Source organism: Thermobia domestica, chromosome 14 (assembly GCF_964235325.1).
Source record: "Thermobia domestica chromosome 14, izTheDome1.hap1.1, whole genome shotgun sequence".
In the NCBI taxonomy this organism is placed as follows: Eukaryota; Metazoa; Arthropoda; class Insecta; order Zygentoma; family Lepismatidae; genus Thermobia; species Thermobia domestica.
This window is the reverse complement of record NC_137467.1, coordinates 191,760,039-191,904,217: the sequence shown is the minus strand read 5'-3', so window position 1 is coordinate 191,904,217 and position 144,179 is coordinate 191,760,039. Positions and strand designations below refer to the sequence as shown.

Sequence of the window (144,179 nt, the reverse complement as noted above, 5' to 3'; positions counted from 1 at the left end):
AAATATTTTGTTTTAAACAAAACAACCCTGGAAGTTAGTAAATTTGGGACGAAGCCCAAACTAGCAAAAACTTGAACTAATTACATGAACCTTCGATTGTGCCACCTGCAAAGTCTATAAAAGAAGTGACAATTCACAGCAACTAGGTAACTAAGAAAATGTTAAGCTAAGTCAATTGAACTTAACGGCAATCTTCTGAACAAGGAATTTGCCAACTTGATCAGAAGTAGTGGCTTTTGGGGGGAGGATTCTCCTTTCTCCCTGCTGAGACAAGACTTAGCTTTTTTGGTCCTCCTGAATAAGTCATAGTCCCCCAAGAAAAACTTCCTGGGTACACCCCTGTATGATTATTTGATTATATTTGTCACTATTTTATTTCTCAGTTTCGTATCTATGCACTTTCGATCGTACGCAGTTTCGACCGTACGCAGTTTCGATCGTACGCAGTTTCGATCCTACGCAGTTTCGACGCTACGCAGTTTCGATCCTACGCAGTTTCGACGCTACGCAGTTTCGATCCTACGCAGTTTCGACGCTACGCAGTTTCGGTCGTATACAGTTTTGATCCTACTCCGATTTTTCCCTATATAACTTCAAAAAATACTATTACTTAATATTCTGTGATTATAAAATAATTGTTTTTTTATTGTTCGATCATAAGACCTTATCTGTTTTCGATCCTACGCCGGTTTTAGTTTCGATCGTACGCAGTTTCGATCGTACGCAGTTTCGGTCGTACGCAGTTTCGGTCGTACGCAGTTTCGATCGTACGCAGTTTCGATCGTACGCAGTTTCGATGCTACGCAGTTTCGATCCTACGCATGTAACCCTATATTATATTTGAATTTTATGTTATAAGTATATGGAAAATTATTATACTTATAACATAAAATTCAAATATAATATAATCATATTCTTCATGAAAGTTATATAAATTGAAAAGCAAAAAATATAGCATTTACGTCTTCTCGAACTCTAGTTATCGTTATACAAAGATGACAAGTATATTTGTCAGAAATGAATCTCCTATTTCAGTTCATTTCCTTTCGCTTTCCTGTTGTAGAGAACACAGCTTGCTGTTAAGTTGGGTTACATGCGTAGGATCGTCACTGCGTAGCATCGAAACTGCGTAGCGTCGAAACTGCGTACGATCGAAACTGCGTACGACCGAAACTGCGTACGATCGAAACTGCGTACGATCGAAACTAAAACCGGCGTAGGATCGAAAACAGATAAGGTCATATGATCGAACAATAAAAAAACAATTATTTTATAATCACAGAATATTAAGTAATAGTATTTTTTTGAAGTTATATAGGGAAAAACCGGAGTAGGATCAAAACTGTATACGACCGAAACTGCGTAGCGTCGAAACTGCGTAGGATCGAAACTGCGTAGCGTCGAAACTGCGTAGGATCGAAACTGCGTACGATCGAAACTGCGTACGGTCGAAACTGCGTAGCGTCGAAACTGCGTAGGATCGAAACTGCGTACGATCGAAACTGCGTACGGTCGAAACTGCGTACGGTCGAAACTGCGTACGATCGAAACTGCATAGAAACGAAACTGATAAATAAAATAGTGACAAATATAATTAAATAATCATACAGGGGTGTACCCAGGAAGTTTTTCTTGGGGGACTATGACTTATTCAGGAGGACCAAAAAAGCTAAGTCTTGTCTCAGCAGGGAGAAAGGAGAAGCCTCCCCCAAAAGCCACTACTTCTGATCAAGTTGGCAAATTCCTGGTTCAGAAGATTGCCGTTAAGTTCAATTGACTTAGCTTAACATTTTCTTAGTTACCTAGTTGCTGTGAATTGTCACTTCTTTTATAGACTTTGCAGATGGCACAATCGAAGGTTCATGTAATTAGTTCAAGTTTTTGCTAGTTTGGGCTTCGTCCCAAATTTACTAACTTCCAGGGTTGTTTTGTTTAAAACAAAATATTTAAAACAAATGATTAAAACTTTTTTTTAAAACAATTGATTTTGTTTAAAACAAATTTTGTTTATGTTTTAAACATTTTGTTTTAAACACGTGTATTTTGAAGACTTGTCTTAAACATATGTTTATTTGCATTTTATTTTATGTTCGTAAAAAAAAGAAATCTTCCAGAGCAAGAGAACTGTCCAAAAGTGCTCCCCAATCAGAAGACTATTTTCTTCCCATGTGAATGGTTTGATTTCTCGTGGCTACAGCAGGTCAATGTGGTGATCTACAATTTATTTTGTCTCTTTTCCCCGTTATTTTTAACGTATATTGTATTGTTTAAATGCTTCTCAGTTAACTTGTGAGAAAGTGTCGTAGTCGAAGGTTGGACTACTTATAGAACTGATATTAAAAAATAAATAAAATAATTATCACGGAAACAAACTGTTGTGTTGTATTCATTGCGACGTTGAGGTTCTGAAATTAAAATATCGCAAGCATTCGTTTGTACAGTACATGTTAGTTCTGTCTCCGTACAACATGGAATCGTTTAACATGGGTTGGTTATACGTGAAGAAAAGAAGGACATGATTTGGTACAAATTTATTAGAGTAACTCAAACTCAATCAGGTAAGTAAACGATCAAACGAGTTTGTTGCAAAACGTGTAAGAAAGAAATGGGTGGTTTAGTTCCAAGAACGAAAATCATTATGAAAAAGGCAATGCTTGGTAAAAATGGAAACCCAAACAAATGGTAAAAATGTTGATCCGAAAATTGCTTCTGATGAATCTAAAGTCAGTGGTGTGGCTGAGATGCAACTGGAAACTTCAGGTAACAATTAATTTTGTATCAACAATATCTTTGTCATTATATTATGAAAATTTTATTTCGTACCTCTTCCCCACCACAGTTCTAAATTTTCTTTGAAACTTTACAACTTGGCATAGCTTGTATGAAGAGACCAGGTGAGAAACGCAAGGTATGGCTGGCAGTCGATCGTGTAACTAACCAAGTGTGATACTTATTATAACATTAGTGCTGAACGTCAAGGTCTGGGACAATTTGATCTCAATTTATTTGTTTGTATGTATGTACCACGCTACAGGGTGCAATACAGTGAAACCTCCCTTAACGGACACCTCTATAATACGGACAGAGTTTTTTGTCCCGGCAAAATTATATGTTCTCTTACGGAACAAAACCCTCTCTTTAACGGACACTCTCAGATACGGACGCGGACAGTCCTTTTCCCCCCAAACGTTTCAATAACCCCTTCATAACGGACAGGAATTTTTCTCGATTCTGCGATATATTACAGGAGACAGAAAAGTCTTCTCCCCACAAGTGTATCTATCATGAGTCTAGACCTGGTGAACCATCAAACAGAACAGCTTCAAGCTGAACTTGAAATTCTTCTTTGTTTATGCCCGCAATAAACTGTTTTCTGATGGAAATCCTAGAAAAACTTCAATAAGTAATAACACTCGTGCAGGGTCAGTCGTAAGGCCAAGAATTCCATGCAAAAGATCTTCCCTTCCCTAACAAATTTAGTCCTTTTTCATCTGGGCCTTGCATCTTTCCCGACAATTTCTTAAATAACAAAATATTGTTTGTTTTACAATAATATTTTCAACGAGCAATGTTTCCTCTCTTACTTTTTTTTGGAAAAGCAACATTTTTCTTTTACGTATGATACTGGAACAAGTCTGGGTTTGGGGTTTTCCCGGCTTCCTTTTCACTTTTACCAAGAGGATATTCTTTGTGAATGGGACTAGGTCAATAAACATATGCACTTCAAATAACTTGCCTTTTCATCCATTCCGCGAAAGAACGAATATATTAACACATTCTCCAGTAATAATAATATTCAACAGAAATGAATTTCTCTCTCATCCCTCCCAGTAATTCAAATACGTACTAACTAGAGTATTTTCATATGGAATTTTCCGTATCTACGCTCATACATAATGCATTTTCCTATATATTACTGCATACAATTACCATTGTGAGAAATTAAATTTCTGTAACCTCTCTGTAACGGACACCTCTCAATAGCGGACAAAAATTCATGTCCCGTTGGTGTCCGTTATTCAGAGGTTTCACTGTATTCAGTCTTTTAACATTAATTTTTGAGGATAGAGACACGAGGCGTCGGAATTTGCTGTATAGATTTTGACTGCGCTCCCACGTAAAATTTCAAAATTAGTGGGTCAGATCCCACTTTAAACAAAAAGCCCTGTCTCATATAGCCTTGCTACTGATGCAAGTTGTAATCAATCAAACTAAACAAACTAATTTTATATGTTTCGAACAAACTTGGGTTGCAGGATAAATTTGGCTTCAACTCAACATTTAGAGCACAAGGGACCCAAGTTCATTTTCAGAAAGGTTCACTTTTGCTCAGCAAACGTAATATCTTCGTAGCATAGGGTATGAAATAAATGAAACAAAAACCACGGGAAAGCGTGTGGACTAGAGTTTCATAGGACAACCGCTAGACAAGGGCGTTGACGGAATGGGGAGGAGAGCTAATTTTCCCTTCCCCCTCCTTGCTCATACATTTAAGATATTAACATTATACTTGTATTGTGTATGTTGCAGCGTTGGAATGATTAACAAGTCAAGCTCCGAATGTCATAGTCAATGATGCATAATTACGTTACATAAATGCAGAATGTGTCCAAAAGAATACATTGACGTAAAATGTCATATTTTCATAACCACGAATCCGAGATGAAAGAAAGAAAAACTACCTGAAAAAAAGGAATCTAGAATTTTGTATGATTGCCGCTAGATAGGGGTGTTCGTTCAGAAGTCATCCGTCTTCTACCCTGAATTTCAGATTTTTGGGGCAGTAATGCAGATTTAGAAACATTTTGCTTAGCAAAGTCCAACATTTAAAAATTGAAGTCCTTGCACCGAATAAATACGGATTTTGATCATTGGCCGTAAGGAGCTATAGGCCTATATTGCTTTCTTGTATATTTTTTTTTTTTACCCAAGGATTTCAAAGGTGGCTCTACTTTCAAGTTTCGGGCCTGCTTAAAATTCAGGAAATTGGACCTAAGCAACTTCCCAGTTTTAATCATCTGTATGTTCTTCGTATTTATTCGGGGGAATTACCTCAGGCTTATTCTGTTGGACTTTGCTTATCAAAAGATTTCTAAAACTGTCTTACCGTCCCCAAAATCTGAAATGCAGGGTGCGGATGAGGGTGGTTGCCCTCCTGTTCCACTGACGCCCCTACTAGCGGTTGTCATATGAAACTATCCCACGCCTTTTCGCATGGTTTTAGTTACATTTGTTTTGGATTCTTGACTGCGAAGTATTATTTTTTGAAATAGAATTCATTTGCTGAGGAAAACTGAAGTTTATTGAAAATGGATTTGGATCTATTGTGCTCTGAACGCCCCAAATATTACCTTTCGTCAATAAATTTTTGACTCAAAAAACAACCAATTACATAGACTTGCAGAAAATATAAAGTTAGCACAATATGAAGTGTGCTTCAAACATTACTTTTCGAAAACGTAGCCCTATTATTATAAAATAATTTTATTAGCACCAGTGTTATGAAATAGTAATCAAATTTTGCAACAAAAATCTCACCCGCCTCCACGAAACGCTAGCTTAGCCCCTAAAGGCATAACTACACAACTTTTAGAAGCGGTAACTCGAAATGATTTTCTTTATGGTTAAAATAACCGCACAACAGCATTTCTGGTAAAATTCTAGCCTTCATGTAACATGACACCATTTGCATTTGAAATTTCGAATACTAAGCACAGATGTTCGCCATGATGCTTGATAGCACCATCTGATGTGTCAGACCACTTCCAAGTTTCATCATTCTTTCTCAACCCGTTCTCAACGCACAAGGATGGTGAGGACTTTTGTTTTGCCATGTATATTGATAGATTGTGTGAAACCTCTATAGTTGGTAAATTTTAAAATCTACCTTAAAAGCTTACTATATCCAAGAAAATACTTACTGTATGAGAGTCACTGGCAAGAGGGTGTAATAAAAGGGGTCGTTATATGAAATAAGTTGAGAATTACTAATCTATACGGAAATGTTCTGTACCCAACACTGTGTAGTCTTAAAGAGAATAAAATAAATGAAAAGATCGGTTGAAAGAGCAAAAAGTCTTAATAAATACGTGATTACACGATTTTGAAATATGTTTAAAATCATATTTTAAACTGTTCAAAATGCTTAAAACATGTACTTTTTCGTGTGTGTTAAAACATCTTTAAAACATTTTAAACACTTTTTTCATGTTTTAAACACGCGTTTTGTTCTTTTTTTAAAAAAACTGTATTTTTTCCAACCCTGCTAACTTTTGACCAAGTTGGAAAATTAGAATGCGTTGCTGCCAATATTTACTTAAAATACTTCCGTTTCTTTCAATTGACATTTGGATTAGCATTTTCTTACTTACCCAGTTGCTGTGATTTTCAATTTCTTTATGAACTTGGCAATTGGCAAAATTGAATGTTTATATAATCAGTTTAGTTTTAAGTAGGTGGGAATTTGTCGCCAGATACAAAATTTCTCATCCTACGGCCTCGCGCCTCATAAACCTACTAACATACCAAAATTCCTAGTTTTTATTTCGATTTCAATTACGGTACCTAAAATATGAGATTTTGTACATCCAAAAAGTCTATTTAAATTATACAGTTTTTTGTCTCTTTAAAGCTGCTAAAAATGGAAAAATATTCACTTTTGGAAATTTTCTATATAGTCCCAGGAGGCTAAAAACTTTGCCAAATTTAATCGTTGTAGTTCTACTGGAAGTGCCTATACTGTAAAAAATCGTTGTATTATTTCAACGACATGCCTATGTGTTAGCACGATTGTGTTAAAATATAATACAAACAAGTGGTTAGAACAACTCACTCTCCGTTTGGAGTTGTGTGTCAAATGCCGCTAGTTGAAATGACACACAGCCTGTGTGTTAAATTAACACAAGTGTAGAATCTTCGGTGTTGTTTTCTGCGTGATTGCCAAATATGTTGGGTATCTAATTATAAAGGCTTATGAACTGAAGCTACAGACAAACACAGTAAAAAGAAATACTTAAACAAATCCAAGTATACGCAAAATTTCAAAATACAAACCGCGCGATGTGTTTTCAATTGTTTTACAAAATGTTTCTGAAGAAACCATAACAGCACAAGATGTGCTAGGCATGTACCATTTTGGTGTTCTAAATTCATCTCCCACATTTGATGCATTTATTGCTTCTTTTTCAAAGCGGTTGTGTACTAGAAGCAACAAACGCATCAACTTTATTAGATGGCAACTGGCGCCGATCATTTGAAAGTGAATATGGAAGAACTATAAAATGAAGTAAATAGACAGTCGTCATTTTGTTATAAAATTAGGTCTACAAGGCGAGCAGATTTTATCCCGAACGGTTATCGTCGAATATACGCGGGTTAAAGGAGCACTCTGATTAGCCAAATTCAAAAGACCTTAAGAATTTATCCCTTTACAAGCGACGGTTTCTTCATCGCATCCGTGGCCAAGTCGGAAGAGCACGCGGCTAGTAATTGAAAGGTTGGTGGTTCCTGCCCCTCCGTTCTACAATTTTTCGGTGGCTTGATGAATTCAGAAGAGGCCGGACATAGCTTAAAGATGAAGAGAGAGCTGGACCTCCGGCAACAGCTGTGTCAGATGAAAACATTGCCGATGTGAAACAAATGATTCGAGAAAATCCTCGAACAACTTTCAAGGATATTGAATCTACAGTGAACGTTGGATCGCCAGCCAGAACAAAAATTCTTCATGATCATCTTCGGCTCAGGAAGGTTTCATCTCGTTGGGTGCCTCACACTTTGACTGAACAGCAGAAACGCATGCGTGTGGAATAGTGTGAAGAAATGCTTGCAAGATTTGATGGAGGCAATTCTGGACACGTCTCTGACATTGTTACTGGTGACGAGACTTGGATCTATCAATTTCACCCTGAAAGTAAACGCCAGTCTACAGTTTGGATATTTCCAGACGAAAATCCACCCACGAAAGTGAAGCGACCGCGACGTGGGGGAAGAAGATGGTCGCAACTTTCTTCTCCAAATCTGGCCATGTTGCAACTGTTCCACTTGAAGAACAAAGGACTGTTACTGTTCAGTGGCACACCACTGTTTGCCTAACAAAAGTGTCTAAGAACTTCCATCCAGAAACTTCCAGAAGCTTCGGGAACGGCGTCCAAGAACTGGATTGCGTGGGATCCTGCTTCATCATGACAACGCGTCTGCACACACGTCCAACATCACAATTCAGTTTTTAGAATCTACGGAGGTCAAACTTATGACTCATCCGCCGTATAGCTTTGACCTCGCCCCGTGTGGTTTTTTTATGTTCCCCAGGATCAAAGATCGCATGCGTGGGAAGAGATTTTGCAGCCCTGAAGAAGATGTAGTGGCTTACGAGAATGAACTTTCAAAACTTAAAGAAAAATACTGTCAACAGTGCTTCCAAGAGTGGTTTTCAAGGATGCAAAAATGTATACAGTGTAATGGTGAATACTTTAAGAAAATGTAAGTGTTAAATTGATTTTAAGTATGTAAGTTATTGCACATCTCAAAACTTTCGTAGTGACCCTCATATATTTTTTTCTTTGTTTGAAACGCTATACTGCGGAAAACGTCCCTATGGCAGATAAATAAAATGCAAAAGAAATATGTCTCTTTTTTTATGTCTGGCGGTAGCGTAACGACCCTAAACCTTGAAAAAAATATACGATTTTCGTAACTTTTCCAATACATGGAGAAAATTCAGATAACTTCTATAACAAGTTCCTATAGTCATATTTCAATAGAGAAAATTATAGAAAAGGTAAATAAATGTATAAGGAATACATTTTACAATTTATTAGCAGCGTATTACACTTATAAAAACACTTAAAAAAGACAAATTTCTATTGAAATAGACCTTTTTCCTGATTGTGTAATACTTAAGTTTGTAATGAAATACAGTCTTTTACTTTTCTTTAGTTTCTTTTGTTAGTTTGAAAAATGATTTGTTTGAAAACTTGGCATTAAATATCTTATAAAACCATTCTTGGAATTGAAACCGACAACTTTTTGTGACGCCTCAGTTACCAGCTACACGCATCGTTCTAATGCTTTGGTGTGACACGGGAATTTATCAAAGTTCCACTCAGCCTCTGTTTCACCTGATTGGACCTTAGACCAAATCTCGTGATCGGTAAATTTCCGCAGCAAAGGCTGAGGTGAAAGTGTAACAGTGTTCCAGTGAACCATTTCGGTGTAGTCTCTAGCTAGGAAATTGATCTTAGGTAGTTGGAAACTCCTTATTGACTTCCTCTTAGAAGTTAAGTTTCTAGCCTTTGTAATTCTTCTGAACCCTAAGTCTGTTATCCCTTACGTGATCCGGGGTTTTCGGGGTATTTTTCAGACTTTCAGTCAAGCAGCTACTGCATCGCGTCTACTTATCCTAGGATCATGGCTCATACCTAATTCTCTTCAGAATGAAGCTGGCTTTCAAATGGTATCACTTGCATGCCCATATAATTTACCAGAAGAGGGAAAATTGATGCGAAAGGGAAAATTTCGGAGGAAGAACTTTTTTAACACTTAGCCCCTCTCGAGCGGCCCTGTGTGAACGTAGAGATCTCAAAAAAATCTGATAAATAGTACTTGGTAGACTGAATGTGTGTGCCAAATTTCAAGTTTCTATCTTGAATACTAAGGGTGGGAGAAATTTTATCAAGAATCCCCACAATGCCCCAAATTACCGCAAAAGACCATGATCTCAGGTAAAAAACAGAGGCGGCATTTAGGGGGGGCAGGGAGGGGCATTTTCCCCCCCTGAGTTTGGGATGTATATAGATTTTATCTATAGAATAGTAGTAAATCAATGGAAAACGCGAAATTTTACTTATATCAAGGGGTCTTGCCCCCCCCAAGCAAAATCTGAAATGACGCTCCTGGTAAAAAAATTCCTGAGACATCCCTAATTACCCTAGGGTCATGTTTCGCCCATCATTCTCTTCAGAATAGAACTGCCTTTCAGACGGTATGACTCACATGCCTCCATCATGTATCTAAGGCGGGAAAATCCCGAAGAAAGGGATTTTTTGGTCTAATTATCCCTTTTTTCAACATTTAGCCCCTCTTAACCCCCCGTGTTTTAACGCAGAAATCTGAAAAAAATCTGGTAAATACTACTCGGTGGGCTGAATGTTTGTGAACAATTTCAATTTTCTACGTGTGCAAAAATAACCACGCCAAAAAAAAAAAAAAAAAAAAATACCGAAAATGTCCAATATTCCTTTATACAGAAGTATATTTTTACAAAAATTCCCTGAGACATCCCTAATTACCCTAGAGACATATTTCGCCCATCATTCTCTTAGAATAGAACTGCCTTTCAGACGGTATGAGGCACGTGTCTCCATCATGTATCTAAGGCGGGAAAATCCCGAAGAAAGGGATTTTCTGGTAAAAATATCTCTTTTTTAAACTCTTTGCCCCTCTCGATCCCCCCTGTTTTAACGCAGAAATTTGAAAAAATATCTGGTAAATACTACTCGGTAGACTGAATGTTTGTGCAAAATTTCAATCTTCTACGTGCAAAAATAAGCCCGCCAAAAAATAATGAACATAGGCTTAATAAGAGAAAATATATATTTTAAAATTATGACGTCATCTCCTCCTATGTCTGGACGCAGGAAGGTGTGAAACCATACGTAAGGTCTTCTACAATGCCCCAGGACTTGAAAAACAAAACAAAAATTGGCAACGTCTTGAGCGGTCATTCACCTACCTCCTACTCAATAAGAAAAAATGTGACAATAAGCCTATACCAGATTCAGTTGGTAAGTGCTACTCTGCAACAGGCTCGCAAACAGAGGGTAGTAAAGAGGGACTGGCCCCCCTAAATTTTTCATGTCCCCTCCAGACCTCAATACAAAATGCACAATTTAGATATTTGTAAGAGAATTTTTAATGACTTAGCCCCTCCTAACATATTCATGGAGCCCAAAGCTCTGTGGCTGGTCTCGAGCCTGCTCTGCAAGTGGTGTATCAACGGGCGGACGTTAGAAGGGTGTAGTCAAAACGTTTTTAGAAATGAAGAGATCGATCGAAGTAAGAATTATATATTTTTTAGACTGAGTCTAGTGTTATGCAGGAACGCATTTGGCGCTAGCTAAATTTTTGTAAAGTATATTTTTATTTACGTAAATTCATTGAGCGGAACAGGGCTCATAGCGAGTCACTTTTTTAAACTAAAATTTACTTTTTTCAAGTTCCTCACTAAAAGTTACTTTTTTTTTCAAATTTGTCACTAAAAGTTACTTTTTTTGAGAGGTAAAGTGACTTTTTCGTGTGATTTATGTTTCGCATTGGCAGTTTTCTAAGAAAAAAAAAATATAAAAACAAATGGAAAAAAGCAGAAACTTGTTACTCATTACTCTTCTGAAAGCTTCAGTACTTGCTGCCACATGTGAAATAGTCAGTTTTATTCTCACTTCAGCTTCTATTCTTTCTAAAGCACAGTGGACGGTTGGTAAATGCTTAAGCTCTCAAAGTGAGGTTGAGAGATCTTCTGTGTCTATTCTTCCTTCTATCATAATAATCTTTTAGTTTTCTCTCGTAATAGTTAATGCCCCATTCAACGTTGTGCGTGTGTGTTTGTGTGGTTCATCATGTTCGTCTTGTGCTATGCTTCTTGTATGTTCAAAATAAAAGGGTGTGTGCTTTCAGAATAGTGATATAACTTTTAAACAAACTCAAACAAGAAAACAGTATATTTTGTTACGCAACTATTGCAATACTACTACTAGTTTATTTTTTCACTATTCCATTTTCCGAACAATAACATTTACCGATGACCTGTTAGCCCCTCCACCACAGTCACCATGAAAACAAATTCAATCGGAATTTGGCCAGCTCGTTTGATCACGAATAATTATCGTTTGATCCCAACGTATACTGACGTATTACACATGATTTTGCTAGGAGCTTGTTAGCCATTGATAATCGACATGTACCATTCCATAGATATTTCAATCGTAAATAGGTAAGCAAAGTTTGGTTAGTTTCTGGTAGCAAGTATGGAAAATAAAGTTTACTGTTTATTTAAAATTGGTAGTCTCTAACAATGAAACTAACAATAATATGTGAAATCGATATGTACCATCCAGTAGATATTTTAAACGTAAATAGTTGCGCCAAGCGTTGTCAGTTTCTGGTATCAAAATGAAAAATGAAAATGAAATGAAATCTTTGAGTTTTAAATCCCACAGTTATGCCGGTTAGGCTAAAGGAGACGGTGATGATGAGTAATGAATGAAATGGTGGAATGAAGAAAGTGGGAGGAAACGGGAGAACCCCGAGAAAACCCACGCACACGGTGTTTCTCCACCACAAAGTTCACTTGGCGAGAGCTGGGATCGAACCCGAGACCCCAAGCACCAGAGGTGAACGCTCTACCACTGAGCCACCGCGGCCCCCTTTCTGGTATCAAGTATGGAAGATAAACTAGATTTTTTAATTAATAATGGTGGCCTCCAACAATGTTCCATTCTCTAGATATCTGAATCGTAAATATCTATTTCAAGTTTGGTCAGCTTCTGGTAAAAAGTATGGAAAATAAAGTGAATCGTTTATTTAACAATGGTAGTCTCCAACAACGAAACTAACAACAATATGTAAAATCGACATGAACCATAAGATAGATATTTCAATCTTACATCGGAATGCAAAGATTGGTCAGTTTCTGGTAGAAAGTATGACAGATAAAGTTGATTGTTTATTTAACAATGGTGGCCTCTAACAATGAAACAAACAACAATATGTGAAATCGACAAGTACCATTTCATAGATATCTCAATCGTAAACGAGTGTGCTAAGTTTGGTTAGTTTGCGGTAGAAAGTATGGCAGATAAAGTTGATTGTTTATTTAACAATGTAGAAATCCAACAATTGTTTATTTAACAATGGTGGATTTAAACGATGAAACTAACAATAATATGTGAAATCGACTGGTACCATTCCCTAGATATCTCTGTTGTAATCCGATGGGTGTGCCCAGTTTGGTCAGTTTGTGATGGAAAATAAGACAGATAAAGTTGATTGCTTATTTAACGATGGTAGGCTTCAACAATGAAACTAACAACAATATGTGAAATCAACATATACCATTCCCTAGATATTTCAATCTTAAATGGGTGTGCAAAGTTTGGTATGTTTGTGGTAGAAAGTATTTAAAATGAACTTAATTGTTTATTTGACAATGGAGAAATCCAACGATTCTTTATTTAACAATGGTGGTCTTCAATAATGAAACAAAAACAATCGACACGTATTATTCCATAGAGATTTCAATCTTAATTGGGTTTGCAAAGTTTGACCAGTTTCTGGTAAAACTTATGGATGATAAAGTTGATTGTTTATTTAAAATGGTTTCCTCGAACAATAAAACTAACAACATGTGAAATCGACACTTACCATTCCATAAATATCTTAATCGTAAATGAGTGTGCCAAGTTTGGTTAGTTTGTGGTAGAAAGTATGGCAAATAAAGTTGATTGTTTATTTAACAATGGAGAAATCCAACGATCGTTTATTTAACAATGATGGTCTTTAACAATGAAACTAACATTAATACGTGAAATCAACACGTAGCATTCCCTAGATATTTAAACCCTAAATGGTTGTGCAAAATTTGGTCAGTTTCTGGTATAACGTATGGTAGATAAAGTTGATTGTTTATATAACAATGGTGGCCTCTAACAACGAAACTAACAACAATATGTGAAATCGACAAGTACCATTTCATAGACATCTCTATCGTAAATGTGTGTGCCAAGTTTGGTCTGTTTGTGGTATAAAGTATGTAAGATAAAGTTGATTGTTTAACAATTTAGAAATCCAACGATCTTTATTTAACAATGTGGACTTCAACAAAGAAAGAACAACAATATGTGAAATCGACACGTACCGTTCCATAGTTATCTCGATCGTAAATGAGAGTGCCAAATTTGGTTAGTTTGTGGTAGAAAGTATTTGGGATAAAGTTGATTGTTTATTTGACAATGATGGCCTTTAACAATGAAACTAACAACAATATGTGAAATCGTGAGGTACCATTCCCTTGATATCTCAGTGGTAATCCGATGGGTGTGCCATGTTTGGTCAGTTTGTGGTAGAAAGTGTGGCAGACAAAGTTGATTTTGTAATCAAAAATGGTGGCCTTCAACAATGAAACTAACAACAATATGAGAAATCGACACATATCTTTCCCTACATATTTCAATCTTAAAAAAGTGTCTAAGGTTTGAGCAGTTTCTGGTAGAAAGTATGGCAGATAAAGTTGATTATTTAACAATGGTAGTCTCTAACAATGAAACTAACAACAATAAGCGAAATCGACACGTACCATTCCATAGATGTTACAATCGTAAATTAGTGTGCCAAGTTTGATTAGTTTGTGGTAGAAAGTATGGCAGATAAAGTTGATTGTTTATTTAACAATGGAGAAATCCAACGATTGTTTAACAATGGTGACCTCGAAGGATGAAACTAACAACAATATGTGAAATCGACTGGTACCATTCTCTAGATGCATCTGTGGTAATCCGATGAGTGTGCCAAATTTGGTCAGTTTTTGTTAGAAAGTGTGGCAGATAAAGTTGATTGCATATTTAAATATGGTGGCCTTCAACAATGAAACTAATAAAAATATGTGGAATCGACACGTACCATTCCCTAGATATTTCAAATTTAAATGGGTGTGCAAAATTTGGTCAGTTGCTGGTAGAAAGTATGACAGATAAAGTTGATTGTTTATTTAACAATTGTGGCCTCTAACAATGAAACTAACAACAATATGTGCAATTGGCACGTACCATTTCATAGATATCTAAATCGTAAATGAGTGTGCCAAGTTTGGTTAGTTTGTGGAAGAAAATATGGCAGATAAAGTTGATTGTTTATTTAATAATGAAGAAATCCATCGATTGTGTATTTAACAATGGTGGCCTTCAACAATGAAACTAACAACAATATGTGAAATCGACACGTAGGATTCCCTAGATGTTTCAACTTTAAATGGGTGTACAAAGTTTGGTCAGTTTCTGGTAGAACGAATTGCCGTTAAAGTTGACGGTTTATTTAACAATGGTGGCCTCTAACAAAGAAACTATCAACAATACGTGAAATCGACCTATACCATTCCATATATATCTTAATCGTAAATGAGTATGCAAATTTTGGTTAGTTTGTAGTAGAAAGTGTGGCAGAAAAACTTGATTGTTTATTTAACAGTGGTGGCCTTCAACAATGAAACTAACAACAATATGTGAAATCGACAAGTACTATTCCCTAGATATTTTAATCTTAAATACGTGTGCAAAGTTTGGTCAGTTTCTGGTAGAATGTATGGCAAATAAAGTTGATTGTTTATTTAACAATGGTGGCCTCTAAGAATGAAACTAACAATGGTGGCCTCTTACAATGAAACTAACAACTATAAGTGAAATCGACACGAATCGTTCCATAGATATGTCAATCGTAAATGAGTGTGGTTTCTGGTTTGATCGCTGGTCGCGCCAAGTGTAATTTGTGTTGGACAAACATGGTGTGTGTAAGGGCTTTCTTTGGGTTCTTTCGTTTCCTCCCACTTTCTTCGTTTCAGCATTGTATTTGTTTCTCATCATTGCCGTCTCCTTTAGCCTAGCCGGCATAGTCTAGTGGGACGTAATACTGAAAGATTTTGAATATTCTTTATCGTGATAAACGTAAACAGAAGACAATAGAATACAATAAAAATACAGTGAAAAGAAATATAAATGGACATTAATGCTGTGAATGCTCAAAATATTCTCACAACCTTCTATTTGCTGTATGGTTAACGTATGTGCCTTCAGGATAGGAGACCCGAGTTCGATTTCTGATGACAGCTCATGCAGTTCGGATTCCACTTTAAGCTGTAGGTTCATGTCTCATGTATCTTCGGTGCTGAACTGGATGCTAAACGTCAAATCAACCATGAAATGCCTTAACATTTGGTTAAAGTATTCTTCCATTAACTAACTAACTAACTGTATGGCCTATGGAACCCGGAGGTTTAATGCCGCGTTCACAAAAGCTCTCCACTGACTTCTATCCTTAGCTAACTGCATCCAGTTTCTGCTTTGTATTCCAATCTCTGCGAGATCCATCTTAATATTGTCTTCCCATCTGCGCCTAGGTCTTCTTAATGGTCGTTTTCCGATTGGTCTTCCAGTCAAGACTTTGAAAGCGTTTCTACTTTATTCCATTCTAGCTACATGACCCGCCCACCTAAGCCTCCTAGACTTGACGACCCTAACAATGTTGGGTAAACCGTATAAATTATGTAGTTCCTCGTTATGAAGTTTCCGCCATTCCCCATTCCCGTTCCTCTTGGGTCCGAATATTCGTCTCAGGATCTTGTTCGCAAATACTTTCAGTCTATGTTCTTCCCTCAGAGTAAGTGACCATGTTTCGCAACCGTAGAGAACAAGAGGCATGAGCATCGTTTTGTAAATTTTAAGCTTCAAATTCCTCGACAGAATTCGCGACAAAAGATTTTGAGCCGAATAATAACACGAATTCCCTGCTTTTAGTCGACATTTAATTTCTCCGTGAATATGATTTTCCTCTGTTAATATTGATCCTAGATATTTGAAACTATCCACTTTATCAAAAGTATTATTTAATATTTTAACGCATCCATAATTTGCTGTATAACGGTCCCGACGCACTTCCATGTATTTAGTTTTCTCTGCATTTACTTCTAAACTCATGTTCCTGCAAGCGTTTAATAAGATCTCTGCGTTTCTTTCTATAGTTCTCCTATCATCCACTATTAAATTTACATCATCAGTATATGTCATAACCTGGTGAATACCGTTCAATTGTAGGCCCTGGTTGCTATCTTTGATTTTCCTTATAGCGTATTCCAGAACGAAGTTAAGTAATAATGGCGACAACGCATCTCCTTGTTTCAGGTCATTTTCGACGTGAAAGCTCGTGAACAAAAATTTTCCTACGTGGATTTTACTTTGGGATTCATTTAAACATATCTTAATTAATCTAATTAGCTTTCTCGGTATTCCAAATTCTGTAAGGACGTTGTATAATGTTTATCTCCTAACCGAGTCGTACTTCTTTCTAAAATCAATAAATAGTTGATGTACCGGGGTATTGTATTCCCACTTTTTTTCGAGTATTTGGCGAATGGTAAATATTTGGTCGATAGTTGATCGATTTCGTCTAAATCCGCACTGATAATCTCCAATAATTTCATCTGCATTTGGGGTCAGTCTTGCTAATAGAATATTTGAAAGGATTTTATAGGATGTTGACACAAGAGAAATGCCTCGATAATTATTACAATCAGTTTTGTCGCCTTTCTTGTGAATTGGAACAATGATTGATTCTTTCCACTCTTGTGGCAATTCTTCCTTGTTCCATATAAGGAGAATAAGTTTATGTATCTTGTTCCACAATTTTTCGCCTCCAGCTAAAATTAACTCAGCCGGAATTTCATCTACACCCGGAGATTTGTGTTTCTTTAATTTCTTTATAGCGGTTTCTACTTCTATTCGGTTGGGTTCTGGAATATACGGTTCTGCGGTGTGTATCTCCTTTTCTCCACGCACACTAGTTTTTGGCTGCATGTTAAGCAAATCGTCAAAAAAATCTTTCCATCTATTTAAGATGCTATCTGTATCAGTGAGAACTGTACCGTCAGATTTCTTTAATATATAAGCACGAGGTTGATAGCCTTTCTTAAATTCGCTGATCCCCTTATAAATGTCCCGGATGTTTTTATTTTTACTATTATCTTCAAGTTCCTTAATTTTAGCTTTAAGAAAATCGCGTTTCTTTGTTCTAAAAGTTTTGGAAGTTTCCTGCCTGATATCTGCGAAATTTTGTGTAGTTATTTCATTCGGATTTTGTAGCCAGCGTAATTTTGCCTGTTTTCTCTTCTCTGCTAGATTAAGGCATTTCTGGTCGAACCATGGTTTGTTCCTACGTATTTCCGCGTGTCCCAAATTTTCTTTTGCTGAAATTTTAATGCTATCTCTAATTTCAATCCAAGTATCCTCAACACTAGTGCACCCCGAATCTTCTAAAGCGAGAATCTATTCGAAACTTCAATCTGGTATTTCTCTCTTACCTGGCTCTCTTCTAATTTCTTTAAATTGAATCTCTCCGTTTTTGAACAAGGAATATTACCTTTATTCAACGATAATCTCTCTCGTATTATCGCTGCTACCAGGTAGTGATCAGTGTCACAATCAGCCCCTCTAAACGACCGGACATCAATTATGCTAGATTGCCTTCTTCTATCTACTAAAACGTGGTCAATTTGATTATGTGTTTTTCCGTCTGGTGATGTCCAAGTGTATTTATGAATCGTGGGAATGTTGTACTCTTCACGATTAGGTTTTTGGATGTTGCAAAGTTCACGAGTCATTACTTTCCTTATGCAGACTTTCGTTCCCTATATTCGGTTTGAAAATATCCTCTCGTCCTACCTTCGCATTGAAATCCCCTAATAGAATTTTCATATGGTATCGCGGGAGTTGGTCAAATATCCGTTCCACTTCTTCGTAAAAACTGTCTTCTATATCGTCATTTTTTATCTTCAGTTGGGACATGTACATTTAAAACAATAATATCACACCACCGTCCCTTAAGAGTAATAAAAGAAAGTCTGTCAGTAACAAATTCAACCCGTTTAATTGCTAGTAATATGTGTTTGTGAACGAAAAACCCTGTTCCTAACTGGTGATTTTTATTTCCTTCCCCATAAAAGAACGTAAAATTTCCGGAATTCACAGATCCATTTCCTTCACACCTAACTTCCTGAACTCCTACTATGTCCATCCTGTATTTCTCTAACTGACTTGTTACGGATTTTAACGCGCCTGCCCTATAAAGGCTCCTAATATTCCATGTTCCAAATCTCATGTTCATTTTCTTTCGCTGAGGTCGTGCCAAGTTATCAGTCCTTGTCCAAGGCTTTTGTGAATATTTCTGAACAAGTGCTTTTTCTTTTTTTAAACAAGATGAGGTTGTTAGCCTTACCCAAACCCCCAAGCTGGAGGACCACTCCAGTCGGCTGTCCGCGATTGCTTATTCAGTATATTCGCAGCTAACCTCTATATCTAGAAGCCTTCTCCTCGATCCACAACCTGAGGACGCGCCATGCCGTGGTGACAGGAACTCACGTTACACGGAATATTCTTCCATTACTCGATAATAATAATAATAATAATACTAATAATAATAATAATAGAATTATTCGAATATTCATAATTATTCGGATAACTATTACAATAACAAATAAATGATTAAATAATGAACAAACTCTCTTATAGACAATAAAGGGATCACGCATAGAAATTTCAATATCATCCGATAGATGTCAACCGCTGGAAAATATTTGCTCAATCTAGCAGCGCGGTGGGTAACTTATAGCATTCTACAACTATACCCCTTTGTTTCTAAAATAGAGAAAGGGGTATGGGTAGCCAGCGTTATCCGTGAAGATGTCAACATAAACTGCATTAAAAATTATGAAAAACGGCTGGAAGCTTTCGAAATGTGGAAGTGAAGAAGATTGGAGGGAATTAGCTAGGTCGAGCGGTCGAGAAGTATGAATGGGTGTTAGAAATGGTGAGGAAAAAGAACAATTTTAAATATTATTAAAAAGAGGAAGAGAAACTGGTTGGGACATTGACTAAGAATGAACTGTATCACGAGGAATGTGCTAGAGGGTATAGTGACAGGTAAAAGAGGGAGGGGCGAAAAAGATTACAAGTAATGGACGATATCAAAACAGAAAAATCATATGTGAAGACGAAGAGGTTAGTGGAAAACCGTAGAGCGTGGAAGCTTCTCAGTTGCAACTAGTGACCTGCCAATAATGACAGAATACCTATGATGATGATGATGATGCAATAACTCGGTCCACAATCCCTCTAGCTCTCTACTGTAAAAGATAATTCAAAATTTTGCTTTCGTTCGAGAGTTGGCGCATGGAAGAACGGATACTACTCTTGAAGATGCTAAAAGACTGACTCCATTAACGAATTTTGCCGAGGAAATTGCTCTAGCTACAGAGAGTAGACAAAAAAATCTAAAAACACTTCATACAGGACATGTAAGTTGGCCTTGTATTGTACAACGTGTGTTGCGGTTGCCGATCGTTTTTTGTTTTCAATGTGTCATGTGGACCTTCCTCTTCCATCAGCAGTAACCAGTTCGCTTGTGAGCGTCGTGATGTGAAAGTGGTGCGGTAAAATGGGCGACCTTACAGACTTACAAAGAGGCATGGTCGTTGGTGCCCGTCTGGTTGGAGCTTCAGTTTCAACAGTGGCGAACATTGTGGGGGTATCGAAAGGCTGTGTCCAATGTCACGAAGGCATACACAATTCATGGGCAAACGACGTCTGCAAAGCACAACAGTGGTCGAGAGACAATCCTGTCAGATAGGGACCGGAGGATATGAAAACGGATTGTAGCAGCTAAAAAGAAGACCACTCCAATGAAAATTACGTCTGAACCCAATTCCGGCCTACAGAACCCGGTTTCATCGAAAACAGTGCGACGGGAGCTTCATAAAATGAAAATTCATGGCAGTATTGCTATCGCCAAACCCCTGGTCACAGCAGTAAATGCGAAGAGGCGTATCCAGTGCTGGAAGGACCACAAGTCGTGGACTCACGAGCAGTGGAAACACGTACTATGGTCCGATGAATCGACCTTCACCTTGTTCCCAACAACCGGTCGTGTTTACGTATGGAGAACACCGTCGTACGCCTATGATACAGACTGACTGCTCACAACTGCAAAGAATGGGGGTGTTTCTGTTACAGTATGGACAGTGATATCGTGATTTTCTGCAGGTCCCATCATAGCCCTGCATGGAATGATGAATGCTAAGGCGTATGAGGCCATTTTGGGGGACCAGGTTCTACCCATGGCCCAAATATTGTTCCCTGATTGTGATGGCATCTACCAACATGATTTGACACCCTGTTACGCAGCAAACACGGTAAAATCATGGTTTGAGGAGCATGATCAGGAGCTATTACACTTCCCCTGGGTCCCACAATCACCAGATCAGAACATCATTGAGCCATTGTGGTCTGAGTTAGAAAGGCGTGTTCGGTCTCATTACCCTCCACCAGCATCACTTAAGGAACTGGAGCATGTTTTGGAGGAACAAGAGTACAAAATTCCACACACCACGATTCAGGAGCTGTTTACTTTTGCAAACGTTTTAGATTTTTGTCCAACCCCTGTATGTATTGCAAAAATGAGAATTTAGAACATCGTTTTTGTCCTAGTTACCGTGTAAAGTAACGGATGGACATATGTACTAATATTACAATGTTGCTAAGTCCCGCTTACCTGAGTCTAATAATTTCAGACATTTAAATTTCCCAGATGTAAAACAATTGAACTCGACTGTATGCCCTCTGTCATCTTCAAAGTTATATAGACGCAGACTTACAAGGTACATTCGCCAAGTGTCCCCACGGGATTCGTGTAAAATCGACTCAAGTGCACATATTAAGTACCCCGGCCAGCATCTTAGATCCTCCATATTGGATTAAACTTTCGGTTTTTCAAATGGGAAAAGATGCAAGTGATACATCAAATTTATGTGCAATTTTCTCGAAAAATCACAGATGTAGTGAGTTTTACCGTATCTTGTACCATTTCCAAGGTATTGTATGTTAAATGTCAGGTACTAAATAAATTTGATTCAAATATAAAGTTGGGGTGTGTAACATGTGTCAGAGAAGCAATACTTAATCCATATTTGTTTTGGGTATGCTCACATTCATGTCTAGTTGCATCTAAAGAAACTAAAAGCCGTTTTCTGTTCCGGCGTTATAGTACTTTATGATTGAATTCCGGATATATGAGTGCTCATAAATATGCAAATTACTGATATGGGTCTCTGAAATTAGTACAATACACATTGGGCTGCGGAAAACTTTGCATTTGTTCAATTTTACACGAATTCCGAGGGGACACTTCACGAATGTACCTTGTTAGGGTACCCTAGGATCTGAAAGTATGAACCAAGCAGGAATAGAATTCTGATCTCACCAAAGCAAGAACACTTAACAATTCAACCATGATGAAATCTGTTGGATTGTTATGTCGTTCTACCTAAAACAAGAGAGAAAAGAAGATAATAGTTTAAAAAAATTCTGGAAAATACAGACATTGCATGTTGATGAATATTTTCTATGGTAATCAAGTACTTTTTACGCCAGCGTAATGGTGTCTTTGTAGCTAATATTTCGTGTTTATCAGAGTTGAAACCTAGTATAATGACCAAGTGTAGTTTGTTAGACACTGTCTTAATGAGCAAGAACACTTTTATCCCGCAATGATATTGAACTTTTTATGCCAGAATTAATATTTTTTAAAAATCTGAAAAACAATTTACCCCATAATTTCTTCGGCTAATGGTCTGTTAAAGCTTTGAAAACAAGTGATTTCGATGCGAAATCTTTGTCAGTGCATCTATTGTTATTTCTTACAAGTCTTATGAACGTACAGTAATTTTCATGTTGACTCGTAAGTATGTAATAGTCTTAGAGACAATTTATTGCTTTAAACACACCATATAGTCATTATCAACATAACTTTATATTAGCACTGGCAGTACACTTGGAGTAAATTAAGAAAGTTCATAGGGTATCTATCTATGTATCTATATCTAATACAATCTAATCTAATATAAATGAAATAAAGAATTTGTTTGTCTGTGTGCGTCCTGGGGACCAGATGAATGGACAGAGTTACCAAATTTTGGTCACGGGTACCTTTGTTCAGGTCTCAGACCAAGGCGAAGTGTTCTTTTTCAAAATTCGAACCAGGAGAGTTTCGAGGGGCGTTTAGCGGGACATGTAAAAGTAGTAGAAAATGACTGATATTAGTGTCAAATTCATAGTTTTCGCGTTCGCTGAGATCAATCGTGACACTTCCATTAGCGATGATTTTCAAATTCAGCTACCATTGTATGCGGGCCGAAGGTCATCTGCGGGGCTTACCGAGATATGTATAAATAATCGAAAATGACCGATGTTAATGTCAAATCCATAGCTTTTGCGGTAGCTGAGTTGAATGGTGATACTTCCACAGCCGCTGACTTCCAAATACAGCCCGTATCGACTGGGGGCCAGAAGCGATTTGTTTAAAGTTCGAACCAGGGGGTCTCAGGGGGGTGTTTACCGGGACATGTAAAAGCAGCAGAAAATGACCAACATTTGTGTAGAATCAATACTTAACGAGGTCGCTCAGATATATAGCGACACTTCCGATAGTGTCTACGTTCACATTCAGCCCGCATCGGCCAAAGGGAAAATTCTTTTGCTTAAAGGGGATATATCGTTTGTTCTTTGATTAATAGTTATTTTGTTAGGTTTTGTTTGATTTCATTCATATTATTTTGTTCTGCAACCGTATAATTTATCTGCACTTGCGAGCAGAAATTGACTTGGTCAAATGACCAGACTTTAGTTCTTTAGTTACGCCAGACATGATCACAAAATTATCTATGCATTAAACTAATTACGAAGATTGAATAACTTTGGGAGTTCAGCGTTGACCTCGTTAGTGATAACATCTCTTGGAGTGTTGTGGAGAAGAGAAAGTGATTAAAGTGAAAAGTGTTCATCTTACATTTAACATACGCATCCACATTTACTCACAAACACATATACTTTCATCCACAACTATTCTTTTCATCTATATTTAATTTATTTTCACTTTTTTCAACTTTTACACCCTGATCAACTGGGTAGCTGGCCCTCTTCGTCCTGCTGGACCTCCTCCCCAATTTTGACTTTGATACTTCCCTACTATGAGAATTTTAAACTTCTCTCGATTTTGGCGTACTACACACTTATTTCACGATTATACTGAATTTAATTTTTTAACTTATTTCAATTTTTATCAATATAAATCAGGCAATTCGACTCTCAAGTCGGCCAATAATTGCAAATGGCGGCGTCCGCCATTTGTAAATTTTCTTTTTTACAATTCTATATTAATAATTCATTTCTACACAAATAATTCACTATTTCTACATTTGTAGCACATAAAATCTTAGTTGTTGGTGCATCAAATAATTAAACACCATTAATGGTGATGAAGACAAAACAAGAATAACGTTGGATGCTAAGTTGTTGGACTGAGAAATTCATTGTTTTTCGTTCTGTGAGTTCGTATTTGCAAAATAAGCATAGACAAAACTGCAGAATGTTTTGGGAAGACGGAAAATTTTACAAGGTAAACTAGATTTTTTAAAATTTCATTCTAAATTTTGGTAAATATGTACATAAGTAAATTTGATGGTTTCGGATTTCAATTAATTGCCATTAAAGCAATCGAAAGTGTATTTTCACATTTTATTTTGATACCCATTGGTGAAAATGCTTCGAACCGAATATAGTAAACCTATGGATTGAATCTCACTATTTTGGAAGTGAAATACCGTCTGTTATTATATTAAAGATAGTTTCTTGGTTGAGTTCCGTTCATTTACATGTTTTCATGCCGACGTAGATTAATAAGGTTTTGGGATAATTTTGGAACTGGAGGGCCAAAATCAAGTAAAAAAAAAAACACCATGTTTACAGGAGAAATGAGCTGACGTACCGTAAGGGTAACTACTAAGTACTAACTTAACATAACCTAAACTAATCTAAAATAACCTAATCTAACTTAACCTAACCTAAACCAGGAAGAACACAGAAAATATAAAAAGAAAGTACAAATTTTAAGCAAGGAATTCCGGCCCCCGATTCCAAAAACATGCCAAGATTTCTTCTGATTGCAAGCATTCAAATACCTACAAGCAGACCAATTAATGAAGCAGCTAATTACTATTATTACTAATTAAGCTATGAAATAGATATACAATTAACTTATGTCCAGTAGATTTAATGATGTTCCACAAAATATGTAAGTAAAAGAAACATAGGATTGTAATGGAATAATCGTAGCACTGTATTTGTTAATAAATAAATATAATTGGAAGGTACTGATTCGATTGAGCTGAGTCATGACCTCGAGAAGTTACTGCAACCAGGTCAAACTCGAGGTCAAACGTTAACTACCTCTACAAATTATTAACTGAATTTAAACCACCCTACCTAACCTAACTTAATACTACTATTACTATTAGTGAAAACGATAATCTTTCAACAATTATTTCGAGTGTTGTTCTTAAACTTAATCTGGATGATTTGCACTTTAGTTTGCGATAATTGGCGTAGCATTTATAATTGTATATTGCGGCATACATGGAGTAGGACAATTAAATGTTGATTTTTGTTTCAGATGCCTCAACCACCAAAGAGAAAAATGTTCCGCAACAAAACGGGCACAAAATTGAACAAGTATGCGTAGAAGAAGGGCAGCAGACACACCTGAAGAACGCAAGACCAGGCGAGAAGCAGATAGGACAAGTATTCAAAGATCGAGAACAGCAAAGACACTTGATGAACGCGAGACCACACGAGAAGCAGATAGGATAGGTACGGAAAGATTGAGGGCAAGAGAGACAGCTCAAGAGCGTGAGGATAGGCTGGAAGTAAGTAGAACTGCTATGGCAACAAGAAGAGATTCTGAAAATGACACTAGCCGTCGAAGCAGATTGGAACTACAAAGGAATGCAGCACATATTTCCAGAACTGCGATTTGGAGAGAGAAAAAAAAATGCAGCTTCTTTTTTACAATCCATCATTAGACTATTCTTCTGATGCAGCATGTGTTGTTAGACATATGTCGATTTCTTGTCAATACTGTGGAGCTCTGAAGTGGAACACTGAAGCTCCTGGTATATGTTTTTCTAGTGGAAAGGTTCAGTTGCTAGCCTTAGCTGATCCTGCAGAGCCACTTCGTACGTTATTGGACGGGGATCCACAAGAAGCTAAATATTTTGGAAGATACATTCGGCGTTACAACTCATGCTTCTAGATGACGTCGTTCGGCACTACAAGAGAAATTAGAGAACCTGGATACATACCTACTTTCAGAATCAAGGGCAAGTGTACCAATTTATCGGCAGTTTTTTCCCTCTGAAGAATGAACAGCCGAAGTTTCTTCAGATATATTTCACTGGAAACGATACAGAACAGGCCGCAATGCGTTGCAAATATTTTCCGGGAGTAAATGAACAACTGATACTACATCTACAACAAATGTTGAATCAGAAAAACAATTATAGTCGGGAATTGAAGTCTACAATAGACAAAATGACACCTGAAGCAAAGATAGTCATCTATGCTGATAGAACTCCAGATGGTGAACAGTGGAAAATTTAATGCACCGAGTACATAAGAGGTTGCCGTTATCATGACCGGAGACAACTATATTCCAAGATATATCATAATCCATACAAAAAGCAGCCGAACTGAAAGAATAGTAGACACTCACAGACAATATGGCGCCTTTCAGCATCCTCTGATGTTTTCGCAAGGTGAAGACGGACATGATTTTGAATTGCGCCAGAATTAAAAGATAAGTGCAATGGATTTTTACGCGTATAGAATTATAGTACGCTCTTTAACTTTCAACATTATACTAACTTGCAAGCAGCTTTTTCATCAGTTCAGTGTCGATATGTATCTGAAGATTGAATCAGAACGACTACGATATATTCGACTCAACCAGAAGAAACTTAGAGTTCATGAGTATGTTCACCTGAAAGATGCTGTTATAAATGATGGAAAGTATGTGATGTTGGTCGACTTGGGGTTCATGGTCCTTGCGGAATCGTCAACCCCCGTTCTGCATGCATGAAAAATGGTAAGTGCAGCAAACGATATCCATGTTCATTTCTTATATACACATACAGTAGAGAGGACGGTTACCCGCTCTGTCGTCGAAGAAGTCCAGAAGATGGAGGATTTACAACAAATATAAACCTACGAGGTTCAGAAGTAATTATAGACAACAGATGGATTGTCCCCTACTGTCCGTTACTGCCAAGAAGATTGAATGCTCACATTAATGTAGAATACTGCAGCTCCATCAAGTCTATGAAGTATGTATGCAAGTATGTCAATAAAAGATGCGACATGGCTGTTTTTAACTTGACCAGCGCTGACGAGAAATGCTTCAATGAGGTTTATCAGTATGAAATGGAAAGAAGGGATGCGGCACAGGATCGACACGGCACAGGATCGACACGGCATACGACCGACAATTCAGCTCAGAAACCTGTTTCGGTCCTGTGCCGTGTCGATCCTGTGCCGTTTCGGTCCTATGCCGTGTCGATCCTATGCCGTTTCGGTCCTGTGCCGTTTTGCTCTCACGCCGCTGCTCTGAAATAATTTAACTTTTAATCATGTGCCTAAAAAAATAATATTTTTATTATCTGTTTAATCTTTGCTCTTACAAATTATAAACTCCTGTCGATTCTATGCCTGTGCAAGTTATATGCATAGAATACGTACGATCGAAACAGCATAGAGCCGACACGGCATAGGACCGAAACGGCACAGGATCGACACGGCATAGGACCGAAACGGCACAGGATCGACACGGCATAGGAACGAAACGGCACAGGATCGACACGGCGCAGGACCGAAACGGCATAGGACGCACGATCATCGCCACTGCGTAGGATCTATAAACCCAAAGATTTATTTCTCATAAAAGCAATCAGAGCCCTGTCAATTGATTTTAAAATATAAGAATTATAAGATATTTACTATATGAATATTAATAATTGTGAGTGACAAAAGAATGATAGTGCTAAATGAACAAAATATAATTTCTTGTGTGCTTGGTCAAAACCATTTCTATATGTATGGATATTATTATTATTATTATTATTATTATTATTATTATTATTATTATTATTATTATTATTATTATTATTATTATTATTATTATCATCATCATCATCATCATCATCATCATCATTATTATTATTATTATTATTATTATTATTATTATTATTATTACGTTTAACTCGTTTTGAAATCATGGCCTGATTACACTAGAAAGCGAAAGCCATGAGAAATGTAAGCTAAGTAGTAATATGGAATACTTTTAATGTTGCTCACTAGAGGAAACACTGCTCGCATGTCTTCTCGTCTCGATATCGAGACCACAAGAGATTTTTTAATAAGAAGCTCAGTTGGGAAGTAATAACTGAGCCGATGGCTCGAGCCGGCTCGCTTGGGGTGAACCATCGGCTCGAGCTGGCTTGGTTGGGATGAGCCATCTGCTCGGTTCGGCTCATCTGGGCCGAAGGATCTAGCTGACTCGGTTCGGTGAGCTGTTGGCTCGGCTCACTTCTCGGTTCGGGTCGATAGTGAGTGCGCTGTGAGCCGAGCTGCTCAAGTTGTTGACAATTCTAAACTCGGGGCGAACAGTTTTGAAGATATTTGGCCAGTGCCCTATAACTTTTAACAATGTTTAGCTTGAGCCCGAATACTCAACCTAAACCCTCAATCCAAATTCACAAGCTCGTGAACAATATCCTTGACTCCTAGAATTCACGACTACCGAGGTTAGCAATCAACTAGCTTTTTAGTATTCAAATACAGACCGCGTATCTTTCATGTTTAATCACAGTGTTGTTATAATTATAATTATAATAATTATTTATTATTAATAATAATAATAATAATAATAAAAGTTGTACTAGTAGTAGTACTAGTATCATTGATAACCTATATTGTCTATGCAAGATACTTGAAGAGAATACCGGTACTCGAAACTACACACCAGATTTGGCTCGACTCGACCCTAACGCTGGTACGAGGGCTAGTCAAGAAAGACTTGGACTGATTTTTTTTCTAGGCAATTTATTATTACTCAGCAACAGGCACATGAACCTTTTCAAAGTAGTCCCCGCCCATTTGAATGCACTTTTTCATTCGAGTCTTCCAGTCCTCAAACACGTGTCGCAGGCCATTCTTTGAGAGGTCCTTCAAAACCGCCTCCGATGCCTTCAGAACCTCGGAATTATCGGAGAAGCGGCGTCCACGCAGTCTGGATTTTAGGGCAGGGAATAAAAAAAAGTCGCACGGTGCGGTAGGCGTCTCCACCATCCTCAAACCTTTGCAACAGCTCCCTGCAAGTCTCCACTCGAACGGCCTTCTGCTCTGGTGTCAGGAGTCGCGGAATCCATCGCGCACACACTCGGCTCATGTGGAGGTGGTCATGCAAAATTTTGAAGGCACTGCCATGAGATATGCGTAGTGCGGCTGCCAGATCGTCGATACTGATGCGGCGATCTTCTCTAACAATGACTGCTGCCGTGTTAATGTTCACCTCAGTAACAGCTGACGCTGATACACCTGGTCCACCATCTTTCGTGATTGTCATTCGGCCCTCTTTAAACTCTTTGAACCACCAGAACACGGTACTTCGTGGCAGAGCGTCATCTTTGTAGGCTGCTCTCAACATTCCTAGAGTTTCTGTTGCACTTTTCCTCAGGCGATAGCAGAACCGTATAGCTGCAAATTGTTCATCTCGTAATGACTCCATTTCTTCTACAGGCGACTTCTAGAGGCGGCGCAGAACATCACCTGCAATAAAAAGTCGTGGTTACCAAACATGCAATGATTCCTTAACAACATTTTATATATGTGCACAGCAAGACCCACCCTACTTGTATGCCAAACTATGAAGCTCCAGCGTTAACAGAACTGCCGGGAAAAAAATCAGTCCAAGTCTTTCTTGACTTGCCCTCGTATAAAGGAGAAACCAAGCTCTCTTGAAGCAAAGGAAAAGAATTCTAGGTGTAAATAGAGAAACCGGGCTCTATGTCCCGCCTGCACACTTGATTATAAAGAATCCTTCACATGACCCAGGAATTCCAAATATTGTGTGAATACATATGGGGCAAAAGTAAGCTGCATTAAACGGTTTCCTCCTCGTAATATGTAATTCCGTGGAATATGGTACTTCTGTGCACAGAAGCAACAAAAGTGGACGAAACAAGGAATGTTGTACACGTTGCATAACGATACAAAGAAGTGCGCTGGAACAGCATACTTGATTTATCCGTTAGGTGAATCTTCTCCCAGGAATACTTTTGATGGCGTTTTCCCCTTCCTTCGGGTTGGCAAACCTAAATTTTTCCTTGAGCTATGAAAAACTTCATTGCTATTGTGAATATACCAAAATACTATCCTAGTGTAGACCACTTACATTTTGATTTTGTCATTGCTGGAGAAATTTTCTAAAAGGAAGCTCGTTGAAAGTACATTTTAAAAAAAGGATAGTCCTTTTTCGACATCCTAATGTACAGATGGTGATCAGAAAAATGGAAACACCTGTAGTTGGCAACACGTCAGATGTATGGGTTGGCAGTGGTGTCGTGCGCCCGCAGCGCCGGACCGCTGGTGGTGGTGTGTTATGTCGGTCTCCATACTACGTCAGGCGCAGTGGAACAGCAGTGTCCAGTGGCTGCAGTAGACGGAGGTACTGTAAAATGTGAGATCTCTCAGATTTTCAAAGAGGGCAAATTATTGGTGCTCGGTTATGTGGAGTGAGTATGACGGCAGTGGCTACTGTGTTAGGTGTGTCGCGTGGGACAGTGTCGAAGGTGATGACGGCCAACACAACACACGGGAAAACCACATCGGGTAGGGATGGTATCGAGACGAGACTTTGTGCAGTCTCGGTCTCGTCTCGGTAGATAAGTAGCGGTCTCGGTCTCGATCTCATCTCGAGTCAAAAATAGCCGTCTCGGTCTCGTCTCGGTCAGCAGATGCTTGTCTCGATTTCGTCTCGGGTCTCGTCTCGAAAGTGTCGAAATAAATAGTGTGAAATTAAAATTGTGAAAGTATTATTATCGTACAGTCTGTCGTTTTCGCTTCTTATTTTTTGCCTTCATTCTTGATTTAGAATTATGGTATGATGTACCTCTTCGTAGCTAATTTGCTATCGCTAATGCTTTCCATGCGTGTGTTCCAGGTTCAATCATCAGTGTGGGTATAATATACCTGGGATAAAACCCTAATAGTAACCCTTATTTCACTTTCAGTAATAGACTTTGTCTCATATAGCCTCAGTACTGCCTATACAATTAGAATCTATTAAATTAACTCCAGTACTATACAGTAGTTTATTTCCTTCCTTTGAAACAGAGTTGTTCAATACCTCCTAACGGATAACGCAACACATAGCAACACGAATGTATTTAATCGTACCGAAATTGAAATTTTACAATTTCTCAGTTACTATCCAATACATTCTGCTTTGTCATTTTAAAAACAGAATATAACGGTCATTATCTTAACATATAGAGTAAATTATTACTACAATATATTTTGTTTCAAATTGATCAAATGCTTTATTACCGTTTCACATCTCAGTGTTTAATTGACACTTTAAAACAGGCACTTCCTTAACCTTGTGGTGGAAGATACGACACTCATCTTTGCTGTCTGTGGTCTCTGGTTGGATCACCAAACAAGTTATATTCAAAGTCCGATGCTTCGTATAGTATGCGTCTCACTTTAAGTACATTCTGTTTCTTATACAAGTTCATAATGTCGTAATGTATTACACAAGCATATATTCAGTGTCGTAACATAGATTAAGCTTATTCCTGAGCTCTCAGCGCTGCATGTTATCTTTATTAGAGAAAACTAATCATGCGTTCATTACGCTGAAATTTTATATTGATTGAAAATTACTTGCGAAACATGGACACACATATTATATAAGTATACAGGTAATTCGAGCTATCTGTATCTATTTTCTCTGTCCCGGCAAAAGAAGTGATTCTTAACTTTCTAGTTTTCTTTTCTATTAATTTTCGTAGTTTTGCTGCAATATGAAGGATCAACAATATTTTTTTTTCGCTGTACGAATTTCGTTAAATTTTGGATCCGTTTTTACCCAACCTTACCTAGTAAAAGTTATATATATATATATATGAATTTTAAATTTTAGAGGTAGACTATGCTAAGTCACTTTTTGGTCGAAATTGAGTTAACTATACTTTTTTTTTTAAAATATACTATATTCTTTCCAGTGGTGTAATAATGTAAGCCTAAAAGCAACCTATTACTTTGTAACTGCTTAGTATAGTTTGAAAACAGTACTATAGGTCTTAATTAAGGAACCGGATTTTCGCTTCTCCTGTAAAATTGCGAAATTGTGACTTGGTTTAGTTTACCTCTGAGGTCCAGATATAATAAAGTCATAGCCATAATCATAATCAACCATTATCAATCCACTGCTGGATGAAGGTCTTTCCAAGTCTTCTCCACAACTATCTATCTTGACCAATTCTTTTTCAGGCCACTCCCCAGTTGTTCTTGATTTCGTCAAACCTTCTTGTATAAGGACGTTTCCTAGGCTGTTTCTATCTCGTGGTATCCTGTCTAGAATTGTTTTTGTCCATCGATCATAATTTCTTGCAATATGTCCAGCACATTTTCCAGCCCATGCTAAAAATAATTTTATTAGTACCAGTCATTAATTGCCAAATAATTCTTTCTATTTTATACATTTGGCCTACAAATAGTTCAAATCCGCTACTCTTGAAGCACAGAAACGCTAGTTTCTGATCTTTGTGTTGAATCTGACAACACTGACTCAATGATTTAAATCAACACAATATGAGGACCTCCATTTGGTCTAGTGGCTTGACTTTGTTTCGCGTGGTTCCGAATTCGATTTCCGGTGGGGGTACAGTTGAACGACCGAAGTGGTTCGGATTCCATTATAATCATTAGCTCCACGTCTGCTTTAGACGCTCTAGCATAATCGTGAGACGTTAAACTAAAACAAACCAAACTAAAAATCAACACAGAGTGTATTACTAACTGTAAGTCCTTAAATAATTTGCATATAGCTATATGGTATGGATCGAGTTTGAGGTGGTCGGTAGTCAAACAAAAAAACAAGTGAAATGTAAGTAGGGTGTAATTAGAACTTTTAATTAAGTATGGTTTTGTGTATATCAGGCCTAAGGCTAAGGGGAACAACTCTTGTTACTAAAAAGTTATCAGTTACATTTAATTTCAGTTACAATTTGCATTTACATGTATTGCTGGAACCAAAACTTTGACATTAACATTAACATTATAAAGACTGTGAAAAACATCGTCTTTTGAAAACATTCTTGTACCATATGACAAATTACGTGTAATTTAAAAATATTTTGCAGTTTAGCTACGTTATTTTCACTGTATTTAGAATAATATCTAGCATTTATTTAAGATGGCAACACTGCTTAAATAATGGAAGTGCGACTTGTAATTAAAACCACCAGAAACTATTGTTGTAATGTTATAGAAGCAAACTAAAGCACCAATCATTATAAAAATTTAACATAAATACGATATTTTAAGCAGTATAACAATCACTATCCAAGTGCTTGGTATCTCTGAAACGGTTTGAAATAACAATTGTTGTAAATGACATTATGATCACTTAAGTATTTTGGAAGAATCTACATGATGAGACGTGATATGTCAGCAAGTTTTCGAAGTAAAGTCTTCAGAAAAAGTTATTTTTTTCATTTCTTATAACTTTGTTCCTTCATTCATTCGAAATGCATTATGCCATGATCATAGTATTTGACGCTACGATACAAATAATGAGCATTGCACCATTCCATTTGAGTTATTAGTCATCTCCAAAATGTTGATGTTAGTGATACTGTATTGTCCTTTGTTACACGGAATAATGTATGTGGTATTGTGGTTTTATTTAATATCTAAATTAGAAATAGGTAATACTTTACATAATGCAATTTGAGAAAATAAAACTTCATTTTGCGTTAGCAACACTGCTTCTTTATCTAGTGATATTGTAGGGTATCTAGAAGAATTTTTCCTTCAATATTTCACACAACATGGTACAAAATTTCAGCATTTTGAATATATATATATATATATATATATATATATATATATATATATACGTGGATCCAAGGGGCTATATTCCCCCTTAACGCTCAGGTATACACTGAATAAAATGAGCTTCATTCCTGCTTTACACTGGATAAAAAGGCAAAGTATGGTCCCTCATCTCCCCTCCCGGCCCTCAAGCCCCTCCCTTTATCATATCCTAGATCTGCGCCTATATATATATATATATATATAGAGAGAGAGAGAGAGAGGAGATTATGTACAACAGCAGTGGATTTTGTTTCGGGAGAGGCTTGAGGATCGGGTATGAAACCTTTGTGTTGTACGTGTAATGTGAAAAAATGATCATAAATATATTTCGGGAGGGGCTTGAGCCCCATACCTACCCCCTAAATACGCCACTGTACATCAGTCAACCGTTCCCATATTAGCTCACACAGCAACGAAACAAATTTTGAGTAAAGGCAAAATAACTATCAATATTCGAGACGAGACCGAGACTTTCGAGACTGACCGAGGTCTCGTCTCGATTTATAGAGGTCTGTCTCGATCTTGGTCTCGTCTCGGTATGTAAAAGTCCGTCTCGGTCTCGGTCTCGTCTCGGTATATAAAAGTCCGTCTCGGTCTCGGTCTCGTCTCGGTATATAAAAGTCCGTCTCGGTCTCGGTCTCGTCTCGAATTATCGAGACGATACCGAGACTAGTCTCGGTACCATCCCTAACATCGGGGAAGCGGTACAGTGGGCGGAAGAAAATCATGAGTGACAGGTCACACCGGGTATTAAAGCGCATTGTCACGCAGAACCGTCGTGCCACTGCGGAGCAAGTGACGGAGGAACTCAATCAGCCTCTCCCCCACCCTGTTTCGACAATCACAGTCCGCCGCGAATTACATGACATGAACTTACGAGGTCGTGTTGCACGGGCCAAACCGCTCATCAGGGACCATAACGCTTTCGCACGCCGCAAATGGTGCCGCGACCATGCAACTTGGACCGTTGAGGACTGGAAACGTGTGATATGGTCGGATGAGTCATCCTTCACCCTATCCCCACCACGGGCCGTGTTTATGTGTGTAGAACGCCCAAAGAAGCTTATGATCTGCAGTGTCTCCGCCCAACTGTGAAACATGGCGGAGGCTCGGTGATGCTGTGGGCTGCCATATCATTGTTTTCATTGGGTCCTGTGGTCACACTTAGCGGACGAATCACTGCCAACAATTATGTCGCAATTTTAGGAGACCACTTGCATCCTATGGTCCGGATGTTGTTCCCGGACAATGACGCCATCTTCCAGGGTGATAATGCACCCATTCACTCAGCTGGCGTTGTTGCAGCGTGGTTTGAGGAACATCGGGATGAAGTTCAACACCTCCCCTGGCCCGCCCAATCCCCAGATCTCAACATAATTGAACATCTGTGGTCCGTCTTGGAAACACGACTCCAGCGATGATTTCCCCTCCATCCTCTCTCACAGAACTGACTGATGCCCTGCACGAGGAATGGTGTAAAATTCCACTTGCTACCATTCACGACCTCTATGCCTCCATCCCACGTCGCATCAAGGCTGTTCTGAAGGCGAAAGGTGGCCCGACACCATATTATTCTGGTAAGTTGCAATTTCGTTCAGGTGTTTCCATTTTTCTGATCACCATTTGTACTTTAGAGCTGTATGGAATACCTACACGGAGGAATACCTACGGAACTATCGTCCCTTGTGTGTCAATTGCGAGTGGCTTGCAGAAGGCTGTCTTGCAGTTTTATTGTGGAATGGCATCAATTAGCATGGCTGAGTTGTAATAAGCATCTACGCAACTTGTGAGTGATATACATAGTCAGATGCTCTACTGTTACACGTGTAATTGCTGTATAACAGAATGGAAAGTGTTGCGTTCAACGGTAGAGGGTTGTGTCCAGGTATTTAAGGTCGTGTAAAAGTGTAGACGTTGGTGTTTAAGTAAAATTGATTGTGTTAACCTGTACACGTCTGCGCAATGGAAATTTACCCTGTCCACGAGCTGGCAGATATGCAACTCATTTATGGAGTAGCAAGGGGCAATAGCCTAGAGGCGAGGCGTTTATATCGTGACCGTTGCGCTCAAAAGAGAGTAACTTTCCTTGTATTTTTCCACGCCTCCATATTCGACTTCGAGAGAGGGGTCCCTTCAGTTTCTCGTACGTGAAATCGGAGGAAATAGCCCCATATGGACAGCTGAACTTGAAGACAGCGTACGTCGGATGATCAGAGACCGTCTTGAAACTATCATGTGTATGGCGTAAAAATCCACATGCAACTCTAGTAAACGATCAGCAGCAGAAATTTGGTGTGGTATGGTGGATAATTTTGTGGTAGGATCTTATTTATTACCGGCCTGCCTGTGTGGGAGTACGTATCTTTTATTTTTACGTAATTTTCTCCCAAAATTGGTAGAACATGTGCCCTTGAACATAAGACAGCAGATGTGATTTCAGTATGACAGTGCACCTGCATATTTTGACAGGAATATGCAGACTTACCTAAATGAAACATTCCCAGATCGTTTGATTGGGAGAGAAAAACCCTGTTATGACAACCTCGTTCATCCTACTTCACGCCGCTTGATTTTTTTCTTACGTATGAAACGCCTTTTGTGTGCAACTCCGGCCACGACAGTCGAAGAACTTGTAGCTCGATTTAATATAGTTGCGGCAATCATCTACGAAATTTCAGATGTGCTTGACCACACGCGGAAAAATTTGCTTCGCCGATGTCATCTTTGCAATGCGGTCAACGGTCGACAATATCAGACTGTGAACTGTTATTCTTCATAGCTGTCTCGTGTACACATACTGCATTGCAAAAATATTGTACAAGGTACCTCTGAGTATTTCACAGTTATCCTACCTTGTACGAAACAGAATAAATCGATAGTTTGAAATTGTATTTCTTTCTTTCCTTGTGCAATACGCGCAACACCTCGAGTATCGTCGAATTTCATTCTTTCTGTACTCGTAGTTATTATCTTCCACGGATTTACGCATTACGGGGAGGAAATCTTTTAATGCAGCTTACTTTGGCTCAAATTATATTCACATAATTTGTGGGAATCACTGTTGTTATGTGAAGAATCCCTTATACTCTAGTTCATCATACATGATCTTTTGCCCCTGACTGTCTTATGCACAGTCGTTATAAACCTACTCTGGATCAAAGTTATTTTTTCCATTTTTACACACTCTTAAGTTGAACAGGAAGCCGTTCATTGATCATCCGTTACCATTAGCATAGAAGTTATAATTGTGATAAGCTAAAGACTTCGTTTCATTTAAATTCTTCTTCCGAGTCCAGGAATCACCTCCAGACGTTCATTACATTAATTAAGTTACACCCTATATATATAATGATAAAAAATAATACCGATATTAGTGTCGATGAAATAGTATTTGGAGTCACTCAGACGAACAGTAACACTTCCGATGCAATTTAAATCCATACTCAGATACCATTGCCCTTTATGCTCAAAATGAAACTATTCTCCCCGTGCGAAGAACGGGTATTCTGTTAATAATTTATTATTAAACATCACACCATAAAATACATAGTGTATCACGTAATGTACACGTTATACTGTTACTTGCTTAATGTATAAATGGAGGATGAAGGACTATTATTGGATCAAAAGATCCAATATATTTCAGACAAAAAATTTCTTGTAGGCTTTATATCTGGAGAACAACATATAGTGTACCCAAACCTAAACTATGACTGAACTCACAAGGAAAGGTCACGCAGTGGCTCCGCTGAGATCCGAACGAGACAATTGTGTTTGCATTTGAAATGCTGTAACTAGATGAATCCCAAAGTTATACGTGCCACCGGAAGGAATATCGTGAGTTACAACGTATTTTGTAATGTAAGAACTACAAACAAATTACATGGCAGAATAGTTTGAACCGAGTCACTTGTTCGGAAACGGTTGGGTAAGTGGAAAACTCAGCCAACACGTATCCCATCATTTTCAACGACAAACTTTTTGGGGTAAAAAAACTTTGTCCCAGGGTCCCCCGCAGGGTCCCAGATGGAGTCCAACTCAAAATTTTCAAATGGCAAGGGGGGTTAAGTGGCACATCATTTGAAAGCTGTTGTAAAATGAAAGAAAATGCAGCAGGTCTCGACTCTCTACAACAACCCTGTGCAAAATGGCGACGGGTCAAAATGTAAACAAAAACTTAATTGAAAAGTCCATGGTCACCCCTATAAATCGGAAATGGTGAGACAAATGTGAAAACAGAAAAGGATGTGTGATATTATTTTCAAAGTATAACGATTTAAGTGAAAACCTCTTGTCCCAGAGTCCCCACATGGTCCCAGGTGAGGTCCAACTAAAAAATATCAAATGGCAAGAGAGGTAGGACATCGTTTGAAAGCTCTTGTTAAGAGAAAAAAGATGGAGCACGTCTCGACTTTCTACGACAACCCTGTCCAAAATTGCGGTGGGTCAAAATGTAAACAAGTTGGAAAACAATCCAAGATGGCCGCTTAAAACATATATGGAAAGGATAAGCATACCAAACTCTGAAGCTAGGAAAACAAATTTGGCATTAATGTTGATTAGTAAGTGACTAAAATATGCAAAATGTTCAAAAACGCGACATCTTGAGTTCAAAATGCCGCACTATGTATCGAACGCATATCCAGCTCACACCACTGGTGTTGGAGAAGTGAACGTTTATGGTTAATAGTCCACAAAATATCAAAGAGTATAATCTGTAATCCAATATGGCTGCCAGCGTGAAAAATGAGTTTGTATATAAACATGTTATTTCTTGGAATACTGTGTCCAAGCCAACAAAGTTTGACGCAGTTCGATGTACTGAAATGACTTACATATGTTTGGTACTACTTGCCAATTTTGCAAATGATTTTTTTTATTTGGTATTGTTTGAAGTATTGAGATCAAACAAACGAATGACATACAAATGTAACCATCACGATTACGTTACAATAGAGCCCCCAACTTACTGGTGCAGCAAGTTCTTTCTGTATGAACTACGTATGACAAAATTAGAAAAATACCCGAAGGTATTCAACTTTTTTTTTTTTTTTTTTTTTTTTTTTTTTTTTTTTTTACTATAGTAGGAAGTCATAGTTGTGTGTTCATCGCATATTCGTTATATTCAAGTAAATAATGCCGAGAGAACCGTGATGAATGTGCATTAAGAAGAAACCATATATATGTTGTTACCGAATGAAATAATAGTTGAAGTGAATCGAAATTCAATTGTTGTTTAGTCTTCCTAGTATTTCTAAATACATAATAGAGAAAAATAGAGATTTAGATTTGTACTGTTATGAATGACAGGTTTTAAGCACCTTGGATTCAAGGTGGCCATATTTTTCAATTAAGTTTTTATTTACATTTTGACCCGCCACAATTTTGGACAGGGTTGTCGTAGAAAGTCAAGACTTGCTCCATCTACTTTCATTTAAGAAGATCTTGCAAACGATGAGCTTCTTAACCTCTCTTGCCATTTGAAACTTTTTAGTTGGACCCCACCTGGGACCCTGTGGGTACCCTGGGACAAGACGTTTTCACTTAAATTGTTGTACTTTGAACATAATGCCAGACTCCCTTCCTATTTTCAAGTCTCACCATTTCCGATTTATAGGGGTGACCATGGACTTTTCAATTAAGTTTTTGTTTACATTTTGACCCTCCGTCATTTTGCACAGGGTTGTTGTAGAGAGTCGAGACTTGCTGCATTTTCTTTCATTTTACAACAGCTTTCAAATGATGTGCCACTTAACCCCCCTTGCCATTTGAAAATTTTGAGTTGGACCCCGTCTGGGACCCTGCGGGGGACCCTGGGACAAAGTTTTTTTTACCCCAAAAAGGTTGTCGTTGAAAATGATGGGATACGTGTTGGTCGAGTTTTCCACTTACCCAACCGTTTCCCAACAAATGACTCGGTTCAAACTATTCTGCCATGTAATTTGTTTGTAGTTCTTACATTACAAAATATGTTGTAACTCACGATATTCCTCCCGGTGGCACGTATAACTTTGGGATTCATCTAGTTATAACATTTCAAATGCAAACACAATTGTCTCGTACGGATCTCAGCGGAGCCACTGCGTGACCCTTCCTTGTCAGTATGATGTGCTTAGTGCCTGAAAAATACGAAAACTCGATTTAGGGGCCATTGAAAAATTCTGTTGCCCTTGATCCAAAAAATCTAATATATTTCATTCAATAAAAAATAAATCTTGTACGTCTTATATCTGAAGAACTACATATAGTGCAGCCAAACCAAAACTATCACTTAACTCAGCATGATGTGCTTATTCCGAAAGAAATACGAAACCTTGATTTAGGGACCATCCAAACGTTTGTAGCCCCTGATCCAAAAAGTCAAATATATTTCATTCAATCAATAATTTTATTGTATGTCTTATATATGGAGAACTACATATACTGTAACCCAACCCAAGATATCACTTAACTCAGTGTGATATGCTTATTGCGTAAAAATATGAAAAGTCGATTTAGGGACCGTCCAAAAATTTTGTGGCCCGTTATAAAAAAATCCAAAATATTTCATTAATCGAAATTTTTCTTGTACTCCTTATACCTGGAGAACTACACATCTGGAGAAAACTCGATTTAGAGACCGTTCGAATATTTTATGGTAACTGATCCAAAACTTAATATTAGCCAAGATCATAATATTTTGATCCATTTTTTAGATCATTCCTAAAATTCTTGTTTTTATCCAATATTTCTTTTAAACAGTATCACTCTCTTTGTTCTCAATATGAAATGTATCAAGCAATTATAAAGCATTGCTTATTATCCAATTTGTATTCGGTGTAGAGCTTCAATTTTCTCAAAGTTTCAAATAAGATAATGAAATATGATTTACTATCGGAATTCGTGTCAGGTATTATTATTACTTTTATTGGTGTTTTCCTTTCTTTCAATTGTTAAAACAAGAAACTTCCTTGCACTGTCATAAAATATGTGCTCTTTTCCAATAGCATAATAGGTGCTCATATAATTTTAAACTTTGAAATTAAGAATTGAATCAGTACAAGAAGTACAATTTGGATAACGAATGATTTATAATTAATGTTTAGTGGCGTACTGAAGGAAAGGGATTAAGGACTTTAAAACCCCCCTTGAGCAAGGTATTATGCAAAATTAAGCACGTTTATCATATTAGCACGTTTATATATATTAACACTTGATATTATATAAACTTGTGTTCCTAAAGCCCCTGAACCCCCTAAACATTTGCATAGAGTACTGATTGTGTTTCTCTTATTATTTTAACCGTTTTATGCTTTGAACGAAATTTGAAGTGCAGGGACCCTGTGAAGGTGACCACCTTTACTATCAAAATTTCTTTAATGGTTCTCAGTTTTTCTTCAAAACACCCAATAACGAACGAAAAATAAATGATTGAGTTTGATTTTGAATCGAAATTTGAAATACCACCAAAAAGTTGGCCCACCCAACCTTATTTTGTAAATGCCTCTTAATAATTTTCAAAACAAACTATTTTCTCTTCAAACCAATCAATAAGAAAGGAAAACACGTTATTAGCTTGAGTATTGAATCGATATTTAAGAGCAGAAAAAACAGTATGAAGTTGACCACCAAATGTATCCTGCAAATAGATATATTTTACTAGTTGTTTTGAAACAAGTGATTTTTTCTTCAAAATAAGCAACCCCGCCCCCCCCCCGAAACAAATCACCTTCATCAACATTATTTCTTAATTATATTCTTATGTTTTTCGAATCAAATTACTTTTCTTCCAAACAAGCAACAACAAATCCATATCAAACGATTGATTTTGGTCTTGAATCGAAATTTGTAAGTAAAGGAATCAGATTGAATTTGATCACATTCTAAATTTATTTTGTAAATCTCTTTCTCTATTTTTTCGAAACAAGCGATTTGCTCTTAGAAACAACCAATAAGAAACGCTTGGCTTCGGTTTTGATTCGAGACTTTAAAGTGGAGCCAATATGAAATTCCATCACACATTTCTCTTGAAAAGATTCTTTATGCTTTTCGAAACAGACTATTCTTTTTCAAAATAATTAATAGCATACGCATATCAAACAATTGATTTTGATTTTCAATCAAAATTTTAAGTGGAGGAACAAGGGTAAATTTGGCCATATACCAACTTTATTTTGTAAACATCTCTTTATGTTTTAAGAAAGATACGATTTTTACTATTTTTTCTTCAAAAAAGTCAATAACAAACGAAAAACAAACGATTGGCTTCTGATTTCAATTCGAAATTTGAAAGGAGGCAACTTCACATAGGTGCATTGATTCCCTTTAAAAATTCCAAATTTCCAAACGCAAATTCTAAGCCTACAGTTTTAAAATTGCAGTTACATGTACATACTTCAACTTAGTATACATAAAAAATTACAACATTATAAAAATATCAGACAAATAACATTATTTATTCGGTATTGAAATCCTCGAATCAACTATTGGAGTTATTTAGCGCCACTTTTTAAATATCACAAAATTAAAGGTGTGGGACATGGATATATTACGAACAGTATTTTTATACAATTTGTATATATATATATATATATATATATATATATATATATATATATATATATATATATATATATATATATATATATATATATATATAATTTTTTAAAAATAGACCATTTAGAATTATTTATCCTTACAGTTTTTTATATCCACAAATTCAGGGTGAGGGATATGCGGTATTGATATATTCAGAAAGTGTTGACCACCCTACAGAATGTCGATCCTATGCCGTTTCGGTCCTGTGCCGTGTCGATCCTATGCCGTTTCGGTCCTGTGCCGTGTCGATCCTGTGCCGTTTCGGTCCTATGCCGTGTCGATCCTGTGCCGTTTCGGTCCTATGCCGTGTCGATCCTACGCCGTTTCGTTCCTATGCCGTTTCGATCGTATGACGGTTCTCCCCTATATATCCTTAAGAAAATAATTGTTACTTAATATTGCGTAATTATAAAATAATGTATTTTTTATTATTTCGATCGTATGAAGGTTCTGCTGTCGATCCTGTGCCGTTTCGGTTCTGTGCCGTGTCGATCCTATGCCGTTTCGGTTCTGTGCCGTGTCGATCCTATGCCGTGTCGATCCTACGCCGTGTCGATCCTATGCCGTGTCGGCCCTACGCCGTGTCGGTCCTGTGCATGTAACCCATGGAAAGATACGTCAGCAGTAATGAAGCCGTTTGGAGAATACTGAATTTCCCGATTCACGAGCGCCACTCAACAGTTGTTCACCTGACGGTTCACCTGAAGAATGGGCAACGAGTGTACTTTACGGAACAAAAATGCAGCTGAACATGCTCAAATTCCTGAAAAAACGACCCTCACATCCTTCTTCAAACTTTGCGTGGAAGATGAGTACGCCCGTACTCTTCTTTACTGTGAAATTGCGAAGTACTTCATGTGGAACAATCACACGAAGAAGTGGAACTACCAGAAAATTGGACAAAGTCATCCACAATTTGCTGGAATCAAATCGAGTGATGCACTTGGTCGTGTGTACACTGTTCATCCCAATAATTGAGAGTGCTTCCACTTGCGTCTACTTCTGCACCAAAATCTTTTTAAGATCTGAAGATAGTTGAAATAACTGTTTGCAACACATACAAAAAAGCTTTGTGCAACAGCTCACTCTCCAAAGATACTTCGTAACCTTTTTGCTGTCATGTACCATGTTGAATCCCCGACAGGTATGGATGAACCACCGGGAGAATTTATCAGAAGACGTACTTCATCAAGTAAGAATTCAACAACAAAATACTGAATTGGTATACAACGACGTCATCTTTAACAAAGCGGCCATCAGTATTGAAGAAAAGGTGAAATTCTTAAGTGGGTCAACTTTGGATGAATTCGGATTGCCCCGACCTTTTCTCGACCTTGACGACTTAAGAGAAGAAGTTAATTGAGAATTAAAATATGACATTACTGAGCTCACAAACTACTTGGAGGAGTACGAGAACAAGATTATAAAAGGTCAAAGAAATGCTTTTAAAGGATTATAAGGCCGTTATTGAGCAAACTGGTGGAATATTCTTTGGATTCTCCAGGTGGAACTGGAGAAACATTTCTCCTCAATCTAATTTTGGCTAAGGTCAGGCAAAGAAAGGAAATTGCTTTTGCTGTTGCTTCACACTGGCGCAAATCCCGAGGGGATGAGTGGGATATGTCCCCCTCAATCTTGGAACTACAGTCCCCCCAATAATTCGATTTGAAATGAGTGTTTTTTTTGGGGGGGAAGAAATGTGATTTGTGTCTGACTGCCACTTCATTTACATTCCTGTTATATCGTATAAAACAGTTCAACTCAGAAATCTGATTCATCTACCGTAACATGAGCTTCATCTCCCTCCCCACAGAATAAACCTTTAGTCTGCCCACCTCCCAATGTTGAAGACAATTCTGCTTCCCAGATCCAGAGCACTGTTTTTGAACTTCATAAATATTTTGAACATCGCAAAAATTATGGGAACGGTCCTACCCGTTCCCACTAATGTTGAAGACAGATTTGCGCCGCTGTGCTTTATCGGGTATAGCTGCTACACTTCTCACAGGTGGTGGGCCAGATCATTCGGCTTTCAAATTGTCTTTAAATCTAGTTGCTACTGATATGCCAATCTGCAACATTTCTAGGAGTTCAGAAAGGGCAAAGCTTTTGAAGGAATGTAAGTTGATAATCTGGGATGAATGCATCATGGCCCACATGTCTGGTTTGGAAGATCTGGAAGAAAGCATTGCAGATATATGACGCAATGAGCAAAGGATGGGAGGTATCACGCTGGTGTTGGCTGTTGAGTTTCGACAGACGCTATCAGTAGTTCCCCGTGGTAGCAAATACGATGAGGTAAATGCATGTCTGAAAGCTTCATATATGTGGAATAAAATCCGACATCTTCATCTTTCCACAAACATGCGTGTCCACCTGAATGGCGATCGTTCATCCACAGAGTTTGCTCACAATTTTCTGAAACTAGAAAATGGATATGCTGAAGATGACTGCATATCAATGGACACTATTGGAATAATTGTTAACAGACATGAGGAATTGTTGCAAGCTGTGTTTCCGAAGCTGCAGGAAAGTTTTAGCTGTGTTCCGTTCCTGGCTGTGCACAAAGAGCTATTCTTGCTCCGAAAAATGATGTAGTTAACTTCATAAATAAGGAACTTTTAGCGAGAATGCCAGGCAATGTTCATGTTTATAGGGCCAGCGATACAGCGTGTGAAGCTAATGAAGTCGTATATTACCCAACTGAATTCCTCAATTCCCTAGAACTTGCCGGAATACCGGCACATATATTGGAAGTGAAAATAGAAGTACCTATCATTCTTTAAGAAATCTGGATCCACAGGCACTTTGCAATGGGACAAGACTTATCGTCAAAAATATTATGCCGACAGTTATCGAAGGCACCATTCTAATTAGACAAACTACTGTAACAGACGTTTTCATACCCAGGATTCCGATAATCCCGTCTGATATGCCGTTGAGTTTCAAAAGATTTCAGTTCTGATCCGCTTAAATTTTACAATGACCATGAACAAACCGCAAGGATAATTTCTTAAAGTTTTAGGTCTTCAGTTAAAAAACGCTTGTTTTACCCACTGTCAATTATACGTAGGCTCTTCGAGAGTTGGTAGGAGGGGAGATCTATACAGGGTGTAACATAAATGTATGTTCAAAAGTAACGAGGTGATTGCGGACATCCAAACAAGAAAAAAAATACGCTATTCAAAAATTTCGTGGGTCCGATGCCGCTCCGTTTCCGAGATACAGGGTATTCAAATGTCGAGTCCCTCTAATGTCTCACTATGGGAAAGTGAATGGAAATGTTCAATATTACAGGAATAATACAATCAAGTAGAATTCTGGTTGTTCAAATACATTTACATTAACATAGAGAATTAAACTAATCAACATTTGAGGTTATTGGGTTTTCAGTGTTGTCGACCTAGTACAAAGTGTTATTTTTCTAATAGCACTAGACGTCCACGTGTTAACACATGATTGCTGATATCAAAACGTTTCAAACATGTCTTCCGAAGTTTGTGTGTGGTATAAACGAACGCTGTGGCCTCCATCGAATACCTTTTTCAATTACTTATTTTGGGAGACATGTAATAGTTATGATCTATGAACCGTCGTTTACTATTGTGAGCCGTTAAATGACTTCACACTTGGACGCATTGTCTTTCTAAAACGAAGCGGAAGGAACGTTTTGATGTCAGGAATCATATGCTAATGTGTGGACGTCTAGTGCTATTTGAAAACAACACTTTGTAGCAGATCGACAACACTGACAACCCAATAACCTCAAATGTTGATTAGTTTCATTATCTATGTTAATGTAAATGTATTTGAACAACCAGAATTCCACTTGATTGTATTATTCCTGTAATATTGAACATTTCCATTTACTTTCCCATAGTGAGCCATTAGAGGGACTCGACATTTCAATATCCTGTATCTCGGAAACGAAGGGGCATTGGACCCATGTTTACAGGAGCATTTTTACTTATTTGGATTTCCGTAATCACCTCGTGACTTTTGGACATGCATTTATGTTACACCCTGTACATTTATGCTCTTATTGGAAAAGCTGTGAACATTGTGTATCCAGAGGTTCTTCAAGGGTGAGTTTAAGCAAGATTATTGGTCGATATATTTAGTAATTGTTATGTATCTATGATTCAAGTTAGATTCTACCCGTTATATTTATATTTAATGATTACCTTTTGTCTATATTCATGTTGCTTTCTTTTGTTTAGTAGTAAATGGTTTAATTGTGGTTAAAAACAGGGTAGTTAATGATTGTGTTAAAGTCATCCCAATGAAAACACATGTACGTTGTCGGATATACATTCACACAAAATAGATCCAATTTCAGAAATGTTTCTAAATTGTTTTTCGTTGTTCAGTTTGTTTACATAAACATTTTATCTCACCGTGCGAACAACAGGCCTAACAGTTGCTATACAATGTGTCTCAAAAGTCCGGTAACATAGGGTAACTCTGTTATCGTCAGAGTTACAACAAAATGTAAGAGAACCGTCTCCAATTATGATGTTTTCGATCTAAAGTGAAGATTTTTTTTTTTTTTAAATCGGAAGAGCCGTTTGGCCTGTACACACGTTGCCATTTATTTGGACCCAGAACATAAGTGAATGAAGTTCCTGTTTGAAATGGGGGCTAGCCATCGACACATTAGCGTAAAAGACAGTCACTTCATTCACTTATGTTGTGGGTCTAGGTAAATGGCAACGTTGCATTTTCATTTAACATTGGGCGCATAAAGAGTGTACAGCCCAAACTGCTCGTCCGATTTAAAAATTTCCATCACTTTAGATTGAAAACATCATATTTGGAGACGGTTTTCCCTCTTACATTTTGTTTTAACTCTGTTAATAACAGTAAACCCTATTTCAGGGGACTTTTGTGACACCTTGTATATCTATCTATCTATCTATACACAGTGAAACCTGTCTTCAGCGGAATCGAGGGGGACTCAAAAATTTCCGTTGTCAGGCTTCCGCTTAACGGAAGTAGGCCTTTCCTTTTAAAAAATACATACTTATAACGGACATACTGAAAAAGATACATTGGTGTTCGTACCTTGTTCAATTCCACTACTTGTTTCTTCTACGAATTAATACACAAAAAGCTTAAAATAAAAATAAAATATGCCATGCACATGTTTTCTATATTTTTTCCAGTAGTCAAAAGCAGGGTTTTCTATATACACTGCTGCTTAGTTTCTCGACATTTCCGCACACACTTTAGCTTTAAAAAAACTACACTAATCTTCTAATATAAATAAAATAAAGGGTTTAGTCCAGGAACTTTAGCATTTTTCTTTGGAAAAATTAGAAGCCAAGGTATTTCTTCACAAAAACGTTCATTAGGTCATTCTAAATGACATATCAAAAGTCCCCGACTTTCTGCTGTACGCTTCCCCTTTTTTCGGGGAGTGGAAGGTGGAGAGGAAAACGCAATTTAAATACAATGAAATTTAGCTTATTTGCATGTTAACTTAAATATTTCGAATAAAAAAACAAAATTTTCCGGGAACGCTTAGCACATTCGCTCGTAAATGTTTCACAGGAAATCCCAAAGAATGTCGGGTCGGGTTTCGGAAATATGACGTCATCAAAATGGCCGAAACCATAATTTGTAGTGTTTCAGAACGAAGATACTTAATTACCAAATGTACGGAATGAAACGTGCTGTCTGTAAGGTTAATTTCTTTCGAGATACAATAAGATAAAACTAGTTTTTGAGTATCTGGTTTTACGTGTAAATGTAAATAACTCAGTAATCATAAAATATTTCAAAATATATCTTCAAACAATGGTTGTAGAGCCTTATAAAACTTTCCAACGGTACCTGTATCTGCATTTTATTTTATTTATTTATTTTTGTATTTTGAAATGTAAGGAAGGTATGTTGTTTTATTTAATAGACCGACCCTTGTAAAGACAATATAAGCCTAATGTTTAATTAAAAAAAAATGGATATAAGATTCAATATCGCATTAGGATCCGAGATCGCATTATCACACACACACCCCAGACACAGATACAAAAATGAGGATTTACAACGTTCGGCGATCTTATCGTTTGTAGAATGAGAAATGTAAAGTTCAGAGTAATAATGAATAAGAAATGTAAACTATTCAATTTACCTGAAATGGTTTACTTATTGAGTTCCTTTGCTGATTGATAAATAATAATTGTAATTATAGCAAGTCCACCTCGTTTGTCACCTCTATTTCTTCGTCGCCCATGAATATTTCACGTTCAGAGATTCCTTCCGTTGGAGTGACATTCAACAGGATTGTCCGTGACAATTTGCACAAGCAAGAGAGCAGAACAGACCCAGCTTTCGACATCCTCACATATTGCCACATTCTTTAGAACATGAACAGAAAATTATTTTTAAAAGGGACGGTGGAGCAGGTGGCTGCGTTGATCGAATTGATACTAACAAATTGTCTTTTATAACCCAACCCCACTCCTCAGGATTTAGTTGGTTTCCGAGCCATGTTTGTACGTGGTAATAAACTCGACACAAATGTTGTTGTGCTGCAGCTGAAGTCGGTGGTAGGGCTTTTAAATCGACAGACTTATTTCTCTTCACTGATTTGGTGAAATAATGATAACGGTAATCATTTAATGAAATGTCATTTGCAGATACACCGTATAACCCCCCCCCCCCCAAAAAAAAAACGTATGCCATTTTCAGTTATTTCTGCATGGGAAACATTACTTCGATTAAAAATTTTTACGACATGTTTTAAATCTTGACGTTTTTGTAATAATTTCAAACAAGCTGATTTCCCTTTCTGAAAAATGGCAGATGTTCCATCACAGCTTGAAGAAGCTTGTAGAAATAAAATGTGATTTTTGCATACACCTTCTAAACTCCTTTGATGAGTAAATCTTCCCGCTCTGTCTTTCCTTTTCCTGGCTTCAAGAAAAAAATTCTAAATTCGGCGGAGTTTGAGCTGTCATGATTACTAACAAGTCAATACCCTCACCAACAATAACTGTAGAATTAGAATTAATTTTTGATATCGTGAGTGCGGTTTCTACAATGAGGACATCAGCATCATTCTCTGCTTGTTTGACATCAATATTGGCAGCCTTGAATTTATCAAACCAATCAACTTACTTTTGTTGTTTGCATTGGCGAGAAAGTTTTCTTGGCTCATAGTCGCAACCATGTTTCCATCAAATATAATTGTTGTTGATGCTTCTTTCGAGCACCGTCGAAGTTGTTTCATGCCTTTTACATGTTCCTGAGGACTACCATATCCTTCTAATACGATGACAGTGTTTTGACCGAAGTGTTTTTCCACATATGCCACATATTTATCACAAATATCCATGAAAGAATCGTTTTGACGCCACACCACTCGATGAAGAAGGAACCCACCATCAACGACGTACTTTGAGTTTCCGAGATCAGGATGAACATCGATCGGCTTGAAGATGTTGATTAAGGATGATTTCTTCGTTTTTCTCATCCCAGTTGCATCAGAAAGAGTCATTGAGTAAGGAGCCAGTTCGAAATTTAAACATGCTCGAAGGTCATCATCTGATTTTTTGATTACGTTGAATCGTTGAAACAACAGCAGTAGATCGACAGACACAGTAACATCATGTACCGTAAGGTGACTGTTCACTGTTTGAAGAGAAAGAACCCTATCAGTACGAGAATATTTTATGTCATGAAAATTGTCACCAACTTTTCTTTCCACCATGGTTGCTCCAATGTTCAATGCATCGTAGCAGTTTATCTTCACATTACCTGTAACCCCTGTTGCTATAGACATGATCACTTGTACATTTGGGAAAGGGTTCTGGGCACTGAACCAGTGTTGGGTAAGTTACTTGTAAAAATGTAACGCGTTACAAGTTACTTTACTTTCTCTTAAAATGTAACGCGTTAGTAACGCGTTACTTGCCTCAAAAAAGTAACCGTTACTTTACTTCGAAAGTAACGCGTTACTAACGCGTTACCTTTAGGTCCGAAACTTTGAATATGTGAAAAAATCTTATTACTTCAGTTTTCCGTACTGCTATTACTACCGCTATTATTATTATTATTATTATTATTATTATTATTATTATTATTATTATTATTATTATTATTATTATTATTGCACGTTCTGAATCGATTTATGTAAATGCAAGGACAAATTTTTATTTGACAACTATATGAAGATTTTAAGTAACATTGACTAAAATGCCATACTGCGTTATTCCTAGGGATGGGCACTAGTGAATTCGAGCAAGTTTTCTTTGAAACTCGATTCGACTAGAAACAGACATCTTTGAGCTCGACCCGAGAACTCGGCTTGAAAAATTTCCTCTAACTCGACTCGAATTCGGGTCGAGTTTCTAGTCGAGTCGAGCCAAATCTGGTGTATAATTTCGAGTACTCTCTTCAAGTATCTTACATAGACAATATAATTATTATCAATGGTACTACTACTACTACAACTTATTATTATTATTATTATTATTATTATTATTATTATTATTATTATTATTATTATTATTATTATTATTATTATTATTATTATTATTATTATTATAACAACACTGTGTATAAACATGAAAGATAGGCGGTTTGTATTTGAATACTAAAAAACTAGTTGATTGCCAACGTCGGTAGTCGTGAAGTATAGGAGTCAAGGACACTGTTCACGAGCTTCTGAATTTGGGTTGAGGATCTAGGTTGAGTATTCGGGCTCGAGCCAAACGTTGTTAAAAGTTATAGGGCACTGGCCAAATATCTTCAAAACTGCTCGGTCCGGGTTTAGAATTGTCAACGACTCGAGCAGATCGGCTCACAGCTCATTCACTATCGACTCAAACAGAGAAATGAGAGCCAAAAGCTCACCCAACCGAGTCGGCTAGAGCCCTTCGCTCAGTTGAGTCGAACCATGCAGATGGCTTATCCCAACCAAGCCAGCTCAAACCGATGGTTCACTCAAAGCGAGCCGGCTCGAGCCATCGGCTTAGTTAAGCCGAGCCGAGCTAAGCTTGTTATAAAAAATCTCTTGTAGTCTCGCTATCGAGACGAGACGAGATGCGAGCAGTATCCCCTCTCGTGAGCAACACTAAAAGTATTCCGTATTACTGCTTAGCCTACATTTCTCATGGCTTTCGCTTTCCAGTGTAATCAGCCCATGATTTCAAAACGAGTTAAAACGAGCGAGTCATTTATCAAACTCGACTCGACGCCAAAAACAGTAAATCGTCTCGGAACTCGACTCGAGAATATTACTTTTGACTCGACTCGAAACTCGACTTGGATTCGAGTCGAGTTTTAGCTTGACTCGTGCCCATCCCTATGCGTTAGAAAAATATGTTTGCTTATTATTATTCTACTAAACTAATTATATAATAATAACAATGTTGCTATGTAAAATTAAAAATACAGAAAATAGAGAAACATTACACTACAACTGACAAAATTAGAACACATGAACTGGAGGTGAATCAAAATTTGCCAATAACTCTAAAATCGAAGCATTCTTTTTAAAGCTAGTTGTTCCAAACTCTATAATCAACGGGACTTTAGGATATGCAAACTGATCTAAAAGAACCCTAATATTACATACCATCAACATTACATCAATAAAGTAGGCCTGTTCATCAGAACACAGTTTATTCATATTAAACCCTTACTGAATATCGTTAATTATGGCACCCTAATTGTTGATAAATATTTCCCGCCGGGGCACCACTTTACTTTTAAATTCTGTTCACCAATGGCGTATTTACGATTTTGTTTCGGGGGGGCTTTGCCTGAAAATGTGAAAATCATGCAAAATATTTTATATACTTTAGTATAGTAAGTAAGATTTCGGGGGGGCTTAAGCTTGGAAGCCCCACCCCTAAATACGCCACTGCTGTTTACCATCATCTTCAGCTTTTAAGAAAAAGTATTCTTTCTAATGTTCGAACGATAAAATATTTTCATTCTCCATCTTTATAAAAACAACACAATTCAAAGTAAAAGAGACTACCAGTACCATTGCACTCGTAGTTCACTCACTGAATGCATTGATTTGGAGCTGTCAAAATCTAAGACAAAATCTTCCAGGTGCTTGCAATCAGTACACGTGATTTCCCTGACGCTGTCCTCATCTTCCAAAAACAGCAAGTGGCACTCTATTTTGTTATGTAAATAAACAAATCAAATTGTATCTATGAATGTATTTGCAAGTCTACCAACGTAAATTTCGTAAGGCGAAACGGGAAAATGCACATCGAGATTTCCCGTTTCACCTTGCATTAAGATGAAAAGTGATAACAGGTTTTACATGCAAATTTCATTGCTAGAGGTCATAAGGCGAAACGGGAAAAGGCGAACAGTGCAGGAATTGTCGGTCACTGACATCGTTCATGCTCCATTGTTCCATTCTGAGAAATTCACTTACAGGAAAGAAAAAAAAATATACATTTGTTTCCGAAAAAAAAATATATACATATACTAGCAGCGTTCACCCCGCTTCGCTGCGGTCACCCCGGAACGCAATAAACTTTGTTACTTAGATAATTTTTACTTTTTCGCTTTCAAATTGCAGTAAATGTTAACATTATAGCGCCTGTCATTTATGTTAACCCGCCGAGTGACACGGTCATGCGGGTTGCATATAAATACGTTTATTTTTACCTATGATGAACTAACAAAGGATTTGTACGTTATGGACACTTGAATGGTCAATTATCTCAAGACACTGGTAATTAAAAATTAAAGTGATATGATAAAAACCATCTAGGGTCCAAATCCTAATAACCCCCCAAAAATAAAAGAAATTGGTTCAGCCGTATTAGCGTGATGAGGGAACAAAGGATTTGTACGTTCTCTTTTATAATATAGATTGTAGTTACTCATCCGAAATGTAACGCGAAAAAGTAACGAAAACTAGGTACGTTACTTAAAAATTTGTAACGCGTTACCGTTACAGTTACTTTCGAAAAAATGTAACGCGTTACTAGGAAACGTTACTTAAAAGTAACGCGTTACTTGTAACGCGTTACTTGCGTTACGTTACCTCCCAAGACTGCACTGAACCACTCTGATACTTTCCTAACATCTTCTTGATCCCGTTTGATTCGAAATTCTCATGCATCTACTTGCTGTTCTTCACTTGCAAACGAAATCCCACAAAAATTTTCTAGTCCTTCAGAAATGTTAGATAAAACACTCTCTTTTGTACTTCTTCCATGCACAAAGCCTCCTCGCATCTTTGAAGACTTCATGAGTGACTGTTCTATTACTATACCTGTTAAAGTTCCACTAAAAAAATTGTCTGATCGCTTAACAGTGAGAAAGTCTGCAGTAAATTTTCTATAGGTGTCTCCATCCATTATGTTCTCCAACTTTATCATGTCTTGTACAAACAAGTTGGCACTTTTAGCGTACAAAAAATGTCCTGCGGCGTGGAAATACGGAATCATCCTCTTCACTACAGACAAATATGCCTTCCAATCACCCATCCTCTCTGCCCTAATAATTTTTTTGAGGATTAACACCATATCTAAATACTGGACCCATAATTGTGCAGTTAGACCTCTCTCTTTTAGTTTGGAACACTTATCGTAATAGTTACTTCTAATATCACTGAGGAATTGTAGCTCTTGTTGAAAATGAAAGTGTTGTTTCATATAGGTCTTATAAATTGTTCTTCACTGGACAACGACAGTTCATTGAAAATTATTTTAAACAGAGCTATTAGCAGAATAGTATGACCTCTGACAGCTCGAGAGTAAGCATGGCCCATCAACATTTTGTTAATAGAATGAGAAGCGTAAATAGTACTCAACATTTCTTTGAGTCCACTGCCAGCCATGATGAAACCAATTGATCCAAGAAAGGACATGCACATATGAAAACCTTCTAGTCTGACCACTACGTTGGGTATCTCAGAATTTTCACCAGATGAAGCAACGATTTCCCTTGCTTTAAAATAAAGGGGCTGGTCAAAAATTATTACACAAGTATTGTGCCCATACTTGAGACTATCTTCGAGAACATATTGTAAAGTGCTGTAAATTGTGTTGTAGGCGCTTGCAGGATCTTTACAAATGGCAAAAACATGACACGTGATTTGTAGTGGTCTTCCTCTTGTGTCAACAACTCCATGAATCCACTCCACCCAAGAATGCGCAGTACTTCCTTATATTTAGCATAAAACCACAAGACATCAGCATTTCGAAGACTAGAGATAAGTGTTGGGCTGCAATCAAGGTGTTCTACAATAATGTTTTTAAGTCCACAAGTAAAATATGCACATCTTGATTGAGAGGCTTGAGGCAAGCAAATGATAAGCGCCACTGTCATCAACATAAGTTAATAGTGGGATCAGCCACAGAATAATAAAGCAAAGAAATTAAACCATTGAGTGTAGGGGATGCTTCCGTAGTGTGTGAGACCTATGCATTCTAATGCGATATTGAATCTTATAACCATTTTTTTTTCAAAATTAAAAAAAAATACGCTTATATTGTTTTACAAGAGTCGGTCTATTAAATAAAACAACATACTTTCCTTAATTTCAAAATACAAAAAATGCAGGTACAGGTACCGTTGGAAAGGCTTTATAATGTTCTACAACCTTTATTTGAAGATATATTTTGAAATATTTTATGATTACTGACTTATTTGCATTTACACTTAAAACTAGGTACTCAAAAACAAGTATTTTTGTTATTGTATCTCGAAAGGAATTAACGATGCAGACAGAACGTTTCATTCCGTACATTTGGTAATTAATTATCTTCAATCTGAAACAAAAACGACAGTTTTAGCACTATTCTGCGGGAAGTTATAACCATTCCCACAAAACATTACAAATTCTGTTGTCAGCCATTTTGATGACGTCATATTTCCGAAACCCGACCCGATATTCTTTGGTACTTCCTGTGAAACATTTACGAGGGAATGTGCTAAGCGTTCCCGGATTTTTTTTTTATTCGGAATATTTAGGTTAGCATGCAAATAAGCTGAATTTGATTGTATTTTAAATTTTGTTTTCCTCCCCACCTTCAACCCCCCGAAAAAAGGGGAAGCGTACAGCAGAAAATCGGGGACTTTTGATATGTCATTTAGAATGACCTAATGAACGTTTTTGTGAAGAAAACCTTGGCTTCTAATTTTTCCGAAGAAACACCCATTTTTCGACTAAAGTTCCTGGACTAGTTTGTTTGTGTGTTTGTCTGTCTGTGTGCGGCCTGGAGACCAGACGAGTGGACCGAGAGTTACCAAATTTTGGTCAAGAGTACCTTGGCCCAGGCCCCAGATCAAGACGAAGCCCTTTTTTTAAAATGTTGAACCAGGAGGGTCTGAGGGGGCTGTTTACAGGAAACGGTTTGGGAACCAGACAAATTGACCGAGAGTTACCAAATTTTAGTCATGAATACCTTGGCCCAAGCTCCAGACCAGAGTTAAACGTTTTTGTCAAAATTTGAACCAGGGGGGCGTTTACCGGGACATGTAAAAGTAGTAGAAAATGACCGATATTAGTGTCAAATTCATATTTTTTTGGCGGTCGGTGAAATCAATGGTAAAACTCCGATCGCATTAAGTTCCAAATTCACGCTATTCGGCTCCGGGCCGGCGGTCACCGAGGGGTGGGTGGGTGAGATACCAAGACATATAAAAGTAATCCAAAATGACCGATATTAGTGTTAAATCCATAGTTTTCGCGGTCGCTGAAATCAATGGTGACACTACTATTAGCGATGCCTTGCAAATTTAGTTACAATTGTATGCGGACCGGGAGTCAGCGGTGGGGGGATACCGAGACATGTAAAAATATAGCCCAAAATGACCTATATTAGTATCAAATCCATAGTTTTCGAGGTCGCTGAGATGAGTGGTGATACTTCCACAGGCGCTGACTTCCAAATACAGCCCCCGTGCGAAGCATGGGTATATTCAACTAGTCTTAAGTAAATTAGAGTAATTTTTCGATAAGGAAAATTGTTGCAGTTCCTTTAAACTTCTTAGAGCATCTTGATACGTCTCTTCTTCTAACTCGATATCGGATTCCTCTCCTTCCCTACCTCATTTTCTTCTTTTCACATGATTCTTGAGTATGTTATCTGTATTCATTGTTCCTGCTTCAGTTTCTACGTCACTGTTTATATTGACGTAATCAGCATTGCAATTAGAGAAAGTAGCTTTATCTGACATACTCCATAGAACTAGCCGAAAATCGTGGGGAGGGGGAGTAAATATGAGTAGTGGTTGAGGAAGGTCAACACTGTCCAGAAAGAATTAACAAAGAACGAAAAATTTATTACAGACAGTGTAATGTACAGTATATCAGAGACAGCTGGCTAAAGGTAGAAATCAGTGGAGAGATTTTATGAAAGCGGCATGGAACCATAGGCCATAGAGAGAGAGAGTGTATTGTGTAATGTATATATTTCTCCTCTGAAAGGGTGTCTGAAATTTTCTAAACGCTTTGGTCCGGAACTCAGAATTTTCCGTTTAAGGTTTATTTTAATTTCTGTTGCCGACATAACACAGTTTCCGCTTAATAAAGGGGCTTTTACACGTTTCTTACTGCAAAATTTATAGGACCGTGAAATATTTCTGTTTAGTAAAGGGTCCGTTGAAAGCAGGTTTTACAGTCCCGTAGTGATCAGCTTACTGTATTTTATATAATTTCTTATGGTTATCAAACAGGTAGATCTAGTTTCTTTATTAATTGTTCTTAACGTCTTTTTACTTATAAACTAAGACTGGAACAGTCGAAGCAAATAAGTTCATAGACCAGAATGTTATACTTGATCAATACAGGGGTGTATACTTACTTTTGGGCCACCCTATATATATATATATATATATATATATATATATATATATATATATATATATATATATATATATATATATATCCTCCCTCCCTTAAGTTGTGTGGCTTAATTTGAATTAAACGGGATCGAAACTGTCACTGTTCTTCTCAGGGACTTCAAAACTATAAATTCGACACTGATATTGGTCATTTTCGATCATTTTTATATATATCTTCACTTCTGCTACTTTGTACCGACAAAGTGAAATGATAAAAAACATCACAGGCCCGAATATCATTTATATTGAAAGTTTTGATCGAAATCAGTCCGGTGGTTCAACAGTTATTAAGTCACAAAGGTAGTCACTTTCATTTATATATATATATATATATATATATATATATATATATATCCCGGGTGATTCCATAAGAACGTACCAGGCCTATATCGCAGCTAATACTGCACGTAGAGCCTTCAAACAAAAAATTGAACTACCAAATTGTTTGTGTAGAATGCAATAAAAATAGTAGCGACACCAGTGGCGTATCGTGAATATCTCCAACGGGGGCCATCTGCAAAATTTGACATGGATACAGGGGTTGGTTGTGCCTCCATTGAAACAAGCACACAATGGGAGAAACGTCGAGAGGAAACACCCTCGCACCATCTGACTTTCACCTAGTAATGCGACCGTGTTGCTGCCAACGAGGAAAAAATATGCCAACGCAGATGGCCCCTGTTGGGGATATTCACGATACGCCACTGATGTCGCTACTATTTTTATTGCATTCTACACATATGATTTGGTAGTTCAATTGTTTGTTTGACGGCTCTATGTGCATTATTAGCTGAGATAAAGGCCTGCTACGGGTAGTCAGATACAAGTCTTCAACAACGCCTCTAGCGGCTAAATGGGAAAGGATATGACAAAGTTTGCCCTCTAAAAGTTGCATGACATTTAATGTCTTTTCGAACGATTCCAACAGTTATACCATTTTCCATTGCAAATTTTGAAGTTGCCCACCGTTGGAGGTATTCACGAGGCACCACTGGTCTCACTACTATTTGTATTGCATTCCACACATACGATTTGGTAATGCAATTTTTTGTTTGAAGGCTCAACGTGCAGTATTAGCTGCGATATAGGCCTGGTACGTTCTTATTGAATCACCCGGTATATATATATATATCGTATCTCCCCTCCTCCCCCTCGGTAAGTTCTTCCATCAAAGTGAAGTGATAGAACCATCTCAGGCCCGAAATTCGTCTACTGTATGTTGAGAATTTGATGGAGAACGGTTGGTGCTTCAAGAGATTAAGTCACAAACATAGTGACTTTCAATTATATAATATAGAGTTGCAAGAGTATACAGTGATAACAGTTGTGCTGGTCAGTTTTCTAAGATGTCATCAGATGTTACGTAAAAATTCCGTTCTTCTGCCTTGAATGACACCTCTGTAATTGCACTACACTAAAATAAATTTAAAAATTCTTAAATAACCATTTTCTATTTCCTTTTCGTACCCTTAAGATTGTCATGCGATAGAGTAGTGAGTTGTTATGTCACCTCATGGGAAGGCGGTAGATAAACGATGATGATGCAATAATTAGTCAATATGAATATAAGTATTTATAACAGTCAGTAATAAAAAAGAGAGAAGAATTGATATCTTCTTGAGATTTTCACTAAGGCTCACCGCACGCAACCTAACCAACTCTTAAAGTAAATATAAGGGTTGAATAAAATGAAGGGACAAAAAATATTTTAATTATAAAGGTTAAATGAGGATTAGATTTCATGATTTGACTGAGGATGTCTTTTACGTTGATTACATCAACGCCATCTTTTTCTCATTTTTCAAAACTGAACTGAACTGAACTCAAATTGTAACAACGAAATTTAATTCTTCCTAGAATTCAATGAGTTAGGTAGACAAAGATGGATCAGATATTCAAATCATTAAAGAGATTGTGTGGGGACAGTCCCGTATCCACGGGGCTGCTAAGGGGCCGCCCCCCCTAAACTTTTGCTGCCCCCCTAAAAGTTTCACGGTAGGCTTGCAAATGAACTATAATATGGTGATAAAGTATAATATGATTGGGTCGGCCCCCCCTAACTTCTACCGGACCCCCCTAAATTTTTGGGCTGGCTACGGGCCTGTGTGGGGATACGAGGGGTGATCAGGAAGTAAGGTTACAAGGCCTGCAGTGAAACGTGTATATATTATTTCAGGGCGCAAAATATCCGGTCGCCAGGTCGTCATTGGCGACTAGAAACTTAGAGCTGGCGACCAGTGCTTAGTAGGAATGGTTTCTGCCTAAACTCACAGGGCTGTGCAGCATCTGTTTCACACGAAAATTATTGTCACTCAGTGAGAGAAAACACGGAATTTGAAGACTTCATAAAGAACATGGAAAGTGAAGTCTTCACAACATTGTAATTCGTCCTTCCTTTCACACCCTCAATCGAAATGGTTTGCCTTATAATTTGTACGTGAGAGATACTGGCGACCATCATTTTTGGATAGGCGAGTGCGTCTGACTGAAATTTTGCGCCCTGTATTATTTCATACAACCAATACAGCCAGTAGATAGTACGTACACGTTGTTTTTCGATATAGTCTCATCGTGGGATGTGTTTGAAGAGTTCCTTCTGGTAAAAGTCCTTCCTTATATGTTCAGCCACGTTGTCACGAGGTGTTTCACCATCTTCGTCTGAGGTTTTGGCCCGGCGAGATTTTAGCCCGCGAGGTTTTGGCCACGCGAGATTTTGTCCCGCGAGCTTTTGGGCGGCGAAGTATTGGCCAAGCCAGATTTTGGGAGGCGAGGTTTTGGCCACGCAAGGTTTTGGGCGGCGATGTTTCGGGCGGCGAGGTTTTGGCCATGCGAGGTTTCGACCTCGCGAGATTTTGTCCCGCGAGGTTTTGGGCGATAAGGTTTTGGCCACGCGAGGTTTCGGCCTGGCGAGATTTTGTCCCGCGAGGTTTTGGGCGGCGAGGTTTTGACCACGCGAGATTTTGGGAGGCGAGGTTTTGGCCACGCGAGGTTTTGGCCTGCGAGGTTTTGGGCGGCGAGGTTTTGGCCTGGCGAGATTTTGTCCCGTGAGGTTTTGGGCGGCGAGGGTTTGGCCACGCGAGGTTTCGGCCTGGCGAGCTTTTGTCCAGCGAGGTTTTGGGCGCGAAATTTTGGGAGGCGAGGTTTCAGCCGCGAGAGTTTGTCCGTATCCCTTTTCAAAGTTTTTCCTTTAATCTACGTATCTACCCAAGTAGACAATTATGGGTAATAACTTTTGTATACTTCCTCCTCTTCGTTGTATAGTTGATAGATCCACTCTGAACTCAGGCAAGGAGAGAAAGAAAGAAAGTGAGGTACAAGTACAGTCGCAGTCTTACTACCATAAATGAAACAGACAAGGTTGTCGTTATCAAACCAGTGAGCAGCAAATTATTGTAGGGGACATTGGGGATGGTTGACACATGTTTTCATTTGTTGGCTATAACTGGTGAGGTAATTTTTTTAGAGAAAGAAAGAAAGTATTGACAAACTCGTTGTACTTTCTCTTACTAACTAAATCAATGTGGATTATTATTTATATTATATTATGGGAGCTAGATGTGTGAAAATAACATTAATTGAAATGTGTCAACTAGCCCCGAGTCTGGGTTGATTGACACACTGTATGGGCTAAGTGGACACATTCATATATTGAAATATTTTGTACCTGTTTCTTTCATATTCAGTGTATTTCTAAATTATACATTCTGGTTAATAAGTACGAAAATGACTACTAGGACTATTGAGTTGAGTTTAATTGAGTTGAGTGGATTTAGATTTTAACGTCCCTTTCAGCAGCAAGGTTATATGAGACGGGATCTACTGATTAACATGGAAGTAGTACTCCCCCCCGTATGCGCGAATGACTCATCCTCACTCTCTTTTACGACCAGGATATTTGAACTTCGTTCCCTTTTACGGCTAAGATGAATGCTTTGGTACCTCGATTCTGATTGGCTGAGAGAGGTCACGTGACGTTAGGCCCCGCCCACGCGGGAAATTCAAATTTTCAGGTCACGTGGTATGACGTCATGAGTCACCCTGCGGGGAAATCCCTCACTAATTTGTTCCCTTTTACGGGTAAGATGAGTGTTTATGATTGGTTGACAGAGGTCACGTGATCTTAGACCCTGGGATATTTGAAATTCGTTCCCTTTTATGGGTAACATGAATGCTTTGGTACCACGCTGATGATTGGCTGACAGAGGTCACGTGATCTTAGGCTCTGGGATTTAAAAAAAAAATTCGTTCCCTTTTACGGGTAAGATAAGTGCTTTGGTACCTTGATTCTGATTGGATGATAGAGATCACGTGATTTTAGGTCCTAGGATTTTTGAAATTAGGGTGTCCTTTCTGATGTATACTTTGGTATCTCGATTCTGATTGGTTGATAGAGGTCACATGATTTTAGACCCATCACACGGTGAACAGATTACATGGGAAAACCCCTCACTCATTTGTTTCATTTTATGGATAAGATGAATGTTTTGGTACCTCAATTTTGATTGGAGGATAGAAGTCACATAATCTTACCCTCATCCCAATGCTAGACATTCAGAGTGGTATGACAGTGATCACCCTCGACCTGGATTTTTTTAATGGTTATCCTTTTTGGTACCTTAAAGTTCCCGTGGAGGGTTCAACCCATCCTTAAATAACCCTTTTATGGTATGATATTGTACTGAAGTTTACCTTAAATATTATCGTTCTCTCTTTGACAGATAAGATGATTACCAGCTTTTTTTTTACCTTGATGGAGATCCTGTCCTTGAATTAGTAGCCTATGTCTCTGGAAGTAACAATGGTGAAAGAGAGGTGTTGCTTGTAGATTTCTTATAACACATTGTTGTGAGTTTAAGCGATTTTTAAACGCTCAGTAAGCGCTTCATTAATGGAAACAGTGTTGCCAGATTTTTCTTACCTAAACTGCTCCGATTCTTTTCGAAACGGTTCCGCAGAGTACAAGAAATTTTAAACTAAAAATTTTTCGAACTAAAAAAATTTTAAACAAAAATTTTCAAACAAAAAATTTTCGAACTAAAAAATTTTGAAACAAAAATTTCAAAAAAATTCGAACTAAAAAATTTAAACTAAAAACTTTCGAACTAAATTTTCAAATCAAAAAATTTTCGAACAAAAAATTTTCGAACCCAAAAAATTCGAACTAAAAAAAATTAAAAATTTTTCGAAAAAATATTTTAAACTAAAAACTTTCGAACTAAATTTTCAAATCAAAATTTTTCGAACTAAAAATTTTAAAAAAATTTCGAACCAATTTTTAAAAATAAGTTTCGTACTAAAGATGTAAACCACATTTGAAAATTTTCAAATTAAAAATTTTTTCGAACTAAATTAAAAATCAAATTTTGGACACTAAAAAAAATTCTTTAATTATTTTTTCGAACAAAATCGTGTAAACCAAATCTTGAATATATTTTCCACCTTAAATTTTCAAGATTACCATGATTTGAAAACAAGTGTTCAGGGTTTCAAGAAATAATAAAACATATTTTTTTTCAACTTGTTGTATTTTAACGAAAAGTATGTGCTCTTCCTATACATGTTTATTAACATAATAAATACAGGATCTAGTTTAATGAATATGTTGGACGTGTCATCATCTTCGAATGTTGTAGACGTATCCTGTAAAGAAAAAGAAGAAACGACGGATTACTTTAAGAATTTCCTTTTTCTGAAACAATAAAAATGAGTCAATATTGATAAGAGAGAAATAAAACTTACTCGTAAATGATGGATGTGCTTAGGCTCATCTTCCACCTCCTCGGGTACATTTCATCCACTGATGGTGGTTTACGAACTTTTTTCTGGGTACTGCATTTTTCTAGGTGTTGCTCCTTTATGGTCAAGGTTCCTCCTTGGATACGAGATGACTGCATTTTCTTCCACTGATGGTTGTGTTGATGGTTTATAAACTCTTGTGGGTACTTCATTTTCTTCTTGGTGTTGCTGCTTTGTGGTTAAGGAGTGGAAAAAGGAAAAGGAAAAAAGAAATGGCGGCCTTATTGGGTGTTTACAGTTTTTTCTTCTTCATCTTCTTTTTCCAGTTCCATCTTCTGTTTTTTAACGTACCCGTACGGAACCGTATCATAAGAATTGATTTCTTTAAATCGACGTTTTGTGTACTGGATACTGTACATTTTTTCTTCTTTGCGTGTGACGATGGTATGGTCTTTGGTTCTGCATATCTTATGGGGGATAGTGATGGTGACTTGTCCACGGCATTGATTTGTAATCATTTCTTTTAGCGTATTGAAATTTAATTGTTGTCCTGCATTGTAATTTAATGTAAATCCTCTAATTTTACATATGTAACTGGTGACGTTGGTATCCGGATTGTATATTTCTAGGCTGTAATTTTTCGGTCCTCCACTGACAAATGTCTTGATGTATGCTCGTGGTCCGTAAGACTCCATCTCATTCGATAAGCATCCCAAGTACGTTGAAGGTTCAATGGTTGGCTCTCCAGGCTTCTCCGTAAATATTACAGAATCCGTGTCGAAATATAAAACACGTTCCTGCAACATTTCCAGGTACTTGTACAGTTCCAGACGTGCCTGACATGTTGTAAATGCACCTAACACGACATTGGTGTTTCGGTTTTGAACAGGCACATGTTCATTGTACTCCCAGAACGCATACAACATCGTATCATTGATGGGTACAATTTGATGGAGTTTAATGTCGGGGGAAGTGAGTTTTTCATAAAATTCTTCCGGCCGATCAATAATTGTGGTCTGGCTAAAGTTTGATCTTTGCGAAAGTTTTCCCCAAAGAGCATTAAGACAAAGCTTAGATAAACTTCTTCGTGTAGGATTATTTTCAATTTTGGACCGATCCAATGCAATACCTTCACGCTCCAGGACGGTTTGTATGAATTTTGATTTGTCTTCTTCGGTCACACAGGAACTGGGCCAGCCAGACGCTTCCATTTTTGATTTTAAAAATGTATTGATATATTCCGTGAACAAGCCACCTGTTTTCGTGATGGGATCATATTGTTCAATGTCATAATCCCAAATTTCAAAAATTTCCACTGGTTGATATCCTAATTCTACTGCTTTCTGGATTTCATATGATACCCATGTTCCAGTGAGGCACCGCTCCTGATCGTTGTGTGTACACGTTGCTGTAGGGTCTGGGTTCATTTCTTCGGCACACGCAGCACACAGTGGAAAGAGTAGTTTCTTGTTGCATCGGTAAGGCAGGAGACCGTGATAAAGATGGCGACTTGGTAATATCGTCATTTTGATTAGACCATTGACTTTATTTATTGGTGGTATATTTTCATCACCCTGTAGATAAATTCGTGGATGGCCTACAGGGTATTTAGCACACTTATTTACATAAGGATAAAGCGAGACAATATCGTAATATTTTATTACTTCCCCCGCTTTTTCGTCGACTTGGTGGTACAATTTCACGCAATTGGTCCTTCCTCCAAAAAAGCTATCTCTTGGATTTAATGGTCTGCGGTTCATGTACGGGTGATTCTTCAGATACGTCGCCATTGCAGGATTTTGTTTTAAGAACTGATTAAATTCGCACTCCCACATTTCATGTACAATGTACCCCAATTCACGCAGTCTTGCATTTTTGCGTTGCGTTCGTTCATAACGGAATTCCATGGTGTCTTCTGGATTGCTGTAGATGGGCTGATTACGGCCTGTAGTAAAACATACTTTACACCCGTGGTAAAAACAGCCGGCATGCTCGTAGACGTGCTCCTCTAACGTCTCAGGATCTTGGTAGTAACCATCAACATGGAATCCCGCAATAAACACTTCTTTTTGTCGGGCCGCATGTAAGATTTGTTTTTCTTCGGTTTTTTCAATGTAGGCCAGCCATTGCATTGCAGCGATCGATTGGGTACTTCTCCATCGATAGCCATGTGCCGGTAGAATTCCAATGGTGTTGGGTTTAAGGAAATTCCGGCGGAATACTAAATTGGAAGCACTGGCAATCGTGATCGTCTCCAAGAAGGGATTCACTTTGGTTTCTGTTTCAAATGACGTCATAAACGAAACGCATGCTTGTCGCAGTACATTGACATCTTGAATACAATACTTGAGAATTTCTTTCTGAAAATCAAACGTGTCATTACGATGATCGTTGTACCACTGCATGAACTTGTTTCTGTCTTCGACGGCCATTTCATCTGCACCATAATACTTTGTTTCTGGAAGTGGTCCAATATACGATTGATTCTCCTTGGTGTTGAAGAAATGTGGGAAGTAGCCTTTGGTTGCGGGTAAATTGAACGCTTTTGACAATTTACTTAATGCCATAGGTAGGAAGTTCAACGAGTCAATGAACGTCAGATTATTCAAGGTTAAACTCAGTATCTTGGTTCCATTTAATATGACGTCAGGTCTCCATTGGCATTGTTCTACCATAGCCTTTAAAATAAAATGTCCATCGTAGCCCTTAGCGTTGTGCGCGACACAGAAAATCCTATTTATATTGGGACGCCGTTCCCGCAAGAACTGAAGAAAATCATAAACTGGATCCTCTCCTTGGAAAATATGCTGGCGCTGACCACACGTACTGCAAGACTGCTGGATATTATTGTTTTCAACACATGCATAACATACTTGTTGTGCAACCAATAAATTTGGAATGTGTACATACGTATTATCGCCAATATTCGTGTCCTGCATAGATTCTATATCATAGAATATCAATAAGGCTTTCTTTGCGTGCATGAGTGAAGGAACACCAGGTTTCAAGCATTGGCGATCAGGAAGCATAAAACATTGATGGGATCCTGGAACAATCTTCTTACAAACATTGCAAAAGATCTCATTGCAATCATGATGTCGTTGTCCAGTATGCACAAAAGAATATACTCTGTAACATCTAGTACATTGCTTCACCATTTTGCATATAGGTTCCCCTTGATGATATACAATATTACGATGATTATTAAAACATTGTTCCCCATAAAATTGCCGATTGCAGTCGTTGCATAATATCGGCGTTTGATTCTTGTCGCATAGGGGTCTCTGTAGACATTTGGAGCATGTTACAGGACAATTTTTCACATGTCTGTTACGTTCACTGTATTTTTTATGGCACGCCTCACAGTAGAACTTGGTTGCAAAACAAGCAGTTAAGGATTGGATGATGTCAAAATGGCCAGCCAAACAAATCAAATTTATGGGAGTGCGATTTTCATCGTTCGGTCCCTCGTACATGATGTCACGGCCTGTGAAACTAGTATACACAGTAATTTTATATTCTTTAAGGTATGCCTGGAATTGTCGAATTTCATTTACACTGGCACCATGATCCAAATTCACTCCTGCATTTGAACATAACGCATCGACTTCTTGATCCACAACACATTTCGATTGGCGTTGATATTGCCAATAACGTTGCATATCTACATTCTTGTATGCCTTCAGGCCAATAGCAATAACAAGGGCGTACGCCAAGCACCTTGAGTCTTGATTTTTTACACGTACAATCCCTTTTTTGCAACGTAACAATTCTTCATTTTGAAGTATTCCTTGCCGCAAACCGCCATAGCCACGTGGAATATCCACACGATGAAAATGAACGGTGAATGGTTCGTGCAGGAGAAATGCATTGTTACTTTGTAACACTCTTTCAAAGGAGGCCCACATTGTTTCCAGTGTCAAGTTTCGTGCTTGGCGAAAACTCACCCAAAACGGTTTATTCGTATTCCGTGGCGATATTACTGATAAACCAACCATCGCCTCATCGTCGACATTGGCTAATAAATGGTCCAGCATTGCTTGGAAACTATTATGTACATACTGTATGATATCGGTTCCTACGGGCGGTGCGTTGAATTGAATTTCGAGCATTCTACCTTCAATGTTAAATCGTCTATAATGACGAGTGATTTCATTGCGAACAATAAAACCCGATTCGGCCATGTTAATAAAAGGAGAAAACAAACAAACAGGTACGGTAAAACAAATATGTAATGTGGGGAAAAAAGGAATTGAGCAGCGTGAATTTACTACAAAAGAAAAGAAGAAAGAAAAATCTTAATCACCTGATAAACAGGAAATCATAACATTCATGATAAATTCTTAACTAAACAATTCATGTAAAGGTCCTGAGTTTGATTCCTGGCGGTGACGTTCAGAATCTCATTATGAAAGCACGTGTACTAGAAATCAAAGTTTTTTTAAAATAATTATGTTACTGAAATGAGTGTTTTATTGCTGTCAAACTCGAGAGCACTACATCAGCATGTAACTGACCTACCATTCTATAGTGATAAAAAGAATGCATGAAATGAATGAATGTTTCATCAGTGCTGAGATGTGATAAAGTACGCGTAAGCATTTTTTTTTCCACTCACAACGACCTTTAAATGATGCGTTTGCAAGTTGAAGAGATTCATCAAGCATTAGCGTAACACATACGTAATTGTCGAAACAAAATCTGTATAGCGTATTTTTTTTTTATTATTATTGTGACTAAGCGATTAGCGTACATGGTTCGGACGTGGAAGGTCCTGGTTCAAGCCTCGGTGGTTTGCTTTTCCACGTCGGGGTCGATGTCAAGCCTTTTCTGTAATTTAATATTCTCACGCGTTATCATACATTCTTTTCAAAACTAAGCTAAATGGTTGACGTACACCTCATAATACATAAACGTACATAAATCGTCTATAATGACGAGTGATTTCATTACAAACAGTAAAACCCGATTGGACCATGATTAAAAATGAAAACAACAAACAGGTACGGTAAAACAAATATGTAATGGGAAAAAAGGAATTGAGCAGTGTGAATTTGAGTTGATTTTTTGATTTTTTAGTTTAGCGTCCCTTTCAGTAGCGAGGCTATATGAGACGTGGACCTACTGATTAACGTGGAATCCGAACCACATGAGCTCCCCGCCGGGAATCGAACCCTGGTCTCCCACGCCAAAGGCTCGTATGCTAACTGCTTAGTTCGGGAAATCATAACATTCATGATAAATTCTTAACTAAGCAATTCATGTAAAGGTCCTGAGTTTGATTCCCCTGGCGGTGACGTTCAGAATCTCATTATGAAAGCACGTGTACTAAAAATCAAAGTTTTTTAAAAATAATTATGTTACTGAAATGTGTGTTTTATTGCTGTCAAACTCGAGAGCATTACATCAGCATGTAACTGACCTACCATTCTATAGTGATAAAAAAAGAATGCATGAATGAATGTTTCAACAGTACTGAGATGTGACAAAGTACGCGTAAGCATTTTTTCTACTCACAACGAACTTTAAATGATGCGTTTGCAAGTTGAAGAGATTCACCAACCATTAACGTTATACATACGTAATTGTCAAAACAAAATCTGTATAGCGTAAATCTTTTAACCAAATATTCATGCACTCTTTTTTATTTAAGCGGTTAGCGTACATGCTTCTAACGTGGAAGGTCCTGGTTCAATCCTCGGTGGGTTTGCTTTCCACATCGGATCGCTGTCAAGTCTTTTCTGAAATTTAATATTCTCATGCGTTATCATACATTCTTTTCAAAACTAAGCTAAATGGTTGACGTACACGCCTCTGGCCTTGGTTCAATCCCAGGTGATTGCTCGAATATCACGTTAAGCTGAAGGGGCCGCTAATGCTTTTAAAGGGAATCGAACCATATTATTCTCAGACATAGTTTCTGAAATTTTGTAATGCATTCTTTTCAAAACTAAGCGCACACATTTTTCTGGCCATGGTTCAATTCCCGACGGGTGCTCGCTGAAGGGACGCTAAACCATATCGTTTATCGTGCTTACTTCTAATGTGTGGAGGTTCCTGATTCGTACTCCCACTTTCCCATTCCACTAATTTCTTCATAGTCTAAATATTTCGTACTAAAAGTAAAACAGTGTATGAGTGATCCACCCCACAAATATGAAATAAAAATGATTTTGGAATCTTGGGTGACAAATAAAATCTCACTGAACTTACCTCAAATTCAATGAACAAAAAGTCGGTGCAATGAAGCTTCTTAAATAAAGACACTTTTAAAAGGAGATCTTCTTCACACGATAGTTGAGAGCGATGTAGGATTTGAAAAATGAAATTTAGATTTTTATTTAGGTCGTTGTGAAAACGACGTCACCGTCAGCCAATCAGAAACGAGGAAATTTATAAAATGACATCACAACGAACCAATCAAAACGCTCGCTGCTCTTGTCATGAATCACGAACCAAAACGATGTGTAACAATCGATCGTGACGTCATTCACGTTTCTCAATAGTTACAACATCTAGTATCGCAATTCCGATGCCAATTCCCTTCTGCCAGGATCATGTCACTACTTGTCGTAACTGTGACGACATTTCATTTTCCTCATATTCCATACGAGAATGTCAATGTTTGCTTTTTTTCCATGAATCATGCTGACACGTTCGTAGTAAAACAAAAAGTAATGCAATCCGCTGACGTTTGCATTTTTTCAATCATATGTGCTTCTATGTCGTCACACAAAGAAGTCTATCAGCATTTTATTTTAATCCACGAACGAAAGCGTTACACTGTCAGATTTATTTTCTTAAAGTGTATGTGTATCCTTTTCAAGGCCCATGGTTCGAAACCCACCAAGCATAATTAAATCCGAATTCATTCATAGCTAAGCGGTTAGGATACACATCTTTGGTTTGAAAGACCTGAGTTCGATTCCTGAAGAAACATTTCTTAGGATTTTTCTAAACTTGGTTTCAATTTCTAGTTCGAAAATTTTAAAAGTTTAGTTCGATAAAAAGTTTGATTTGAGAAGTGTTACACTGTCAGATTTATTTTCTTAAAGTATATGTGTATCCTTTTCAAGGACCATGGTTCGAAACCCACCAAGATCGATTAAAACCGAATTCATTTAAGCGGTTAGCATACACATCTTTGGTTTGAAAGACCTGAGTTCGATTCCTGAAAAAAACATTTCTTACGATTTTTTCTTAAACTTGGTTTAAATTTCTAGTTCGAAAATTTTAAAAGTTTAGTTCGATAAAAAGTTTGATTTGAAAATTTTTAGATGTGATTTACATCTTTAGTTCGAAACTTTTGTTTTTAAAAATGTTTTAGTTTGACAAAATTTTGTTTCAATTTTTTAGTTCGAAATTTTTTTTTGGGTTCGAAAATTTTTTGTTTGAAACTTTTTTGTTTCAAAATTTTTTAGTTCGAAATTTTTTTGAAATTTTTTGTTTGAAACTTTTTTGTTTCAAAATTTTTTGTTTGAAAATTTTTGTTTAAAATTTTTTTAGTTACAAAATTTTTTTAGTTCGAAAAATTTTTTAGTTTAAAATTTCTTGTACTCTGCGGAACCGTTTCGAAAAGAATCGGAGCAGTTTAGATAAGAAAAATCTGGCAACGCTGTTTCCATTAATGAAGCGCTTACTGAGCAATAAATCACTTAAACTCACAACAATGTGTTATAAGAAATCTACAAGCGACACCCCTCTTTCACCATTGTTACTTCCAGAGACATAGACTACTAATTCAAGGACAGGATCTCCATCAAGGTAAAAAAGCTGGTAATCATCTTATCTACCAAAGAGAACGATAATATTTAAGGTAAACTTCAGTACAATATCATGATACCTAAAAAAGGGTTATTTAAGGATGTGGTTGAACCCTCCATGGGAACTTTAAGGTACCAAAAAGGGGAACTAAATTCTAAAATCCAGGATCACCGACATATCGCTCTATATTTCACTCATGGGCTGTGGGGGTGCTAAGATCATGTGACTTCTATCAACCAATCAAAATTGATGTACCAAAACATTGATCTTACCCATAAAAGGAAACAAATGAGTGAGGGGTTTTCCCACGTATTCTGTTCACCGTGTGGTGGGTCTAAGATCATGTGACCTCTGTCGGCCAATCAGAATCGAGGTACCAAAACACTCATCTTACTCGTAAAAAGGGAACGAATTTCAAAAGTCACAGGGCTTAAGATCACGTGACCTCTATCAGCTAATCATAAACACTCATCTTACCCGTAAAAGGGAACGAATTTCAAATATCGCAGGGTCTAAGATCACGTGACAGCTATCAACCAATCAGAATCACACATCTTACCCGTAAAAGGGAACAAATTTCAAAAATCCAGGGTGAGGTCGGGGTGACTCATGACGTCATACCACGTGACCTGAAAATTTGAATTTCCCGCGTGGGCGGGGCCTAACGTCACGTGACTTCTCTCAGCCAATCAGAATCGAGGTACCAAAGCATTCATCTTAGCCGTAAAAGGGAACGAAGTTCAAATATCCTGGTCGTAAAAGAGAGTGAGGATGAGTCATTCGCGCATACGGGGGGGAGTACTACTATGGAATCCGAACCTCATGAGCTCGCGCCGGAAATTTAACCCGGGTCTCCCACGCCAAAGGCGCGTACGCTAACCGCTTAGCCAGGAAGGAGCTCTACTAGAACTATTATCTTAAACAATGAAATAAAGCAAATGGAGTGTTAAGTCTACATAGGCTACTGGAAACTTGTATACTATGCAGGCTAACGTTTACAATTTCTTTAAAAGGAAATCACTCCTTTACTTCTAACCTAACAAACACAACGAAAAGTATTATCAGAACTGCATATTAATTCTTCCTACAACAAAAAGAAGTATAGATTGGAATAGGTCTATAATTGACCTTACGTTATTCGTTTCACAACTAAAACAGAACAAAATGCATTATATAACCTATTTCATTCTAAGAATTAATTATATAATTGATTGAGAAATTCGATTCTTTCAAATGGAGATACAGGAATCCCATGAGAAATTTCTAAAAGAGAATTAAATAAAAGATATTTAAAAAGCAGACTTTTCTGAAGCCAAACAAGCATTCAGTATTGCAATATATATTAAGAGTAGGACAAAGGCCCATTAACTTTCCAAAGGTGGGACAAAAACTCACCAAAGTTTGCTTAATTAGTACAAAAGTCCACTGGACATTTCACAATTGAACACTAAATACCGACTATATATATTGAGAACGCAGATAGTTACTATATTTCACAGTGTGTTTTGATAGAGTTGATAGCCTACGTGTAAGTCAGAAAAAAAAATCAACAAATAACGCTAAATTACTAATGTAATATGCAACACAATAGGTTTAAGAAACCAATACATAGTCATTTAGAGGAGGACTAGCTCAGGAGAGTAATGCTCCCGGAAATAGGAACGAAAAACACAGTTCTGATTGGTTGAAGTTATCCACTTCTTGCCACGTTGCATTCAAGTAGCAGAAATCAAAGGCTAGCCGAGTGGGCTAGCGCCATATGCTTAGGTTAGGATAGGCGTGAGTTCAAACCCGGCCCGAGGAAAGTTTCTTTTTTTACATTTTTATAACACTTACTAAATTAAAATAATGTGAAAATAATACTAAAAAAACTGATTTACTTACTTTTATGCAGATAAATAGTAGTAGTAGTAGGAACGGGTTAGAAGCCCCGCAGGGCTCGTTATGTTCCCCTTGTACTCCATGATATAGGGCTCGCTTTGTTTCCCTGTACTCCATGATATAAATTTTGTGACCAACTTAAAGCAACTGGCTAGGATAGTGCGTAAAACAGCTGGCTAGAGTAGCGCGCGAAAAAACGTACTTCCTGGAGCATTACTCTCCCGAGCGGGTCGTTTTAGGGGTGTAGCCTGCAAACTTTTCTAGGGAAATAGGCTCTTTAACATATTAAAAGCAAACCAAATGTATATTTCCAAATTACGAAAGCTTCAATAAAATAATATATACATATTACACACGTACATAAATACATATATTATTATTATTATTATTATTATTATTATTATTATTATTATTATTATTATTATTATTATTATTATTATATTTTCAGTTTGTTACCTTTTTGAAACCTGGGTCTTGATAGTGCCTAAATTTATAACTACAGCTTGTGGGAAATGTACGAATAAGTTAAGTCAAAAGAAATCGGAAACTCTTCATGAAATTCAATGAATTTGAGTGTGTTTATCTTCTGTACTCTTATATAAAATAGCTAAGACAAGTGACTTTCTGGACATACTACTACAAGTAGAATCGTTAAATTTTAATTTTAAAAAATCGTTTTATTATGGAAGCAGGATATAAGAAAGAATTTTTGGAAATACGTATCGTAAAAAGGGTGGGGTGAGATTTTTTTTTTTAAAGAGTAGTGTAGCTAGCTCTGAAGCTAGTAAAATAAAAAACTTGACGTATAAACTTTCCACTGTAAAACAAACAAACAAAAGAAAAAAAATGAAAATTCAACACATAAAAGGGAAAGAATAAAGCGCGAACTTTAATGTTGGAACTCCCCATTACGTATTAAGAAAGTATTTATAAAGTAAAGAAGGATTTGCTTAAGCTGGATGCGTGAAACTCGGTATTTCAACTTTTAACTAAAAGTAATAAAATATATGTTTCAGCGTCTTTAAAATTGCATTTCTAAGAAGGAAGGAGGATCAATTTTTATAGTATGAGATTTGGGCAGAAAACTTTTCTTTTAGGTCTGGGCAGGTACGTAGCCAAGGGGTGGGTCCAGGGGGTCCGGACCCCCCCCCCTTCGGATCCAGAAATGAAAAATATTAAGGAAGGATCAAACAAAAAGAAATGAGAAAAAGATAAATCAACGTAAAAAGTGTAAAGCTACAGCAAACGTTTGGTTACTCTTGAGGAGCTTTGTGTGGAGGAAACGGAGGGAGGGGAGCTGAATGTCCTAACAAACTAATATCGATATGTTGCCAGTAAAATAGTTTAAATTGATCGATCACCTGGTGTGTAACCACAGTATTCCATGACCCTCCCCCCATAACGAAATCCTGGCTAAACGAACGAATATATGTTGCCAGTAAAATAGTTTAGAATGATGAGCACCTGGTGTGATAACCATAGTATTTCGTCACGGACCCCCCCTATTGCGAAATCCTGGCTACGTGCCTGGGTCTGGGTTCGTCCAATTAAGCAAATGGAAGTACAAAGTGGATGATTAACTAGGTTCTTTTAATTATTTTAACACGTTGACGTAGTTTATTTTCTTTTAAAAGATGTTTCTTTCACAATCTGTAATAAACATTATTAATTTGCTGTAATTGTTAAACATTGACTAACCCCCATTTGGGGAGCCATTGAAAACCATCATTTGCCGTCTGTGACATAACATTTGATTTTAACTTCACGTACAGTAAAGGCTCAGGTCTAAAAGTGTAGCATATCTGAAATATTATTATTATTATTATTATTATTATTATTATTACTAATAATAGTTAGGTCTAATTCTAATGGCAACAGCTATGTTAGTAATACTAAAACTATTGTTAAAATGGTAACGAAATGAAATGAAATCTTTAAGTTTTACGTCCCAGGGTTATGCCGGTTAGGCTAAAGGAGACGGTGATAATGAGAGATGAATGAAATGGTGAAATGAAGAAAGTGGGAGGAAACGGGAGAACCCCGAGAAGACACCCACGAGCACGGTGTTTGTCCACGACAAAGTCCAGACGAAAATGGTAACGAGTAAAGAGTAGTTAATTAAGATTATGACAGCTATTTGCTACGGAAAGAGTTGAATATGATAAATATACGTGTCAAAAATACTTCAAATGAACACAAAGAAAGCAAAATTTATGACGTACGGTATGCAACTAAAACACAACATTATGCTACTAATACGAGGTCAATGGTGTGGAAATAGAAATAAAAAAAGACATTATGAAAGATCTGGGAATCACATTTGATAGGTTGTTGATATTTTGTCACCACACAAATGCTATCATGCAAACAGCAAGAAAGAACAGTAGGCTTTATTTATTTATTTATTATTTCAGAACGAAAGAATAGGCCCTGTGTATTTATACAAACTACAGGGTGTCCAATATACAATACAACCCGGAGTTTAGGATAGTAGAACTTTTGAACCTGAAGTAATACACAAATAATGGTTATACCAAAATGAATCCTTGTTCGTGCATATATTTTTAAACTAGGAAGCAACGACTCTAGTACACTAGGAACCACACAGTGTTGCCAGATGTAACCGAAGGTGTAAATCATTTTTTTTTTTTTTTGCAAAACATTTAATTTGACTCATAACTCATACGTATGAATGTTTATCATGATAATTTCAAAGTTTGTTTTTCATTGTTTTCAGAAATTGAATAATGTAGACTAGGGATGCACGCGAGACGTCTCGTGTCGTCTCGCATTTGCGAGATGAGAGTGAAAATTTTATGTGAGACGCGAGACGAGACTAAACCATGCGAGACGAGACTCGGTTAAGTCTCGCACGAGAAGTCTCGCGAGACTTCTCGCAGTCTCGCAACATTTATGAATTACATTTAATTGTATATTTAGTGATTTTACATTTATTGATTTTTCTAAGTTGAGCATTAATGCCTCCAGGAACAAAAAAGTGATTAGGGCAATAGACATTTTATGAGATTTATTATTATTCAAGGTTGATTTTCAGAATTAAAGCCTTCTTTAGTTTCTAAACATCATTAAAAAAGAAAAGCTTTGTAAATTGAAAATTTATTACAGCATCGATTTAGGACTTTGTTTTGTGATACAAACACATACATGCGGACGCGCACGAATACATGAAGTTCTGTTTTTGGTCTGAAAAGCAAATAAGACTCCCTATTGCTGCGAAATGTGATATTTCTGTTGTTTCTGTCTTTTCCACATTACTACTAGGGATTACTGTTGGGGGATGGCGGGGAAATCCCCTCTCGTCAAAGTTATCCACAAGTCCGTTGACAAAAGTAATGTTATTCCTTGGTGGTTGGTGTAAAGGGGGATAGGCAGCACTGTTGTCTTACACAAGTAACGTATTTTTATATTTTCTCTGCTGTTTCCACAAATTTAATGCTAGAGAGCTTAAACTTTCTGAAAAGAAAGTTCAAACCTATTCTAAGGGAACAATCCGTGTCAATTTTGGATATTGTGACGTTAGAGCATTCCTCGGACATGAAGCAGGTAAAGATAATGTTGAAATCCGGTTAAATAAAGACATATATAGATATAGTAAAAGGATCCGCGTTTGGTTCAATGAGTTCAGAAAAACATATACGGAAACGTTATATTCTTTATATCCTAATTACATTGGCTACTTTTTTTTCGGGCCAAAAATGTGCCCGCATGGCATACTGGAAAATATTGCTGGAGACCTCTAGGCTGGAAAACAATGTTGAATCCAGCAACAATTTATGCTGGTTTTGCTGTAAATTATGCTATTAATTTGACGAAAATTAATGGTCCAGCAATCAAATTCCAGCAATCAAATTCCAGCACTTTGGAGCGGAGGGGACACAAGTTCGGATACCATGTTGAACTCTAGGTTTCGTATCCTTAGGATGTTATGAACATTCATCCCATGGAAAGCAACGGCAAACCACCATAGATTCACCTTGCCAAGGGACTTTAGGTCAAATACCTGCCTTTGGACAGAATATCACATCATCATTCATTAACAGCCATAGAATAACACATTGCAAAATTTTGACCCAGAATATCTGCGAGACTGCGAGACCATGCGAGAAAGTCTCGCGCGAGACGCGAGATGAGACTCAAAATTTTATCTGAGACGAGACTTCACATTTGCGAGACGAGACGAGACCCAAATTTGAGGCTGCGAGACGAGACGAGACTTTCCATTTCTCGTCTCGTCTCGTCTCGCGTGCATCCCTAATGTAGACAGATCCTTAACACACCTTTTGATGCACTGATACATAAGCATGGTTGCCAATTCAGAGTATTAGTTTACGAAAACTACGATTTCCCTAGTTCCTCCTTACAGAGGCCTCATCCAATTAGCTATCGGTGGAAATGAAAAATTCTTTCTTCTGCTTTATAGTTTCTAAGCTACTCCAACTAAACAAACTGGAAATTAACGACAGAATATACATACACATGAGTTATGAGTCAATTTACAAGTTTTGCAAAAAAATTGATTTACACCTTCGGCTACATCTGGCAACGCTGTGTGGTTCCCAGTGTACTTCAATCGTTGCTTCCTAGTTTAAAAATATATGCATGAACAAAGCTTCATTTTGGTATAATCATCATTCGTGTATCACTTCAGGTTCAAAAGTTCTACTATCCCAAACTCCGGGTTGTATTGTATATTGGACACCCTGTACTTGTAAGAACTAAGCTAAAATCTGTTTCTGTAATATGAAACAGTGTATCTATTGACAGTATTCTTGGCACGGACGCGATGGTAGTGTCACAAGGAAGTTTTAGGTCCAGTGCCGTTTAGGACCAATGCCTTTTAGGACTTGTGCCGCGAAATGATTTTTAGGTCTTGTGCTGTTTAGGACTTGTGCCGTTTAGGACTAATGCCATGTCCCCATGTCTTCTAATTGAAGTTTATTTGTAGATTTTGACACTTCCTTTTCCCAACCCTGCAAACCATCTGAAAATTTTAATACAATTTGCCCCATATAGAATTTGAATCTCCTCTGAAAAGCTGTATATCCCCCGAAATCAATTCCTGCGTAGGTCCCTGATAACCAGTGCGCTGAAATGGGGTTTAGACAATCAATAAATGCTGAAATTTTAAAATTTAAAATTTAGTGTGAGATACCATTCAAGAAAATTTTAAAAAGTCCAATTGATGAACTACAGACGTAGTCGAAAATGTTTGCCTATTTTTTTAAATATATTTAAGCAAAGTTAAAAATATTGATAACTATGAAACAGACATTCAGGCAAGCAGATAGATAAGATACAAGTTGTTTCGTAAGCAGGGGTGGCTTCAGGATTTTAATTTTGAGTAAACCAATCTTTTTTAAAAATATTTTTAAATATAAATGTATAGTATTTGTTCCTTTCCAGTAAATATATATTTATTATCTTCTAGTCATTTATATTTTTGAAATTTTTTGGGTAGGTACTGGCTTATCCGCTAAAGCTGTTTCAGTTCATTTGCTTTGTTTAGGCTTAACATCCTTATGTAACAGCGAGGTTATGAAGGATTGGACATATTACTTAAAGTGACATCTGAACCACTACTTGGTTTCTAGCTGGGAGAAATTTTGTGGAATCATTGGGACCCCTTAATTACAAGGCGAAAATTAGATTCAACTAAAGAGATGATGCGAGATATGTAAAAATGTCACTATGAAATTCACACGATTTCTGTTATTTTTTGTTTACACCATTAAAAAGCCTGTTTTAAACCAACCAACCCTAGTGTTGCACTAGTGCTAGATGTATAGTTTTTACAAACCACGTTTTTATACAGTGATTTTTTTAAATTGTGAAACTTGTATTAGTAGCTCGTATTATTTTATCAACTTTTATAAAACTAAGCTTCAAGAATATCAGCACTTTAACTTAGCTTTAAGTTAAAGCTTTTAGAATATGACCTAATAAGTGTTGCCAGCCGATTACAAGTCTGTATGATATATTTTAAACTCATTACTTCATATTTATTCCCAAGTAAACCAACCAACCACACAAACAAAAAAACTTGTATACTTGTATTTTTCAGCTAGATACATGGTATTAATAAAATCTCTAGTGATTGGTTTGATTTTTTAAAACAATGAACCCATTATCATCCCAAATTCATACTTTGCCAGATGCTTTTCAACAATACTATGTATTTATGGAATTAATTTCAAAATTATAAAATATGTATTTTTTTACAAAATTATGAAGTAAAATTTTGATTTTGATTTTGAAAAAAGAATTCTGTATTAACCTATATGTTGATGTACGCCACAGGAAAGGGCATGAAAAATGCTGTAAAATGACACCTCAACCAGCTCTCTAGCTCAATTACGAGAGCCGCAATTCTAATTTCAAAATACATTGAACATATTATTTTGGACATTTTTTTGGAAAATTTATATAGCCTTATCTACAACGCCGATTGATATGAAATTTGGTATTTTTCTTAGTCTATACGAATAGTACCCTTGTGCAAAATTTCATGACAATCTGAAATGGTAATGTAAATTTTGTCTTCAAATTGTGTTGATTTAATCTGGAACAGCTCAATAGCTATTTCACTACGAGTCTACGATTTTCTTCATACTAACAGGTTTAATGGGCTTCCAATTTTCAGAACTAAGGGGCCATGCCCCCGTAAGAAAATAGTTACACAAATGCGGGACGAGTATAGACACTATTAAATATGTCGAATGCAAGCATCACTAAAATTGTTATGCGTAAATTGAGGTAAATTAATAACATTATTTTCGTCCAGTAGAAAAATTCTGGGGAGGGCCAGCTTTGCTTCTAGGGGGACCAGCGCTCCCTGGCCCACCTCTAGTTCCGCCTATGGTTTTCACGTGCTTGTACAGTATTTTTATTCTCGAAATTATTTTATTTTCTATAACAACATTTCTATTCATTGTTTGAACAAAGCAGACAAATAAAGACTGTTTTGGCTGTTGCAATTATTTTTTCAGAAAAAAACTTATAGGAAGTTAAGTGCAAGGCACTTGATGGTGGGGTGACCAATGGTAGAGCGTTCACTTCTGTTGTGACGAGTCCCTGGATCGATTTCTAGGCAGAATTTCTAGTCAGGCAGACAATATTCTGTTCATGAGTTTTCTAGGGTTTTTCCTGTTTCTTCTCATATTATTATTCCACCAATTATCTAATAATAATGGATTAATCATCGATCTTTTTTAGCCCAACGAGCATACGTTTAGAATGTGATATTAGCAATTTCATTTCATAAGCTGTTCGATTTTAGTTTAGTTCAGGTTAGGTTGTTAGGTCTAAGCCAGCGTTTTCCAACCTTTTTGAACTTGCGGCACACTGCGGGTGTAACTTGAATTCTCGCGGCACACTCATAGATATTATTATTATCAATAGTAGTACTAAATAGAAAATACCGTCGTAATTTTTTTCTGTGATTACTGACCTGCTTCTCACAGAGAAAAAAGCTCGATCACTGGTTTTCTCACATCGTAAATCATTATACTTTTTTTTTTTCATTCTAATTCAAAAATAGAAAACAATTCCAATGAAATATAGGACTCAAGCTTTTAAAAATACACTTTCTTTTTGAAGAGTATCTAACTTTTCACTAAGGAAGATCACTAAATAACAAATCTCTTGTACTTTTAAAACAGATGGAGGTAATTAGTATGAGTGTTTGTTTTGTCGAAAGGGCAGAGTGACATTTTAAAATTTCAAGTTGCAAAATAACCTGTAACAATAAAGAAGCAATAATGGTCATAACAATGATAATAAATACTTTTTTTGAACATTAAAAATGTACAGACAAGTATCACAGTGTGAAACTTATAATTTATTAACATGGTTAATATACACAATTTTTAAATATTAATAAAATTCTGTTTTCGAAATACAATCTGTGTAGTAGTAATGTATGTATATACAATAATATATTACAATTACAGTATTTTTTCCATTGTAGAGGTTCATAGTAATGTGAAATATAAATACACATTTTTCCTGTCTTGTAATTTGGTTGCTATATAATTAATGATTTTGTTTTCATTTCCTCGCGGCACACCAGCAGCCCATTCGCGGCACACCGGTTGGGAAACGCTGGTCTAAGCACTTGCATCTTCAATTTCTCCCGAAAATTTTGTATTTTTTACGTACTTCTGGACCCCGTATGCTAAACATTTACAACTGGTGGACCTATTCACCAGTGTAGAAGACAAATACTATACAAGTACCGGTACGTATGTGAAACAGTTGGGGTATGATAATAGTAGCTAATAATAAAAGCACGACAATGACAGTAGGTAAAACTTCGAGTCACAACTTTCATCTCGATGAGGCACACTTGATTATAGTAATGTAAAAGTGCACTATGGAGACCACAGAACTACGAGCGATTTTCCTGTAATAATTAAAACAAAGACATTCTGCAGATATAGCCGCGAGAAATCTCAAGAATGGATTTTGGTCAAGAATAGTAAAATTGCTGTTGGTGTGTAAAATTGCGTGTCATTTACGTAAGATTGCGGGTTTCAGTTATTTACGAAATGTTTGAGGTAAATTTTACGCTTTGAAGCCGTGTTTTGCCTAATCCTCGTTACGCCTAAAATGGCGGACAATAAAAAAATCACGGAAATTCAAGTAGAGGGAAATTACAAAAGAAAATTCCCTAGAAAGAAATGCAATTTTTTAAATTAATATTGATATTATATTAACCTGTGGTCAATATTTTCTAGCAGTTAGGATTGGCAAAACTCCTTTATGTATTTACCATGCCCGTATATATATATATATATATATATATATATATATATATATATATATATATATATATATATATATATATATATATATATATATATGCGTGTGTATCTGTATGAGAGAGTGAGTGAGTCCGCCAGGGAGACAAACAGATCACTACTATGCAATAAGGATGTTAGATTCACTATTTTGCACACCAGTTAAATTTGATTGTATCATGTATGTCTTCAACTCCGGATTATCCTTAACTAGTATAATTAAAATTTGTTCAATTTTTACACCATCTCCGAGACGTAGCAATCTTAATCAGAGACTTATGCTATGGACGTTCCGGTAGTATGTCAAACGAGTGAAATTTGAATTCAAAAGTTATAATTTCACCAATGCAAATAAAAAACTAGTTGATTAAGTGCTTTGAGAAAATTCAAGTTGCAATGTATTGGGACGACAAAACTCTAAATGAAGCAGAGTCGTATAAAAAACTGCTAGAGTATAAAGAATATTTGTTTATCTTGAGCTTCTTTCAGATGTGTTCTTGCACATCTGACTTTAATGTACTTCAGAACATTTTGCAATAAAAAATACAAATGTTGAAAGTAGTGGAAGAGCTTTGTAGTCATTTCCTGCATTTGAATTTCTAAGATTTGAGCAAATACTGTACTGGGAAATATTCCAGTATCATGTAAAATTCACTTGCTACAAAAAAAAAAAAAAATCTATAACGGAACATCATATAACTAAATGATTACACAAATAGCAGATATGTTTGAATCGAATGAAATACCATGTTCAAGTGCACGTTACAAATTTTGTGTAAGGGTTATCTTTGGGCTTCATGCGTTTCCTTCCACTTTCTTCACCCCACCAGTTTCGTTCATTGTCATCATCACCGCCTCTCTTAGCCTTGGAGCATAAAAATCAGACTTAAACCAAAAGAAAAAATAAAATATTACGCTTATTTTCAATAGTGAATTCTCAGAAATGTTGAAAAGAAAATTAGAGCTTTTTTTCAGAATGAACGTTACTTTTATTTCCCAAAATTTTATGTAAAATGAGTAAATAAAAAATAAAGTTTGCATTAAAAGTAAACAAGTAAAACAAAACTTAGCATTTCAGTCATCTAACATTCTAAATGAATGCAATACGATATAACATCCAAATACGAAACTAACTAACTCTATGGCTTATGGAACTCGGAGGTTCAATGCCGCGTTCACAAAAGCTCTCCACCGACCTCTATCCTTAGCCAACTGGATCCAGTTTCTACTTTGTATTCCTATCTCTGAGAGATGTATCTTCATATTGTCCTCGCATCTGCGCCTAGGTCTCCCTAATGGTCGTTTTCCGATTGGTCTTACCGCTAACACTTTGAAAGCATTTCTATTTTCTTCCATCCTAGCTACATGACCTGCTCACCTAAGCCTCCTAGACTTGATGACCCTAACAATGTTTGGTAAACCATATAAATTATGTAGTTCCTCGTCATGAAATTTCCGCCATTCCCCATTTCCATTCCTTTTTTGTCCGACATTCGTCTCAGGATCTTGTTCTCAAGTACTTTCAGTCTATGTTCTTCTCTCAGAGTAAGCGACCATGTTTTGCAACCATATAGAACAACAGGTATGATTGTCATTTTATATATTTTAAGCTTTAAATTCCTCGACAGAATTCGCGACGACAAGGGATTTTGAACTGAATAATAACACGAATTCCCTACTTTTAATTGACATTTAATTTCTTCGTGAATATGATTTTCGTCTGTTAATTGATCCTAGATATTTGAAATTATCCACTTTATCAAAAGTATTATTTAATATTTTAACGCATCCATAATTTGCTTATTACGGTCCCGACTCACTTCCATGTATTTAGTTTTCTCTGCATTTACTTCTAAACCCATGTTCCTGCAAGCTTTTATTAAGATCTCTGCATTTCTTTCTATTGTTCTCCTGTCATCCTCTATTAAATTTACATGATCAGCATATGCCATAACCTGGTGAATACCGTTCAACTATAGGCCCTGGTTGCTATCTTTGATTTTCCTTATAGCGTATTCCAGAACAAAGTTGAATAATAATGGCGACAACGCATCTCCTTGTTTCAGGCCATTTTCGACGTGAAAGCTCCTGGACAAAAATTTCCCTACCCGGACTTCACCTTGGGATTCATTTAAACATGCATCCAAGTAAGAAAATAAATAATAGTATCATCAGTAATTGATAACATTGCTTTTAAAACTTAATATTATTTTAAATAACAATTTATACAATAAATACTGTGTATATATAACAAATCTTTTTCATGGATCCTAAGGACAGTAATTAAGATTTAAACACAAATATAAGGATTATTTATAGAAAAGTAAAAGGACAGTTACTTGAATACGTGATAGGCACGCCTAAAAGATGTAAAAAATACTTGTTTCTGATTGGCCAAAACTGGATATTGTAAACAAATCCTCATCTGTGATTGTGCGAATGCCACTGTCCACGATATTTGAAGGGAATGTCTAGGAAGACTTATATATATTTTTTGTTTATACAAGTTTATTTCCTTAACATATTTTCAATAGCTATTTGCTAATGGTTACTTAGAATTCAAATGTATTTTTCTTTTTTCTTTGTTAGTAACACATTGAGATATTTGGATTGTGGAACTATGCAAAGATCAACTTGCCAGTAGAGCGATTTGTCCAAATAACTCATTTCAATCACAGTTGCCCATTTTTATGAGTAGAGTTGATTTTAATGTCCCTTTCAGCAGCGAGGCTATATGAGGCCCATTTTTGTGAGTTAATTTAGATATCTCTTGTCAGATCTAGCTCGAAATGTTAACAAATTTCATATTAATTAAAACAATATAGAATCACAATAGGATCTCTTATAATGGATTAACAGTTTTAAAAAAGCATTGAAATTGGAATGAAATCCCTTGAAAAACCAGCAAAAGCTACAATAATATAACTACTGCATCCACATTAGTACGAAACAGTAATATAAAATCCATATTTTCGTAATACTCATGCAAACTATATTTCCTTTAAGATGTCTATTAGCAGTATCATTTGACAATATCAGATATTTGGAAACAAATTGCAAACTAAAACACACATCTTTAAACGAAATTAATAATAGGGAATAAAGTATGTGTAACTTGTTTTTCGCTCATCTGAAATATAGCCACTGCAAATGCTCGTACTACAAATTAGTTTTGTGGAAATAAAATATTTCTCAGTTCTTCATATAGTAGGGAATAATCTTTCGAAATTTACCTCCAGTCTTACTTCCGCGAATTTTTTTTATAGTCCGCCATTTTAGGCAAGACGAGGATTAGGTCAAACGAGGATACTTTTTCGCCTAAAATGGCGGACACAAATCTTATCATTGATCTGCCATAAAAATGTCAGATAATTGGTTAGGCGAAACGAGGATTAGGCCAAACGATGCAAGATCCTTTGAAGCTCACTATAGTGGTTTTTCCTAATATTACAATTTGTTCGCTATCTTTGGAAAAAAATGTCAAACACACAACCCTTGTCCTATGTGACTACTCAATGCCATATTCAGAGTTTGAGATCCGTAACAATTTAGTTGAAGATTAGTAAATACATTGTCAATTGAAATGCAGGAAAATCTTATGAAATCACTTTGTTTTAATATTGGCATATGTCAATTGAAACCTGATAAGATGTTCTGAAATGACTTAAGACTTTTAGGATATCTGCGCTGTTGGAACTTCAACATTACATTATTTTTAACCATTTATTGGCTTGTGTTTTTCGAACAGTTATTTTTATGGTATACGTGCGGTGCGGACGTGTATTTGTATAATACCTATAATGAAAAGTCCTCGTAAAGTAAATCTGTACCCATCAATACAACTCTACCATAAGAAACAAGGCACTGCGAGTGAATTTCGTGATGATTTTCAGGGCACATTAGTTTCCATGCATTTTATCGCTCTGTACACAATTATTTGGGCATGTACGGTATCCGGGGTAATAACAGTTCCAGGGCCTTGGGAATCATTAGAACAAGAAAAGTAAATGCTTTTAAATATGATGAACTATTTATAATCTGCACCAGAGATTAATTATTACTTGAAATACTAATTACTTTGTATATGTTTATTAACTAGATATTATCCGTAATCTTTTGTAAGATGTTTGGCAAACGTTAGCTTTCTTGTTTATATTGCATTACAAAAGAAAAAGAAGAAAACAGCTGTTACAAATTGCAATTTGCATGTTAAATGTTCGAGTGGTATGTATCACGGCATGTGGGGTAGTAATACCTTTCATCCTATAGTTTTCCACTGTATAATTTAATACTTCACAATATAAAAGACTTTTATTATTTTTTTGAACTCTTAATAACTGTCCGAAAGGTGTTTCTTGCCATGGGCATGAAACTAAGGAAGAAGACAAGAGTGTGCATTGTTTTTAGCCTTTTTTATTTCTGGTTTCTTTTCTTGTTGACATTGCACAGTATAAATTTTTAGTGTAATAGTCGGTAAGAGTGCACTTTGTGCAGAACATTCATAGGAAGCAATACAATAAATGGTGCTGGTGTAGTTTTGATGCACAGCGTTTGGGAAGATTTAGACGTAAAATTGAATACATTGCATTGAAAGACATATTTGTAAGGAACACATTTCTGCAGGCGACAGAATTTTATACAAAGTAATGCACCTGTATTGTAGGTTTACATGTGTAGCGTTACTAGTGTAAAATCATTACAAGTGCTTTACGATGGGTAAAATAAGTGAGTTCATATGAAAGATGACTATTATATGTTATTTTCCAACGGTAATGTATTTGTGCACAGTATATAGAAGCTGTATTTTATGTTTACAAGTGCAGTGTTACTAGTATGAAACCATGACAAGTGTTATTGAAACTCATATCAGCCCAATACACTTCTTTTCACTATCATCGCTTACGCGTGCACCCAGCATCGCAGACGCGCCTGCTTCCTTCGGGTGCACCGCGGCGCTAACGCACTGTTCAACCAGCTTTGCCCTGTTCTGACTCGGTTAGGTAGCGTTCGCGCTTTCTAGTGGCCACCTAGCACAGGTTGATTTGTGCTTTTGCACTATAGGTCTTATGCTATAAATCCGGAAGCCGTATTTATGAATCGGAAAAAATTAGTAAATTTTGAACAGTTACTTTTTTTTGGCCCCTTTGAATTTTGTCTATGCAAGTGTGATATTTTCATGTCGCTCAGCGCAAATTTTTTAGAAGACAATAAGTAGGTAATTAATGAAAGAATAATAATTTTTAAACAATTATTTCGAGTAGTGTGCCCAAAGTAAACCTGCACGCAAAAAATAGCAATACGAGCAATTACGCTCTGTTAATTGTAACAAAATGGGTCCAATCTTCCTTAAACCTAAGCGAACCCGACCATGCCCTACTTATTTCTACCTTGCGTCATGTCAACAATCTGCCAAAATCACTTGTTCTGCACAAAACGCACTCTTGCCTAAGCGATCTTGTGCTTACGTGACACCTGCATTACTTAAGAGTCCCTTTTTTCGTTTCCGATGGGCGTATATTCTAAAAATGTTCACTTGTATAGTGTGTTCTCAGTTATTACCATCATTATAAAGTGGTATTTTATTGTAATGGTTTAAAAAAAGAACTGGCATAATGACTACCTTATTCGCATTTCGCTGGAAAGTTGGAATCGGAGATGTGAAGTTCAGGAACATCACATTTTGCAAAACTTACAGGTGAAATTCAATACTCTATAATGGAAATTCAATACTGTATAAGGAACAAATTTCTGTAGGGGGCACTTAATAAGTTATACAACTGTATTTTATGTTTACAAGTATAGGGCTACTAGGGTAAAATCATTACAAATACTATAGAACGGTAAAAATAAGTTGACGTATATAAAAGATGACTATATTAGATGCTATTTTCCGCGGGAGAAGTATTTCTGTAAGTGTACAAGAGATTTATTTTGTTTACGAATGTAGTATTACTAGTGTAAAACCATTACAAGTATATACTATAGAAACTCGTATAGCTGCGAAAACCCACGTGTTTCTCTACTCTCGCTTACGGGTGTACCCATGTGGTGTCGCGCAGGTACATCAGTTTTGTCCTGCCGTGACTCAGATATCAATCTTGCTGCGGTTTGTCTTTTTTGCTTTGTAGCATTATTACATACATTTGTAGCTTTATTACATACATACTCAAATTGCAAAAGAATTATAATTTTTCAACAATTGCAGTTGCCCTCTGAACTCCATCTAAGCTAAGTCAGGTATTCTCATGTCGCCGATCTCAAATCTTGTCGAGGGCAATAAGACTGAAATTAATAAGAGAAGTTTAATTGTTCAATATTTTTTTCGAGTAGTGTGTCTAAATTGACCTGGATGGAGTATGATTCCTGGAACGAGTTTACGTAGTTCGAATTCCATGTTAAATTATAATTCACGTCTCGTATCTAGGCTGCTTAAAGGGATGCTAATCTCTAATCCAGCCAATCAACCAAGTAAAAAGGATTTCTTTGATCAACATGGCACAGATCTGCTTTTGGCCTGAGGAAAACAAAAATTTTTTTTCTTCTTACTGGAAGGTAATTTTATGAAAGAAATGACTTCCCACTTACTATTACTTTGAAATCTTTTATTCGTATAGAGTTATTGTGTCCGTTTTCAAGTGTAATGAACACATGTAGTTTTTTTGCGTAATAAAAACTAATATTGGTGGCCAATATAAAGTTTGTATCCCCATGTTTAAAACGTTGCACTCCGGTAACTATGTGACATCATTCGCAAGTTTAGGTATATGCAAGTTAAGTTTAAGTGACCAAATCGTGAAACCATTGCCGATTTTAACTAACAAAATCTGACGTAATTTGATCTAAACATAGGTAGGTTCAGAATATAATCTAGAAGTTACCAATTAAATCGAGTTATCAATTTTAGCCATATAAGCTAATCTGAATATATAACGAGTTGTAATATAAGGGCAAGTTTTTTTTTTAGTCGCTTTATTATTGAATCGATTCCTATGGAACTGGTTTCTTGGAATAGTTCCATTAATATAACCTGACACCAGTTTTTCCGGAATCGAATTCGTTAGAAATCATAATGGCTCGATCTGCAATGTTGCTGTAATTAATTTAAATATGGTAAGTTTCAAATGCTGATAAATTTAGAACTATACCAACTCCCTATCTTAATACAGTTCTAAATTCGTTAATACTTAAAATATGCAACGTAGAATATAACAAAAAAAATAATAAATAAATAAAATAAAATAAAAAAATAAATAAATAAAAATAAAAAGAAGAGCAAGAACCACTGAAATCACCTTACCGTGAAAAAGGTCATTTACTGCAGAATACGAGATCAGAAGCAAATTATCAAGACACGATAACCAACGAGAGAAACACAGGAGACACAATGAATGAAAAATTCAATCCGATTTCGAAAATCTCTAATTTTATCGTGTTCTAGGATTACTGAAATAATTCTCTTCGTTAATTACTCGCGCATTCTTTATTCTTTAGTGAAATGAAATGGCAGTTCAACGGAGACATTCTTCGAATTTTTTCTCCTAATCTCTTTTGGAATACTCTTTTTCATGGTTGTAACAAAGTAGGAAATGCTACTGTGTTTTATGGAATTTTTAAATATTATTTTTTAAAATATGTATATTTTCCATACGGATAATGCGTATTATAAATCCACTTAAGTGTATTAGATTATGGAAAATTGACACAGAATGCGGCCTTTGCCTTTTTAAAAAATATCTTTTGAGTCTTAATCATTCTTACACCTCGTAACATTGTACTGACAGTTTCAGCATTTCAAATTGAATTCCATACCTTCACTTGTGCACGTAAATGAATCAGAACTTGTTAAAACAACGTTAGTCAATATTAAAAGATTCATAGTCCTTTTGGATTCTAAGCGGTTAGCAGGTCATGGAACTAATAAAATACTTTTTATTGTTTTCATGTTCGCTTCCGAAATGTTTCCTCTATATTTCTGGATTTTCAGCTTACTTTTTTAACTTCTATTATTTTCTTGCATTTTTTAAATAATCAGTCTGTTACGGGTGCATTTTCTTCCTTATATTCATATCCTTATCCGTACAAGTAAAGGAGTCTGTTTGTGTACGGCCAATATCTAGAGTTGAAACACATTGAAATATTTCATTTACAAATAACAAAGATTTTTTTCAGTAGTAAGTGCTGACCTTATACATTTAGATTCCTTAAAAGCAGTAAAAATGATAGTTGTTAAATAGTAATAGGTGTTCGCTTTAACAAATACTGATTCAAATGATATATTGATTTCAGGTTAATACTAATTGCGGAAATTGAAGGTTCTTTAGGATTTTGAGCTCTCCCCGAAAAATGAATATTGACAAATTGGAATGCATCTGGGCAAGATTTTCTCCTTACAACCAAAAGTACTTTCAAAATTTTTCGTAGGATTTGAAATTTCGATGTTCATGCAGGTAAGATCATATAACAATTTTTCTTAAACTAGAAATACAAATATCTAATCAAAACAACGTTTGTTTAAAAATAATAATTGTGTAACAGTTTTGTCAACTAACTGAACGTATTGGCTTCAGCAGCCACTGTAACAAACAAGACAGAGCTGCGTATAATATAAGATAATTTTAGAAGCAAGTTTTTAACGCTGATTGGCTGGTCAGAACGGATTCAACCAGTCATAATAAACGTTTATAAATGTGAAAAAAACTCTATAAATACCTTTTCTTCCCTGGTCCGCCTGAAAGTTAAGCTAACAGATTATGTTTTTGCAATAACTCGTCCCACTGTTTGTCAATTTTAAGTCCTGCACTCCAGTTCACAACACAGCTTTATTGTTCTTCAATAAATTTGGCCTCCTTCCACTTTCTTATTAACGTCCTTTGTTCTAGTACTAACACTTCAACCTTCTCAATTAATATCATGTCCTGTGTCCCTCACGTTAAAAATAGCATTTCTTTATCTTTTTAGTCTTTCATAATCTTCGTGTTTTAACCTTTCTTTCAGTTCTTCTCCCGTTTCACCAGTATAACAGCTGTTACATTCACTACATTTTATCTTGTAAACCACTCTTATTTCCATCATCTCTCGGTTTTCCTCCTTCCCTTCTTTTTCCTCATGCGTAACACGTGCAATAATCTCCCTCTACGTTGAAATGTTCCATATTTTCTTTAGAGCTCTTGAATATTTCAGTGTCTTCCCTATGCTTTCTATTCCCCACCATGGCATGGTTTATTTTCTTCTCGTTCATCTTATATTGCTTCTTACTATTCTGGTATCCTTTCCATCTGTTGCTTTCTTTTATCATATCCGTTGGTCTTCAATTGGCTGTGAAATTGCTCTTATGTCTTCCTCTGCCTTCCTTCTGTCACTACTAATCCACATGTTTCTCTGTTCTATATTTCCATCTCCTCTTTGTTGATCGATCAATATGTCTCTTTTTATAGCAGAAGTTCCCTGTTGCATATTTCTTTTGGATCCATTCTGTTACCAACTTGTATCCCCGTCTGCTTATTTTCATATCTAAAATGGCTCCTTCCTCTTCTACTTCCAATTCGAGATCTATCCTCTTCTCGTCATTTTCTATTTTCTTCACAAATTTGGTGAGTTGCCTCCGTGTACCCTTACATTTCCTGAAACAATCATCGACATTATCTGCTGAGAAACCTAAGCTTGTTCCCTTTTTTCTTCTTGCTTCCATTCCCCCCGGATCATTACTAACCGAAAGAAAACGATGTATATGAGTATATTGTTACATACACAACATGCGCGCAAAATTTCAATCTTTTTATCTTGCTAAGTTCGGGAGAAATTTTTGAAAGTCTGAAGGTGACCCATGTTTTTTTTATCTCTATATATATACATAATACAAGAATAATTTAAAAATGTACTGCGTCATTACTATTTGACCTAGAGTCATGGTTCAAATGTCATTTTCTTTAGTATAATAAGCCCTTTCCAACAGTACCACTCATATGTTCGTATGATACATCTAAACCGGAAATATCGGGAAAACGATTTTTTTCTAAAAAAAAAATCACCTCAGAACACCTGCGTCCCTCGGGCCCAGCCCGGTGTCGCGTAAAGGTTAAAAAAAAAAAAACCCTAGTGGTACACACAATCCGTATACAAAGTTTCAATCTGATATCGTGAAAACTAAAGGCGTGAAATTTTTTTGAAATTTGCCTTAAGAAAAATAAAAAGTCATGCCCTTCCGCCCTTACTTAGTGCCGGAAAGTTGACCATCCGGTTCTGAAACGCATCTGAGGTGTTCTTTGGTCCATCCTTGACTTGACCAATAAATAAAAACCTGCCTTAAATACCAGTTATAAAACCTAAATTAGCGATCAAAGACAATAATACGGCATGATAATTGCTTGGGGTCCAGGGCTCGATCCCAGCCTCCGCCAAGTGAAATTTGTGTTGAACAAACACCCCTTGCGTGAGTTTTCTTGAGCTTCTCCCGTTTCCTCCTACTTTCTTCATTCCACCATTTCATTCATTCATTTCTCATCATCACCGTCTCTTTAGCCTATTTGGCATAAGCGTGGGACGTAAAACTCAAAGATTTCATTTTGCGCCATGGTAACAAAAGTTACCAAAAATCCTAAAAGGGTGAAAATAAATATTTATTCATTACTTAAAATAAAAGACCGCTGTATACTACCGCACAAGAACGACTTTTTAAAAATTAAATAGCATCACAGTTAATTTTCCTAATTAAAATGAATGGTATTACTGTAATATGATAAACGTATTTCAAATGTACTAAAGTTATAATAAATAGGAATACCCAGAACTTTTCATATGGGTATGTGTGAAAGTAATTAAAGCTAATCTGCCCTTTTATTGTAAGATTTTTACGTTCTATTCAGTTCAGCATTTTAAAATTAAGATAAAGTTATTTCAGAGGAAAAAATACAGATAACATTTTAGAATATATGACAATTGAAGGGAAAACATAATCATATAAGCTGTGCCCTGGTACATACAATATAAACTCCTGTGATTTTCTGGCATAGATTTCGCCGTCATCAGAATTTTCCTTGCATTTTGACCGCTTGGATTTAGTTCCCACCGTCGTTACTACAGCCATTTTATACATGAGTTTCGATCTGCATACAAACACGCTAGGAGTCAAGCTTTTGATGCTGCAATTCCCTAAAAATTTCCTCCTTGCATAGAATTCCCTGTCTCCAAACATTAGACAGAACGGGAATTCCCGTTCTACCTACAGATAACATCATTTAGAATATTTTCTACAAAGTTCTGGAGGGCCTTTAGGCAGATCAAGAATGAATGAATCTTTTTAATATTGCACCCCCTAGTTGGGGGGTGTAAGGAATTTATTTCCGTGGGGGTGTCCAAAAATTTTAGGAGGGTGCTGGGGGAGTGTTAGAAGGGTGTAGATAAATCACTGCTTACAATATGTTCTATGCAAGCAAATATGTGGGAAAAAATATATATAGTAAGTTCAAATACTTTTACACCGCTAAACAGTTTAAATTTATATGTGAGTGGATTTTCTAAACTTGACTCCATTAATATTATAAACCTATTAAATTTTTAAATATTATAAACTAATTTGGTTGGGTAACTGCTAGAAAACACGTGTCTCACCATTTTATCAACATTTGCGCATGCATATTTATGTTCACAATATTTGCAAGATACTGACTTGTCTTGATAATTTAGCACGTAACATTGTCACACAGGACCTTTCTCCCTACCTATTTCTCGAAATATCATGCTTAATTCACATGAGTCCGAGTACCTCTTCAGAAAGTCGAGTCGGAGATAGAAGACAGACTGACATCTATTAGTAACGGTGGTCCGGGGTGTATTAATAGTACTTCATCTCTATTTCTACATAATTTCTATATTACTTTACAAACTGATTCCTTTTCATTATTTGTAAATTAGTACTTTGCTACTTTTTAGTGCAGATGGAAATGGGACTTTAAAAAAATCATAATACTAGTTACATAAATTACAGTCAACGAATTTTAATATTTTTTAGCTCCAAGTTATTTCAAGCCGAGAAGTAAATGATAATAAATCAAAATAAAGTAATTAGTCATATTTTTGTTACGATTTGGAAGATAAAGTAAAGAAATGGAGACAAATTCCTTCCCGGGAATTTATATGCCAAGGAAAAAACCTAGGAATATTCCCATTTTTATTTTAATTCCCAGCGGGAATATTGCCACTGCCCATCACTAGTCATCGTGGAAGATTAAGATAGAACTTAATCTTGCTTTTGACAACCAATTGTTTATTGATCGTGCATTCACGTACGGACCAAAGGGTGTGTGATGCATAGGTAGTCATCGTCGTGTCAGTAAGGGCAAATCGAACTTTCCTGTCCAAGCTTCTCTACGTATGGTGAGGGTCTCTGCTATAGAAGCTTTCTTTACCCAGTGTGTACTCCACCTGTGGACTAGGGACGAAGTAGACCTCATTCAACTGTTCATATGCGTTTACTGACGTTGTCAAGTTAGACTGTGACTTACATAGAACTATACTCTTCAGATGGTCCGATAGCTTTGTCACTAGTTGGAGGATATAGGTGGAGAAAGTAACACAAACCTCTAAGGACGTAATTTTATTTCTGAAATTTTGTTAGAATGTGCTTTCAAATACACTTCCAGCAATGTTTAAAAGTTAAATATTTGCATTAATAGTATGCAGTAATTAGTATTGTAATCTAGTTTCGAATTTATATGTTAATTTTAGATATACATTTCCTGTTTACTTGTCTTGTTAAACAAATTTGTCAGCAGCTTTTGTTTTATCTATCCTTTTTTTAAGGTTCTTTTGAGAGGAATTGCTGTCTAGTAGTATCTGAATAGAGCTGCTACGAACTCCACGGCATTCAACAAAATGGAAAACAAGGGACCAAACGTTGCTTAATATAAGGATAAACTGTCTGTAACAACTTAATATCATGACAGGAGTGGATATAAAAGAAAGATTAGTTGATTAAACTATCCTTAGAAATGGAAAGTAATGCTTGTTATTCCGAGGAAGATCCATTGGAAGGTAAAGATGTGGTATTCACTGGTAACGAAGTATCCAGGTTACCATTAGTCACAGAAGGAAATTCGATAATTCAACATGCAGAAACGCACTGTTCGACTTCCGACTTAGTTGCTTTTGTGAAAGTTGAACCTGAAATCAAGGATGAAGAAACTTATTTATCTGAATGTGGCGAGACATTTAAAATAGAAAGATATGCAATATCTGCAGAACCATTGGAATTATTATCAGGTAACAGAATGATAGATAAAGTAAATGGTTCAATTGGATCTGAAGCTCAAAGGTAATATTTTATTTCTTTTTTTAATATGCATATATAATAAAATATAGTGTATATATATATAATTTTTATTTACATTTGTATTTTACCTATTTTCTTATATTCGCTTATTTAGCTTGACGTGCCTGTGTGCATATCAGGTTCGGTAACAAAAGCAAAGAAATATACTACGCTCACATGGTATCCTGGCTAACTCCGAGTGCACTAGAACAATGATACAATTGCATTAGATAAATATTTATGTCAACAGCGATCGTTAGACTTAAGTGTATTTCCAGGAGCTTTTTGGCGTCCTCCCAAATTTGTGTAACATGATACTCATGTGGTTTGTGGGGACTGTACTTTAGATCATATACCATATAAGCAGTTCGAAATACTTTTGGCAACCATAAATTTCTTAAGTGACAGTGAGTAAATCGTAGGATATATGAAATGAGTAGGTGATGAAAAGTAATCCATTTTAAAGAAAATGTATCTGATTTTCCACGTTTTCATTTCAACCATTTTATACTATCTAGTCTAACGTCAAAACTGAAAGTGTAAATTGAATCTTGTAAGAGAGAGGATATTAAGTTAGCGGATGGAAACCTGCTCTTCCAATTGGCCTCAATACCAATAACATCTATACACGATCGAATGCTGATATGTAACTACAGGTATACCACTCATAATATTTGCAATACCTAGTAAGCAATGATTGGACATTTGTGACACTACCAAAATTGCAAAAGTAAACGAAAAACAAAACAAACTACTTTTGTTAGGATATTTCTTAATTTTTGCATAGAACTCCTTTCCTTGTTTTGGTATCTCTGTCATTATTGCGTACTATGTAGAAATTGAAGGTATTGAGTTCTTTTACATTAATCAATTTTTGGTCAACAGAAAATATCTTAACTCCGAAGGAATGCCAAAACAAATGCAATAAAATAAAGAAGCAAAACTTAAACAAATTTTAAACGAACTTGACAAACAAAGTTTCATAAGTTCGTGCGCATAAATCGCTGCACACAAGAGACCTCCAGAAATTACGGTGATGTTGAGAGTGCTTTGTGGAGATTACTTACGAATCTTCAAGGATCCCACTTTCCTTCAGGAATGATATTAAAATCATTGTGAATTTTCAGGAAACATTTATTTCTGCAGGCACAAACTTACTTAAGTGAGTATTTTTCTTCCCCATGTCAAGATAGATTAGTAATATATAGCATGAAAGCAGTTTTTCTTCAACCTAATTAACCAGTAAACACCACGATTTTATCTATGATAGAAGAGTAAGGAATATTAAGATAAAGTGCTTCTGTTCGGAAAGATAAATGTAAAATTTAGAAAGTAGAAAAAGTTTAAATCCATGCCGGGTATTCAGCATGTTGGCTTGAAATTTGCTTAAGTTTCATTCTACTAACGTAATAAAGGAGGACAATAAAGGATCAAATAGTAATAATTTTTCGTCTTTTGAGGTTTGACTATTTGATATAAATAATGCCAATTTCTTGCTGTAAGATGTGTTATTCACCTAAATACCAGGTGGATGACACTAAGATATTTGTCACACCGGACAAAGCTTTTGTTTCATTATTGGGTTAATAATTTGTTAAAAACGATTTAACTCATTGATATTTACAACTAAATATCAAATCAGAAATAATATTTGAAACATTGCACCCACACTTCGTTTGCTGTAGTTGATTTTGTATGTAGTATTTCACTTTCTATATTACTGTTAGAACTGGAACAGAGCTAAGAATTGTTTTTGTGAAATTCTAGATCAGTTCACATGTCTGAAGTCAACAGCTGAGAACCTGTAATTTGTGTGTTTTGTGGAAAATTATTTAGTACATAACTTATGTGTAATATATTGGTGAAAGAAAATTTGCATTACTGCTTAGATCAGGATATATTTCTGTTTTCTCAACTATAAGAACTCACTTTTCTCAACGACATATGGTTGCTTTACAAGTAAAAAGAGAAAAATGAAACTTTCGCTAAATGAAGTAAATTGATTTTATTGAATTTTTATATTCTTGGTCTTATGTACATTTAATACCTTTGGAATCGAAAGGCTTGCAGCACTGTTTAACTAGGTGCTCTGATCACTCCTTTTTTTAAAACGAAGTCAGTCTGTTTTAATATTCCGTTTTAGCAACGGACAAAGACAAGCGAGTAATTTGCCCTAGAAGCAAACTCAGAAAATAATATGGGAGGCAATATCTATGCATGTTAAAAATACCTATAATATCTATGTATGTTACTTTTCCCAATAGAAAACGTTTAATATTATTATTTTTCCTAATCGAAAACTTTTAATATTAAAATTAGATTTGGACAAATTTAATGGTACTCTTGGGGTCGCAGTGGCTTGGTGGTAGAGCTTTCAGCTCTGGTGCTTGGGGTCCCTGGTTCGATCTCAGCTCGCGCCGTGTGGTCTTTGTGGTGGACAAACACCACACTGGTGGGTTTCCTCGGGGTTCTCCCGTTTCCTCCCACTTTTCATTTCTCCATTTCATTCATTTCTCATAATCGCCGTCTCCTTTAGCCTAACCGGCTTAAGCGTGGGACGTAAAAACTTAAAAGATTTTTCCTAATGGTACTCTTGAGACAGGCAAATTTTTGCTTCCAACTTGCGAATTTCCTGACATTTTGTGTCCTAAGCATATACATCACCGAAAATTAACTGGGTAGGGTGGTTCCATTTAACATTTATTCGTCCATAGGACCATGTTTTTTTTCTTTTTTTAAGATTTCTGTGTTATGGTAAGGGCGTTAATCACTGTCTACTTTTCGATCCGCAAGTCGTGAGAGTGCAAGCAGTGGTTTGCGTCATATGGCCTGTACCGATCAATGATATTGTTTTGTGATTCGCTCTAGTGAGTTAGTAAACAGACAATCCACCAGTAATTTCTGAATTAAAAAATAGCTCTCAAATCGAAAAAGCTTGGCCCCACCAAGCTAAAAGAACAAGGAACTATGGTGTGTTGTTTCAAGTGTAAAAAAGTTTTATGTTTAAAATTTAAAAGAAAGACATGTTTGTTATTTTTGAAACATACTTCTGCTTGTGTCATTTCGTTGTGAAGATTAACTTTTACTTTTATACGCGTATAATTAGTTACATTTTTAAGAAAGATTGTTTTAAAAGTTTTACATATAAAATTTTGGAATAGAAAGATTTTAAGTGTAGTACAGAAATATTCAATGCCATTTACTTCTTGTTATCAATTATACGTTGCTAAAAAAACTTGCAAAACCTTATTTTTTTTGTAAAACCCTAGGAAATTAAAGCTTATTAAGTTATTGATTTCCATTTGTTTCTTTTATAAGGAAATATCTTTGAAATCTGTTATTGTGGTTCAATTAAATCGCGGTAGATAGGTAAGTATTCACGTGGTGAACATTATCAGTATTAGTGCACTCTTCTATCAACTAAAAAATATGGTATTCGCATGATAGAAAATAGAATTAAGGAACGATAGCCCATGCACACAAGGTGTTCAAGAAGAACATTGGACTTGCTAGAGGAATGATTGACCTTATCATTTGATTAATATTTCAGTCTTGTATTTGAAGTCATGCAACACATTCAGTGGTACTAATCATCAGGTTTTACTTTTGATACTTAATACATATATTGAGCTAGTCCTTTCTCATCAAGTATAATTTTTTCATAGGTGAAGAGAAAGAATATAATGATATCGAAATAATTTTGAATATTATTGGTATTATTTTATAGTCGACTCAATGTCGTTTATATCGGCGTAGATTGGATCATGTTCAGTTCCACTCCCTTAATATTCGGAATATTTTTTTTCTTCTCGTGGCTGTTCTTCAGCCTCTGTGTCGCGATTTTTGTGAAAATGTCCAACATCAGTGTTGTCTCCCTCAATATGAAATACTAGTCTCGAAGCGTCTTCTAAATTTATTGGATACTCTAAAGTTGCTGAAGAATCAAAAAATACACAAAAGTTACACTTGATTTCCACAACAATACGATCGGTTTCAACGTATCTGTCTGATATAAACGTGTATCAACTCCGCATGAACTGTCGATGAAAGAACTTGAAGATTTATGTCTTTTGAAAGGCTACGCAGGAATTTACTCTTAGGGAAAATAGTCAACAGTTGAAACTTAAGAATTGACGGCAACATAACAAGTAACTGTATTAATCTGATACACATGCGACTATTTGAAGGTTAAAGTAATAGTTTACTGTGTTAAGACTCACACCGGAAATGGGTTCAGAATATTACCTTTCCTTATTGTTCTTTCTATGTTACGTTATTTCGTAGATCTTTACTCCTCTACCTTTTTAACTAACACGAAAATTAAAATCAAAAAAATAGTTTGTATGTTAATTAGAAAAAAAACAACGATATACAGTAAATATTAAGCGATTGAAGAGAATGCACGTACGTGTGAACTAAAGTCAAATATGTTCTTTGAGATATCCCCTTGAGGTCATTTGTGTAAAATTAAAAATTGTTTTCCTAGAATATTCGGTTTCTGTAAACTCGGGTATTTTTAATGATGATTTTTATAAATAACTGCATGTATATGATGAATATAAATGTTTCTAATGGTAATTCCTAACGCATCTTGAATCATGCCTCGAAAGAGAGAAATGTCAATATGTATATCATAACCTTTTATAGTATTTACTTTTAGTTACTCTGGAAGATTTGTTTAGAGTATAATCACTCTTCAGGTTAAATTAACGAGATTTGAGAACTATGTAAAGATCATTTTATTATGTGGATACCTATATAAAATTACATACCGATGTATGTATTACATAAAATTTACTTATCAATAGATGTGATTTAAATTTATATAATGATATAGAAAGGCTTTTAATTTTTCAGTTTGAATGTCTCGTATTCGTGTGGAAGTAGAAAAACTCTTAGCGGGAATTCAGACCTTGGAATGCACTCTGCAATAAATACTAGTGCGAATGATACGTGCGACCAACCTTCTCGTCAAATCTCTCTCTTTCCATGTCAGGTAACAAGCGATAGAAGTGACATTTCAAATGTCTACCCTAATTATTCCAATGAGCTTACTCAAGAGTCTGGTTTCCAGAATCATATGATCACTCATACAGTTAACAGAGCACATACTTGCTTTGAGTGTGGGAAAGCATTTACTAAGAAACGTAATTTAAGATTGCACATAATTATACATAAGACGGATAAACCATTTAAATGCCTTGACTGTGGCAAAACTTTCCTCCGTAAGGGCAGTTTAAGAGAACACATGGCAATTCATACAGGTGAGAAGCGATACTCTTGTAGTGAGTGTGGTAAAAAATTTACTCACAAAAATAGTTTCAAATTTCACATGATTAATCATACAGGGCAGAAACCATATACTTGTCACGTGTGTGGAAAGTCTTTTGCTCAAAAAAGTGATTTAAAATCTCACACAATTGTTCATACCAGTGATAGACCGTATACTTGCCATGAATGTGGAAAGGGATATATTGTGAAAAGAAATTTAGAATTGCATATGATAATACATACAGGTGACAGACCGCACGAGTGCATCGATTGTGGGAAAAAGTTTTCCCGAAAATCTAGATTGCAAGATCACATGCTAATTCATTTAGGTGAGCGCCCCCACATATGCACTGATTGTGGTAGAGCGTTCACCCACAAGAACAGTTTGAAATTGCACATAATTAGCCATACGGGTAAAAGACCTTATCCTTGTCATGTGTGTGGCAAGTCGTTTCCTCAGAAATGTAATTTGGTCTCGCACATGGTTACTCATACAGGTGACAGGCCATATTCTTGCCGGCTATGTGGTAAGGCGTTTACCCAGATAGGAAATCTAAACAATCATATGTTCATTCATACACGTCAATCACCACACACTTGCTTTCAATGTGGTAAGACGTTTCGTCAGAAAAGCATTCTGAAATCACACATGCTTACTCATGCAGGTGGCCCTGTCTTGCCTTAAGCGTTGCAAAGCTTTTGCATTATGAGGTTGTTTGAAATTTCCTCCCTGGTTACTTCTAAAGGATATATCCTACATGCTTGAGTGGTCAGAGATACAGCTGGGAGCTGTAATATTTACTTTGAGTGTGATATAGCATTTATCCTAAATCTTTCCTGTTTCCCTTAGCATAGCGGATAAGACGTTAAACTAAAAGTTTTCATTTCTTTTCTCCCAATATCTGTAGAAGGATCACTTAGTGTATACCGTTGATTGTGTCTACGCGCAGAAGTCGATACTTTGCGTTTTCACATGAACAATGTGACCTATACTATATACTTTACGCAGACGAAAAGTAATTAATCTTTCATCCAGCTTTCAAATTTTTCAATATTATAAAGCTTTTAGTATCGAAAAAACGCAATTGTGATAGAAATTGAAATTTACGTTTCTTTCTCTGTAAACACAAGTTTGAGATATGTTTCTTTATAACGTATTAATGTAAATATAACTACAAATTGATAGGTGTAATGCAGAAATTACATAACCGTGTTTGTAGTGTCAGATCGTGGTCTACACAAGCCTCACATTACGTTTGTTTCATGTAACACGAAGGAAGAAATTTCTTTCTCATGTTATTGTCCTTTATGAAATGGCAAGTGTCCTGAAATTTTCGAACTCCAACACACATCCTCAATTTGCATTTATTTTGCTATTGAATTTTGTTGTTAAACAAGAAAATTAATTAATTATAGTCTACGTTGTCTCTATGGAAAAAAAAGAACTCATTCGTGGCTAAGCGGTTAGTGTGCGCGCCTTTGGCCTGGAAGACCCGGGTTCGATTCCCGGCGGGAGCTCACGTGGTTCGGATTCCACGTTAATCAGTAGGTCCACGTCTCACATAGCCTCATTCCTAAACGGCACGTTAAACTCAACATTAACTCAAGTGTATGGAAAAAATATAGTGTAGGATCACGAGGAGTCGGCGCACCACTGCTTTTCGCAGGTAGAAGAAGAGACTCCTGCTCTCAGTGTCGCGATTCGTTTACTCAGACGTGTTATTTGAGTTGAACACTAGCTCCAATTGTGACAGTAAAACTTGTTCAATTTATTGCAGCAGATTACAAAAATATATATTTTAAAAAAATGAAATCTAAGTTTTACGTCCCGCGCTTATGCTTCCTAGGCTCAAGAAAACAGTGAAAATGAGACATGAATGAAATTGTGGGAGGAAACTGGAGAACTCCGAGAAAACCCACGCACACGTTAGTTGTGCACTATAAAGTTCACTTGGCGCAAACCAAGGACCCCAGTCACCAGAGTTGAAAGCTCTACCACTAAACCACGGCACTCAAAATATTTTTTTTTTTTTTTTTTTTTTTTTAGCATATGATCACTCATACGTGTTACCACACGTTTATTTTTTTCTTTTTTGAGTTCTATATTCGCGATTGTGGACCGACTCTGAGGGGAACGTGAAGATAAGATGCGTGATACTGATGCAGTAATCTAAGTCAGAAGACAGGGAAAAACCAAGACACATTATTTGTTCACCAGAATGACCAATCGGCGGGAGCTTGGTATGAATTAGAAACTTCACGCGACACAAATAAGCACTCTTCTACTACGTTACAACTATCCCTGTGGCTTTGAGTGGTTTTAAGATAATTGCTCCAAAGATAGTTTGACGTCGATGTTGTTTACACACATGACATTGCCCATATTTCATTTTGTGCTGGAATACTTTACTTATCAAAGTATTTTATAGTTTCAAAATGAATAAATAAGTTAGCTAATTTTTCAAGACTTAAATTTTTGATTTTTGAAATTTCAGTATGTGTCTTATAAATCTACAGTAAAAATTAGGGATATGGGAAGTCAGTAAAATTAACTTTGCTTAAGAGTGTCTAAAAGAAAATGAGTTCAGATGAACCGCATTATTGTTTGTTTGTGTGTGTGTGTGTGTGTGTGTGTAGAATTACACAAACTACAATTACCTTGTGTATTAAGGTCTGAAATATATTATAATTGATTTTTGATTAACGCTTAGAAAGTAAAATACTATAAATATTCACTTCATACTATGTTTTTTACATAACTTAGGTTGCGGATTTTAGTTGATTATTAGGGACTTACGAAATAACGGGAGAAGGCAATACTTTTTTATCCACTTCGCATGGTTTCCTTTGTTAACGGATAGCAGGTACAGTCAAACAATGCTCTTCCGAAGATCATAGCGTAGTAGTACAGTAATTAATATTCCATGTTTGAAATGGAATTTTTCTATTTTATTTAATCATAGAATTTTTTCATTTTACGAAGAGAATCGAATTGCTGTGTCAATTTCCCTTGTGATACTAAAAAGACTATTCGCTATGGAATTATTTAAGTGCTGGAGAGAATTGACTTCTAGCCTCAGGATTTGGTGTAACATGAGCCCATCACAGATTAATAGAAGTTAAACACACAAGCAACACAAAGTCTACTGCTCACAATCCTTTTAGGTTTATACTTCACAGCACTACAAGCATAGGAATATTATGAAGCTCCATTCACCAATGGAGATGCTGTATATGGCTCGACAATCTTTATAGCAACAGGCTTTCATGGCCTTCATGTTATTATTGGCTCTACATTTCTAGCTACCTGTCTTATTACGTCATCTATCACTTTTCTCCGACACACCACTTTGGATTTGAAGCCGCCGCCTGGTATTGACACTTCGTAGACGTAGTATGATTATTCCTTTACATTTCTATTTATTGATGAGGAGGTTAGCCTATTTAATATAAAGTATATTTGACTTCCAATCAAAATAAGTGAAATAGGTAATTAATACAATTCTAACGACCGCCCTACTAACCATTATTATCTAATTGTTATAGGCTTCTCAACTCTTGTCTCTAAAAGTCATTATTGATCAAGAAAAAAAGCTCCCCCTTTGAATGTGGGTTTGACCCTAAATCATCTGCCCGAATCCATTTCTCCCTAGGGTTCTTCCTTATTGCAGTAATCTTCCTCATTTTTGATGTAGAAATTGCCCTTCTTTTACCAATAACAATTACCACCAACAACACTAATATACTATCATGATCCCTCGTTAGATTAACATTCTTAGTAATTCTCCTTATAGGAGTTTACCACGAATGAAAGCAAGGATCTTTAACGTGAGCTGACCAAATAATAGGAATAATAGTTAAATATAATATTTGGGTTGCATCCAAAAGGTGTTATCAATTTATCTCAAATAGGAAGCAAAAATTGCACTCAGTTTTGACGTGAACTTCTGGTCACTTTGACCCTTATTAAGTTGAAGCCAAAAAGAGGCATTTCACTGTTAATGATATCACTGGGACTTTATTCTCCCCAACTAAGGGGATGTGAATATTCAAGAATAAGCTGCTAACTTCTATCTTTAGCGGATTAGACCGTTAACATCTCTTAACATTAAATGTCTATAACCCCCATAGTATAACATTGCATTACATTACTCTGCGTGGGGACTTGAAAGATGCATAAACAAATTCATTTTGTAATAGCAGCTTTCATTTCTTCACTCAGTGATAGTCTATGCTATATCACTGATCACAAGAAGCAAGATTGTGACCGGGTAGCGAAATTTAAAACAAAGAAGAATGTAAGTACAACCGATCATCCTGTATTTTAAAATACTTCGACTTTAAATGAATGTAAGTTAAACCCTAGAGATCAGCGTTGGTGTCTAGCTTATAGATATATAACAAAAAGAGAAAACGAAACTGGTAATCAAGGGAACGCAAGTACAATGATGTCAGGCAAAAGAAAGAAAAGAAAAGAGGTGAAAGCAATTAGATAATTATGAACACTAGAATATATTATTTTACTCATCAATATTAAGAGTAATATTTTTGTAATATGCAGACGTATGGATATTTACCTAAATATGCACGCTCATAAGTTAAAGGTAATTATTTAAAATATAGAAATAATGCGTAACGACGATAACTAAACTTTAATACCATTATAATGTAGCTGTTATTGTTACATAATACTAAAGATAATTTGTAAGACTATTAAAGAAAAACAATTGTATTTATTTTTGTAAAGAGTGGTTGACTGCATGATGAATTAATAATATTAATTTTTAATAGCGTAAATATTTTCAATAAATTCGCCATTTTTCCTACCTTCTGGAATTCAGTGAAAATCCTGAAGTAGTTGCTAAGAATTTAAAAGTTGAAGAAACTTTTAAAATACATATCTCTATATTTACTAAAGGAAGTTAATTTTACTGTGCATACATTTTTCCCAACAGAAAATTCTGATTTGTATATTTTCACATTTGTCAAGTTCTATAAACAAAAGATGCTACTGATATTCTATGAATGGATAATTTCGTAGTCAAAGAAACAGATCTTTTTAAAATGTAGACCCATGGTTAGTTATTAAATACTAGTTAAAGCCATAGTGAAAGTATAATAACTACAAATAGACTATAATGAGTAACCATACGCTTTACGAAATTTGCTAATAGTTTCATTACCAAATTTGCTAATAGTTTCGAATGTCCCCAGAACCTCTTTTTCCGGTTACATTCTTCGGAGCGAAACGTAAGGAGGAAAGGTTTAAGATTTCAAGGAAAAAGTAAATTAATATTTTCTTGTAATATCAATAATAGAAACTAGCAAAAAATAAACTCAGTAAAGTTTGCTGGATATAAGGTGAGATCATTTTTTTTTCATTTTTCAAGCTGCGGTTTTAAAACGATATCTTTCCTTCGGGAAAATAGACTTTTGGAATTCATTTTCTCGAAAGTCCTTCAGCAGGTAACTCGTTAATTAGTATTAAGAAAAATATACAAACCTAATGTAAAGAATCTTTAGAATTATGAATCTTTATATGAAAAATAATGAATTTTGTTACTTCCACCTTTGGTGCGTGTGGTGGACAAACACCATGAATTTGGGTGTTCTAAAAGTTCTCACGTTTTTATTTTCTTCATTCTATCATTGTCGCGCATCTCACTACCACAGTTTTCTTTAGCATCAGTGTATAATCATGAGACGAAAAATATACAAAAATGTTGTTCTATTTAGGTTAGACCCTCCTGAGAAACTGTTATTTTAAGTTAAATTTCATGGGACTTCCATTTCTTGTCATGAAGAAAAACTTGGATATTTTAAGTGCAAGAACACTGATGTTCCATTATGTTAAAAGAAGTTTTACGTGTTTTAAATCAATAGTATCCGACGACTGAGAGAGATAAGATTCCTGAAAAATTATTCCTTAGAATTTCAGTGGCATATATTTATGTATATTTACTTCTCTTCGTACTTAATAGCGATCTCACGAGCCGATAAAAACAAATAAGACATTTTGCACAATTGCTTCTCGTTCCTTTGCTTTTTTGAGGTAAACCATTTTTAAACTGAAGTCCACAATTGCATTCATGTTAAACTTAACATGTACTATTATTTGTTTAATTGTCTCAGGTACTATTATTTGTTTAATTGTCTCAGACTGAAATATCTAGGCCTACATCATATTTTCTTTAGGTTGCACAACTTAATGCAGTGCATATTCCTATGCGAATCGAAAATATAATTTCCAACTCGGAGATCATTTGAGCTTAACACTTTATACCTAACATTCTCTTATAAATTCTTTAACATTCTTTTTCTTCCTTATAATAACCTCACATGATACTGCAATACTACAAAGATAATATAACATAGACTTGCATATGTATGCAGCAAAGGAAGAAAAACACTCACTTGAATGGTAAGCTGCGTGAACAATACGGAAATGGTAAAACCCAAAGTCGTTGGTTGGAACCATCCCAACGGCCTGCGATTTTTTTTTTTAGATAATCTTAAGAAAGAGCATATTAAGGCGTGATAATCTGTCAAGAGGTACTACAGATGAAGAGGTCTCATGCATTCCGCTTGGGAGCAGCACTTTACTCGTTTTTAAAATCTTTACGCGTGTCCTTAAAGTCTGTTGCAACCCCGAAAAATCTGAAACGGCGAGACAGATATGAAAACGGAAAAACGTCTTTCATCATTTCAAAAGTACAGCGTATCAAAGTAAGATAAATTCTCCCAGGGTATCAGACGGGGCCGAATACAAAATTTCTAAACGGAAAGTGGTTCAACTTGCATATCGTCTTAAAGTTTGTGCTAAATGAAAACACATAAAGCGAGTCTCGACTCTACGATAAGCCTGTGCAAAATAGCGGTCGGTCAAAATATCAACACAATCTTCATTGCAAAGTCTATGGCCACTCGTATAAATCTGAAACTGTGGGATAGGTGTAAACACGAAAACACGGATATGTCATTATTTCAAAAGTATAATGATTCAAAGTAAAATATGTTCCACAGTCCCTAGCAGGGTCCCAGACGGGCTCTAACTCAAAATGTTGAAATGGGAAAGTGGATCAAGTTAAACTTTCGTATGATTTGCTTATTTGCTCCCCTTGGCATTTGAAACTTTTGAGTTCGACCCCGTCTGGGATCCTGCGGGTGACTGGGACATTTCTGTTTTTACTATGATACATTCTTGTTTTTTTGCTCACCTATCTCACCGTTTCAGATTCATATGAGTGGCCATAAATTTTGCAATGAAGATTGTGTTGATATTTTGACGCATTACTATTTTGCACAGGCTTGTCGTAGAAAGTCGAGACTTGATTTATCTTTTTTTATTTAACACCAACTTTCATACAATGTGCAAGTTGATCCCCCTTTCTATTTAAAACTTTTGAGTTGGACCCCATGGAGGACCCTGGGGCAATTTATTTTTGATACGTTATACTTTTGAAATGATGAAAGACATTTTTAAGTTTTCATATCTGTCTCACCGTTTCAGATTTTTCGGGATTGCTACGGACTTAACGGACACGCTTAAAGATTTTAATTATAACGAGTAAAGTGCTGCCTCCAAGCAAAATGCATGAGATCTCGCCAATCTTGGTAACCGATTTTGATATTACATTGATCCAAGCTTTCAGGAAATATATACATCATCTCCACTTTGTGGGTTAAGGTTGAAGTACATCCTTAGTTAGATGCGTCTCAGAACTCTACAGTTTCACTGGAAATTGAGTATTTAATTTGATCACCAAGTTTGGTATTCATTTTGAAAGTGATTTAGTGTTTGGGGTCCCGGGTTCGATCCCAGCCGCCGCCAAGTGAACTTTGTGGTGGACAAACACCGTGTGCGTGGATTTCCTCTGGGGTTCTCCCACTTTCTTCATTCCACCATTTCACTCATTCATCACCGTCTCCTTTAGCTAGGGATGTGCGATACTTCGATATATCGATCGATATTTTGTGAATATCAAGATTTCGATATTTTGTATATATCAAAATCGATATGTCGATACTTCGATATTTTTCGATATTTCGATACTTCGATATTTTTCAATACTTAAATATTTCGATATTTTTTTATATTTTGATAATGGAGGTGGTCTCCATAATTACTAGAAAACATGTTTTAATTACAAAAAATAAACACAAAAATGTTGCGTGCGGTTTGCCCGTAAATAGATGGCTGAGCGCCGCAGATCAATAACATATCAAGGCATATTTTGAGTTCTATACTGAAATGGCTGTAACATATTCTGTGTGCCAAACATGATCAAAGCCCAAACAATATAGTCAACATGATACCAGAATCGAAAATATGTGGCAATCCATAAGGGCGCATATAATCTGCAAGCCTTATCCTTAGTTTTCTCGAAACTTCCTTGATGTTAGTCAGTCATCTGTGGCGCTGAGCAGTTCAAACACGACATTGTGTAACAGGAAAAGATCTGAATAATGAGCACCTGCTGTGTTTATAAACTCTGGTATAATTGGATAGAATAGATATATTTATACAATATCCCAGATATATTTATACAATTTCTACATACTACTCCTCTTATGTTGTCGGAAATGCAAAAATTACGTGAAGTACAACTAAACTTGTACACAAACTTTTATAGTATACATACGATACTACGAATCTTTGTTTCTTACAAATGAGTATAACTGGTGAACAGGAAACTTATTGAAGTGAATATACAAGGGAAAATGAGATTTTCGTAAAAATATTTCTCACCATTGTGATAGTAATAAGAATTTAAGTAAATGCTCAAAACTGCACTAAATAGGAATTAAGATTAACTTTCTCTTCCTTACACAAATCTCATTAAAAAAAGAAAAAAAAAACAATAATATTATACCACCGGACTGGGTAAGCGAAGTCTTACTTAAATGTTACAGTGCTATCTTTAAAAATTACATAGTACTCTTTTGAAATCTAACATGTTTTTGTAAACCTGACAATATTTCAATTCTTTTTTAAGAGTAGGCAATAAAGCCTTACCAATTTTTATTTTGTAAAGCATCATACAATTATCATATTTGTCATATTCAAAATATGTTATGACGTGTTCACAACTTCAAAAAACAAATATTTTAATATTTATAAAAATAATATCTACATTTTACTATATATCAAATAATTCAATCAGTTCTGCTTAAAGAAATTAGTGATGTAATATTGACAAATAGACTTGTATGTCAATATATCCATAAAGTGTATAATTTTACTTATAGCGTGTGACAATGAATCGGGCCATTTTAAAAACGTTATTAAGAAGAAATGATGAAATTTATTTGGGTATAACAAACTGGAATATAAACTAGATATGAAAGCATTTACTTATTTGTGAATTTAAGTCACCAGACAGAAAACAATCTTGCACAAAAAAGAAAAACAGTGTTGCACCAAAAAGTTACTGCCCAAAAATAACATATTGCCGATAACCGCCATTTTGCACCACTCTCAGTAAGTCTCCTCCTAAGGTCACACGTTACTCTCTGCAACATATCTAGGAAAACCATGTTATCGCTAGATTATGGAACATCCCACTTCACCCGATCTTGCGGGAAGTGATTTTTGCTTAGGAAGCATCTGAAGTTCAGTCTTCAAAGTTACTGCACCACATACAATTCCAGAACTAAAACGTTGCATTCAGAATGAAGTTGCAAGAATTTCCCCAAGATATGCTGCAAGGAATAATAAATTACCTTAGGAAGAAGCATAGTGAGCGTGTAGTGGAAAATAGCGGTCATAGGCAAGATGTTATATTTGGACAGTAAGTTTTGGTGAAATATTTTTTTCTTTTCCGTGCAAATTTGTTTTCTGTCTGGTGACTAAAATTCACAAATAAGTAAATGCTTTCATGTCCAGTTTGTACTGCAGTTTGTTATACCCAAATAAATACCATCATTTCTTAATAACATTTCCAAAAATGGCCCAATAATTCACTGCTGCAGCCTTCACTTACAGTAAATATATTAAGACACAGAGAATACTAATACGCCTTCACAGACTTAACATTATAATGTTCACTATCATTATCAGTACAATTGGTTAAGAAATACAGCAAAACAAATATTTCTGAAATAACCAGGAACAATTGAACATCAACGCCACTAATGATATTAAATACCGAGGTACAATGCTGTTTTAAAATGTATTGAATTAAAAGCACAATTTCTTTTTCGTCTTTCACTAACATTTCTTAACCTTTCAAAAATTCCTAAATTAGAGTAGACGATTTACATCTAAACATTTGAATATTTGACTTTTAATGTAAATGTACTTCTCATATTTTTGTTTGTTTAGAACTGGATAACTTATTTACATCCAATTGGATTTGTTGTTACTTGAATAAACCTTTAATCATTCAGCACTGGGGAACAAATTTTTGTTCATTGCGAGAAAAATCAACTGCTCAGCATGAAACCCAGTTAGAGCAGTTCGGTTGTCTGTTACAACCTTTCCTCCGCTACTGAAAACACGCTCAGATGGAACGCTGGTACCTGGTACACACAAATATTTTTTAGCAAGTTTGCTCAAGTGTGGCAGAACTAACTGGTGATTACGCCACCAAATAAGAGGATCGTCATTCATACAGGGCTGTGGCATTTTTAGATAGTGATCAATCTCTTCTGCAATTTCATCCTTAAGAGTTTTTCGATACTGGTGTTCCTTCTTTCTTTTGGCAAACACTCCTCAAATCCAGACAGTTGTTTTTCTGAACGCTTTTCACATGGCGGAAGTACCTCCATAGTGTTTGATTCATTGGCTGATGAATCTGGAGAGAGGTCGTCAATTATTGATGATCTCACCGTAGACATTTCGTTTTCATTCAGGTAAGTTTCTCTGAAACGGACGTCCAAAAACGTGCTCATTTCCAGCAGTTTACATGGAGGTTTCAAATCTTCAGGTTCATTTTCACTTACATCACTGTACCTTTTCTTCAGAGCGGAAAGGACATGTTGCTTGAGTTCTGGTATCAATGGATCCTCAGCTGTTGGTCTTGCATCCAATTCGATGCCAGGTGGACTTCTATTTTCATCGCCTGAGCCACCAGACACTTCCGCATCGTCAGATTCTTCAATTATCGACAGAATTGGAAGGATTGCACTTCCTGTGACATATGAATGTCCACTCATGAGCTGAGGCATTTCCTCTAATGGTTTCAGAAGTGCTATAACTTTCTTCAGCAGTTTCAACTCTGAGGGATCAAGCAGCATGTCACTGTATTTGCCCTTATAATATGAACTGAAGAGCTCCACTAACCCACTGTACTGAGATTCTACAGCTTCCAGAAGGTGCAGAGTGGACCACCAGCGTGTAGGTACAGCTGCTGAAAGTAGTCTGGGTTGTTTGCTCAAACTTCCCATGACATTTTTGAAATCTCTTCTCAGTTTGAAAGATAATGAAAGTGTTGTCTGTATCTTCTTACACTTAATGATCACACTAGATAGTGGTTCCTCCTTCAAGATCTTTTCAATTCCTATTTGAAGTGTGTGACCAAAACAGCTAATGTGGTTACATTTCATTAACTTCATTGCTGAAAGAATATTAGCTGCGTTGTCTGTGGTAAAGGCAACAACAGATGCTGTAGCTATCCCCCAGTCATCGAGTGCACTTAATAGGGCATCCTTTAGGTTTACTGCAGTGTGATCAATATCAAGGAGTGAACAATTAAGGCACACACTTAGCAGTTCCCAGTCGTCACTGACAAAGTGTGAAGTCAATGAGATGAAAGGATTTTTCGCAGCAAAGGTCCATGTGCCAGTAGTTAAAGCTATTGACTTTGCTTCTTTCATTAACCTTGTTACGTGATTTTTTGTTTCTTCATAAAGTCTTGGAATGTAAGTATCTGTCATAGATCGTCGCCCTGGACATTCAAAACCAGGTTGTAGACATTTTACCATGTAACGAAAACCTGGCTTATCCACAGTACTATATGGTTGTATTTCTGTAGCAATGAAATAGGCCACGCCCCGTGTACACCTCTCCTGAGTTCTTGAGTCCAGTGGTCGGTAATGTTGAAGTGTATGTTGTTTTAACTGTGGAAATGAACTCCTATCCTCTGCCCTATTCATTTGATTGACAGTTGATTGATGAGAACCAGAAGAACAAGATGATGAACTTTTTCTGCAAGCGAAACGTAGAAATGATTAATTTTGCGCATGTTTAAATCTGCATATATCTTTCATAAAACAATATATTTAGGCTGGAATTTGGGTAGGAGGAGGGGATTCGGAAATGTTACTTGCAATTTCACTACATTAAAGTACCCCGCAAGATAATTCGGTTAAAAATGAGAAGTGATATAGTGAAACCGTTATTATGCCCAAATTATAGGGGGATTCTGGCCACATTTAAGTTCCTTCTATTTCTCCAGCTTTGCAGTGGTTTGGCTGTCCCCTGGCTGTGTAGCTGTGGGGAATGTTTTTAAGAAAAAAATAAAATTGGTGTTTAGCTTAAATTTGGAATAGTGGGCATTCGATTTTGCCGTTCATTTCCATCAAATTCGACATACAGAGCTGAATATTTTACGAACTGCTTATGCAACAGAATGAAGTCAAATGGTATTAATGATGGAACAAGGGAGACACATTATGACGAGTTACGGTCGTCGCCCGCCACCTTGGTGGCGACCATATTGGATTCAACGTTATTTGAAATAAGAACATTTTCATGTAATATATCAAATGACACCCTCTTTTAATGAAAAATCGAATAGAGCAGTTCGTTTTATGATAACTGTAACGTGTTTTATTACTAACCATGTTATGATACGTAAAGGTAGCTGAAACACAATTATAGCAATTTGTAAAATGAACTGCACCATTCTATTTCTCGTTAAAAGAGGGTGTCATTTGATATATCACATGGCAATGTTCTTAATTGAAATAACGTTGAATCCAATATATTCGCCACAAAGATGGTAGATGACGATCATAACGTCATAATGTTTCTCCCTTGTCCCATCATTGATAGTACCGGTATTTGATTTCATTCTGTCGCATAAGCAGCTTGTAAAATATTCAGCCATGTCCCGACTTACACTAATACTTTGTACTTCGAATTTAATGGAAATGAACGGCAAATTTGAATGCCAATTACTCCTAATTTAAGCTAAATACCAATTTTATTTCTTCTTTAAAATTTTTCTCACAGCCAAACCACAGCAAAGCAGCAGAAATCTAAGAAAAGTATAATGTGGCTAGGTACCCCCAATAATTTGGGCATAATAACGCTTCACTACTTTACTCTCCATTTTTGACCGAATTCTTTTACGGGGTCCTTTTGGAGTGGAGGAAAACTGATAACGTGTAACAAATTATTGTCCAGAATCTGATCAGCAAATATTCTTATACATTATTTTCAAGACATCAGCAAGCATCACCTACTGATCAGTGATCAACACTATTCTAACCAAAACAATGAAAATATAGTCGCTACCACATGTGTGCCAATGTACAAGTCTATCAATTTAAATACAAAGTCAAAAGGTTATACTGATCTTGTAGCGACTGGCTGTGTTACTCGATGTAAATCAGACTATAAATTAATATTTCGACTATTCCCAGCATGAAAATGAAATGGAACATTATCCATTCTCTATTTTACTACTGCTGCTGTCACATAACGTTTCGAGTTTGCACCATTTCTATCGCCTTTAGGTGGTCTTTTTAGTTTTCATTTTTTTGGATAACTTCCGCCGGTGACAGGAAACTAATAGGGGAGGAGCCAGAGGGCTTCCATATGCACCACCATCCTCTGATCCTTTGAGACATATATTTCTATATTACCTACAGTTCAAGGAAAATTTGTAACCATGTTCCCAAAAAATAAAACTGATGCTACTATAAAATCGCGGGCCTTTCTTTGTTAACCAACAGTGATTTTACGAAAAGCGTATACCTTTACGTTGACGGTCCTAGAAATTCCCTTAATTATGACAGTGCCATGAAAAATACCTACCTCGTTGGAAAGCTTTTTAATTTGAAACCCTCTTCTTAAAGAAATCAAACTCATGAAAACGAACCTAGTTTCGCTTGCAAGTAATTGAAAAACAGCAAATGCAGATAAAAGTAAATAAAATGTCAATAAATAAATAAAAGCACTCAATAAATAACTACATAAATAAACGAATGAAATAATATATTTTTTTTGCAGAATACCAGAAAAGTTATGGAACGTAACAAGATTTACTTCAGATGGTTCTGCCAATTCTATGTATGTTTTATTGTATATATTCTATGTTTGTATTATCCGTTTTAATGTACATTATCTGTGTGCTTTCCATTAATATCTGGAGGTATTCTGGAGCTACACCATGCATACCATTGTCCTGTATTAAACGATTTGACAGGAATGAAACATCATAGATATATGAACACCGCAGGCAATGCATTGCTGGTTAACTTCTGTACACCTTATGCATTCAGAAATTGTAAAGAAATCGTTTATGTTGACAACCAATCGTGATTGGACTATATTGATATGTTGTCTTTATTATTAACGCATGCGATGGATCAACGACAAAGACAGTACTTTTCTAGACATCATCTGATATGTAAATTAATCCTAGAGCAATCAGTTAAAGTCAGGGTGCTCACGCAATGTGCCTATGATCGAGAATGAGGAAAGCTTTTGTAACACACTACGATGAAAACATAAGAAATATATAACAAATATATAATTAATATATATCAATGTGTGTGCAGCTACTTTCTCAGATATAATCAAGTTAGAGAAAATAAATATTTTTCATATCTTTTTCTCAATGAAATTTATAAATTGAAGTTACAATATTTGGGTTTCTTGAACTTCCATTGCATTCAGAATTTTCATTATTCTGCTAGTGACTTGTTCCAGTTGAAGGGGGACCTACTACATTACCGTTAATCAGAAACTATTTCATATTGAAGAGCTCAACTTTGAGGTGATTTTTCTCGTGATACCAGGACAAACATGTTTAACCATGGCTCTATTTGATTCAGTGTCCTCAAATTAATGTAAATCAACGCAAAGAGAAATATATCCAAGCATGGGCACTTTTACTATAGTCAGAAACGACAGTTTGGAGTTATTTTTCTCGTAGCCGTATAAAAGGGTATGTTTAGTTCTAATGTATTTAGCATCCTGGAATTAGTATGGAAAGTTCAATTTCAAGCGTTGAAAGCACTTTAGAATATATTAAAACGAGCAAAAGACATACATCAGATCAGCTTTGAATTTTGGTAGAATTTACATTTTGTAACTTTTCGTACTCTTGTAACACCCGTAATTATTATCCGTATATTACTTAAGTACAGTCTAGGCATCGGGGCTTAAAAATTGAGTTCTAATGGAAAATCATGTAACAATTTGGCATCTGATATTTTTTTTCAATATATACCCGTCACTGATCACAAAAATGCCGTCTGCCAGAAAAAACACCGCACGGGAGGAGATGGGAGGGGAGAAAGCCAAAATTTTAGCCGTTTGTATTATTCACTATATCTCCGTAACCATTGAGGGTAAGAGCATCCAAACTTTTTCATTTTGTTTCTCTAATTGTCTTCTACAATTTAATTCTAGTTCATTTTTGAGCTAACGCACCTGTTAAATTCATCACAATGGAACCTATACTTTTCCGCTTTAGGTCGTTTTCTTCTACCTGGAGTGGTAAGTGATAATTCACCAGCGTCAGGCCCCTCTTTCGGTATGTTTGTCACACTTCGCACAGAGATCCCTATATACGTGGACACACACAAATTAGGCTGTGATAACAAGTGCTTCAGCTTTTTCTCCCTCGCTTTTTCGTCGCACTACACTATGACATTCCTTATTAATTTTTTATCTTCGCTGTGTATAGTTTGCTCTCTCTTACGCTTTGAAACCATTGTCAAACGAATAATAATAGAACGAGGGCCAGCTTGGGACCCCCATCCCCCCTAGGGAATTTTTTTCACTTCTATATCCTGGTGCAGGATGGTCTAAGAAATGCATTGTTAGTTGTTTGACCAAAAATAAGTTGCACTTTAATACAAGAGGCAAACTTCAATAGAGATGCATTTTTTATTTTCGACAATAGAATTCTTAAGTATTCCATACCAAGTTCTAAGGCTATATTTTATATTTTCTCTTCTTTACAATGAATGCTTAAAACAAGTTTCATGAGAAATAAAATAACATCATATATTCTCATATACACACTATGTGCCAAAAGAAATACCGGACATTTTAAAATATATTTTCCACACTGAATAATACAAATGTAATATTTTCAACACATTAAAATTTACATATTACGATTAAAATGACCTAATACACATGAAGTGTTAGTTTATGAATCCTCTTAGCAACAGCTTATAACTGCTATCAATGTAAGTTTCATTTTAAAATGTTTCACCATAGTGAGTAATATTAATGTAAACATTTTCAACATGCTACAACTCACATAGTAAGATTAAAATAACGCAATATACATGAAATATTAGTTTAATAAACCTTTTAGCGACAGCTTAAATCTGCTATCAATGTAAATTTTATTTGCGTATGCATATCAATGGAAATTAATGTACATTTGTAGCCAATTAACTGAAATTTTCTACGTGCATACTGATATATAAAGTCCTTATACATATGAAATGCTAATTTTGGCACCTAAACTTCTTATACTCAAAAATAAACTTTACGATCTTGGTTTACAAACTGTACCTATTAGCAGGCACATGAAAGGAATACAGAACACATAATCTGAATTCAACTCTAAAATAAAATGCTTTAGTCTAAGTCCGTGTCCAATATGATATCTGCCATGCTCTCCGCCAAAACATTATCACCGTTATAAGTATCGCTGTCAGAATCATCAGGATTTTCCTAAAAATTTTCAGGAAGAATATCAGTAACTTCCCTGGGCACAATATCATTTGTCCACATTATTTCTAACTAATTATCTTCCAACTTTCAGCCACCTCCAATAGGGCTAGGTATATCGGGATTTCTAATATTAGCCTTCTTCCAAATTAACGATTGATAGTTAGACGAAGAACATGACGAAGTTAAGAGTTGACTTGCAAGAAGATATCAGGCTAAGATCAATGCCTTCTGTTGGAATTAAGAGTCCATCTTCTCGAGAGCTATATCTTTCCATGAACATATTCTATCTCAATTTGTTGATAGCATTACAAAAAACGTTTTCCATACAAAGCACAAGTAAATTCTTCGGCCAAATCATATTGCTCTTCCAATAAAATGTCATTATTTCCCAGTTCTTGAAATAACTTGACGAATTCTGGTTTGTTCTCCATTATATCTTTAGGTTTCGTTTTTCCCTTTCTAACAAACGTACTTATACTGTCACTTCCTGTGAAAGCATGAAATCCCAAAAGAGCTTTACAGATATCTTCTCCATTCTTTTCCATCACAGTGTCTATATTTATCAACCGACGTTTGTTTCCCATGCCTGTGTCAAAATAAATTCTCTTTTCCGGCAAGTTAAAACCATGACGAAGTTGTTAGTTTCTAAAATAATCGTAATATCACAAAAGATGTTACTACTACCAAGACCTTTTCTACAATTTCAAAAAAACTCAATATCTTATATATCCTTTTATTCTTAATCTTCACTATATCAGTCTTCTAATTCAATAACACCTAATCTTCATTGAACTCACATTTATATTTCAAATCATTCTCTTAACAAATACTTCTTTATATCTTTATAATCTTAAAACATAATCCATCTTCAACCAAACTGTCATAAATCTATAACATCTCTAATCTTTATTTGCACAGGTTAACTCTCATTTACTTGGTAACCGCCAGTATCACATTTGTAAACACTTTCTGCCCAACATTCTCCCCCCTTTACAAAAGAAAATCCTCAAACATACCCTTTACAATTCCAAATCTAAGAATCAGAATAAGAATCGATTACATGACATCTCCCAGACTTTCGGCTTCTCTGCTTCTCATTCCATTTTGCCATCAGAAAATCAATTTGCGCCTGCATATTCTTTTGCTGGTCTATCAACCGCACAATTAGTTCATTGTTCACTTGACCTTGATCCGGTAAAAAGGTATTTCGGTGTTTCTGATTCTCTATCAGACCTCTTCTAACTTCATCTGTTTGTCGTCCCGATTTATACCGAATAGATTCCATCAACTTCGCTGAATCCTGAGACGTTGTATCCTTATCAAGACTGCTCTTCTTCCTTGGCATTCTGTTTTTCCGTTTACCAAACCAATGAGTCCAACCCCGCTTGTCTCCCTTAGTTGAACCTGTTGATTTGTTTTCAAAGTTACCTTCCCATTGACTCCTGGCTGATATAATCTCAAACTTTTCTTCCTGGGAAATATAATTCGATGCAAGATCACCTTCTGCTGAAACTGGATCGGTAGCTTCATTTAGATTCGCCAACACCTTCTTTTCTTCCCTATACCTAGTTTTTTGCTTATCTCTCTGATCAGTGAATAATAAATCAAACATTCCATCCTCCGACGTCTTATTCGAAGATGATTGATCCTCATCCACCCCATAAGATATTGTACCTAAATGAACTATTCTTGCCAAATCTAATAACTCTTCCTGTTCTGTGTGATTATCCACCAATTCCTGTTTCTGTCCGTCTTCACTCATCATAGCCTGTTGATCATATTTCTGATCCTTATAAGTATTATAACGACACGCTAATGCGAAATGGTTCATTCGTCCACACTTTAAACATTGCTTCCCCCATGCAGGACACTCTCCTTTTTTATGATGGAATTTACAATAACTACACCGATTTGGTGATGTTTGGGATGACAAAGAACTGGAACTGGAATGTGACTCCTTCCCTTTGTTTGGTTTGGAGAACCTATTTCTGGAAGACTGCACCACATGTATGTTACTGTTAGAATTGTGCTTGTATAATCTCAATTGATGTTCCGTGCTTTCCATGTTCAACGCAATTTCAGCCGCTTTTTGAAAAGTTAATTCTTTAGTATTTAACAGCTTTCGGCGAATTGATTCATCTGCAATTCCAAAAACAAATTGGTCTCGCAAATTATCGTCAAGACAGCAGTTGAAATCGCAGTAAGATGATTGCCTTTTCAAGTCCAACACAAAATTAGTAAGTGTTTGATAAGCCTTCTGCTTCAGTGTGCGAAACTGATAACGTTCAGAAATTATATTTATTTTGGTGGCATAATACTTTTTCATCTCTTCCTTAATTTCAGAATATGATTTTTCGGAAGGAGAAATGGGCCAACATATATTACACAACTGATCATAGGCTTCAGCTCCCATTACAGTAAATAAGGTTGAAACTTTTCTTTCTTCAGGAATCTGCGACGCAATACACAAATGCTCAAATCTATCCAAATAAGTCTGTAACTTATCAGTTTCAGCATTAAAAATTGGGAAGTTTGGAATCGCTGCCATAATGTTACTTAGATCTTTGGTTAATCCTACGCTCTCAAAACCTGTTACCGACTGCGCCAATGTTAGTTTCTAAAATAATCGTAATATCACAAAAGATGTTACTACTACCAAGACAGCCTTCTACAATTTCCAAAAAAACTCAATATCTTATATATCCTTTTATTCTTAATCTTCACTATATCAGTCTTCTAATTCATAACACCTAATCTTCATTGAACTCACATTTATATTTCAAATCATTCTCTTAACAAATACTTCTTTATATCTTTATAATCTTAAAACATAATCCATCTTCAACCAAACTGTCATAAATCTATAACATCTCTAATCTTTATTTGCACAGGTTAACTCTCATTTACTTGGTAACCGCCAGTATCACATTTGTAAACACTTTCTGCCCAACAGAAGTAATAAGAGGAACACGTCAATATCAGGAGATCTTACAACAATATTAGATTCTGATTCTCTTACCGAATGATAACAATGAAGAATCAACATTGAACCAGCTTCTTTTTGAGTGGAATGTAGTTCTTCAACAGAAGTAACGGATGTTCTCACTCCATCTGAACTGGTTAAGCTCATGCACGATTCTTCAAGAACAAAAAGTAATTTACGACCTTTGAATTGTGGAGCGTACTTATTCTGTTTCCACTCGGAAAATAGCAACTTCAGAAAATTCAACTTATTGCTATCATTAGAAAGAAATGATTTCCAACCCTTAGGAACTTTCGTGGCAGATCCTTTCACAATGTATGGAGCAGTTTCTTCTCATCTTGCTCGTTCGTATGACTTTATAGACAGTTTCAAGTAGTTATCAGTAATAAAGTCTATTCTTCTAGCTTTGGGAAATAGACTGAGTATCTTTTGAGCTACTTCTCCAAATGTATTTTGTAGCTGTGTCAAAGAATGTATTACAGAATTCCCATCAATTATATAAACTGAATCAAACACTGACTTAATTTCCGTGCAAACTGCTCCATTTTCTAGTTGATGAAGTTTTGATTTGTCAGTTTTGACTGGAAAGCCATCTGGAGTACCCAAAACTAAATGGCACAGGACTTAATGGATAAGATAGTACTTTTTGCAAATTTACATTATTATTTTCACAAAGGAGAACGTGTTGACAAAATACATTTCTTTGAGCTGATAACTGTACAAATTTCTTTTCACTTGAGGTTACTTTCGTAAGTTTAGCGAATGTTTTTAACTAACTTTTTGATAGGAGCATTGAAGTCTTCTTTAGTTTGTAATATTTTCTCCACAAATTTTTCAAAGACAGTCTTTCCTTTTGTACCTGCAGTGTGCAAATCATTTTCAATTTCGGGTGTAGCAGGGACGCCAGATGAAATTGAGAACAAGGTATTCTTCCCATCAATGTCAAAGGGGTTGATGAAATTTTCTATTGAACGTAGAATATTACATACGTCTTGCTCGCTACGTGTGCTTTGTGATCATCGGAAGAGTCGTCCATGTCACAAATTTCTATCAAGGCATTGCTATAGTTTGCTCTTTCATGTTGTGTTGAACACCATCGAAAATATGCTGTAAAGTTTCTTGCTAAATCCAATAACTCCTTCTCTTGTTTTCGCATGACGATTTATTGTTTGCTCTATTGCCATATCTGCAGGTATTCTGCATCGTTTAATTGTTGATCTCGACACGCTGAATGTTCCCTTTCTTATTAATTCTTTTGCTCCAGGATGAGTTGAATCCAAATTGTGTAGTCTTGATATATAAACAGATAAATATTTTGCATAGTTTTGATGGTCAGCAGCAAAACATACAGAACACATAGCAGTTAAGCTGGCAAGGTAAAGATCGAAATCACATTGATTGAATGATCTCAATAACTTCAATAAACATGCTACTCTTTCCATGTATTGAACCCAAAATTGAGGAGTCTTCCCCACTGCTCCATTTTGCACTTTATCTTTGAAATTCTTATAACTCTCAAAGAGAGCTTTTACTTTGTTCTCATTATAAAGTTCATCTAATGCTCCAATAATTTCAGAGTTTACGAAGTGCATTAACTCGTTCATAACAGAAGAAAGCTGTTCGTCATTGGTTTCTTCTTCAACAAATTTCTTCAACAACGCCTCATAGAAAGTCTCATGAATTCTAACTGATCTGTTATAATGTTTTCCATTGATAACCTTTTCAATAGAACCACTTGCACGTATTCCCGATTCAATTATTACTTCGGAAAACCCACTTCCATTTAAGAACATTCCAATGCATCCTAAATAGGAACATATCATACTAAAGGAACCAAGTTGGATAATAACATTTTTGAAGGCTGACTGATGTTACCACACAATAGAATATGCAATCCTGGCAGCAGCTAAATCAAGAGTAATAAATGTATAATCTTGACCCAACTCAGAGGACACTTGTTGTGATATTTTAAGTATATGTTGAACAGTTTTATTGTCAGTGATCGGGTGTGGTACGGGTGGCAAATAAGATCTCGTTGATGGTAAGACTTGTGTATTCAGGACGCTGTTCCTCGTTTCGTTGATCCAACCAGACCAAATTGGTACACACTGCTTATTAGAAAACTTCATTGCAAGTATCCAGAGAAAATCTGATATTTCAGGTATGTTCACGGATTCTCATGTGATGTTAATTGTTGGCCCCATCTGCAAATAAATCTCACCTTTGATTTCAGGAAACATGGTTCTAAATCGGATGTTTGGGCGAGACAGATCTTTTTTTTTGTTCGTTCTTTTGTTGTTTCGCATTCACTACCTTTTGAAGAACTAAAAGAGTTTATCTTCTCCTGAATAAGGATTTCATGTGTCGAGTGAGTTGCTCCAATTCCTGTTGGTGTTTCATCATTAATATCAAAATTATTCCAAGCAAAATATGTAATTAGATTTGAATCTGATCTTATTTCAGGAGGCACAAGCGAATTTCTGTCTTTTATTATTTTTTTTAACATATAGCAGTTTCTAGTTCGAGAAGAGTGGAATAAGAAATACAATGTCCTAAACGATTTAGCAAGCAAATCATTTCTGCACTTCCTGTAATGTGTCGAACTGACATTCCTAGTAGCTAATGTTTGACATCTTCTATTGTCCATTGCTTGATGCATAACACATATCTTCAGCGATCGAGTTTATCAGAACTTTTTTTCTGTCAGATAGACTATTCCATCATCTGCATTACTGACTAACATACGTTGAAGAAATGTGATTAGGATGTTTGGAACTTTCACGGATTCAGATGTAAGAAACTTTACAGAAGGGGGCCATGGCAATTCGTAGGAACTGCTAAACGCGTCGATCAAATGTCTGTGCAACATAAGTGCTGCTTCTTTTAAGCTTCTATCATCAGACGATGCGAGTTCGAAGGCAGATTCTATAGCTTGTCCTTGGCAGATTCTATAGCCTGTCAGAATAAACAAGTTTACTTCTGTACTTTGGTTGCCAAAAACAGATTTTTTTTCAAAATGATTGATTAATCTGTCTTTTAATTTGTCTGTTTTATAATTTGGATTATAAAATGTTGGGGAATGTGTTTGCATATACGATAAATATTTCTCCTTCAACATTGTCATTCTCTCGACCACACAACCACCAATTATATTCGCCTCTACATAATCACAAGTATATTTCAATGCTTGCTCATGAGCTAGTATCATTGCAGACGCTGCTGACTCAGGATGGGATGGATTTCTGTCTTCTGATCGCATATAATTTCGCCTGCAGGTGTAGTGGTTATGTGCCTCTCTTTCTATGAGATCAACCTCAAAAATTTCACGAAGAATATTTTGGTCATTTTTAAGTAATGCAGCATTTCGAATTGATTCCCGGGCTGATAGAGTAACAAACTTAGTTAATGATTCTAAAACACGGGTTTTGTTTCTGTTGTACCCACTTTTTACCTTTTCCACAAATTATGCACACATTAGAAGGAAATAGTAAAGTTCGACTTCTTTTCTCGAGAAATTCACTGCTTCTTTGATGTTGATGGCTCTTCTTGTGTATGTAGGGAACGCTTTAAGTATTTCACATTTGTGAATAATTGATAACATTCTCGATTGACCCCGTGAAACTTGCCGTCTAACGTTTTCGGAATTAAGTTGCAAATCTCATCCAGACGTAAAGATGCGCTCGATTGTTTCTCGCAAAGTTTACATACTACTATTTTAATTCGAGTCGCTGGAGTCAGTAGTCTCACTTTACTATTTGCTCCAATTCTTGTTGAGTGTATAATGCATACCAGAGTACTCACATTGTCTTTAGTTAACACCTTTCGCCTAGGATTTGCATATCTTTTAGTTGTACAGAATGTTCGTCAGCCATTTTACAATATTTAGTACAATAAACTATGCTATTTACTTCTTTCCGACATTTATGACAAGTTAATTATTAAGTGACCTGGGTTCGATTCCCGGCGGGAGCTCATGTAGTTCGGATTCCACGCTAATCAGTAGGTCTACGTCTCATATAGGCTCACTGCTGAACGGGACGTTAAACTCAAAATCAACTCAACTCAAGTTAATTATTGACAATTACAGTTTTCCAAATAATACTTCTTGTACTTATGTCCTTTTCTATTTAATTAAAAAATTACGTGCAGCTTAAGTACTACGACTTTAAATAATTTTATAGATATCTAGATACTACTTAATAGAACTTTTTATCTTGTATAGTTATATTAATATACTCATGGCATAATAACAATATGAATGAAACATGACGCGGATGATATTCGGGTTTTATGAAGACATTCAACATGTTAATGATAGTTTAATAAATTATTGTCATTCCAATGCAAACAAGAAGCTGAAATTGCGTTTTGAAGGAGCCATAGACATTCACCGTACAACTGGAATCAATACTGAGAAACCAAGAATTTTCTCGTCAGCATTACAAGGAAAATATATGCTTATGCCCCAGAAAAGGTATTATAGATCTGTTTTCATAGCATTTTAATATTGTCACTTCAGAATAGAGCAATTTGGAATAAACCACGAACATCTCCTTACAACCATTCAGGTATTCATTCCGAGCAGTGACAATATTGATGTATTGGTGCAGAACAATGAAACATTTTATTCCAATTTTTTAAAAATGTTGCAAATAGTGGCTACTTTACCTGTGCTGACTGCTTCAGCTGAAAGAAACTTCACTACTGAGGGGGTTGTGGAGATTACTTACTAGCCTAGCTCGTCCGAGTGTTAAACGGGAAATTTATGTAAATTCTGAAGAAGTGGTTTTTACAATTTGCGAAAGTACATGGTATAGTTTATTCATATTGTACTGTAAGGAAAGAGAAGAACTAAGACTACGCAGCCAGTCAGTAAGAACCGTACCTCATAAAATAGAAGTATATGCTCTGGGTGGATGAGAAAGAGAGTCTTGTTCAGATGAATGCTTGCGGTAATTACACGTCTATAATTTTAACACTGTATAATCTATCTTTGAATTTTCTCAGTTTATATATTTGAAATTATTCTTGTTGTTCTCGCCCTTTGTGTTGTTTAGAGATTTCAAAAAGGGAACATTAAATCTATCATGTGAGTGGCTTAACTTTGAACTTCAAAACACCACGTACACATAGTCATAGTCATACACTTGTTCATACATTGAAGAATTGTTCAGGTAACAGAACTAATGCTAGTTCCAATAGGTAAAAATAAGTAGTTGTATATCGCTCCAGAAAATGAAAAAATAACTATTGTTTGTAAATCTCAAGAACCTTATGATATGAATTTGAAACGACTTGCAAAATTCATTTAAACAATGGTTGTAAAGAATATGGTATTCGTACTTTAATCCAATTCCAAAATATTCTATCAGTTAATGTTTCCCACAAAGATGTAATTCCTCAGTTTAACCTCTCTTTAGATCGTTGTGAAGTATTGGGTGAGAAAGTTCCTTTATCAGACATAAACATAGATTTACCTTTGAAACATGTTATAACTACTGTCCAAGATTTGAAATACGTAAGTCATAAGGTTGATGAAATTCAACAGCAAACATCTGAGGAAGAATGGAAACTTAATCATACCAATAGTATACCAAATTTATCTATTCTTGCGTATGTCTGTGCTGCAAAAGTATTTATTATTGTAATTTGTTGTTGCTGTAAAAGATGCGGATGTTTGAAGTTATTTTACAAATGGTACAATGAAGATGCATGTTGGAGACATATGTATTAAGCCTACTATTGTAAATAAAATTCCACAACGAGAAGATATTGCTGATAAGGTGATTATGAGTAAAATAGCTAATTTACTTGAAGTGAATGAATCAGAAAAAATTCCTCTCACGTACAGAAAAATACCTAGTCCCAGAAACAAAATTAGATAAGCAGAAAGTAACTTAAAACAAAATTTTACGATTTAAAATTTTGTTTTCGATAAGGTGAGAAGTGAAATATATGACTGTATTAGCAGTATATTTTTATTTTTTATTTTAATATTTTATATATTTGTTTCTAATGTAATTCCAAGTATATTTTCTCTTTCCATTTAAGTTATTCTGAACTTTTAGTTTTTAAACTGATAAGACTCAACCATGAAATCATTGCTTGAGGTTGAAGACGAACGAAACTTCTATAGATAATCTTTCAGCTATCCACGATGTGTTTGCTTTTGTAGATAATTCTCTAGTTGCTGTTTTGTTTACTCAGAGCACATGATCATGACTTCTTACGTTAACATAGATAATTTATCAGCTTTAAATATTTGCTTTTCTGTTCTGTTAACAATCTTATGTACTCAATCAATACTTGGTTCCAGAAGTATTATCAATGTATGAACAAATGGATGACTATGACTATGTGTACGTGATGTTTTGAAGTTCAAAGTTAAGCCACTCACATGATAGATTTAATGTTCCCTTTTTGAAATCTCTAAACAACACAAAGGGCGAGAACAACAAGAATAATTTCAAATATATAAACTGAGAAAATTCACAGATAGATTATACAGTGTTAAAATTATAGACGTGTAATTACCGCAAGCATTCATCTGAACAAGACTCTCTTTCTCATCCACCCAGAGCATATACTTCTATTTTAAGATCTACGGTTCTTACTGACTGGCTGCTTCGTCGTAGTTCTTTCGATTATTTCTACTAGAAATGTAACTCTTTGTCCTGAATTCATTTTTGTAAACTGAAAATCAGAACATACTTCAAAACATCACTTCAAGGTACATACATTTCATTATTTTATGCTATGTAATCTTGAATTTGTGAACCTTGTAATTAATACTTTTAATTTATACCAAAAATAAATTTGGCTTTCTGTATCTCGGATTTGCCGCGAAAAGATCCTACTACTTTCTTTGAATCCTCCAACGACATCAGGTTCTATTACAGGGAATTGGTGGCGGCGGTGGGATTCGCGTAGCCGTAACACATCGACCTGAATTGGATTTTGAACTAACCCATTATACCAGGAAACGTCAAAAATTTTGGCGTGACTGAGAACAATTAACCTCACTCTTTGCAAATTTTTATACTGAAATCGAATCTTTGTTCAGAAGAAAAGGAAAGCTACTAATTTTCATTATATATATATGAATCTGGGTGGCTATGTAAGCCAGGAGAAAGAAAGATATCAGCCGACATTTTAACATTTTTGAAAGTGAATAGTTTTAATTTTTTTACTGCGAAGTGTCAGTTTACTGGCGCAACCTGAGGGACAGAATAAAACCGAATCCTACCAAGCAGAGACACTTTGTTAACACCCCGTATGGCGGTTTGTTGTGAGTGTAGAAGAAGACAATCAAGAACCCGGTATTGCAGCGGAGAGAACTAACAAAGGGTACCCAGGAGGACTAGATTTCATCTCTCAGCGGTGACCAGCATCTGTTTCAACATGCTTAGGGGCAATCTGTCCGGACTTACAGTTCCACAACAAACAGTGAGTACAAAACAATTTCTTAGGTTTCTTGTGAGATTCAGTTGGAAGAATTAGAACTGTGAATAACTGCTTTTCCCTGGCCAGAAATACAAGTTATTCAGAATAGGACAAAAGAATATTTATACGCTTTTTTTACAAAGAAGGAAACCCAGTTCAGTACACGTGCTTTTGTACATACTTCGATAGAAAGAATGCCCGAATGGATATAAGGTTATCTTAAGCGATATAATAATACGATTGCCATTAGGATTTCGGTAAGGTAAATTTATAACTATTTAAATTTCTGTAAAACATGACAGATTCGCAAACAAACAGTAATGCTGACTTTGAAACAGATTATTGTTCCATTTAGGAAGCTTTAAAGTTAATATATAACCCATTCAGTGGAGGGAAACGCGCTCTTTTTGTGTTTGTAGAAAACTACAATACAGCTTTTCCTCTAGTTCAATCGGCCGAACGTAGTAAGTTATTGAAATTTGTAAAAGCGTGTATTATTGGTGATGTAAAGTCGAAGTTGTTAGTAAGAAGTGCCACTGAAACTTGGGCCGAAGTAAAAGAAGTGTTACAAGAAAACTATTCGATTAGGAGAACAATCGATTTTTATGATTGCTGTTTATTGCCTGGCACAACAAAAAAAAGTATCGCAGATTGGGGTTCACGGTCGATTCCTTGCAGAATCAGTTAAAAGGAACAGCAGTAAGAATATTACACGAGGATCGTGTTCCAGGAGCCGTAGAGTTAATTCAGCATTTAGCTAAAGCATCTTTCATACAAGGTCTTTCAGACGACAGAATTCAAATGATAGCACGCAGTATTGATAGTGACACTTTGATTTATGGGGCAATAGAAATTTGTTTGGAACAGGAATCTACCCAATTCTCTAATAAGGATAGAACAGAGAAAGGGAAGAACTCGCAATCACAAGGAAGTATGAAATTTAAGAAAAACATTTCTTGTTATTTTTGCAAAAAGCCTGGGCACATTGAGGCCAATTGTAGACTAAACTATAGTAAAGGCACACAAAACAAAAACGTGCGGTATATTGCTAGCCAAAGTTTAGAGGGATTTCGTATGTGTTGCCATGAACAGGAGATGCATGAAGACTCTACTAGTAAGTACGAGTATTGTTGTTCTGGCTACAGCTGTGGGTCGAAGTATCTTTCTGTGGGAAGGCAGGGACAAGGTACAGAGAAATGAATGAACCAAAATAAGTTCATCAAAATGAATGCGGGAAACGGATGATGGACGTAAATCAGTTGTCTGTTTACTTTCCTCCTCTGACAAAGCGCTGTAAAGGAGAAAACGAACGTCCACGTAATCTTTAAGTACAAATAAAAAAATTAGGACCAAGTACTAATAATTTTTGATCGATACAGGATCAGACATTACATGCATTCATACAGACATTCTGTCTCCGTACTTAGTGAATAAAATTGATCATAGTTGTTACAAAAATAAAAGGTATATCAGGTTCCCCTTCATTTTCATGTGGTCCTTTAACTTCGAGTTTTGAAATTGATCAGAAATCTATTCCAGCTTTGTTTCACGTAGTAGATAAATTATTACCTAGCTCCTATTCAGGAACAATAGGTAGAGATTTCTTAGAGAAACATGAACGCATCATATCATTTGAAACAAGTGATAACAAATATACGATTCCACGTCGTTGTCAACTATTAGAAATCTCAGCAAAGAATAATGGCGTAGGGACAGTTTCCTTAGAAGAAGTGATTTTTCTTGCAGAGAGACTTACTGCAGCTAAAGATAATAAATGCAATTGTTGTGTAATGAATATAAATGACGAAGAAAAGGACTTTGAAGTTGCTCCAGTCTAATTAGAAGAATTTGACGAAACTTTAGTTGCTCACATAGAACAAGATAAACACATTAGTAATCATAGTATTAGTAAAAGAGTAGAACTACTAAGATCTCTGATCAGACTAGAAAATTTAGATTCCCAAGAGAAAGTAATAATTTGGTAGCTCTCCATAGACTATAATGATATATTTTATCTCCTCGGAGAGAAACTTACTGCAACAGCAGCTATTGAACACGCTATTCCTTTGAAACCAGAATTTCAAGGTAGTATCAAAAATCAAAAGAACTACCAATTACCAGATATTTATCGCGAAGTGAAGAAACAAGTAGAACAAAGGTTAGAAAATGAAATCATTACCCATCTACCTTTTCTTTCATTTCTCCTATGTTAGTTATTTCTATAAAGATGGACGTTTCAGGGAAACAGAAATATCGTGTGCTTATTGGTTTTCATAATTTAAATAATTTGACTATAGGGTACTCTTTTCCGCTCCCAAACACTGTAGATATTTTGGACCGTTTAGGAAAATACAAACACTTCAGCACCTTAGACATTGCTTCCGTTTATCATAGGAAGAAGACAGACGAAAAACTGCCTTTTGACAGACAAAGGCCATTTTGATTATCTTAGAATGCATGTTGGGCTAAAAAATGCGCTAAATTCATTTCAATATGTGATTATTAGAGTTCTGTCCGGATTACAAGGAACTTCATGTTTCATTTTTTGATGATTGCGTGATATATTCTAACACGCTCGAAAAACATTAAAAATAACTCCGAGAGATTTTGCAAAGATTTAGAGAAAATAACTTGTAATTACAACAGACAAATCAGAGTGTTTTTATGCCACGAGTAGTTTATTAAGGGCATGTGATTACAGCTGACGGAGTAAAGCAGATCCCCGGCTTATCTCAAAACTCATAAATTTCCAGTCTCCAACTATAAGAAACAAGTAAAAGACTTTTAGGTTTGACAGGATACTATAGAAGACATATTCCAGATTACGCTAAAATCGCATATTCTTTAACCTCTCTTCTGAAAAAAAGACGCAAAATTTCAGTGGTCAGCCAAATCAGCAACTTGCTTTTGAAACTTTGAAAGAAAAACTAACTAAAGTTCGTGTTTTAGAATACTCAGATTTTTCAAAACCGTTTACAGTAACCACGGATGCTTGCCTCAACGCGTTTGAGCTATTTTGAGTCAAGGTGAAAGAGGAAAAGATAAACTCATTGATTACTCAAGTAGAAAATTTAATCAAGCAGAAACTAAATACAATGCAACTGAAAAGGAGTTACTTCCGATTATTTGGGCTTATAAAATTTACAAACCTTACATTCTAGGTAGGAAAGTAACATTTATCACGGACTGTAAACCACCTAGTGGTAAAAGATCCCACCCCTAAATTAATTAGATGCAGAATTCAATTAGAAGAGCTAGATTATGAAATCGTTTACAAACAAGGAAAAAGGAATACAAATGCAGATGCTCGATGAAGGATGTATGCATTACAAGCAGATGTAATAGATAGACATCTTTTAGACGAAGATACAAAAAGACTTTCACGATTAAAATAATTTCACGAAATTGCAATAGGAGGTCATCAGTGTTTGTCGTACTTATGAAAAAGTAAAAGAATACATAATAATAAATGACTTAGACATATTTCTTTGGCCAATGTTAAGAGAAGACAGAACAATTCATCCGGCAGTCAACGAAAGAAAATTTGTCCTAAAGTGAAAACGCGTCTTGAAATTACAACTACACCTTTCACCACTTTAGAAAAAGTATGTTCGGACGTTGTAGGACCCCTAACAACAACAGACAAAGGTAACAGGTATATGTTAACAATCCACGGAGAACTTTCGAAATATACATTTGCAGTCCCACTACCAAAGCAAGATGCTGATACAATAGCCAGAGCTTTTCTAGAAAATATAGTTTTAAAATACGGTATTCCACAGATAGTTCTTACAGACCAAGAGAGTAATTTCATGTCAGATATTATGAAAAGAGTATGTAAAATTTTGCAAATTGAAAAGATAAATTCTTCTAGTTATCATCCACAATCAAACGGTAGTCTAGAACGTTTCTACCGTTGACTTAAAGAATTTCAGAGATTGGGATACCTATATTCCTTATGCTATTTTTGTATATAACACGACACCTCACATAAGTATAAATTTTCAACCTCATGAGTTGTTGTTTGGTAAGAAAGCTAACATTCCAGGCGTTCTCCAAAAGAAACTCCTTGAACCACTGTATAACTACGACGACTGTGTCAAAGAGTTAAATCAGAAATCGCAACAACTTCACCAACTTGCCAAATTAAAGTTGCAGATATCCAAGGAAAAGTACAAAGAATGTTATGATCAAGATAGTAATGAATTTCTTTTCAAACCTGATGAAGTTTTACTTTTTGATGAAACCGTACGTTGTGGACGTTCGAAGAAACTAACTTATTGGGTATGTCCATATACAGTCATTAACACAAAAGGTGTAAATTGTCTGACTAAAAGAGGTGGAAAGGTTACAATTGTGCATGCGAATAGACTGAAATTATACTATTGAGAAATTCTAATATCATAACATACCTCTTTCAAGTATGGTTCGCTTACTCTTTGTGCTTATGGTTATTTCTCCTATTTATATTTGCTTTCCTTGGCGTACAAGAGGAAAAATTCCATGATTCACCTGGATTATATTATAACAATTTGAGCTTAACACAAATATACAATGTAGAACGGCGACTGGTTGTGTTTGTGATATTGTTTATGTTAGTTTTTAATTACAATGTAATCAATAAGTATTTTTTCTCTCAAAACATATTATATGCAAATTATATATGCAAATTAAATATGGTACAAGCCAACGAAACAAGTTGTGATAATATAAATGGGAATCAAAGTTTTCGATGAATTCAAGGGTTACGTAAAATCATAGATCAAAGTATAAAAGTCACCAGGGATTCTTATAGAAATAAGAGCGGAATAATTAATTTTGTGGGTGAAATTTCAAAGGTAATATTTGGGAATTTGGACAGTCGCGACCCTGATTATTTCACCCAGCAGATTCAGAAATTAGTGACTGATCAGAAAGATTTTCTGAAACTGAGCACAGATCAAATGGTAGTTGTCCAATTGACATTCCATTCCATTAATAATACTTTATATGTTGTAGAAAATAATGAAGAATTATTGAGTGAAAAATAGAATCATTGAAAAATGAGTTGAACAAACGTGCTTCTCAGTTAAATAAAGAATTTCTAAATTTAAAGATAAAGGTAGCATTAAATGATCACATTCAGAAATTAGACCAATTATTTAGAGATTTGAAAGCACGGAATGATGTAGTCCTGCGCGCTATCTTAAAAGCTCAACATGGAATATTACAACATCACATAAAAACCTCTTTTGCAGATACTTCAACATTTTAACATTTCTCAAGTTGATTTGAATAATTGTGTATCATTACCCATTCCTCTTAGTGTTTCTTATGGGTATTTACTTTTGAAACTTCTTTCTTTACATCTCTTTATTAATGATGATTTATTAGGTTATCTCATTCGATTACCACTCGGGGAAAATATGAAATATTTCACTTACCAGGTAATGCCATTTCCATTTATATTAGACAAAACTGATAAATATATGTTTATTCAACCAGAAAAAAATGTTACTTATGGATAACACAAAGCAACACTATTTTAAAATAAGTAAATTAGAGTTTCAAAGAGACGATTGGTTTATTTGTAAACATAACTTCCGTATTCTTTCGACACTTTGCATGAAGATTGTGAAGCTTAACTGCTCCAATATGTTCGAAATATTCATAATCATCGCAATCAAAGAATTGTGCAGATAATAGAACAAACGCTAGTTCCAACAGGTAATAATAAGTAGTTGTATATCGCTCCAGAAAATGAAAAGATAACTATTGTTTGTAAATCACAAGAACCTTATGATGTGAATTTGAAACGACTTGCAAAATTCATTTAAACAATGGTTGTAAAGAATATGGTATTAGTACTTTAATCCAATTCCAAAATATTCTATCAGTTAATGTTTCCCACAAAGATGTAATTCCTCAGTTTAAACTCTTTAGATTCCTGTGAAGTATTGGCTGAGAAAGTTCGTTTTTCAGATATAACCATAGATTTACCTTTGAAACATGTTATAACTACTGTCCAAGATTTGAAATACGTAAGTCATAAGGTTGATGAAATTCAACAGCAAACATCTGAGGAAGAATGGAAACTTAATCATACCAATAGTATACCAAATTTATCTATTCTTGCGTATGTCTGTGCTGCAAAAGCATTTATTATTGTAATTTGTTGTTGCTGTAAAAGATGCGGATGTTTGAAGTTATTTTACAAATGGTACAAAGAAGATGTATGTTGCAGACAGATATGTATTAAGCCTACTATTGTAAATAAAATTCCACAACGAGAAGATATTGCTGATAAGGTAATTATAATGAGTAAAATAGCTAATTCACTCGAAGTGAATAAATCAGAAGAAATTCCTTCCACGAACAGAAAATACCTAGTCCCAGAGACAAAATTAGATAAGCAGAAAGTAACTTAAAACAAAATTTTACGATTTAAAATTTTGTTTTCGATAAGGGGAGAAGTGAAATATATGGCTGTATCAGGAGTATATATTTTATTTTTCTTTTAATATTTTATATATTTGTTTCTAATGTAATTCCAAGTATATTTTTTCTTTCCATTTAAGTTATTCTGAACTTTTAGTTTTTAAACTGATAAGACTCAACTATGAAATCATTGCTTGAGTTTGAAGTCGAACGAGACTTCTATAGATAATCTTTCAGCTATCCACGATGTGTTTGCTTTTGTAGATAATTCTCTAGTTGCTGTTTTGTTTACTCAGAGCACATGATCATGACTTCTTACGTTAACATAGATAATTTATCAGCTTTAAATATTTGCTTTTCTGTTCTGTTAACAATCTTATGTACTCAAAGTCAATACTTGGTTCCAGAAGTATTATCAATGTATGAACAAATGGATGACTATGACTGTGTGTACGTGATGTTTTGAAGTTCAAAGTTAAGCCACTCACATGATAGATTTAATGTTCTCTTTTTGAAATCTCTAAACAACACAAAGGGCGAGAACAACAAGAATAATTTCAAATATATAAACTGAGAAAATTCACAGATAGATTATACAGTGTTAATCGATTATTTCTACTAGAAATGTAACTCTTTGTCCTGAATTCATTTTTGTAAACTGAAAATCAGAACATACTTCAAAACATCACTTCAAGATACATACATTTTATTATTTTATGCTATGTAATCTTGAATTTGTGAATCTTGTAATTAATACTTTTAATTTTTATCAACAATAAATACGGCTTTCTGTATCTCGGATTTGCCGCGAAAAGATTCTACGTACTTTAAATCCTTCAAGATCCTCCGGATCTACTACAATTTGTTCCACGGACCCTCAAAGACTTGCGGACCATCAAATGGGAAATACTGGACTAGGTGATGGGCTACTCTCCCACCAAATTTCGTCGAGATCCGGCCAATAGTTAACGAGAAATGAAATATGTCTTACAAGCTTATATGAAACATGGGTTTTTGGTTGTTATGATATTCTAGGACCTGAGTGAAGTTGTTTCTTTTCTTTTTAAAGTATGAGCATTTAAACATGATGGTATGTAGTCCCTTGAGATAAGATTACATTTTGACTTCATTTGTGGTAAGTCACCCTCAACAAGTTAATAGACCTATTTCGTATAAGAATTTCCAACAATGAAAAATTTTCAGAATTTTGTTGTTATACGATGTGAATATATTTATTTCATTTAGTAAATAGTCATTTTATAACATGGCATGGATATAAATCACATTTAGTATAATCTCTTACAACCTCAAGTAATTGACAATTAGTTACAGAAATAATCTTTTCACATTGTGAAAGGTTTAAAAATTCAGTCTAGAATAGAAATTTATAAATGTACGAATTTTAACATTATAAGATCTGTAATAGTTTTACTATTAATGTCTTACTATTAATACCATGGTTTAATTAATTGCTACAGAGAGTAAAAGAACACACATGTTCTTCTATACATGTTAAGAAATGATGAAAATGAAACTTCTCCTTCATTGTATACTACACAAGTCGTATTTCAATAAAAGATTCATGATAAATTTATTTACAAAGAGTATCTTTTTTCTCTATACGTACTATAGAAAAAACTGTGAATTTGTTTTAATTTAATGTTAGAATGTTTGTTTCACATCCAGTTCTACTTATCAACAAAATTCTTATATGCATTGCAAACACTAATTTAACACAGTACGAAAACAAATATATGGAAAAAGAAATAACTGTAAAGTTTTACTTAAATATTGCGTACTTAAATTACAGTGTTTATAAAATTAATATATTATAGTTTACCTGTCTTTTACATATTTGATTGTGGTTGTAATCATGTGACCTTACGTTGTACTTCATCAGTATCACATATTTGTACCTTTCCCTTTCCAAAATCACACCAGTAATATATAATTCTGTTTAATTTTCAATAGTAGTTTCTTATATTTAGTTTTTGCACTAAGGTAATCAATGTACCTTTTCATTAAACTTAAGTAAATTTTACAATTCAACAATATTATATTATAAAGATAGATGTTGGTACACTAGTGATATAAATCATTCTTATGAAAGTTTTAGTATTGGTAATTTGCAGTATTGGTAACACAGCATACAATTGTAAATATTTTGTTTGTTTTTTTTTCAAGTCGTACACTGTTATCGAGAAAAAGATTATTTTCCATGAAACAGGTTGCCTCAGTTTAGGTGTAGTTCCGATTCAGATTAAGGTGCATCACTTTCTCTAAATGTTCCCATTCATCAAGTAATGTTTCACTTTAAAAGAAAGTAATGTACATTTTTTAAACTATAGCTGAAAATTAATGCTTTAATTACTGTATATTTAATTACCTAACATTAGATATTTTGTAATATCTTTTTTAAGAGGTAATTAAAGAAAATGTTGATTCTTACTTTATACTTATTACTTTATAAAAAGAAACTTGTAGAATGTAGAGACAAATAGATTACTCTTACATGCATATCGTTTTTCTGATAAATGTTGAGTCATTTCAGTGTTCCTAGAAGTGATCTCATTTTAAATCATTATTTGGATTTCTAATATTAAACGAAGTTCTTTTTTTTAAAAAATAGGAAAATTGCCCCTTTTCCTGGGCTTTAACTCTAATTTCCACGTACCACATATACCTCCCTTAAGCCTTCAAAAATGTGGTCACATGTGGTTATAGAACAATTTATATTTTGTATTCTGAAATTCAACTTGTTTGTGTACGTAATTATCGATAATACATATTTTATTCATATATATAATACAAAATAATCTAGCACTTTAAACATAATAAGTTTGTATAAAGAGGACTTACTGGCAAAAGAAGTAATTGATTAAATATCATGCATAAACAAATAATAGACGGAATAATTAATAATGTTAGTTTTCTCTTTCACTAGATCATTTTTAAGAAATTCAATTTCCAAAGTGTCTATATCTTAAGTGGAACTATAAACAGAAAAATCAATTCATCACTGCAACACAAGACAAATGGCACTGACACTGAGCACATTATTAATACTTACTAGATAACATTCACTTTTCCTACAATTAATGGTCACTTCCATTAAGCGTATCTTTATTAATCCCTTTAACTAAATCTAAGGAAAAAAACAAGAAAGTGCTATTGCTCACTGTTGGCAATAAATAACTCAAAGGATGGTGTTGAAGTGCAGGGAAATTTTGCGTTATCCGTAGCACTCGTAGGTTGAATTCGGCAGGATTCAGAGTTTGTCTGAAAAACTTCTGATATCTGGTAGTGATAACCCAAAGACCTCCGTCGCCATCAAATTCCATGTCAAGTGGGAATTGGAGTAAAGTTCTGTCTTTGGCTATAGTTCTCTGTACTCCAATATGTGGATTGAATTGAACAATTTCAGTTTCCGAAACTGGACCAAGATACACATTACCTTTGGCATCTGTTGCTAATGGTGCAGCTTGAGATGTTTTCATACCGTGAATTGTCACAACAATGTTGTCAGGGTTACGTGCAAGGGTTCTATCACGTAAAAGTCTGGCAGATACAGAGAAAAGTCTGTTGCTAGCAAAGGGTTGAAAGTATAATGTATTATTATCTGAAGATAGAGCCAGTCCGATAATTCCATCCATTAAAGTAAACGATTCACCCTCAACTTCATAGGTTCCAAAATCAGGATCTGGCCACATTAATCGATGTTCTATTCTCCATGCAAGATCATGATACAAATCGTATATTACGATTCCAGGTTGAGTGGAATCAGTCATGTACGCGTATGTATTTTCACAACGGCCTTGAATATCTACCACAATATTGGTCAACAGTGTTTCAGGTCGTATAACCCCTTGAGGCATCTCAATTCTACGAAGAAGTTTGTCCGTTGCAAGATCGAAAATGAATATTCGCGGAGGACACACAGTTCTGAAATTACTTATAGAGTCAATTACACCACTATCCAGAACCCACAAGCGCCCGCAATCATCAGCTCTTGTTTTAAATACGGAAACAAATCCTGAACAGTTTGTACCTTCGGATTGCCACTCAAGGCTAGGATATGGTCGAAGAGGTGGCGATTCCTTGTATGGACCTGTGCGCGAAATGTAGTTTATTGTTGATGGAACACCAGGACGGAATCTGGGAACTGCAAAGAAAATCCGATCCGACCATAAAGTCATGCCAGTGAAGACGTTTTCCTCTGGATCATATAATACTTGTGAGCCATTGCCGTCAAGTTGTGAAGACTGGTCGAAGTCCAGTGTGCGCCACCTATGGATGATCTCAATCTTTCCCAAAGAAAGATGGCCAAATACCACAAGACAGATCCACAGTCGAAGCATTTTTGCCTGTAAAAGAAATTGATAAAATTTATTAATTACATACTTTTCTTTACCTTTGAAGAATTAATAAACAACATTATTAGCATGAATCATATCAAAATTATTAAAATAAATTCATTTCAAACTCCTAGTTTATATATTAATATATTATATCACTGTATAATATTATACTAGACGTAAGTAATTTGCCTTTGAGTTAAAATTTCATCTTTGTATTTTTCTGTTACAATAAAATTAGAAGTCGTTGTTCGGGCTGGAAGTCAGTCGGCGTCAATTTTTAGGCTTAATTATATGTCTAAGGATTCAGTCTTCTTTAAAACTGGGGTTGGACATGCATAATAAGGGTGAAATAGAAATCTAATTATCACCCTGGACACTGGGGCCGCGGTGGCTCAGTGGTAGAGCGCTCACCTCTGGTGTTAGGGATCTCGGGTTCAAACTCTGCTCCCGCCAGGTGAACTTTGTGGTGGACAAACACCGTGTGCGTGGTTTTCTCGGGGTTCTCCGGTTTCGTCCCACTTTCTTCATTCCACCATTTCATTCATTTCTCATCATCACCGTCTCCTTTAGCCTAACCAGCATAATTGTGGGACGTAAAACTCAAAAAATTCATTTCATTTCACCCTGGACACTATTGCTCTCGACGCACCAAAAACATTGGTCATTTTATGAAATGGGGAATTAAGATTTTCAACTCCCTCAGAAGTGAAATTTCCGAAAACATCGGAATACTTATTTCTCAGAAGGAATTTATATACCAAGTTTCATCTCTATAACTTGAAGTGCTCCTGGGATACTCTATTTGAATCCTCCTTTCATTCAGGATATGCACTTTAATCAAATAATATAATAAAATCCTAGTTCAAGATAGGTAGAGTATCAGTAATGTTCAAAAAATCATCTCAGACGGTTGATCTCTTTTCCCGTGATGATAAAACAGATAACGAAGATTTCATTTTAATAACATATTGATATAGACTATTATAGTTTTTTTCTTTATGCCATATGGTGTTTGGATCGGTGACAAATTACAGCATTGTAAAAGAGATAAAGAGTGGCTATATTTTACTCATTAATATATTCGTTCATAAAGTAGAGGGACTAACATTGAGTTCATGACTTATGAATTATCTACGAGGTTTAATCCAAAAGTTTTCGCCTAGCACTGAAATTTAGCGCTACTGTAAATACACATTCTTGACATATGGTGCCATCTATCGATAAAATAATATATTAGTTTCAAATAGCTATCTGTGTTAGTTCGTTGCAGTTAGCCATTTGAATAAGTTGCTATGCGTTGAGCTCACACACTGCATGATACTGCGTGTCCACACGGCTGTTATTGCCAATGCTTCAGAGTTAAATCTAGGTAGTGGGGTGAGTACTGAATTTTCTCAAAGCTGCAGTCTTTCACTGCACCCTTAGCAACAACAGACTGGAGCACTGTGTTGCAGTATGAGGTATCAAAACACATTAACTGATTCAAATGACTGTCTCCAATGAACTGACACAGCTGGACAGTTAAATATTTCTTCGATAGATGGCACTACAGGCAAGGAACAGTTTTATCAGGGGCGCAATATTTCTGTCTGAGGTCGGAAGCTTTCGAAAATACCTTCTTGTCTTTGTAACTTACTATTCTTATTTTCTTTCTTTAAAAGAAGTACAGTGAAACCTATCTATGTTGGCCACCATCGGTTCCATCGAAAAGTGGCCAACTTAGACAGGTGGCCAACTTACAGAAAGCAAGTGTGATTGGTGTGTTTTTAGATTAGGATTTCTAGTATTACTTGATTGTAAAATTTTAGTAAGCAGTGGCACGACAGCTACTTATAAATAATGTATATAGAGTAATCATAAAAATATACAGTATTAGAAAATATTACTATAGTATGTTAATATATGTGCATACTTTTCTCTTCCCGAAAACTAGTCTGGTACATTGGATTATTCGGATTGAAAACACAATAACACAAACAACCATAAAATAAAAGCGTATGTAACACAGTTTATTGAAATTGATATTATAACACACTGAGTTATTCAGATTGAAAACATGAAAAGCTAAATTATACATTGAGAAATTCATATGCAATTTATATGACTTCTTTTCAGTTGTTACTGAAAGGTGCTTCATTCTAGATGTATTTGTTTTATTCTTTTTGGCAGATATGCGCATTCTAATATTGCAGTTAACTACCTCTTGTTAATGAGCTAGAAGTGTTTCCCTCGAAGGAAAAGATGTTTTGAGAAAATCTTGGAATTCATATCTAAAACATTCCGCTATCTGTTGACAAGCCGACAGGTGCCAATAGTTGGCAATAGAGAACCTTGAGAATTTTCCGGCATTACTAGAGCTCCCCACTGATGAGCTGATATAGCTAATGGTTTAACAAAAACAGACAGGGTAAACAAATACGTACAACCATTTCCTGAATTCCTGTACGTGCTTTTTCTTATTCATATCTTCCTTCACCACCCCTTTATCAGGGTAGTCTTCTGGTCATTGACCTTCAAGAGCAAATCGCGCGAATCCTTGATTCTTTTCTCCAGTAACAAATACAGAACATCTGCCTCTCACATGGGAATACGAAAGAGGTAAGAAAAATAACCAAACGGTATTTTGCGTGGCCGGTAAATTTATCATTATCATCCTAGGATAAACATTGCTTCAGTGTAGCCAGCTTCCAAGATAGACAGGTGGCCAACTTGTAGAGTAGTAAGTAACGAATGTCTTATGGAAAAATGCAGGTTCAAGACGAACTAGGCCAAGATAAGCAGGTGGCCAAGTTGACAGGTTTCACTGTATATTTAAAACAGAAATTGCTAACAGCTTTTCATTTATTCAATAAGTGCAAGTGTGTTCTGTAGAAAATAATTTGCCCTCTTTATGGAATAAGAATATCATAATGAAACATTGGTTTAACAGTGTATTTAGTCTTGCTTCACTAAACTAAATTAAATTAAGTAGGAGGACAAGAGTTTCTTGTCTGCTAATAAGAAGTAATTTCTATTAAGTACTTATACCAGACACATCCAAACTATTGGAACCCCTCTGTAACATAAATATTCATTCACGATTCATTGAAGATCTCTCGAAACGGATTTTTTGCTCTTGCGCCACCAACCGTGAACAGTGATTATTGTTCTTCTATGAACCATTTGATAATGCACAGCACCGTGACAAAATAAAAAAGCACAATGTGACCACCGCTAGTACTTTCGTACTAGATCTAGTACCTTTTATAATATTTTAGTGTTCACCAACAAATCTAATACTTTTCTCTTCCTATTCTTTTCTCATAAATACATTTGGGAAAGAAAAAGGAATCTCATGAAAATTTGGCTATGTACGAAAATTTCACTGTTCCTGGCAACTTTTTCTGCCTGTTATTTTTATCAACAGTGGTATTTACAAAAGCGGAAATTAGAGATAGGTGCGGTCCGGTCGCCTTCTTAAACTAATAAATGACTATAGTATACAATATTACATATTTGGTGATTCGTTTAAATAGTAGGCTATTTAAGGAATTAAAATCCGATTTTGTCAAAAAGCTATTTTTTTTTGATAGGCCTATTTCTTGTTTTCTCCCGTCATCCTCTATATTTGTCACACTTGTGTAACTTTAGTGGTTTTACAGTGGGTTCTAACATTTTAAGTTTGGGGGTGTAAAGTTCAAATTGGGAGGGTATAAGTTGTTTGTACGGTTTGTATCGAATTTAGACTTAAAAAATTTAAAGTTTGGGGTTCTTTCAAGAATGTGGGGGTTCACTACCTCACCCACAGGAGAGGGAGAGCTAATAAGATATTAATATCGTAAAATGTCATAAAGAGCATGAAATGGGAGCAGATAAAATTTTTGTACTTTACCCAAGATTAGTATTTTTTTATGCATAAGTTAGGAACGAAATATTTTTGCTGGGTGGTCACACTGGCGAAAAGAGATGTAAAAGGTGTTTGTTTCATGGTCAGTTGAACTGAATATAGTTATTAGGACATGTGAAGATCAGACAATAGATAGTGAAGTACAAAATACGTAACATTGGGAATAATTTAGTATTCGCAGTAATAAATATGCTATTTTTGTTGCATTGTTTAAGAACTCGCTGTGTTTTTATTAATTGTTACATAATTTTCTAAATATGATTTATATACTACTGGTATAAAGCACCTTTTGTCTTGGTTACCAGCTATTTTTGTCCATGTGTAGTGCATTGTATAAAAGATACTAATCACTCTTTAAAATTTTAATGAATAACTTATAAATACTGCAGAACATCGAAAACTTAGAAAGTAAGCAATATAGAATCTCCCATGAAATAAACCAATAGTTCAGGCCGTAACTATGTTTTTATTACTCGGTGCAAACAAGAAATTCGGCACCCCCTTAATGGACACGTATTTTTTTCCTTTTAGGTGCCTCATTCGCCATGCAACCCGCTTATTCCTCTTTTCCTTAGGTGAGGCCCTGCAATAGTTACAAGTAGCGTTACCGTAATATTTTTAGAAGCACTGTGTCATTATTAGGAATATGAGCAGGGGCGTAGTTACAGAGGGTCCACCAGGTGCAGACCCCTAAAAAAATCTTCCTAACTCAACATACATTTCCACACACTTTTTAAATAAAACTATACATGTTTAACAGAGAAATGATTGATGTAGCATGAAAATTTCATCTTACACTTCATCTATACTCTGTCTATATGCAGTTGTATCATTTTTCTTCTGAAAATATAGTGGAAGTACTTTACAATTACTTATCGTCTTGTCGGGTGCAGAATAAAACCTGTTCTATACTACATAAACGTAGCGGCTTTAGTATTGAGCCCCGCCTCAAAACTCAGACCCATCCGATCACAAATGTCAGGGTGAACGCCTGAGTATCAGCCTTATGAAAACGAAAACAACAATACATATAATGCATTAATAGTCTATTTGTTACAAAGTGGAAAATAAATAAACAATATTTTGCAGCAGAATAAAACTCACAATTAATAATGGCAACGAAAGACCTACCCTTTTAGCGAAAATGCGTTTTTCTCGAGTCATTTTTTTTTTTTATAAAATAAAACTATGTACCGAAATTTAACGTCAAACATGTGATTTCGTTCAATTTGATCTCATGTATTGACTTTTATATGTAATTATCAGCTTTGAACATTAATTTAGTTAAACAGAAATTGACGTTAAGAGTTAATGAAGATTCTGGGGTGTATCTCATTAACTATATTATGAAGTTCAGGATTAAGAATTGTATTTCTGGGCTTTCGGCACTTATGACCATGTTAGCCCGTCGCGTATGAGGGATGATGTCCGTGAACGATCACACTATCCGAGCCAAGGAAAGGAAGGAAGCGGCCTGCGACCTGTGTGTTAGATGCCATCCGGACATTTACCTGGTATGAACGAGGAAAACCTCGCGAGGGATGGTTATCCTGAGAAGCCTTCTTACACTTTTTCGACGGAGTATCCCCACAGGGAATCGAACCCGGGACCGTTCGCACCAAAGACGAAAGTGTTAAAGACTACGCTAAACGGGATCACACTATAAACTTCCATCTTGCTAGCGTCATGATAAAGAGCATCATGAACGTATATTTTAGTACTAGCCCCACCGTAACCGATGGTGTGATTTATGTGAAGCATCAACTTTTTGGTTTACAAACAAATTCGTTTTTTTTTTTTAATTTTCTCAAAAATTACACACGACCTTTTACACTCATTTATATCATATTGTTCAGCTTAATAAGATGTAGCAATGTATATGGTCTCTTATTTGGACCCTTGCTTTTTCTCGTTAAACGTTAATTATATTGTAGATGTTTCAAGATCTTACGTATAGAACAGAAATCTGAAATTTTAATGATGATCATAAACTACGCACTCAGATTTCTGCCCTATATAATGGAAGGTCTGAAAATATTGGTTAGTCTATTTCAATAGTACACATAGTATATTTTGCACATACTATCTGCCCAACCTACTAAATATTTCATGTTCATCATTGGCATTACGTTACTCACTAAAACTTATGTTGGTGTTCGTTATTGAAACTTATTGAGGA

General features: G+C 35.8%; 2 protein-coding genes across 9 annotated transcripts; one reads left to right on the top strand and one right to left on the bottom strand.

The window, feature by feature from the left end:
- The first annotated feature begins 24,190 nt into the window (after positions 1-24,190).
- Positions 24,191-101,713, top strand: LOC145670518 (uncharacterized). 8 transcript variants are annotated; one of them, XM_081739284.1, is made up of 4 exons: positions 24,191-24,261; positions 89,753-89,913; positions 94,265-94,775; positions 99,630-101,713. In XM_081739284.1, exons 3-4 carry the CDS (start codon positions 94,453-94,455, stop codon positions 100,726-100,728), a joined length of 1,422 nt encoding a protein of 473 aa, XP_081595410.1. In that variant the 5' UTR covers positions 24,191-24,261; positions 89,753-89,913; positions 94,265-94,452; the 3' UTR covers positions 100,729-101,713. The 8 variants fall into 8 exon arrangements, with proteins under 8 accessions (XP_081595410.1, XP_081595403.1, XP_081595408.1 ...); XM_081739277.1 differs by lacking the exon at positions 24,191-24,261 and adding an exon at positions 85,556-85,690; XM_081739282.1 differs by lacking the exon at positions 24,191-24,261 and adding an exon at positions 85,688-85,711.
- A 35,052-nt stretch (positions 101,714-136,765) lies between these two features.
- Positions 136,766-138,114, bottom strand: LOC145670188 (protein yellow-like). Its single transcript, XM_081738564.1, has one exon. The coding sequence runs from the start codon at positions 138,112-138,114 to the stop codon at positions 136,852-136,854; it is 1,263 nt and encodes a 420-aa protein (XP_081594690.1). The 3' UTR covers positions 136,766-136,851.
- Between the last annotated feature and the right edge of the window lie 6,065 nt (positions 138,115-144,179).

Excerpts from the sequence above, each read along its gene's own strand:
- LOC145670188 (XM_081738564.1), bottom strand. The coding sequence starts at position 138,114 with ATGCTTCGACTGTGGATCTGTCTTGTGGTATTTGGCCATCTTTCTTTG.
- LOC145670518 (XM_081739284.1), top strand. The coding sequence starts at position 94,453 with ATGGAAAGTAATGCTTGTTATTCCGAGGAAGATCCATTGGAAGGTAAA. Across the intron at positions 94,776-99,629 it reads ATTGGATCTGAAGCTCAAAG|TTTGAATGTCTCGTATTCGT; the intron begins GTAATATTTTAT and ends TTAATTTTTCAG.